Source organism: Melopsittacus undulatus, chromosome 21, assembly GCF_012275295.1.
Source record: "Melopsittacus undulatus isolate bMelUnd1 chromosome 21, bMelUnd1.mat.Z, whole genome shotgun sequence".
Taxonomy (NCBI): domain Eukaryota; kingdom Metazoa; phylum Chordata; class Aves; order Psittaciformes; family Psittaculidae; genus Melopsittacus; species Melopsittacus undulatus.
Genome location: NC_047547.1, coordinates 1,753,446 through 1,855,157, shown reverse-complemented (window position 1 = coordinate 1,855,157; position 101,712 = coordinate 1,753,446). Strand labels below are relative to the sequence as shown.

At 58.7% G+C, this 101,712-nt stretch overlaps 9 protein-coding genes across 20 annotated transcripts; 4 read left to right on the top strand and 5 right to left on the bottom strand.

Moving 5' to 3' along the window:
* Window positions 1-667: 667 nt before the first annotated feature.
* Window positions 668-3,406, bottom strand: STAC3 (SH3 and cysteine rich domain 3). The gene is made up of 12 exons (XM_005139516.3): window positions 3,358-3,406; window positions 3,165-3,231; window positions 2,572-2,827; window positions 2,357-2,454; window positions 2,172-2,241; window positions 1,999-2,093; window positions 1,860-1,926; window positions 1,600-1,649; window positions 1,390-1,493; window positions 1,230-1,281; window positions 932-1,069; window positions 668-848 (listed from the first exon to the last, which is right to left on the bottom strand). Exons 2-12 carry the CDS (start codon window positions 3,228-3,230, stop codon window positions 750-752), a joined length of 1,095 nt encoding a protein of 364 aa, XP_005139573.1. The 5' UTR covers window position 3,231; window positions 3,358-3,406; the 3' UTR covers window positions 668-749.
* A 1,414-nt stretch (window positions 3,407-4,820) lies between these two features.
* On the bottom strand, window positions 4,821-42,151 carry R3HDM2 (R3H domain containing 2). Of its 8 annotated transcripts, XM_031052879.2 has the most exons (25): window positions 41,532-41,703; window positions 39,599-39,766; window positions 22,902-23,100; window positions 22,781-22,822; window positions 22,076-22,162; window positions 21,208-21,334; window positions 20,390-20,468; window positions 19,499-19,558; window positions 18,975-19,115; window positions 18,611-18,719; window positions 17,364-17,459; window positions 15,947-15,978; window positions 13,363-13,595; window positions 11,401-11,618; window positions 10,691-10,780; window positions 9,884-10,126; window positions 9,232-9,358; window positions 8,633-8,868; window positions 8,271-8,425; window positions 7,988-8,088; window positions 7,247-7,416; window positions 6,926-7,070; window positions 6,750-6,850; window positions 6,238-6,322; window positions 4,821-5,489 (listed from the first exon to the last, which is right to left on the bottom strand). In XM_031052879.2, the coding sequence occupies exons 3-25, from the start codon at window positions 23,067-23,069 to the stop codon at window positions 5,146-5,148; spliced, it is 3,189 nt and encodes a 1,062-aa protein (XP_030908739.1). In that variant the 5' UTR covers window positions 23,070-23,100; window positions 39,599-39,766; window positions 41,532-41,703; the 3' UTR covers window positions 4,821-5,145. The 8 variants fall into 8 exon arrangements, with proteins under 8 accessions (XP_030908739.1, XP_033927274.1, XP_033927275.1 ...); XM_034071383.1 differs by lacking the exons at window positions 39,599-39,766; window positions 41,532-41,703 and adding an exon at window positions 42,100-42,151; XM_034071384.1 differs by lacking the exons at window positions 39,599-39,766; window positions 41,532-41,703 and adding an exon at window positions 42,100-42,151 and having other exon boundaries at window positions 11,401-11,585.
* A 527-nt stretch (window positions 42,152-42,678) lies between these two features.
* LOC101878371 (inhibin subunit beta C) lies at window positions 42,679-44,956 on the top strand. Its single transcript, XM_031053286.2, has 2 exons — window positions 42,679-43,028; window positions 43,730-44,956. The coding sequence occupies exons 1-2, from the start codon at window positions 42,704-42,706 to the stop codon at window positions 44,470-44,472; spliced, it is 1,068 nt and encodes a 355-aa protein (XP_030909146.2). The 5' UTR covers window positions 42,679-42,703; the 3' UTR covers window positions 44,473-44,956.
* A 5,167-nt stretch (window positions 44,957-50,123) lies between these two features.
* On the top strand, window positions 50,124-52,010 carry LOC101871036 (inhibin beta E chain). The gene is made up of 2 exons (XM_034071543.1): window positions 50,124-50,433; window positions 51,253-52,010. Exons 1-2 carry the CDS (start codon window positions 50,124-50,126, stop codon window positions 52,008-52,010), a joined length of 1,068 nt encoding a protein of 355 aa, XP_033927434.1.
* A 4,121-nt stretch (window positions 52,011-56,131) lies between these two features.
* On the top strand, window positions 56,132-72,815 carry GLI1 (GLI family zinc finger 1). Of its 3 annotated transcripts, none has more exons than XM_034071527.1 (12): window positions 56,132-56,434; window positions 66,045-66,210; window positions 66,366-66,461; window positions 66,700-66,895; window positions 67,067-67,232; window positions 67,311-67,412; window positions 67,508-67,648; window positions 67,889-68,038; window positions 68,552-68,716; window positions 69,084-69,332; window positions 69,455-69,731; window positions 70,018-72,815. In XM_034071527.1, the coding sequence occupies exons 2-12, from the start codon at window positions 66,114-66,116 to the stop codon at window positions 72,252-72,254; spliced, it is 3,876 nt and encodes a 1,291-aa protein (XP_033927418.1). In that variant the 5' UTR covers window positions 56,132-56,434; window positions 66,045-66,113; the 3' UTR covers window positions 72,255-72,815. The 3 variants fall into 3 exon arrangements, with proteins under 3 accessions (XP_033927418.1, XP_033927417.1, XP_033927416.1); XM_034071526.1 differs by lacking the exon at window positions 56,132-56,434 and adding an exon at window positions 63,507-64,387 and having other exon boundaries at window positions 67,314-67,412; XM_034071525.1 differs by lacking the exon at window positions 56,132-56,434 and adding an exon at window positions 63,507-64,387.
* A 2,120-nt stretch (window positions 72,816-74,935) lies between these two features.
* LOC101875580 (cysteine sulfinic acid decarboxylase-like) lies at window positions 74,936-79,702 on the bottom strand. The gene is made up of 14 exons (XM_034071583.1): window positions 79,369-79,702; window positions 79,161-79,287; window positions 78,396-78,486; window positions 77,825-77,931; window positions 77,626-77,741; window positions 77,224-77,303; window positions 77,091-77,145; window positions 76,799-76,915; window positions 76,647-76,711; window positions 76,492-76,573; window positions 76,028-76,227; window positions 75,881-75,932; window positions 75,355-75,444; window positions 74,936-75,261 (listed from the first exon to the last, which is right to left on the bottom strand). Exons 1-14 carry the CDS (start codon window positions 79,510-79,512, stop codon window positions 75,088-75,090), a joined length of 1,500 nt encoding a protein of 499 aa, XP_033927474.1. The 5' UTR covers window positions 79,513-79,702; the 3' UTR covers window positions 74,936-75,087.
* Window positions 79,703-80,289: 587 nt separating this feature from the next.
* Window positions 80,290-84,766, top strand: LOC101880613 (zinc finger protein 740). Of its 3 annotated transcripts, none has more exons than XM_034071420.1 (8): window positions 80,290-80,349; window positions 81,269-81,515; window positions 82,197-82,328; window positions 82,855-82,941; window positions 83,442-83,513; window positions 83,686-83,809; window positions 83,916-84,034; window positions 84,112-84,766. In XM_034071420.1, the coding sequence occupies exons 2-8, from the start codon at window positions 81,498-81,500 to the stop codon at window positions 84,199-84,201; spliced, it is 642 nt and encodes a 213-aa protein (XP_033927311.1). In that variant the 5' UTR covers window positions 80,290-80,349; window positions 81,269-81,497; the 3' UTR covers window positions 84,202-84,766. The 3 variants fall into 3 exon arrangements, with proteins under 3 accessions (XP_033927311.1, XP_033927312.1, XP_033927313.1); XM_034071421.1 differs by having other exon boundaries at window positions 81,269-81,681; XM_034071422.1 differs by lacking the exons at window positions 80,290-80,349; window positions 81,269-81,515 and having other exon boundaries at window positions 83,442-83,577.
* A 997-nt stretch (window positions 84,767-85,763) lies between these two features.
* On the bottom strand, window positions 85,764-91,527 carry LOC117437360 (integrin beta-7-like). Its single transcript, XM_034071618.1, has 11 exons — window positions 91,461-91,527; window positions 91,289-91,362; window positions 90,555-90,717; window positions 90,024-90,194; window positions 89,168-89,403; window positions 88,456-88,614; window positions 88,276-88,371; window positions 87,109-87,198; window positions 86,877-87,017; window positions 86,127-86,287; window positions 85,764-85,858 (listed from the first exon to the last, which is right to left on the bottom strand). Exons 1-11 carry the CDS (start codon window positions 91,525-91,527, stop codon window positions 85,849-85,851), a joined length of 1,368 nt encoding a protein of 455 aa, XP_033927509.1. The 3' UTR covers window positions 85,764-85,848.
* A 727-nt stretch (window positions 91,528-92,254) lies between these two features.
* On the bottom strand, window positions 92,255-99,894 carry LOC117437304 (retinoic acid receptor gamma-A-like). Its single transcript, XM_034071419.1, has 8 exons — window positions 99,656-99,894; window positions 97,122-97,270; window positions 96,396-96,537; window positions 95,869-96,029; window positions 95,609-95,785; window positions 94,825-95,029; window positions 93,614-93,772; window positions 92,255-93,377 (listed from the first exon to the last, which is right to left on the bottom strand). The coding sequence occupies exons 1-8, from the start codon at window positions 99,798-99,800 to the stop codon at window positions 93,199-93,201; spliced, it is 1,317 nt and encodes a 438-aa protein (XP_033927310.1). The 5' UTR covers window positions 99,801-99,894; the 3' UTR covers window positions 92,255-93,198.
* Between the last annotated feature and the right edge of the window lie 1,818 nt (window positions 99,895-101,712).

The window sequence follows — 101,712 nt, the reverse complement described above, 5'->3', positions numbered from 1 at the left end:
GGGGGCGCTGAATTGCGCGCCACCCGCCAGGGGGCGCCGCGTCTTCCCGCCACCTCATTTGCATGCGGCGCGGGAGCCCACGCTGCAGCAGCGCCCCCTCGCGGTGCGGAGGGGATGGTGCCGGTACCGGCCGCTGGGCGATCACCGCTTGCAGCGGTCGGGACGGGGATAACGGGCTGCCTGTCGCCATGGCGACGGCGGCGCGAGGTACCGGCCCCCCTGTCGCCGTGGTTACCGTCGGCGTCACGGCTCCTGGACGTCACGGGCACCGCCGCCCCCCCCCCCCGGGGCAGCTGTTCCTGGCTCGGTGCTCGCCCTGCGCCATCCAAGGACTCGTCCCGATCCCGGCACCTGTTGCCCCGCAGCCCTATTCGGGCACCGCCGGGCCCGGAGCCAGCGCTCGGCAACGGGGATGCGGCCCTGGGGGGTACGCGGGGGGGTCCCGGCCCCCAGGAACGGAAACCGGGACAAGCACGGGGAGGAGCAGACGTGTATTGACAAAACAGGGGCACACAGCCCAGAGCCCCCACCCGGCACCCACCGCCTCAGGAAAGGGGGCCCCCTCCTTGTACCCAGTGTCCCCAATGGACCAGAGCTCCCACCCCCCTCCCGCAGCCCGCTCCTGCCATGGTCCCCACGGAGCGATGGGGCTGCCTCCCATCCCCATTCCCATCCCGCTCCAGCACCTCCCTGTGGGCAGGGTCCATCCATCCCTGGGGCCGGAGGGGGGGCCCTGGGTGCTGACCCGCTCAGATTTCCTGCAGGAAGTCCACGGGGAAGAGCCCCACTTTGCGGCCGGTGTAGACTTTGACGTAACCGTTTACCTCCTCCCCCTTCTGCACCACGATCTGGGGGCAAAGGGGGTGATGGTGACACCCCACAGGGCCCCCCGAGGGTGTGAGCAGCAAGGACCAAAGGGCTCCTGTCTCACCTGATCCTTCTTGAGCGTGATCTGCCCGATCTCCTTGTTGCCCACGAAGGAGCGCGTCACCTTGTGCACCCGCTCGCCTGCCCGCACCCGGATGATGAAGTTTGGGGGGAAATATCCAACTTTCTCCCCTATCTTCCCCTGGAAGGAGTCAGTGGCTGGGTGTAGGGTGCGGGTTGGAGCCAACCTGTGTGACCCCCTCAACACCCAGCATGGTGTGAGGTGGTGAAAGGACACAGCCGTGCAATGTGCTTTAAGTGCTGCATCATTCCCCTCTCTGCCTGTAGGACCCCAGCCTTACCCTCCACCACTCCTCATTGGAGTCATCGACCACTGTGATCTTCTCCCCGGGCCTGCGAAGGGAAGGATGGGCTCAGAATGAGGGGGTGCAGGGACCCCCTCCCTGGCCACCTGCTGCTCCCCTCCTCACCCCTGTGCTCACTACATTGCTGGTTACTTACGGGAAATCCAGGTCATCTTTCTCCAGGGCTTTGAAGCGATAAATTGCCACGAAATAGTGAGTCTGGGGGAAGCCACCACGTGTCCCTGGCTGGAGCTTCTTGCTCTATGGGAGCAGGAAAAGGGGGTCGGTGCCCCAGAGTTACCGAAGCCTCAGGGAGATCCCTGCAGCCTCTCCCCATGCTGCTCCACAGCGTGAGGGTGACGGGTACCTTGTCGTCTGTTGGGCTCTTCTCAGCCTTCTTGTTCCCTTCAGAGGTGCCTGGAAATGGAAGGATGAGGGGTTACATCTCTCCTGGTGCTGCCTCCCAGCCTGGGACCACCCCAAGGATCTCCAGGTCAACAAGGGGAAGCCCCTGAGCTGAAAGACCCCCACTTCCTATAGGGCAAAACCCACCCAAGTGAGCCTCCCCATGAGGGTCCTTCCCTGCCCGGTGCTCACGACTCAGCCCCCCGATGCCACAGCACTCACCACCCTCCGTTTTGCCTCCTTGTGGCTTCGTGGCCTCTGGTTCCTCATCCATCATAGCAGCCAAAGGCTGCAAGGCAGAGAGCCGTCAGGGGGTGTGGGGCGGGCAGGGACCAGGGGTGGCCATGGGGAGCTCACTCACGTTTTTCTTGTCTTCCTGCCCTTTCTTGCGCTCCTTGTTGGCCATGATGACTCCCGTCCGCAAGGTCTCGAACACGGGGTCGCTCCTGTCGGCTGCTGCGGTGGAGCAAGGGATGGTGAGAGGGGTTCAGCTGCCGCACACGGGGAGAGGGGGGCACCCAGCACCCCACTTACAGAGCTGGTCCTTGATGCAGAGCTGGTCACTGTAGAGGGGTGAGCTGTACGCCCGGCGGAAGCCTGGGGGCTGCAAGGGGGGGGGTTAGAGCATCCATCCCTGCCCATGCACCAGCCGAGGGGATGGAGAGCATGGGGGTACGGAGGGGAGCACCCCACCATGGCACTGCGGGGGGGGCACTCACGATCTTGCCGAAGCAGCGCTGCATCTCCACGTAGGTCTGGCAGTGGTGGTGGATGTTGGTTTTGCAGTTCTTGCACCTCAGGCCAAACTTGTTGTTGACTGACAGTGTATGGGGTGTGGGGGGGTGGAAACGAGAGGCAATGTGACACTGCTGCTGCAGGCACGGCTGGGCTGCAGCCCTCGCCAGCCTTGGCCCCCAGCACCCCCAGCACTCACGGACAATCATGCGGGCACAAACATCGCAGAACTTGGGCTTTTTGAAGTAATGATCTTTGAACTTGTGGGGTTTGTCATTGACGAGTTTCTGGGGCTCGGGAGGCGGCTCAGGCTCCTCCTCTTCCTCCTCTTCCTCATCCTCATAGATGTAGAAGATGGGTCCCCCCGAGGGGCTGACCAGCTCCCCATTGGGCTGCGGCTCTGGTGGTGCCTCCTCCTTGGGTTTTGGCTGGAAAAGCTGCTTCAGCTTCTGCAGCTGCTGGGCAGGGGAGGATGGATGCACAGGGCAGGCGTGTGGGGTGAGGCCGACAGGCAGAGAACCCCGTGCCTGGCTCCCGGCCCCTTTGCTCTGACCTAGAGACTCCTTCATTCCCAGTGAGAAGAGACCCCGGGTATCCTGAGGCAGAAACTGTGAGGATGGGGACCCTTGGATATGGGAAGAGCCAAGCTGGGAAATGACACCCAGTTTCCTGCTGGATCAGGAGCCCACTGGGCATCCCTGGTCCCACAAAGCCTCCTGGGGCCAAGGCACAGATGATGCTGGGAAGGTGCCTTCCCCACCCACCCAAACTGCCCTGTGGGTACCCACTTACCCGGCTTTTGGGTTTCCCACCTGAAGCAGGTGAAGCTGGTGGCTCCGGCACTTCCTTTTCTGTCATGCTGTGGGGGAAAAGGAGACATCACATTGGTTGGGGCTATTCCCATTGAAGGGCAGGAGCAGCCCAGACCTTGCTGGGTGAGAAGCATCTTCAGAGCCGCTGCCTCCCTCTGCCCCAGCACCATCACCCTCAGCAAGGGCCCATCCTGCGCAGGCTGGAGACTGGGCTGCTGCTTGCTCTATGGATGCAGTGCCAAGTGATGCAAGCCAGACCCTGGGCTACCTGCACGTGTCCATCTCTGTCCAGACATCTCCACCTCCTGATTAAACTGCAAGCAGTGCTACTCTGGGCCCCCCAGGGCCAGCACATGCCTGTGGTGCTGCTTGGCATCACCACACAGCCCTGCTTTATTCTCCCTGCGCTACCACGAGGGCAGGATTTGCTCCTGCACCCCCCAAACATGCCCAGTCCTGCCTCTGACTCAACCATCCCCATGGTGCCTCTACCCAGACATCACTACTCTTGCTGTTACCCAACACAAAGCCCCCCCATGCCCTCAAGGCAACCAACCATCAGGGAAAGAGCAATGGGGACCAAGTAGCCCTGGGACAAGGGGGGGCTGCAGAGGCAGAGCCCTGGGGTCTGGCATCAAGGAGGGGGACAAATGGGGGGGGGGTCAGTGGCCACGACGAGGGGTCACTGCAGAGGGAATGCATCCCACTTACACTGCGCTTGGAGCTCTCGCTCTGTGCCGAAGAGCCCCTCGATGGGCTGGTGATGGTGGAGCCTCGGCCGGCACGGAGCCCCCAGCCCTCGGTGCCGGTGCAGGGAGGGGGCAGCCGCCCCGGTGCCGTGCGGTGCAGGACTGACAGGGCAGAGGGGAACCGACAGCTGAGCGCGGCCGGAGGCTGACGCCGGGAAATTGGAGCCCATGTGTGAGCCGGAGGGGGCCAGGGGAGGCAGAGGCTATTTGCGTTTGTGGGTTGCTGGGCGTGCCAGAGGCCACCCACCCCCTGGCAGCAGCACTGGGCACACCAAGGGCTCCAGCCTTCAGCTCCTGTTTGCTCTGGAGATGGAGGCCCCGCAGCCAGGAGGGGAAAAGGGGAAGGGGGGCAGCAGTGGGGTCACCGATGGCTGCCCCTGGACCTGTGTCCCTGCCAGGTTGTGTCTTAGCACCAAGCATGGGGCTGGACCCACCACCCCGTCCAGGCAGCTCTTACCTCTCCATCCATGCCTGCTTCTGCTGGAAGCCCCCGGGGTGCTGCAGGAGGCTCCATTGCTGCATGCAGTGCTGTGGTGATGGTGGTGGCACCTGCAGGGCAGGAGGATGGAGCGATGCCTGCACCTACCAGCTCCAGGGCTGCTTCCCTGTCATGAGGAGGAAGATGCTGCTTCCTGGCAGGGGATGGCCTGTGCCCCCCTTCCTGCACTGCACAGGGCTGTGAGTATCCTACAGGGAGGACCAGCCCCCAGTCAAAGTGCTGGGTGCAGCATCCTCCTGCCTCCCAAAGAGGCAGCCCCTAGCACTGGTACTGGCAGAGAATGGGAAAGCAGCGTTAAAGTGATGGACAAGTTTTCCTTTTGTTTGGTTTTTATTGAAAAACAACCCCCCCAAATAAAATAAAACAAAACCAAAAAAATCCCCCTCCCCCACCCCCAAATAATAATCAGATTAAATAAAATGTGCAGTGAACATACCAATTCAACACCTGTATGTGCGGTTCAACACAGTGCTTAACAAAACAACATACACAGGGGAAGGTGGGCGGGCAGGGGCATCACTCCAAAAATAATAATAATAATAATAATTAATAATAATAATTAAAAAAAAATCAATTTCTCGTCTCTTAATTCTGTCCATATAAATATATCCATGAAGGGGGGGGGCAAAGGGAAGGAAGGGCAGGAAGGGAAAAGAGAAGGCAGAGGGAAGTGCCTGCAAGTCCAGTGTGCTCTGTGTGCCTGCGCGTGAGCCCTACTGTGAGCTGGCACGCTCCAGCACCCGCAAGTCGTAGTTCTTTTTGGCCACACGCAGCTTGAAGCGGCTGAGGGAGTTGTTGAGGCGGAGGGAGGCGTTCTGGGCAGCCAGTGGGCTGGGGAACACGGCCACGATGGTGTATAAGGCAGCGAGGTCACTGTGCCTGCCGTTCTCCGGAGGGCCGGTGCTGTCCCCACCACCTCCATCTCCGCGGCGCCCCTGAGTCTCTTTGAGCCACTGGATTTTGGCACCGGCCATGGCGAGCTGGGTGAAGAGCTTGTCAGCCTCTGTCCGGGTGATGCCCTCGGGCAGGTCTGTCACCTCCAGCACTCGGCCCAGCACTGCAGAGGGGAGACAGCACATGGTGGTTGGGGGGGGCTCCCCATCCGAGTCACTGCTACTGTACTGAGCTGCCCTCACCTTCCTGCTTCCTGCATCCTGACCCTTTTGATGCCCACATCCCGATCCCCACATGCTTCAAGAGGAGGATGCTCTTTCCCATTTGATCCAGGCCTCTTTGCTTCCTCTGCCTGGGTATGGCTTCCCAGCTTCCCACCCTAACCCTTGGGTACCAGGCTTGGGAGCCAAGCGACCTCTCCTGCCCTCTATCCCTGGAAGGGAGAACGACACCCATGGAGCAGTGGTGTGAATCCTGAGTGTGACACCGCTCGTGGTGCTCAGCCCACAGACAGATCCCTTTGTGTCATGCCCACCTCTTTGCCTCCACTCTGTGGTACCCAAACACTTCTGCTGCCTCTTGGCTCCAGCTTTGGCTTTGGGGCTTAGCAGAGGGCTGGCTGAATGGATTCTTTGCTAATATTAACGTGGCATGTAATGAACATGCCAGCCGCAGGGAGAGGGACAGCTCTTAAAGGGCTCCCTACAACCAGCTGCTGGTGGTGGTGGTGGTGACGTGGAGGTGACACAGGGGACAAGCCTGAAGCCCCCACAGAACCAGTGAAGACTTCATACCCCCTGTGCTGGCTGGGGACAGAGATGGCATCTGGAGGCTCTGCCAATGCCAGCTATGCCGTGCAGTGGGGACTGCTCAGTGGGTACAGGGTGAACTGCTTGAGGAGGATCACTTGCCTACATCGCTTGTCCCAAGGTCAGTGGATGCTGACTTGAGGGCTTGTCTCTTGCTCCGGTTTCCATGTTTCATTCCAGTCTGCCCCTTAAAGAATAAAGCCAGCAGAGTGTCACCCAAGGAGACACTGTGGCCTTACAGTGCCCACAGAGCATCCTGGGGAGCCCAAACTCAACCAGGCCACTACTGCGAAGGGGGATGAAGACATCAGGATGAAGCTTGCACCCTCGGCACCTTTGAGGTGACACCATGCTTGGGTGAGAGGAGATCAAGGCCCAGCCATGCTCCCAGGACACCCAAAGGACCTGGAGCTGACACTGCTTCTGGGTAAAGCTGGGAGCAGCACCAAGCTCTGGGGAAATCCATGGACAATGGCAGTTCTATTGGATGGATGGCATGGGGTAGGCAATACCTAAGCGAGGGGTGCCCAAGCACAGGGCAGGGAAAGGGGTGGTCTTGTTCTGCTCCCAGGCCCATGAATGGGTGGCTGGGTGCAGCTCTGGCCTGGTTTTACCTGGTGTGCATTGTAGTTGGGCTGGTTGTGGAGCAGCGGCGGGGGACAGATGGACAGGTTATACTGCAGCGGCTGGCCCAGCAAGGAGTAGCGCCCATCACCTGCAGAAGGGAAGCAAATGTCTGGGGGGTCTAAAGGAACCCCAGGAAAGCCCCAGCTCTGTGCTGTTCCCTTACCTTGTGTTGGGCCCATGGGCCTGGGGAACTGTGTGAGGACAGGGAGGGGGCTCAGCCCCGTGCAGACACTGTTGAGGTTGGTGACAGGCGATGGTGTCGGGGATTGTGTTGGGGATGTGATGGGGCTGTTCAGTTGGGTGCTGGCCTGGGGGAGGGAGAGCGTTAGAGAGCGCCTGTGACGGGTCCCTCTCCTGCCTCACCACCATGGGGTGATCCCACCCCCATCTCCCAGCCCATCCAGACGGCACGGATGCTGGGGTCCTCTGTCCCGCCAGGCTGCTCCCGCAACAGGAGCTGCCTTCCTCCCAGTCCTCTCAATACCTGAGCACTGGTGTCTGGGTTGTACAGGTCTCCTGGCTTCTGCCCCCGCTGGTCCAGGCTGTAGTACTTACAGTGGCTCCACTGCACCACAGGGGGATTCTGGGGGGCCTGGGGGCCATTGGGAACATTCAGCTGCATCACAACCACGCCAGGGCCTGATGGAGACACCCCTGAGGAGAGACAACAGCACCGCTATTGCCCAGGCTCTGTGCACTGCAGCTCCTGCTCACTGCAGAACAAGGGGCACCAGCCTGGAGCACAAGTGGTCACCAAGCCACCAGGCCCCAGCCAGCCTGGGATGCAACACTGGAACCCCAGTCCCTCTCATCCACTGCTCCCTGGTCCCATGTGCTGTCCTGGTCACACTGGGCCATGCTGCCAGCAGATGGGGTCCACAGCCCATAGCAGCTCCCTTTGCCTACTCCTACCCTGCCCACATGGCAAGGAGATGAGAGGCCAGCATCAGCTGCTGTGCCATGACCTGGAAGTTTCCAGTGGGCCGTGGGATGGGTAGGACTAAGGAAACCCATTGCACAGAAGCTGTCAGACTTCACAGGACCACAGCCTGGTTTGTGTTGGAAGAGCTTGTGCTTAAGAGTTCAGCTCAGTCTCCCCTCTGGCAGGTTAAAGCCATTCCCCTTGGCCTGTCCCTACAGGACAGCTCTGTTCACTGCAGCCCCTACAAAACCTGATCTACTTTGTGCAGCATCAGTGCCAATGCTGACCAGTGACCACTCTTACCTGAATACTGCTGCTGCATCTGTGGTGGGCTGCAGGGTGATGGGGACTGTGGCATCTGATACTGTTCAGAGCCAGGAGGCTGAAGGAACCCCACCGAAGGGCTGTGAAGCAGAGAGTGCTCTGGTGAGGTGCTGGGAGCTAGGACTGGGCAAGCTCAAGAGGTGACCAGCATCTGTGGTACCCAGCCACCTCCTCGAGCTGCAGGAGCAGGATGCTGTGCCCTTTCCCTGGGGCAGCAGGATCCCTTTCTCCCCAAGGCAGGGCAGAGCTACAGAAGCTTTACCTGGTGCCATTCTGCTGGGCAGTTGGGATGACGCTGTAGTAGATGGGCACCCCCCCAGTCTGAATGCCCCCCTGCACAGACTGGCTGGCTGGTACAAGCACTGGCTGCTGGAAGGGCTGCTGGACCACACTCTGGGACTCACTGGCCATTGGAACCTGTGCAGGGAGGAAAGAAGCAGCGCTCTGTAATGACAGGTAACCTGGAGCAGAATCAGGGAGAACTGGCCTCAAAGAGACACCAAGGAGACCCATACATGGCAGAAGAGATGCTGGATGGGTGGCTACTGCAGCCCACAGCAAACTTGTCCAGGCAAAGGCAGCACCTCCCCAAGAGCCCCTCATTGGAGAGCAACTGATGCCTACCTGGTACGAAGGCAGTGGAGTGTACTGGACCATGAGACCTTGCATCTGGCTCCCCATATTGCTCCTCTGGCTGCTGAGGAGGCCAGGGGGCTGTGCCTGCTGCACTCCCATCATACTCTGCATCTGGCCACCCATGCTGTTCCTCTGGCTGTTGAGGAGCCCAGGGGGCTGTGCCTGCTGCACTCCCATCACACCGTGGTACGTTTGCTGCTGGTTGGACATCATTGGCTGTAAACCTAGCAGAACAGGGTTTAGATGGAAGAGCTTCCCAGCTGGCCACAGAGACAGCTTCAGACTGGGCAGATGAGGTGCTCAAGCTCAAATCCTGCTTTGCCCCATCTCTCGCTAAAAAGTGGGAAAAGGGCTTCCCTTATGGCAGGTGTGAAAAGACCTTAAGGAAGCTCCTGGCTTTAAATCCACCTTGTGGCACCTCAGTGCACGCTACACACCAAGAGGGAGGGAAAGCACTAGAGGAGCCTACTCTCAGATTCCCTTTGCACAGCCTGGCCCTAGGCAGTGCATGGGAGACCCTGAAGAGCCAACAAGAGTTGCAGATAAGGAAACCATGGCCCTTGGCCCCCATTTCCCCCCCTGCTTACCAGGCTGCTGGGACTGCTGAGGGAGCTGCTGAGGGCGCTGGGAGCTGTAGGCCACTGGGTGACTGAGAGATCGGTATTGCTGGCTGGAGTTCGGGTACTGCCCGGGAGGGTAGTAAGAAACCTGAATCTAGCAGAACAAGAAAACATGGTGCTGAGAACACAAGAGGGATGGGACCAAGAAGGCTGGATCCTCAGCACCGGTTTGCTCTCTCACCTGCTGCTGAATGAAACCAACCAAGTGATAGCTCCTCAGGTAACCAGCCCCTTCCTGCTCCTCCCAGCCTCCACATCCAAGCCTTTCCCAGCCCAGCAGTGCAAGAGCACAGTAGGTACAACTCATCACACCCAGGGGACCAATCTTAGAGGTTATAATGCCCTGCAGGACCCCAAAGAGAGCGTAGAGGTGTCAGCCCTGAATTGGTCACCAAACCTATGAGCCAGGAATGGTTCAAGGGGGGTCCCCAGGTAAGTGCCCCAGAGGGACAAAGAGACAGAGATCACCCTGATGCATGCTGACCCCAAGCTTGGAGCCCTGTGTGCTGAGCCATCACAGATAAGCAGCAGAAGAAGCAGAGACCCACTCTCAAGGAGCTGCTCCCCTGCAGCCCCTCATAGAGGTGCACATCCCCTTTGGGCTTGCGGGTGCTCTTACTTGCTGGGGAGGCTGAATGTAGCCCTGGGGCTGCAGCACCTGCTGTGTGGGGGCCGTATGCCCTGAGGCGGAGTAGTTGGAGGTGGGAATGGGCTGCCCAGGGGTTGCCATGATGAATCCAGTCTGCTGAGGATGCTGGGAGATGAGGGATGACTGGAACATGGCTGAGGAAGGATCCGGTGCTTCCGTAGAGCCCTGTCGGCTGAGGCTGATCTGCCCAAAGGGGTTGCTGAGCTCATCGGCCTGCATTGGGGAGAAGTGGGAAGGATGGAGGACAGCATGTAGGACAACAGCATGGAGGACACAGCTCTGCAGATCCCTTCTCCCTACTCTGTGGGGAGGAGCTCACCCAAGGTCCCCAGAAATGAGCCACACACCCAGAGCTCTCTGTAGGATGGGGGGGGTTAGAGGCATGTGTGTTCCTTGCAGGGCTGCATGCTCAGCAGGCACTGGTGACATGCAGGGTCCCACACACAAAGAGGTGGTCCCAGCCCAGGGTGTGCCATTCCCAAAAGAGATAACACGGTCCTTGTACACCAGTGCTGGGCACAAGCATCACTTCTAGTGGAGCTCTGGCACTTGGTCTTGCCCAGGCTCTTTCCATGCTCAGCAATGCCTGGCCCTGGTGGGTCTCACAGCCTCAGGCATCCCATGGTCTTGACTCCATGGTGGCACAGAGTCTCCATGAATCCCAAACCCACTGGGTGCAGTGTCCGCAACATACCTGGTTAGCAAAAGCTCACACAACACAAAACACAGCACATGGGTACAACTGAGAGCATGCAGAAGAGGAAATGGGGTTTATACCAAGTTGTACTGCTGGGGTGGAGAGACTGGCAAGAGGACTTGGGGGCAGGAGCTTGGAGAATACTGAACGGGCTGCAGCGCTGGGACCGGCTATGACCAGCAGAGAAGGGAGGAGAGTGGGAAAAGGGGGGGAAGGAAGGACAGGAGGAAGGAAAGAAAGAAGGAATAACAAGGTTAGTCCAGTGAGCCAACTGCAAACACAGAGGGGGGCATTGCAGAGGGTTGGAAAGCAAGGAGAGCAGACCAGGGGAGCAGTCATCTCTCTGTGAAGACACATATCCCCACCCCTTGCTTTGTGGAGCTGCAAAGGCTGATGCCTGTTGATGATGACACCTAACTCAAGCACCACATACTATGCTTTGAGCACTGAACCTGTAGGTGCACCAGGGGCACAGTGTGTTTTCACATCTTTCACCAACACTCAAACACAGGAAAGTTTGTTCCTGCACTATCAGAACAGCCAAACAGCAAAAGATACAAATGAAAACCTCAGCAAGATGCAGTGACCCTGTATGAGCTCCAGAAGCTTGCTGGGTGTTCAAACCTCAGATGAACATGGAGGAACCATCACTCCCTAACAGGCAGCAAGTGTGAAGATACCCAAACCCCACTGGGCAAGTGTGAATCCAGAGCACCTTGGTTCTGTTCCTACCTCCCTGTTGGGTGCCCAAGGAGCTTATGGAGTCCCTGGATCCTGTGCAGCAACTCACCTGGGATATCATGTGGTTGCTCATGGCTGGCTGCTGCTGGGCTGCAGGTGGAAGTCCCTGGGGCTGTGGTGGTGGCTGCTGGGGTGGCTGTGGTTGAGGCTGTTGGGCTGTGCAGGGTAGGAGGCCACGGCTGGGCTGTGAAGAGGGGGATTGGCTGCATGCTTCAGGGGCACCTAGTACCAAACCTTGAACAGAGAAAGGCATGGCAGGGTTGGTACCTGAGAGAGAAAAACATGGGTTTGTTGATGGAGGGGTAGATCCTGTCACTACCTCCTGCACTGCAGCCAGACTGCAGTCTCTGTTGTCCATGTGGCAGCTTCCACAGGGGACAGGGTGAGCAGGCTGCAGGCTGTCAGTTTGCCTGCCTTCACAGAAAACCAAGGTCTTGACACCCTCAGCACTCCAGGTTATGGCACCTCTCTCATCGTGTCTGTACAGCTCCACAGCTGCTCACAGCACCTCCTCCCCCTGCTCCACACAGGGAATGTGACCAGGATGCAATCACTGTTCCACACTACAGCCATGACTTGTATAGCTGCTATTCCCAAGAGCATGCCCCTTTCCCTTACCCCAACTTAGCACCCACATTCCACACTGGGACACAGCAGTCCCCACCCATAGGTCTCAGGTAGTTGCAATATGCCTCAGGCCTTCCACTGGGCCGAGGAACCTGATGTTAACAGCAGCCCCTGCCTGATGCAGGGCTCTCCACCTCAGCACAAGGCAGAGATGACAGCATGGGATGCTATCAGGTACACTCCTGTCAGCTCAGTACCATAAACCAGTCTGTGGGGAGAAGCTGAGCTCTTCCCAGTCACAGCTCAGTTCTGTGGCTCAGACACTAACTACATTGTCATGACCTGTTCGAGTGCTTGCCCTGAACAGAGAATCCTATTTTATGGCCTCACAGATCCAGCACACGCACATCTTTTGAGTACAAGCCTAGGAGATGGAAGGCTGGAAGCAAATCCTTCCCATGGGAGGAGAAATGGTTTGGAAGGAGTGCAATAGATGCTGCAGGGCACCCAGCTGGGAAATGCTCTCCTCACTATTTCAGTCTCACTTCCAGAAATAAAAGGGCTGTGAAACTATTTGCTTGATGCCCAGTAGCTGCTATTTAATGAATTCTGCCTCTGATCTACTGCATTGCAACAGCTCATCTTCAGGCATTCTGCTAAGGATGTCTGTATCAGCAGCCACATGGTGCAAAGAGGGAAATAGCTTCTGACAGTTGCCCAAGGGCTAAATGCTGAGATGGGAAAAGAGCCCCATAGTCCTCAGCACTTTCTCCCCCACAGAATAAATGAGGATACCAAAGGTGGTGCTTGGTTTTTCCCTCTTGCTCCCAAGTGAAAATTCCTGGATGTTGCTCACTGATATTGTACAGTGAAGGTAACCAACGTGGTCCTCAGTTAGCACTGCACCATTAAAATCATCGAATCACAGACTGGTTTGTGTTGGAAGGGACCTTAGAGCTCATCCAGTTCCAACCCCTTGCCACTGCACTCTCAGGAGTATAGTGAATCATTTGGAGTGAACGTTGTAGGCAGATACCACTAAATGCAGTTGTGGGTTGAGATAGACTGTGTGTCTGATGAGACAGACTAATTGGTGACACATTTCCCTAGCCTTCCTTTGTTGGAAAGCAAGGAAAAGGGCCAGATGGCTCACCCTAACTAAAGGCTCCTTAGATCTGTGAGGGATTCTGGAGAGCAGAACTTGTAGCACAGCAGGGGAGAGAAAACAACAGCTCCAGGGTATGAGACTAACCAATGTCCTTTGTCTTGGGGAACTGTGCTAAAGGGAAGGAAGATCTAGCACGGAGTAATGAAAAAGCAGATGATGCAACTGGTACATCCCTGTCCAGGTACTGAATGCATTCAGATGATGCCAACCGTGTCCCGTGCCCAAAGCATCACAAGCCCCAGTTCCCCAGCCCAAAGCCTCTGACCAGTGCAGTACCTGCCCGGGACGTCCTGCTGGCAGTGCTGCCTTTGCTGCTCCCGATGCTGTCCCCCCGTGTCAGGATGGAGATGCCACTGAAGCTGCTGGCTTTGGTAACGGGTGGTCGCAGGCTGCGGATGGAGCCATCGGAGTCTGTGCTGCTCCACGGCCGAGGTTCCAGAGACTTTATCTCGCTCTCGGTGCTGCTCTGGCGGCTGCCTGAGGCCCGGCTCAAACTGTCCCTGTTGCCCCTGCAGAGATGGAAGGAATGAGACCACACGTCCCAGGGCAAGGGGCAGGGGCAGGACCTGCAGCAGTGCTGGGACACAGCACACGGGCACTTCAGGGATCTGACAGCAAACACTGCTTCCTTGGGCACGCACTAAGAGCCAGGCGCTGCTGATGGTCCTTGGTGTGCGCTGAGAGCTGGCTCCTGGCCCTTTTCCCTAGCCAGATCCCCTCCTGAAAGAGATGCCAGCAGGGTCAGAGCATGATCCCTTATCTCACAACAGGGAGCTTTTAACAGAGGCCTTGAGACGAGGCTGATTGAGTCCACTTTCCACACCAGCCCTGGTGAGTTCCTGCTCAGCTGGAACACCTACATGCTGGGATGTTGCTACACCCAGAGTCGTGCTCCCAACTTGATCACCCTCCCTTAGCCCCAGATCTGGCTTCTTTACAGGACTTCAGAAAGTACCAGCACCACATCCTAAGCAGTGAGCCTGGTGACCAGTTAAGGGTCACAAGCACAGGAATGGGTTCCCAGGTCTTTGCCAAGGAGGAATGGAGAAGGCAACACCAGAGGAGATGCTCAGATAGCGCTGCAGGCTGAGCCTGGCAGCAGCTCCACACAGTTATGGAGGGGAAAAAGACAGGCTTGGAAGAAACTGGGAGTATGGGAGAGCCAAAGCAAACACATCCCTTGGGAAACCTGAACAATGGTTATATCCCTAAAGAGGTAAAGGAATTGGACTATGCAGATTCCTGTTTTTCCTACTCCTGCTACTCCAGGCATGCTGTCACACTCTTGCCTTCCAAAAGCCCAGCCCCAGCAGCTTCAGCCATGCCTTTCTCTCCCTCTGCTTTACTACAGCCTGTTTCCAAGTGTGTCCACCAGCAGAGAGCTCTCTGCACTCACATCTGGGCTTCAGCAAGCAGAGGATGTATTGCTCCATATGCCTGACTCAAGATGGGTTTTGAGGGTGGAAAGTCTCTGGAGTTCACACTGACATCACCTCCTGCTCCTGAAGAGCTTGTCTGTGTCTGTCCAGAGCTCAAAAGGTCACACATCCTCCTGATCTCTGCTATGCAAACCACAAACCAAAGACAGCAGGTTAACCAAGCTCTTTAGGGACAAGTCAGAAAAGCTCCTAGAGCAGCCCTGGCTTCTAAAGCTGCAATCACATCAGCAACCATCACTGTTCTATGATCCTATGAACACCACTGCCACTTAGGACTCCAGGACACAGTCCCTGGAACTGTGCTGAGGACATTTGATTTTCCACAACAGCATCCCTCAAAAGAGCCGGAGCCATGCGACAGACTGAGAGGAGCAAAGCTCTTCCTACACTCACTTAGATCACAGAATGACTTGGGTTGAAAGGGACTTTAAAGCTCATCCAGTTCCAACCCCCTGCCATGGCCCAAAAGCCCCTCTCCAGGTTTCTTGCTGCCCCTTTAGGCACTGGGAACTGCTCTAAGGTCTCCCCAGAGCTCAGCTGGGTCATGGGGAGCTTCTCTTCACCCAACACCCCCAAGTCCTTCTCTGTAGGGCTGCTCCATCCAGTCTCCCCCAGCCTGTGGTTGTGCTTGGGGCTGCCTCCTGTCATACAGAGATGCTTCCCCTCTAGAGCTCTGTCTATGAAACGAGAGGGCAGCAGGCATGAAGGCTTTGATTTTCATGCTATTCTTTATCCTCCTCCTTTGAGCAGCCTCCGGCAGCAAGGTGACTTGTCACTAACTCCATCCTTCCAGCCCTTTCATCCCCAGGAAAACTACTTCATAAGAAAATGCTGCTCAAACATGCTCCCAGTGCCCTCTGCAGTGTACTCTGCTTGACATGAAAGCCTGAGACACTTCTCTGCCACCACTAAGTAATCCAGCCTTTATAATCGGGGATTAGGAACAACCCCACCTATCTGGATGCTGATCCCTGTAAGGGCAGCAGGTTTCTTGGGAGAGAAGAGGCAGAATGGCTTAAAAGTGCTGAAATCCTCTGGCTTCCCCACTCTTCCCTGCCATTCCCACCTTCTCTCCCCTGCCATTCCCACCTTCTCTCCCCTGCCATTCCCACCTTCTCTCCCCCTCCATTTCCCTCGATGGCTCAGCAAAAAACAGAACTCAAGAAATGGATGTTGCCAAAAAGACAAGGTCAGAAACTCCACAAGCAGCCATGCATGGGGCAAACTTACTCAGCAGGACAAGGGACAGAATAAGTCACAGAGAGATACCTAAAAATCTGCCTCCATTTGTGAGAACTAGGAGAAAAGGCTTCTTTGGAGATTCTGTCAGTTAACATCAGAAACAAGCATCATTATAGAGTCATGCAGTCCTCTGTAGAGAAAGCCAGAACTCCAGATAGTGTCTGCTGAACAGTACTGACCTGCTGTCGGTGAGATATCCATTCTGGCCAGCCTGGAAGCACGGGAAATACATGGAGATGGGAAGGAAAGAAAGGAAAGACTTAGTAACTTTGGCAGCAACAAAACAATTTCCAAGCAGAGAGGAGCAAAGCACTAACAGTACGGGACTTGAACACAGTTTGTGTTGTGCACCAGTCACTCAGGAGTCTTGCTGCATACCAGGCCCACCTGGCTCTCCATCCAGGCCCATTAGGAACCTTTCCTAGTACCTATGACCCTGAGATGTCTCAAGAGTTTGCAAATCTGAGTCCTCAGCTCCCTCCTTCATTGCTTTAAGGCAGCTTTGACAATGGAACAACCAAGGGCAGACATAACAAGGGTCCTTATTTGCTAAATGCAATTATCAGAGCCATGTCAAAAAGGCAGCTCAGGCCACCCTGCAAGAGTCGCCCCTGCCTCTGGAAGTCAGAAGCAAAGCACTGGCTCAGCCCATGAACACAGAGCAACACTAAGTACATGCTCATCCCATGGTGTGCTAACACAGGGCAACACATGCTCTAGTCCAGGACTACAGGCAGGGCTGCTTGCTAACCTGTCTGGATGGCTTTGGGCCTGTGCATGGAAGACAAGTCCCTGATCACAACCGGCTGGAGAGTCACTGGCTGAAGCCTGGTGACTCAACGCAGCTCAGCACAGCGGCTGCCTTAACATCCTCCTTGGGCAGGCACATGGCAATTCCCATTAGGATGAATGAAAGGCGTCTTCCCCAAGGTGCTCAAAAGCAGCAGGCAAGGAGCTGGACTTTGAACGTGATCCACGGCAGATGGGCACTTGGAATCGGCCCTGATTCCATCACTTGGCACAGCATGGAGAGCTGCCTCCAGCTGGCAGACAATACTCAACAGAGCAGAGCACAGCAGCCTCTCTGAGCCAGATGTGAGCAAGGAACACAGCTCCAACTTAGAGGAGTTCCATGTAGGGAGCAGAGATTTCAAAGAAGCACTAACCAAGCTGGACACTCCATAAGAACGACAACAAATGTACTACCCAATTCATCCTGTAAAGGCACAGAGCCCTGCCTGATACTCCAAGGCCAGCACTGCTTGGTCAGGAGGTCGAAGTTGCAGCTCCTTTCAGATTCATCCATTGATTTGCTTATCATCTTGCTGGGCAGCAAGGAGCAAACCTGCCCCCTCTGTCAGTCCCCACACGTGTAGTAGGCAATTTAGGGAAGGAGCAGACTGGGGAGTGGAGGTGTAGCTCCTCTATCTCAACGTCTTAGACATCTTTGGTAGGAGTTGGAATTCAACCCTAGGAAGACCACTTGGAAATTGGTAGAAAAGGCACTGCCAAGATCTGACCTCTCAGTACAGTCAAGGCCAGCTTCTGCCACAACGTTCCAGGAGGGTACCTGGCAAGTGAGTCATCCCAGCTTACCTCTCGTGCAAATATCCGCTCCCTGACCCGCTGATACTCTTCCTCTCGCTCTTCTATAGATTTGCTCCTTCTCCCATCCTGCAAGGGGAGTCTGATCTGAAGGGACAAACACATCTCAGCGGGTCAGCAGTTGCCAATGGGAGCAGGGGGCTCAGTCAGCTGCTGGCATTTTTAGGCAGCAGTGTAAGTGGATGTGGATTACGGAGTGCGTGCATGATGCCTGGATGCAGTGACACAGCCTCTGCCTTTGAACCTACCTTCAGAACACCTATGTCTAGGGATGAACTTCCTGGAGGTCTTAGTGCACTCCACCTCCTGCATCAAGCACAACTACTCTGCCTGATTCAGAAAGGACAGATCAGGAATATGCTTCTGGAAGACTGTGCCCAGGGGCCAAAAGCTAAAGGCTGCTCTTTGGAGCATATGCCAACACAGCAAACTCCTGCTCAGACATGAATTCTGTGCTTCGTGGGTCACCTGCAGAGTGCCACCACGGGGAAACCAGAAACTGATACTGATTGCAATGATCAGCTCCCCAGCCTGACGACTTAAGCTCAGCAACACGACCCAAAGGCAAAGGGATAGTGGTATTCTGGGGCGATGTAAAGATAGGAGCTACAAGAGCAAAGAGCCTGAGATCCCTGGTGAAGAGGTCTCCTGTCTCTTGCCTCTCCTGCCCCACTTTTGACGTTCAAGAGTCTGTCTGACACAGGCTGGGAACACAGCCACAGATGAACAAGCTAGCTCTGCATTACGGGTCTGGTGCCACCTGAGACAGCCTGAGGGCAGCCAGAGATCCAGGAGGGTTTTGAGCTTGGATGACTGGCAAAAAGTGTTGCATTTTGCCGATGGTTTCCTTCCAGCAGCACTCTGAGTCCTGTTGACTTCCCAGCTGGACTCGCTGCAAGCCCCAGGAAGGGGTGGGAGAGATGCTTGGCAACACAGCTCTGGGGCATTTCCAAGGGAACCTTAGCAAAAGGCTTCACCTTAAAGCCTGGCCCAGCCACCAGATGATATTCAGGGTACAGGGAAGTACCCCCCACAGAATCCACACAAATTCTTCATGCATTTCCACAGTATTTTGTCAGGTTTTCAGGATATAGCTAGATGCAGCTGCTTGGGTGGGGTGGAAGCTTCTATTAAAGAAGGTTACTGCAGGAAACCCAAGAGAAATTGAGAGTTCTCAGCTTAGAGAAGTCACATTTGACTTTCACAAAGTATGGAGACACTGCATTACCACCCCTTACCTGATTATCATCTCGGTCCATGCTGGTATCATCTCGTTTTAGGATGAACCTCTGCGGGAACTCTGCATTCTTCTCATCTTTGATGTGCTCAGAGAACCTCTGCTCAGGGCTGCAAAGGAAGAACCAGCCCTTGTTAGAAGGGGGAACACAAGGCACAGAACTGTCTCTCTAAACCCACTGCTTTGCAGGGATTAAGGAGGTGTGCAGAGGTGTTTGTTGTGTTAAATCTCTCCTTTGTGAGGGCAACAAGAGCTCCTGCCTCTTCTCTGAGAACTAGAGAGCTAGGAAGGGCTTGCAAATAGGACTGGAAATGAAGGATAAGGGATTCCAGCCCAGCTGTTCTCCTCCCCTCCTTCCCCCTTACATTCGTGTGTTACTGGTCTTGTTGATAATGACTGCCTTCCCAGTTTGGTCCACGTTATGGTCCATGCCAAAGTAGGCAGCTACCCGGTGCAGCAGCATCCGATGGTATGAGGTCATCTGAGGGAACTTCTTAAACTGATTGCTGAGAAGAGGGGAGAAAGCATTAGAACTTAGAAGGCTTTGAAACAGACAATGATCATCTGACACCAAAAGAGAGATCAAGGCTGGAGATGCCTTAACCAGATCCCACATCAGACCATGGCACATACGCCAAGCAGTTAGTCACACTTTGTATGGACAAACAGAGGTGGAGGATCAAGGCCAGGTTGGACAGGGATTGGAGCAGCCTAGTGGAAAGTATCTCTGCCCATGACAGGGAGTTGGAACTGGATGGGCTTTAAGGTCCCTTCCAACCCAAACCTTTCTATGACTCTATGAGGATGTACAAAAGAACAGGCCTCTTCCCAGCGTGCCCAAAAGACACTCCATACTCTTTTGCATGACACAAACATGACAATCACTTACTTGTTATCACTAATAAATTCCAGAATCTCCTGTTCTAACTTTAGTAGCATCATTCTATCCCTGCCAAGAAAACAAAAAGGAAAAGGCCACCTTTAAAGAGTGAAATTCTCTGTGTGATAGCCCTTTCCCTGTGACATACTCACAAATCCCTGGAGCAAGCAACCCTTTTAACCAGGCTTCACACACCCTTCACAGGAGTGAACTCCACATTTGTTCATACACAGTAAATGAATTGCCAGATATTTGGCTGTTTAAAGTTGTTTTACACCATGGTGGGCTTTGGGTAATATTGACTCTCTGCTCTGCTGGAAGCTCCACTAGTAGAGACTCCAGCTTTGCTATTCCTATGCCAGCATTTGGCTTGATTCTATTTATTACTGACACAGCAGTGGTTTCTTTTGAGGTTGGGGTTTGACAATCAGTTATAGAAAGGGTTTTCAAGTAATCAAGCTTCCTTCCTGCTTGCATTCAAACAAACACTGTCTCTCCATCATACACAATTACATGTTTTGCTTGACTCCAGTGTATCAAATCACAGTTGTCCTTTTGGTTTCTACACTGCCCCAGCTCCAGTAACACCCTCTGAAAGGTAAAACACACTTGCAGGTACTTTCTGTAGCTGCTGTAATGCCCTCCCCTCCCAAGACACAGACATATCCACACGTGCACACAAACTCCATGGGTTTAAGAGTCAATCAAGTGTTCAAGGCCAGGTTGGACAGAGTCTTGGGTGACATGGCCTAGTGTGAGGCATCCCTGGCCATGGCAGGGAGGTTGGAACTGGATGATCTTAAGGTCCTTTCCAACCTAAACCACTCTATGATTCATTGGTCACCAGCTACTCCCTCCCTTCACTCCATTAGCAAGTGGTTTGAATGAGAAGGCACCTACCGTGGGTTTTTTTTCAGTGTATTTACTAAAAACTCATGCAAATCTATCCCAGTGGAGTCTGTATATTCCTGGCTGGAATCTGAAAACAACACAACAGCAACAGCAGAACAAGTTAACAAAACCCTGCAACAGAACAGAGCGAAGGGAAGAGGTGCATGTCTTCATGTCCCGTTTCTGCTATGGGCTGCAGGAGCATTGGTACAAGGCACACAGGAGGAGGATGCCAGAGAGAGGGAGATGAGATCGGGTCATGGAAGGAAACCTTGTCCCTAAACCCAACCACTTGGAGCACACTCAGGATATTCCATGCTATTATAGCATATTCTGTACAAGCAATTTCTGCACCTTTGATACTGGGTGTGGAAGAATCCTGTTCTTCCCCTCTCCCCACACTCTTTGTCATTTAAAAGCAATCACACCTAAAACAGCAAGCAAAACTGAACCTGCCCCGGTGCAGAGCTGTCTGTACAAGGACTTCAGCTGCAATTTGCTCACCAGATTAAATGTGTATCTTTTAGCCATTTCTATGCCCCAAAATCACACACGCAGGACTGTACAGCAGAAACTGAGCTGACCTTCTTGCAGCCTCACAGCTTGCCACGTGTGGTAATCGAAACTGGAAGCAAAAGTCCTTATGATGGGTGTTCTTGGGTTTGCATCTGCACAGCTAAAAAGCCACCAGGTCACTAGGAATGATGCAGGAAGCCTGCAAGTCTGCCGGGGCACATGCAGTCTAAAGAAATCCTTCCCCTCACTCTGCAGGCTCTGCTCCAGAAAGGATGTCATGGAAATGACACAGTCACCATCAAGCACCTCACCTCGAGACAGCATTTTCCTTGGTGCCTTTTCTTTATTCTTATCTTTTTCTTCTTTCTCAGCCCCATCTTTCGTGGACTTTTCCTCTTCCTTGTCAGAAGGGCAGCTAACGTGCAACTGAATGATATCCTGCAACAGAATACCCCAGGCTGGTCTGAGTCACTTGAACATTCCCTGGAGCTGGGACAGACAGCACTGAAAGGCAGGGGATTCAGGTCGTGGATGTGAGCCATTTCACAAGCAGCCCTATTCTAAGAACAGCCAAAGCAGTCTCTCTCCCCACCCTCCTTCCAATGAGAAGCCTTTGGCAGGCACTGAGGGGACTCTCAAGAGCATTTGTCACTGTTGTCACTTGCCTGGATCTCCTCAGAATCTAAATCATACACTTCCCTATTTGAAGCTGATAAGATGCTGCTACATCTTTGACTCACTAAGGTGAGCCCTGCACTATTTCAGGAAGACTTCTAAAGCACTTCCCTGACCGCTGCCCACCTCCAAGCTTCAGCTTCTTCACTGCCCACAGTGACCACAGATGGGGATCACTCTTTGCTCTGTGAGCTGGCTGCTTGCAGCCTGAGCATCAGGGAAAGGGCTTGGATCAAATCTTCCTTCCCATGGCCAGAAGCCCAGGGCTTTTGTGAAGGCCAAAGCACCATTTGGGGGCATAAGCTTGCACAGTGTGAGTAGTTGTGGGTGCTCAGTGGGTTGATGCAGATGATTCCTTGCATGTATGAGCAGTGCCCACAGACATAACCCATTCCAAAAGTAGTCTCTTGGGGAAAATTCCTGGCTCTCAGAGGACACCACTTCCAGCAAGACAAGGATTTTCTGGGCTTCCCTGCTCCACAGCTTGTCTTGTTCTAGGCCTACCTGTGACTCCAGCAGCCCATCTACAAAGGGGCTTGATGATTCTTCACATACAGCCAAACTCCTGACGAGCTTAAGCTTTGAATTAGACTGGAAAAGGAAAAGAAAGAGGACAGTTAAGACACTGCAGCTAAAATGCACCCACTTAAGGTCATGATGCTGCACTACCAAGACACTCACACAGTCAGCCAGGTTGGACACAGCCTTGGGCGACCTGGTCTAGCATGAGGTGTCTTTGCCCATGGCAGGGGTTGGAACTGGATCATCTTAAAGTCCTTTCCAACCCAAACCATTCTATGAGTCTATGATATCAACCAGTCACACGAGATCCCAGGGAGGAGCAACAAGAAAGAGAAAGGCTTGAGGTGCACAGACATGTTCTGCCTTATGTATGGCAGTTGGACCTAACTCTATCTGTTAACTGGAGGGTGTAACATGCCCTGCCCCTCCAGTGACACCTCTGAATTTCACTTCTGGTGTGCTGGGCTCTGGGGAAGGGAAAGGAGTGGCAGTAAACAGCAGCAAACAGTTCCTTCATGTGTTAAAAAGGAGCACTCCTGCTCCAGTGCATGGCAAGTGACTGTCCTGAGCCATCATGTGCTGCATTGTTGCATCTGCAGACAGGAAAGGCTTGAGAGTACCAGCCTGGGATCACGACTCAGTGCAGGGTGGCCCCAGTGAAGAATGGGACATCAGAAGGGGTCGTACCTTGGCTCTTTTCCTGGCATGTCCATGGCTTGAAGTTCGCCTCTATGGAAAAAGGAAAGAGAAGGCAGAGAGCTGAATGTGGGGGACTCCCCCAAGGCACCATCCCCTTGTCTGCACTTACCTGAGACTCCTGGCGCACGCTGGCCTCCTCCCCACCATCCTTCTCCACCTCCTCCTTGCTCGGTGACCTGGATATGTATTTGGTTTTGTTCACAGATTCCTCAACCACCTTCTTCTCCGACTCCTTCATTATTTCCAGAGACTCCTGGGCTGTGTTGCTGTTGGACATCTTCAGAGCCCTACACCGCAGCAACGGGCACCTGCCAAAAGGGAGAAGGGAGTCAGGTGCTGGAGAGAGCTTTTAGCTGTTACACAGGCTCTTGTCCATGCAGGCTGGAACTTGCTTTTAACTCATCTCACTTACAAAGACCCCAAACCAAGCACCCTAAGGACAGCACAACCCCTTGGATGAGTGGCTCAAGGGGACCTTGCAGGAGCTGGGCAGATCAGAGTCTCTGAGACACACAGAGGTCCCCAGTGCAGGTATTGAGCCCAAGAACTTCTTTGATATGAAAATGATTCTCCTTTCCAGGAAAGGAAGAAGTGATGGAGCTCAAGGGTACTCTTGTACTCTGCTCCCATGCCTCTGACAGCAACTAGGTCAGAAAAGGGAGCACTTGCTTGATTTACTCATTAGCCCCAAACCAAGCACCTCAGAGCACAGTAAAGGGATCTTCTCTCATCATCCTACAACAGAACTTTGGCATCACAAGGAGAATATCATCAGTTTTCCCTCTCCTCTTCCAGAGAAGACAACTCAGAGCCACTGAATTGGTATCTGTCGGCTGCCCCCTCACAATACAGCTTCTATCCCCACCAGCAGCCCTGCAGGATGTTTCCCTGCACATATATCTCAATGAAGGTATGTGCATTGCTAGTGCTTCTCATAGCGATGCTTTCAAGAGGAGGTTTCCTTCTGGTATGAATGAATCAGCCCTGCTCCCTCAGGACAGACGTGGGATGCAGCAAGGGGGTGGCAGACAAGAGCTGCTGTGACAGACAGCGGCTTGCAGAGCAAGTGGAAGTTCAGAGGACTCTGGGGTGGGTGGGACTGAGCTGAGCCCTGTCAGGGACACCACAGAGAGGATGTGTTCATCTCTGGGGCAACAGCACAAGGATGTGGAGCTGGTGGAGTGGATCCAGAGGACGTCATGGAGATGCTCCTAGAGCTGGGCTGGGTCAGCCTGGACAAGAGAAGGTTCCTGAAGAGGAGACCTTAGAGCAGCTCCAGTGCCTAAGGGGCTGCAGGAAGCCTGGAGAGGGGATGCACACAGGGGGGTTCTGGGCTCAGGTGCACACTGAAGCCAGGTCATGGGGAGCTTCTCATCAACCAACACCCCCGAGTCCTTCTCAGGGCTGCTCTCACTCCATCCTCCAACCAGCCTGTATTTGTACTTGGGATTGCTGACTCAGGGGCTGGACCTTTCACTGGGCCTTGTAGAACCCCATGAGGTTTGCAGGGGCCCATCTCTCCAGGCTGTCCAGGTCTCTCTGGCTGGCATCCCTTCCCTCCAGTGTATCAGTTGTACTACACAGCTCCGGGTTGCCATCAAACTTGCTGAGGGTGCAATTTTCAGACTCAGCTCAGGTCAGTGTTAATGGAATAGAGTTTTCACTGTAGAGAAGGCTGCAGAGCCTCCTTGCCAAGAAGAAATCCTGACACAGCCGTAACAACAGCAGCTTTCTTCAGGCTGGTTTTAACATAGAAGGAAAGCACACTTAGAAACAAAAGCACATCCAACTGCACACTAAAGCAGAGTTAAAGTGCTCTGAGGGCTCAGAGATATACATCCTGATGCTGGTGATTCACTGGGGGACAGGACAGTCCCCACCACATTGCTTGGGTGGACAGTGATGACAGTTCTGAGCACTGGAAGCAGATGTAGGCAGGATGAGCTGGACCAGCCCAAGGGAGGTTTGCTGGTGCAACTGCTAATGCACCCCAATAAGCTGTGGCCTTCAGTGTTTCCCTTCACCCCTCTGTGTAAGGCTTCAGTATCAGCATCATTTATCACAAAGTGATGCTCGCACCAACAATTTGCTCATTGGCTCTGGAGGCAGCCAATGAGAATCACAGCTCCATGGCAACAAGGCTCTGTCGCTAGGAGCAACCGGATGAGTTTGGGGGTGATTTAGAGTCGCCCCCCCCCATTCCCCTTCCTGAGCACAGCGTCTGCTCTAGGAAAAGGTTTTCACAGGAAGAAGTGGAGGCGGCTGCAAATTCAAGGCATTAAAGGCTCCTTGGCTCTTCTGCTCCAGGCAGCACAGTGCTCCCTGCCTGCACAGAGGCTTTGTCCTCCCCTCTTCTGCCAGGCCACCGTTTCTGCTGTATTAAAGCACAGATGTAACAGGAGGCTGTGATTCAAGGCTTTGCTAATACAAGCTACGAGGGCCACCACAGATCCAGAAACAGCTCCTTCCGTTCGGGGTCCAGTCTGCTCTGCAGAATGGAAGCTGCCTGCACAGACACTGCTGACAGGGGCATCCCACAACAGGTCTGAAGCCTCGGCTTGAAAGCAAACAGGTAAAGAGCCTTTTGAGTACACTCTGCTTCATCAGTCACACACTGGTTTGTGTTGGAAGGGACCTTAAAGCTGCCCACAGGGACCCCTTCCACTGGAGCAGCTGCTCCAAGCCCCTGTGTCCAACCTGGCCTTGAGCACTGCCAGGGATGGGGCAGCCACAGCTTCTCTGGGCACCCTGTGCCAGCGCCTCAGCACCCTCACAGGGAACAGCTTCTGCCTCAGAGCTCAGCTCAGCCTCCCCTTGGGCAGGTTCAAGCCATTCCCCTTGGCCTGTCCCTGCATCTCTTGTCCAAAGCCCCTCTCCAGGCTCCTTGTAGCCCCTTTAGGCACTGGAGCTGCTCTCAGGTCTTCTCTTAAATAGCCTTTTCCTCTCCAGGCTGAATGAGCCCAGCTCTCCCAGCCTGGCTCCAGAGCAGAGCTGCTCCTGCTGGGGAGACCCTATCAGGGGCAACAGTTTGACCTAGAACTAGCACCTGGAGCAGTGAGAAAGCCCCAACACCATAGCCAGGCACACTCATAAACTGCAACTATCTCAGCCAATGAATCAACCTGTCTTGAATTCTCTCCATTGTTTTATTACCAGTTGAAGGATTTAATTCCTCACTCCCATTCAGTTCCTACAAAACCTAGCAAAAAAAAACCCCAAACCAACCCAAAACAAACAGGAAAAACCAACCAAATCCAACCCAAAGCCCAGGAGGCCACTTGTATCTGACTGCACAGTGCATAGGCTCCCAGTGCTTAGTCACTGCCTTATATCTTAATCTCCACCCCCACATTACATCAGAGGTGAAATGATGATGCAGATAGAAAGGTTCGACTTCAGGTGGAAATAACCTTATAGGAACAAGGAGACAGGAAATGCAAGTGAGATGCAAAGCCCCCTCAAGGTCAATTTTGGAGCATATCAGGAGGTCTCCAGCACATCCCACCCAAACAACTCCAAGGAGGGAAAAGATAACACCAGTTAAATAGGAACATAGGAACTGGAGCCTGGAGAGAGGTGGAATCCTGGAGTGCTTCTTCATTCTAAGTACCTCTAGAAAGGCTGTTCACCAGGACAGGGGCATCTGAATTAGCACAACATTCAAAGCAGAACAAGTAATTTCTTGCCCCTCCAGATGTTCTCTCTCAAGCCAGGTCTTTGCTTCCTGCCCCAAAGGCCACTCTGTTCTTTTCATGCAACTTAAACTGCTGCCTTTCACTGCAGCAGCTGAATTAGCAGGAGCAAAGGAGGCATCTTCCACTTGTAACCCAGCCCTGAGCCTTCAGACTGCGAGCAAATATTGAACCAAGGAAGGATTCCCTGTACCAGTTAGGAGGGTATCCCAGCTCAGAAGCATCCTTACCACAAGGACCAACGCAAGGGGAGGAATGGCCTGTCAGTGAAGCGACACAGATCCTGTTCCTCTGCCAGGAATACAGAGGTGGCAAGGTCCATAGCATCATTCAGTCAGCTGCCATCACTGAGTCAGCTCGACCAGGGGCTCACAGCCAAAGGAGAACAGCAAAGTGACAAAGGAGAAGTGTGTGGGGTTTTCCCCCCCTATACCAGGAAACTGCTGACTGGGGATAGCAGTGCCAGGAAGAGTCACCATATGCAGGAAGCTTCAATGCGGAGTTGACCGATGGGCTCAGAGAATCCAGCTTGACTGCCTGCATAGTCGGGTCCTTGCTTTTGACTCCTGGAGCAGCCTATATACTATGCAAGACCAGAGCTCCCACCTCATTGCTGCTGCGAATAAGTTGATGACACAGAAAGAAGGCAATCATTGGATTCAGGCATGCTGGAGATCTCCTGGGGAAGATAATGCAGTTCAGCACCAAAGCCAGAGGCTGTAAAGGTCCCCAGATCCCACTGCAAGCCTCCTCCCCACCCCGATTTGGCTTCCTGCTCCACTTTGGAGGCATGCTTCCTTTTATATACGCATCGAGAGGAGAAAATGGTGCATGGAGGGAGGTACCACGTGAAAATGCGAGTGAGCAACCACGACAAATGGTTAGAAATCAGCTTAAAATAATGCATCTGCTATTGCCTGTTATGGAACCATGCACTGGAACAGCTTCTATGTTCAAGTGACCCAACAAGGAAAGGAGACTGGAGGAAAAGGAGATGGAATTCTGTTTGCAGCGCTCAGCATTGACAATGGAGCCTCACTGCTCCACACCACCTCTTTGCCAGGCAGTTTACTTGCATTTCCAGCTCTCCAGTGGGAAGCACCAGCCTCAAATCAGCAACCCAGGGCATTTGTTGCTGCTCTACAGCACTTCTGGGTACAGAAGAATCTCTGAAGTACTTGGAACCGGATGAGTAAACTTTGCTCACACCTATTCTGCAGCCATGAAGAAAGAGATGCAGAGTTTCTGCTCCAGTTATTAGATGCCCTCAGCTTTACGTGTCTCCTAGAAAGGCTGGACAGAAAGGACATCACTGGGAGAAAGGAACCTACTGCACAACCACCACGGGAGGGTTTCCAGGAGGAGGAGGTCAAATGATACTGAAGAAAGTGAGTTTAAACAGCCTCTGGCTTCAAAGTTCCTTTTACTTGAGGTTCAAAGCCATAGAAGCCATCTTCAGCCTAAGTCAAAGGAGTATTACTGATTTGATGTTAAAACCAGCCAAACAAAACAGTGATGCTGTTCTCTTTCCCTTGTATTTTGGGAGCTGCAGTGAACCCTCTCCTTGCTTACAAGCAATTGAAACCAAACCACAAAGCAGCTGAGAGTGGAAACGACAGGATGACAGAAGCCATAGGCACAAAGGGCTCAGGTCCAGTCCCACCACAGTTCCTCTGAGGGTCCCTGGGATATAAAGACCAATCCAAGATGAGAATCTCCCCCTCAGACAGTTCCCTTCTCCTTTTCCCCTGGTTTCCCTGTCCCCATCCTGAGCTATTCCTGTCTTCATGTGAAGAGCAGGGAACTGCTCCTGTGACGTCAAAGCAGTTTCCCAGCAACAATTAAGGAGGGCTGTCCACCACAGGGGTTTCCTGAAAAGCAAGCAAGGAATGATCCACCTCCTTTTCACTGTGTCAGGATGCAATAGGACAGCATTGAGCAGGAACTTCTGTTAACCCTTCCAAAGCCCTGATGCATCCTAACTTTTCCAGAGAACCCCCAAGCAGAATTCCTTCCACCTAAAGCCATCCACAGTGGAATTCCATGTCAAGAGATGGAGGTGGTAACCAGGCTCCAGCAGAATGCCTGGCATTAGAAAGATCTCTTCTTGGGATGGACACAAGCTTGAGTGACCAGTGTGCAGCTGCAGCACAAAAGCCAACAGGATGCTGAGGAACATCAACACAGGCATCACCAATAGGGATAAAGATGTCATTGTCCCACTCAGTGCCTGCTGGGCCATACCTGGAATGCTGTGCTCATCCCTGATACATGAAAAGAAGTGTGGACAGGCTGCAGAAAGGCCACAATGATGCTGAGAGGATTGGGTGGCTGTGTGAGGAAAGGCTGAGAGAGCTGGGTCTGTTCAGCCAGAACTTGTCACCATAGTCCAGGATTAAAAGGGTGGCCACAAAGACAGAGGCTTTTGAGCAGGAGTCACAAGGAAAAGGGGGAGCTGGGCACAAGAGGGGGAGATTCTGCCTGGATATAAGGAAAATCTTTCCCAATGAGAACAATCAGCCATCAAACAGGGTGCTAGGTCATGCTTTGCCTAGAAAGGTTGGACCAGATGATCCTTGAGGCCCTTCCAACCTGGAATGATGGGCTTCCCTCATTCAAAAAGCAGGGCTGCTACCTATATCCCCCTGTTCTCAAGGCTGATGCTCCTGCTTCTCACCATGCTGATGCTGAGCTGCTTGACACACTACAGGGCAAAGGGGTACACAGCAAATAGAAGAGACTGAGGCTGTTTTCCAGGTGGGATCCAGGATTGGAGCTGATCATTACACAAAGCAGGGAATGATGATGATCATTAAAGGGGAAAAAAACCAACATCAGCTTAATCTTTTGGCTGCCAGCTGCAAAAGTTGGACTTGACAGAGAAGAAGGAGTGTGCAGAGCAGGTAAGGGGCAAGATGTTCCCCTTCCCACTGTCCCCACAGCCTTCACCATTCACTGCAGTGGCCGCTCCTGCTGCTTGCAGATCCTCAAGCCACAAGGGATGCTTCCAGTTTAATGCTGCTTTAAACTGGAAGCATCCTATTTAAACTGGAAGCATCATCTGAGGCTTGAGGATCTGCAAGCCATGACATCTTAAAGACATGAAGGGAAAGGAAACGGGTCCAACACACCTGAACAAATACCCTGCAGTAGGTAACATCAAGCCCAAGAAAAGCAGCTCCTAAATCTCAGATGAAGGGAACACCATTTCCAGTACCCTGAGGTTTTTTAAGCAAGACCAGGTGATGAACCTGTGTGAGAAGGCAATGAAAGCAACCTCAGCTCCTGGCTCAACTAAACCCACTTCAGTAATAGGTTTAAAATGATTAAAACATGGGGTTAACATATATAGATGAACACAAATACAGTCCTACAGAACATCAACTTGCATAAGCATCCTGTGGCACATAGCCAGTGAACTAGCCAACGTTTCTGCCCAGCTAGCCAGCTTCAAGCGAGTAAATCCCCTCCTGTATAACCCAGAAGAGCAGGAAGCCGTTTGTCTTGGCAAAAGAGAAACTAGCCAGGAGCAAGCTGCAGAAATGCCGAGCTACGACACAAGGAGAACCCATGAGACCGTCACAGGGAACTCCTTCATGACATGGGAGAGTGCAGTGTGCTTGCTGGGGATTCCCTGCCGTCGGTGCATCCCCTGCATCACAAAAGGCGGAAGGAGAAAGCTCATCTCAGCTCTCCAGTCTCACAGAGCCACATATGCCTTTTAGCACAGCACCATTTTAAATGAACCCCAGCAAAGCAGCAGAAATCCTGTCACTTACTCACCCGAGATGAACGATGCCAGCTCCCCAGCCCCGAAACACTTGCATTTAGAGCTATGCTGTATTCCACACAGTGTGGGGACGGGGAAGAGGGGAAGGAAAAGTCTCCAGTCAATCTCTCTCAAGCCCAAAATAACCGAAGACTTAGTCTAAAAATAAACTCACCGCCGTGGCTTTGCACTCTCAGCAGGTCATCTGTCCCCTGATTCCAACGGAGCCCTCATTGCCACGACCAGCTCAAGAGGAACTTTGCCAGGATAACATCGCTCCCAACCCGGACTAAAACGCTAGCGATGGTCGCTGCTGCTACAGCAAGCTAATTGCTCTGACAAGCAGCTCTGAAGCAAAGCAGAGCCCAGCTGTTGAGAGGGATGTCAAAGAGAGCTCTGCCAATAGCCACATGCACACACCCCCCTTCCTGCTCTCATTCAAATACTTCAATGGAGCTGCCTCCGCACAGCCCCGAAAAGGCTTTAAAGATGCAGCATCCCTCCCCTGCCAGGCACAGGGGCAACGCGGACGGAAGTGCAGGACCAAAGGAGAGAAGCTCCAGTCACCATCAGCATCTTCCCGGAGAATCCAAGTGTGGGGACCGTGCTGTGCAGAACACCCTACATGTGCTGAGGTAGGTCATGGGCAGCCTTGCCCTGCTCCCATCCTGCTTCCATGGGGGCAGTTTGTTAATGGCTTCATTGCAATGCAGCTGGGTATCTTTTTCTTAGTGATTGATTAAGAAACAAGAAATGCAAATGGTCCTGGAGGGGGTTGAAACCTCGCAGCCCCCTTCAATTCTCCCCCAGGAAGAGGTTTTCCATGCCAGACCTGGTGCCCAGGCTCACAGGCTGCAACCAAGTCTCCTCTCCATATATTAAAGCTTACTCGTGAGCACCTAAGGCAGAGGCAGACTCCACAATGGATCTCAAGCACATCCTGTCCCTTGCCAGGCCCGGATGCTCCTTCTTGTTGGATTACAGGAATCATCTGCCTATGGCTCCAAACACTGGTCAAGAGCAGGCAGGAATCATGCTGAGGGCACTGGGGGGCCTGGAGAAGAGGAGGCTCAGGGGGTACCTTATTGCTCTCGACAACTGCCTGAAAGGAGGTTGTAGTGAGGTGAGGGTCTCTTCTCCCAAGGAACAAGGGATGGGACAAGAGGAAACGGCCTCAAGCTGCACCAGGGCAGGTTTAGATGGAGCTGAGGAACAATTCCTGCCCCAAAGGATGCTCAGGCATTGAAACAGGCTACCCAGGGCAGGGCTGCAGGCACCATCCCTGGGAATGTTCACAAATGGTGTCGATGAGACCTCAGTGCCATGGGTTAGGGGTGGCCTTGGCAGTGCTGGGGAATGGTTGGACTGGATGAGCTTAAAGGGCTTCTCCAACCTGGTTAATCCTATGATGTTTCTGCACCAATGGTTCCCACTGGGCAGGAGCCCATCCTAGCAAGACACAGCTGGAGCTAAAGAGCATCTGCTTGGGGGCCAGCACCGACTTCAAACACGAGCAGCTCAGGCAGAGCTCTTGAGGAGGCTGCTTGATCTGGCAGCAGAGCAAGAGGTAGCAGGGCTCCTGTGTAAAGCCTAAAGCTTTGCAGAGAAAGGAGATGACGATGAGAAGGCAAGCTCGGCCTTGGGCTCAAGCAGATGAAGAGGCTTGAGTGGGACAGTTGAGATGCACAGCATTAACTGACAGCATCCATGGCAAATCGCATGGTGCTGTGCTGATAAAGTCTCTTCAGGACTTCACCACTTCTGTGCAGTTAATGCAGCTTCTTCTCTATGATTCCCAGCCAAAGCAACAGCTCAATAAAGCTTCTGAAAAGCAAGGAGGCAGAATCAGCAACCTGATACACCTCAGCTCTGTCACAAACTCAGGTTCCAGTTTGGAAAGCAGCCTTGCTTTGCAAAGGACTTCAGTTTAAAGGTAGGCATGAGCTTCTGCCTTAACCTGCTTCAGAGCCTTCTGAACCAAGCCCATGCAGAAAGCAGGTGAATGCTCCTCCTCTTCCTGCTGGATGTGCTGGGATCCTGGCTCCACAAACAGCTCCTTGCTTCTGCCCACAGCAATACCCACATTTGAAGAGGGGGTCCCGTGGCTGCACCACCAGAGAGAAGGGAACAGAGGGGCAAGACAGAAGGGGCAATAAGACAAAACTCACTTGCAATGCTCTACCAGTGGAGGGCCACAATTAACTGACACCCACATGGGCTGCATGGATGTTATAGGAGATTTCTCCATTGGAAGGCGTAAGGAAAACAGATCCAAAGGCTTCAAGCTCCTTTTATGCTTCCTGGTACTGGCCATTTCAAGGGTTTTCCTCCCAGTTCTGTCCAAGGAAAGTGAACCACGACCTCCATGGGCTGCTCAGCAAGAAGCCAGGCTGGATGTTCATGTTCCCCTGCAGAAGGCATGTGCTCAGAGTGACTCCCTGTGGCCGCTTGAACCCAGCCAAGCTGCAGGACTTAGAGGTGAGCTTACCAACCTGGCATCAGGGTTTCCCCCTTTTGAACTCACCTGGTTGGGGTTTCTTTATTCCTGGGCCCCTGGAGTTTTAGGCCTGGAGTTCTGAGCCCTAAAGAAGCTCCAGCAAATGAACAAGCCATAGGAATGGATTGATGCGTTCAGGTGCAGGAGCACACTCCAGCATCCCATGCCCGAGCTGAGGATCTTTGCTCCACATGGAGAGAGCCTTAAAATCTCTTTATCTTGCTAAGGAACATCTGTAGTCTGCTGCCTTTCCACTCAGGGTCGTTAAGAACAGTTGCTGGCACTCTCTGCTCTGGAGCCCTGCAGTGATAAGATTAGTACTGTAAAAGGGGGGAACTTTGGCTGCTGTTCTTCCCTTTCTCCCTGTTTCCAGAGATGCCTCGCTGGCAGAGGCATGCTAAGCAAGAGCACACAACCAGGTTAGGACCCTCTGTGGAAACCCCACTGTCAGTTCTTAACAGCCACATGAAAGCAGAAGGAAAAGCAGCTCCATAACCTAAGCCTAGAAACCCCATCTCGAGCACTTAAGACGCCCGGCAGATGGCATTCCGAGTGGGAAAGCTGTCCAGCCTGAGGACACAAGCACCTGCCCTACACAGCACAGATGCAGCTCCCTGTGAACTTGTCCAGCTCATTCAAAGCCCACTGCTTTGACTGCTCAGCATTTCACCTTCCTGAAGCGTGTCAGAGGATTTCCTAAGCGGCATCTTTCTCCATAGATGGGGAGAGTCAATGTTAGGTGGGAGGAGAAGGAGGAGGTGAAGGAAGAGTGAGTCAGCCCCACCAGCAGGCTGGACCAAGCCTACAGAGAGGGCTCCTGCCTTTCACACCCGAGAGCCATTGCACACGTAGGTGCCTGTGAAAACTAGGTCAGGGAAAGCAGGGCACAAAAGGGATGCAGCAGCTCCAGGTATTGTCTGTGCTCCCAGCTCGCCAGGGAACTGCCTGTGCTTAATGTAGTAACAGTGCAGAGCAAACAAAGGGAGCGAAGCAGCAAGACACATCCCCTCCCTCCCTGGCAGACAATGAGCCCTGGCTCTGTTTTGCCTGGCCCAGCTTCTACTGAAAGGAGACACATCCATTTGGTAGTGGATATATTCCCATCAGAAGGGGGACACCAAAGTGGTGGCATGGCACTGGTGTGAACTGCACCAACAGCCAAGGATGGGGCTCCCTCATGTGATGGATAACCTGCATCAGATGCTTAGAAAGGGAGAAGAGCACAACCAAGAGACTTAAATCTTAAATCATCTACCCACCCAGACCAAAAAACTCCCTCTCCCCTTTGAAAAGGGGAAAAAGAGCCTGGGACAGACCCCCTGTTGCAGGCAGCTCTGGCTTCTGCCAGCCTCAGCTACTGCAGCCCCATGGGGATGAGGGAGAGAACTCAATCAGATGGAGAACTGCACCACGGACTGTGCTTTGGGTTGGACCTGACCTTGCTCATTGCATCCAGCAGCAGGCTGCAATCCCTCATTCATTACTCAAGTGAGAGGTAGAGACACGCTCTCCAGACAGCACACGCTCCCAAGGACATTGAGCAGGCAGACTGCAGGCAAGATGTGACTCATCTTCAGGGAACTGCCAGGTATACCCCCAGCTTCTACGGGATCAGCTTGGACAGGCAATGCGCTTCAGCAGCCACCATAACACAACCACCACTCGTGGTAAGTCAAAGATGCTCTGTAAGTGCTCCAGGCTCGGTTCTGTAGGAGCCTGTATGCAGCAGAAGGCTCGTGTCTGGAGTCAGGAAGCAGGAAGGATGAGAACTGCTAGGAGCTACTCTAACATGGAGCTGTTGCTCCATCAACATCCCAACCTAGAGTGTGTACTCATTGAAATGCTGAAAGCAGGAGACCAGCAGAATCCCTGCAGCTAGGGCTGAAGGAAGGATGTTCTGGTCTTCCTCATCCTTTTCCATGGGGCACACAAATGGAAGAGGGGACAAGAAAGGGACAGCAGGAGAAAAGAGAAATGCTGAGAGGCTCGAGGAAGGGGAATTAAGTTTAGTGAGTGGCTGGAGAAAACCCAGGGATGAAACACCTTGCCCAGCTGCTCCTTGGAAAGCTGTGCTGCCATCCCTGAGGGATAAAGGCCTGGATGTACAAACGAAGCACCACACAAGGAGCTTTGAGTCAACCTCACCCATAGCCACAGCCTGATGCTGTCCTCTCCTTTGCACACACACACACACACATGGAGTCTTCTCCCGAGGCTGAAAGGAAGAATTTACCTTTCCTCTTTTAAAAAGGGACCTTCCATTCAAGCCTGCCTCAGCTGAGGATGCATTATCATGGCAACCATCCCCTCCCCATCCATCCCAGCAAGAAGAGCATTAAACACACCAAGGTCTGAACAATCCAGGCTACAACCAAGCCCCACGGTCCCCTCCAGCCCTTCCCCACGCCGTGGCCAGGGCGCTTTGACATGAACCAGATCTGTCAATGGCTCAAGACAGACACGTGGGCAGTAATGAGCAGTGGGAGAAAACACAGCACACTCCATTCAGCTCCAAATACTGCTAAATAATTCAGGAAGAGAAATGCCGCAATATAGAGCACAGCACGCTTTAAAAATAGAACATGTGCCAGTGCCAGAGGAACGGAGGGGAAGGAGTGAGAAGCAGAGAGAGATGGCATGAACTAAAGCATGTGTGGCAACACACGGGGCAGCCCGCGGATGCTGCAGCCTCCCTGCTCTATGTATTGATGCCAGCAGCTGTTTATTTGCTTGCCCTTTCAATTGGGAATCCAAAAGAATCGTTATTTTTGTTATGATGATGAACGTGGCAACAGAAAGCAGGGCTACCCTCTCTGGATCAGAGCCCTGCAGCAAGGCACAGACCCAAAACCAGGCCAGCAGCACATGCAGCAGCACCACAGGCACCGGCTCCCTCTGTGTCCTGCTCATGGGAAGCTCAAACAACGGAGCTTTGAGATGATGCTCTGTCCAATGGTTTCTGCTGGGGTGATGGTGAAAGGAGTGGCCACTGTTTCTAATGGCAAAGTTTGAGCCTTTTCTCTTCACTCAGCTGTTCTCTTGTAAACCCAGCTACCTTAATATCATAGAATCATAGAATGGTTTGGGTTGGAAAGCACCTTAAACACCATTCAGCTCCAAACCTCTGCCATGGGCAGGGACAACTTCCACTAGAGGAGGCTGCTCCAAGCCCCATCCAACCTGGCCTTGAACACTGCCAGGGATGGGGCATTGATGGTGAAGAAACCATGCTCCCTACAACCCATGTATTCAACCTAATGATGTTGGTACAGGGCTCAGCACTGAGGCTTTGCCTGAGGGTTTCACCTACACCTATTGGTGGCAATGAGGCACACTGCTTCTGAAAACCCCATGTCTCTGTCTAATACACAAGCGTCTCTCTGCGTGCGCCTCGTGCTTTGGATCTTCAGTTCTGTGTTCTCCCCAAGGTCAAGTCACAACAGAAGGACTGGTCTCTTCACTTGGGTCTGGTCCTGAAGCAGGCAGGACAGGATTCTATTTCCTAATAGACGGCATGCCTAAAGCCTCCCCAAAGAGGTCAGCTTTTGGGATACAGCAAGAACCTCCTTTAATGAGGTGGCTCTTGTGTCTAAATTCAGCTCAGGAGAACTGAGTTTCTCAAAGAAAAGGATGTCAAAGGAATATATAAAGATTTTCAAACTTCATTAAAAAAAATATACAAGTGAGCTGCTCTAAGGAGGAGGCTGCATCTGCCCACATACAATAATCATCCCCGAAATTCACTGGGAGGCAGCAGTGACTCAGCCTGCAGTACACAGAGACAGCTTGTGCTCCCAATACATAATGAAACTGGGCTTCAGACAGCATCCCTACTCCGCATGCGCCCCACTGACAACACACATGGAGGGGAATCCCAGCGCTGACAGGCAGGCAGGGAAGCAGCAGCCCATCCTCCTGTTGCTGCCCACATTCAGGCACAAGCATCTCTGCAGCATCACACCTCACCTCTGGTGCCATGCAGGAAGGAGGTTGTGAGGTCTTGAGCTGGGTTCACTGGGGCTTAGAAATCAAGAGAAGGGTCCAAAAAAGATGGAGGAGAGTGTGAGAGATTGGAAGGGGGAGGGAAAGGAACTCTGGTCCTTGACTACATCCAACCATCTTTTCAAGTGTCACCTCCAGCTCTTATGGAGAAAGAGGGAGAAATCTACACATGGTTTGGTTCAATTGCTCTGCTGTATGAGTGGATTAATCACACTTCCAGTAAAAACCTTGAGGTATAAATTACTGCTTTTCACCTCCTGCCCAGCAGTCACAAGAAACATGGGGCTTTGCTGCATATTGGACTTCTTGCTCCCATACTTATGCTGTCACATCACTTACAAATAGGTTTCTCTGAGATGCTTTCTGTGCTGGCCTCAAGGACTCCTTCACTCTGGCATCCTCAGCCTTTATCTTGGAACAACCAGGAGCTTCTATCAGAACAAACTGATGCAGAAGGGCACTCCTCAAATGAAAACTGTCCTGTGGATTAGGACTTTAGCAGTGCAACACATATGAGTTAGAAACCATTCTACAGCAGTGAGCCAGGCAAGTGAACGACTCTGGGGTTCTCACCCTGCCTCTGCTCTGCCTTTTGATGCTATCTCAGCCAAATCATTTCATATCATACAATAGAATGGCTTGGGTTGGAAGGGACCTTAAAGCTCATCCTGTTCCAACCCCTGCCACAGGCAGGGACCCCTTCCACTGGAGCAGCTGCTCCAAGCCCCTGTGTCCAACCTGGCCTTGAGCACTGCCAGGGATGGGGCAGCCACAGCTTCTCTGGGCACCCTGTGCCAGCGCCTCAGCACCCTCCCAGGGAACAGCTTGTGCCTAAGAGCTCAGCTCAGTCTCCCCTGTTCTGGCAGGTTAAAGCCATTCCCCATGTCCAAAGCCCCTCTGTCCTAAGCTCTCTTACAGACGAGGAAGGGGTGGCAGGAAGGTCCAGGCTCTTGTGGCAGTATTCAGAAGGAAGACACTGCACCAAGCCATCCATTTGATGCACCAACTGAAACTAAGCTGCTGGGAACAGGCACACACAGTTACACTTCTGGGTTGAACCTGGATTTAATAAAGTCAGTTGGGCAGCAGCCACGAGAGCTTATCAGAGGCCACCTCTCCCTACTGCTTGGGTAGTATCTGCCTCGAGTCTAAAGCCTCCAGAGATCTCCGTTGCCACTGCTCTACTTGGGCTACGTTTATAGAACCAGCTGAAAAGCACGCAGTGCCTTTAGCTCTCAGCACCTTCCTGTTGCCAGGCAGCGGGATTCTGAGTGATCCTAAAGCAGTTCTCCAGAAACAAAACCCAAACGGGATCTACACTAGCTCATCGACGGATGCAGGCACTAAGAAACAACTCACAAGCCCCTCCAGGAGGTGGTACTGTACTTCTGCACAGGAAGCAAGTCAAATGTGCTCTGAATGCTTCAATGCTGCTGAATATAGAGGGAAGTCTCTTGCTGAGTGCATCCTTCCCTTGTCACAGACCAAGCAGCCTTTATCAGCATCACCACTTGTTTCTCTGACTTCTCCAAGCCTTTAAGATCCACCTCCAGCTGCAGGCACCTCCAACATCATAGAATCATGGAATGGGTTGGCTTGGAAAGGACCTTAAAGCTCATCCAATTCCAGCCTTGACTCGAGCTTATCTTCAGCCAAATAAAATAGCTTTAGCCCTTGGAAAAGCCTTCAGCACTCAGGTGCCAAGCTGCATTTCCTGCCTCTTGCTGCACCACTACCCTGGACTTCCTCAGCTTGCTGAGCGATACCAAAACCTGCTGCACTTGAGGAGGGACTGAAAGGCAGCTCCAAAAGCTGCTCCCAAAGCTTTGGCACATGTCCTGCAGTGTGGCCTCTCTGGCAGCCACCTCCTCCTTCAAAATAATCAAGTTCTTAAAATGAGCACTGATCTAGCTGAAGTTTAACAGTGCAATGAGATTAAGTACACTGCATCCATGCATGCTTACACGTGCAAATGTCAGAGCTGGGACTCACTAGATCAGATTTAAGGTCCCTTCCCACCCAAACCATTCCATAATTCTCTGGTTCTTCACACTGTTCATGCAACCCTGCCCATTTTGGCAGGAAAGCCCTTTCTGTTTCTCTGCCTGATGCTAGGTAGGAATTATGAGATGATAAAACTACGTCCAGTTAACATTTCTCCAAGACACCAATTGTTTTCTTCATCTGTCAACATCTACCATATGAAGGAAGATGAGAAACAGCAGTTAAAATAGGTCTGAACTCTAGAAGACACTGGGGGAAACCCAGGGTGCACTGTAACCAGAGAAAGCTTTGATTCATGTTACGTTTATAAGGGGGGTGGTGGAGGTGAAGAAAGGCTGAGTAGTGGGGCTGTTCATCCTGCAAAGAGAAGACCTAATTGTGGCCTTTCAGTAACTACAGGGGGCTTGGTAGAAAGATGGAGAAGAAAGACTTTTACCATGGTCTGTAGGGATAGGCCAAGGGCTTTACATTGAAAGAGAACAGGTTTAGATCTGATAGATCTCATTTCACAATGAGGGTGCTGAGGTGCTGGCACAGGGTGTCCAGAGAAGCTGTGGCTGCCCCATCCCTGGTAGTGTTCAAGGCCAGGTTGGACACAAGTGCTTGGAGCAGCTGCTCCAGTGGAAGGGGTCCCTGCCCTGTAGGTTTGATGCTAGGAAGGTCTAAGCAAACAAAGCTCCTACAACTCACCCAAAGAGGAGGACAATGCTGCAAAGTGTCTGATAATGTGAAAACACCCCAGGCTTTATCCTACAGATAGCTCAAAGCATCCCTTAGGAAGGGTCAGCAAAACCTGCAATGCTTGGTTACTGTGGGGTCAATTGGCTCTGTATCCCACTCACCTCTAGGGCACCAGTCCCCACTTCCAAGCAGGAGGGAGATAAGAGCCCAGATCAGATCCAAGGGATGTTTCTCCTTCGAAGCTGGCAGGAGTTGATTTGAGAGTCTTAATCCAGGCTCCTCAGAAGCTACATGGCTGTCTCTAGCAAAGCATCATCACTGCAAGCAACCTGTGGAGATGCATCCTCACCTGTGCAATCCCTGGAGTGATGGTTTACTGCCCAATGAATTCCATCTTGGTGCACAGAGCAGAACAAAACCAGCCTAAAGCCCTTCCTCACCCTCTAGTTTGTGCCATTAAAACAAATCTATTTGTGGATACACATACACTGGAATAAGTTTATAAAGTTTACTGTGCAGACACAATCTGCCCTTGCATTCTGAAGACACAAGAACACACAGGTGGAAATCTTTACCAATCTATGTTAAAAAGCTCCATGAAAACACAGCTGTGGATGGAGGAGTGAAACCATCCACTGAAAACCAAAACCAACCCCCCCAAAAGAACAACTAAAAGATGGCAGAAAATCACCTGTGAACACTGAGCTGCCATTTAATCAAGGAGATCATGGCAAGCAATACCTGGTATGATTCAAGCAAGAGTTTCCAGCACAAGTTCAAGGAGGAAGGACACAGAGGTTATGTCACTCAGCCTTAATAGGCTACAGGGAGCAAAGAGGATAGAAACAAAGAATGGAGCATGAAGAATCAGAACTATTTGAAGTAACCACAGGGAACCAGGTCCCAGTTATCAAAGGCAGATGGAGAACAGGTCAAGGCAGGAAATGAGATGAGATTCCCAACAAGCACCAGTGACAGAAAACCAGACAAGAGCCCAGCACGCTGCCAGCAGGAGAAGGAGCACCCAGACAGGGGTTTAGGACAAGCAAGGGCACTGTTTTGATCTGCTCATCTGCTTTCTGCCACGCAAACCAGGTCCCCACACCATCCTCCCATCACTCCCCATGCAGCTGGGGAGAAGCAGCTCTTGTGCACAGCAGTGATTTGGGACACCTGTGGCATAGAACACACTCTCAGCCCTACCACCACACCAAAGAGCTTCTTCCCCCTTCTTCACTGTTAAGACTTAACTCCTCTTTCTTTCTTTCTCCCTTTCTCTCTTTCTTTCTTTCAACAGGCACCAAAATAGCTCCCTAAGCAGCAGGTTATCTCCCTTTATCAAGTCTTCTTTCAGCACTTCTCAACCCTTCAGCTTCCTTACCACTTTTCCAGCTTTGACTTTGCTCCAACCCCACAGACAGACACTAACATTCACCTGCACTGAGCAACACAGGCAGGGTTAACAGCAGCTCTGCGTTATCCATCTGAACCCTCTTCAGCAGAGTGGTTCAGATTCTAATGGACACTTTGCATGCAGAGAGGCCACGAAAGCAGCAGCAGCCATAACAAACTCCAGGTTTCCTTGTACTCACAATTCCAGGGGCATCTTTGAGCTCTAAGTGCAATAAAACCTGTCCTGTTGTCAAGTTGGAAGCTCGGCACCTGCCCGAAGCTTGTTTAGCTTTCCCTGTGCTGAAACCTATCCCCTTACGGCTCCCACTGCACACCCAGCTGTGCTAGCAGCACATATCCCTAGAAACACACCTTGCTTTGCCAGACATCTTCTGCCAACACTGATGCATCGCTCAAATAACACAAAGAAAGGCAGAGCTAAAGCAGCTGAGCTCAGCTTTTAAGTGTGCAGGAGGAAAGCAATGTTAAGGCTGTGTGTTAAGATACCCACACGCAACAGTTCCCTCCCATCAGACAGATGCACTGAGCAGGGTACAAGCTGGTAAATAAGCTTCCAGGAGCAGGAATCGATTCACCCCTTGTGCTAAACCAAAGCCCTGTTCCGGATCGCAGTTAGCCCACGGGCAAGCACTGCGGGCACATCTGGGACCCCAAACCCCATGAGGGAGGCGGGATGCTCACCCAGCTCACGCTGTAGCCGAGACACACAACCGGGACCCAACGTGGGAGCTCTGCCAACTCCCCACGAGTCCCAGTGTCCGAACGGCAACGGCCTCGCTCCCCGCACACCCCGTGAGGGTTCCGCTGTGCCAACATGGAGCACGGGCACCAGAGCGGCCCTTCCGCGCCCGCATCCGGTCAGCGGCGTGCGCAGAGCCCCTGCCCCGCAGCCCTCCCACCCCCGAGGCCGGAACCCGCTGCCAGCGGCGCGCCCCACACCCGGACCCCGCGAGGCCGCGCTCCCTTCCGCGGACCGCCGCGCACCGGCAGAGCGAGGCCTCTCCTCCTCCTCCTCCGCTGCCTGCCGGGGCCAGCCCCGCTCCAGCCCCAGCACCGGACTGGGCCCGCTCCGAGCCTCCCGCAGCGGCCCCGCTCCGAGCTCCGGGCCCAAGGCCCAAGCGGACGGAGCCGCCGCAGACGCGGCCGAGCCCAGCGGCTCAGCCCCGGCCGGGAGCGGGCGGAGGGGTCCCGGGGCGGCGGTACCGGAGCCCCGTTCCCCACCTCCCCCCCCCCCCCGGAGCGCACTTACCGGGCCGGGCCCTGTGCCGCGGGGCCGCCGCCGCCGGGCCGGGCCGGGCCGGGGCTGGGCCAGGGTGGGGCCGGGGGGGAGGAGAGGGGGAGGGGGAGGGGGAGGGGAGCGGGAACCGGAACCGGAGAGAAAACGGGTGGAAAAAAATAAAATAAAATAAAAAAAAAGGAAGGAAAAAAAAAAAAAAAAGGGGGGGGGAAACGGAGGCCCCTCCCCCCGCGCGCCGCGTGCGTGCTGCGTCACCGCCGTGCGTGCTGCGTCACCGCCGTGCGTGCCGCGTCACCGCCCCGCCGCCCGTCGTCGTAGCAACCGGGCGGACGCGGTGGCGCCGCCTGGCGCGGGGGAGGCCGCGGGGTTCGTGATCCCCCCGTGTCCGGGAGCACCCCCCCCCGCAGCACCGCGGCCCCTCCGGTGCCCCCCGACGGCTGCTCCGGGACCGACCCCCCCCCCCCCCCGAGCGGCAGCGACACCCACCGGGGACCGGGACCGGGGCCGGGTCAGGGGGCGGGCTCAGCACACACGTGCGGGCAGGGCAGGAGGCGGCGTGCGCTGCCCATGCACCCGCAGTCCCGGCCCCGCCGCTGTCCGTCCCGCAGGGCCGGCGATGGCAGCAGCGGTGGCTCTGCCGCTCCTGCTCGTCCTGGCGCTGGCGGCTCCGCTGGGAGCCCGGTGCCCGGCGGCCCCAGCCGCCCAGCGCCACGTCCTCCTGGCACGGGCACAGCAGAGCATCCTCGCCAAGCTCCGCTTGCCAGGCAGACCCAACATCACCCAGCCCGTGGCCAGGGGGGCTCTGCTGACCGCGCTCGGCAGGATGCATGTGCAGCGCACGGATCCCGTCCCCTCTGGGATGCCCCAGGAGAGCAGCCTCCCCCCCCTGCATCCCAGGCTGGGTCTGCAGCAATACGAGATCTTGAGCTTTGCCGAGTCAGGTCTGTACAGACCCTGCGCCTCAGGGGCACGGGGGGTGGTTCCTGAGCTGGGGCCGCAGGGGGAAGGTGGGGAGAGCTTTGCTCCTCCACACCACGGTCCCATAAGCAGTGCCAGGCCATGGGGCAGGCTGCTGCTGGAGGGACTGATAACAGGAGGCTCCATGCCCAGAACCTTTGCACCCAGGTCCTGTGCTTACCCCCATCAGCCACCCCTTGCTGTGGGCAGGGGAAGCATCACTGAGGCTCCAGGGTCCCCTCAGTTACATACAGGACGTGTAGGGTGGGGAGGTTGGTGCAGGAGCTCTACCATCTGAATGTGTTGTCTATCAAACCCTCCCCACTCGGGCTAAAGGTGGCTGTGTTCTTCCAAACCTGATGTTAAGCTGAAATGCCCCATCAGCTTGCGGTGTCTTCACTCAGGTCTTCAATGCCCATCTGCTCCCCATGCTGAGCTGCCTCTCCATTCCCTACCCAATGTGGTGGGTTGCCACATTTCACTCCAGAGTTGGTCCTCAGGGGAGAGACAAAGGGGATGTCAGGCCAGAGGAGATGGAACCAAGCCGGGTTGCTGCATTCAGCACCGGGAGGATGCTGCTCCTTTAGTGAAAGAAGGATGCACAAGGAGGAGGAGCAGCAAGCACAGGGAAGCGGGGCTGGGGCTGGGCTTCCTCCCTCACCTCTTCATTCGGTTCTGTGCACAGGGTCCTCCACCTCCCGCAGTGTCCACCTGCATTTCCGCTTCACCCGGGAGCTGGCTGGGGATGCTGAGATCCTACAAGCCACCCTCTACCTGTTCTGGGCAGATCCCGGCCCCGGGACTCACCCTGTCACCATCAGACTCCTACAGCCAGACCCAACAGGGCTCAACGTGACCGTGGTCCATGAGACACGGCTGGAGGTGCAGCATCCTGGCTGGGCCATGCTGGACGTGGGTCAGGCTGTCCAGAGCCTCTTTGGCCAAGGGAGTCAGAGGCTCACTGTGGAGCTGGAGGCAGCAGAGGATTGGGGTTCTCCCCTCCTGCCTGGCCACAGTGATTCCCACCGGCCGTTTGTGGCAGCCCAAGCCCGGGCCAGGACCCCTCACCGGCTGCAGCGGCGCAGCATTGACTGCAGCAGGGACTCTAAGATGTGCTGCCGCCAGGAATTCTTTGTGGACTTCAAGGAGATCGGCTGGGAGGACTGGATCATCCAGCCGGAGGGTTATCACATGAACTACTGCACAGGGCTCTGTCCCCTGCACATGGCTGGCATCCCTGGCCTCGCTGCCTCCTTCCACACCGCTGTCCTCAACCTCATCAAAGCCAACAATGCGGATGCAGCCGTGGACTCTTGCTGTGTCCCCACACAGCGTCGTCCCCTCTCTCTGCTCTACTATGACCGGGACAGCAACATCGTCAAGACTGACATCCCTGATATGATCGTTGATGCCTGTGGTTGTACCTGACCTGTGCCTGGACCTGTGCTCTGCAGGGCTCTCCTCCTCCCGGCCCCTTTCTGGCAGCCCAAGACCTGGTGAGCTGCTGGGATGGGAACCCTGCCAGAGTGTTTTCTCCTCCTGAGCTTGAGCATTAAGGGTGATGCTGAACCTCCAAGTCCTCTCCTCCCTCACCTCCCACACAGCTCGGCTCCCCCTGCAGATTTGTCCATGGATTCCTCTCTGCCCTTGAGCCATCTGAGACTGGCTCTTGATGGAGACCAGACCCTTCTATCTGCAAGGCTCTGCAGAGAGGCTCCACACAGCACTGCTTGTCCTGCTGCTGATCCCAGACCAAGGCCATGGCACAGCCCTCAGTGCTGCAACACGAATGTGTGCTGGGGAGGTAGAAGGTGAAAAGGTGCTGGGGGATGGCCAGGCCATAGGGGTGAACCCACCCTTGGAGCCCCACTGCTCAGCATCACTGGTAGCATCCTGGCTCCCTGGTATTCAATAAAAGACTCTCAGCCACCATGTGTGCACATGTAATGTGTGTGCCCTGTTGTTAGCCAGCCCATCTTTCACCTCTCCCCAAGGTGCCAGGGGCTGGATGTGTCCTAGGGCAGATTCCTTCCTTGGGCAGAATCTTCCATTCTCCCAGAGCTGTCTGTGTTTGGTCGTTCTTGTTCTAAGTCAGGACCAAATGGAGCCACTTTTCACCCCTCTAAAGTGGATAGTGAAGGCTGGGCAGGACCAGCAGAGCCACCCGGGGCCCCCACCTTTACCTACAGCCCATTACCAGCTCCCTCAGTGCAGAGCAGCCTCTGGCCCACAGCCCAGGGCAGCCACCCCTTTCGCTGCCCCTTGCCAGCCTGGCTGTGGGACATGTCAATGCCGTGAGAGCTGGGGGCAAAGGGCAGCTCGGACATATCAGCCCCTTGTGTAATCTGGTGTTAGGGTTTCTCCATGGCTTCCCATGTGTCCCCTCCATGTGTGAGGGCTGGAAAAGCAGGGAGAGGATGCTGGTGGTGGGAGAGAGAGATTCATGAGGGCATGGAGCTGAGTAACTGCAGTGCTGGGGGCCACAGATCACCCCAGCACAGAGGCTGGAGGCAGGACTGAACCAGGTAAGAAGAGGGTTGGCAGATGGAAGAGAGCAGGGTCAGACCTCCTCCATCCGGCCTGAAGGACAGCTTGGCATCTTGTGCTCTGCTCCAGGATCAGGCCGAGCTGGTCGGAGCCATGGGCAGCTCTGGTAGGAGCGGAGCCAGGCTGCACATTGACAAGAGGAACACCTTGAGCAGGGATGCTAGCAGGGGACAGGGGGTACCCAAGGAGGCAGCCGCTCACACTGAGCCCTGTGCTGGAGCAGGGACCCGCATCTCCCCATCAGCAGGCACCATCCCGAGATCCAGGCTTCCAGACCTGGAGGGGTCCTGCTGACCCAGCTGCTGTGCAGGCAGCATGGAAGACTGGGGATCGATCCTGTCTGGGACCCAAGGCCGCTTGCGCAAAGCCAAAGAGGGTTTGGTCTTTAGTGATTTTCCTTTTTTTCCCCTCTCTTCTTTTCCCAATGCTTTTCCCTATCTGTATTTATTGAACAAACAGCTTTCCTGGGGCTGGTGCTGAGCTCCCTGGTCTGCAGCAAGCATGGGCATATAGGGGCTGAATGAAGGGGCAGAGGAGCTGTCAGCTGGGCCCTGTGACCCTACAGGTGCCTCAGTGCAGGGGAGCACAAGCCTGAGACCCTGAGCTGAATCATGGAATCATAGAATGGTTTGGGTTGGGAAGGACCTCAAGATCATCCAGGTCCAACCCCCTTCCATAGGCAGGGACACCTCACACAGGCCCTCTTCTCCATGCATGTGGCTTGTCCTGCTCCCATGGGAAACAGGCAAGCATGGCTGAGGTTCAGGAGCCTCAAGGAGCCTTCCACTGGGGACCACCACAGAGCAATGAGGGCACAGCCAGGGAAGGGCAATCCCCCTGGAGCCAGGCACAGCCCATGGTCCTCAGCACAAAGGGGGTGACATCACTGCTGATGGCCCAGGCAGGAGCTATGATTTATACCCCTAACAAAGCCGCACATGGAAAAGCCCTCTCTGTGGAGCTCAGCACAACCTGGGCTTACTTTGCAAGTCTTCTTTGTTAACAAGAGTAACCTCAGTGTAAGCATGAAGGAGAGAACCAAGTCAGGCTCCTCAGGGAGTCAGGAGTCCTGAGAGCGACAGGATACAACTTCCCACTGGGCATCCACTCATCCATCACTGGTGGGAGAAGAGGGGATGAGGGTGGTGCTCACCTCAGGGTGTCCCCTCTCCACCACACTTCTTCTGGGTCCCCTGTGCCCTCAGGGGGCTTGCGAGGTGGGGGTCTCATGCCCAGCCACCATGACATGCTGCTGTACTGGTCCCAGTAAGACTGATGGGGATCCCGCCTGCAGCCCCAGCACCGGGGCTGTGCCCTTGGCCTGTGCCAGATCTGACACCGCAAGGGCACCGCAAGGTCCCATCGCTGCAGCCTCCGTGCCGGGAGGGGATGGAGATGTGCCACTGCCGACGGTGCGAGGAGCCTGTGCCAGTATCAACAGATCCTGAAGCAAAGGTCCGAGTGCGCTGCTCCAGAGCCTCCGTTGGCAGGGCCTGGCTCTCCGGGAGGGGTGGGAATTCCTGAAACCCCTTTTGTTGCCTTGAAAACCATTAATGTTTAATTCCAGTCCCATGGGCTCTTTCCAGCCTGCGGCCCCGGCTCATCCACGCTGCGCATCCCCTGCCCGGCCCGTGCGAGGAGCCGGCCCCTCCGGGGGGCTCTGATCGCCCCCATCCCCTAAGGGCCGCCCGGCTCTCCTCGCCCCCAGCTCCAGCCCCTGTCCCGGGTGCAGCGTTGCCTCTGGCCGCCGGGTGGCGCCCGCGGGCCGGGGGCTGCAGCCCCGCTCCGCACCGGGCAGCTCCGGCGCCCCGTTCCCCCCCGGCCTGTGCAGCGGGCACCGAGGGAAGCGGGGCCGCCGACCTCGCCTCCCTGGCCCTGAGGCCTGGCCTCGTTCCCTTCCCACGGCCGGACCCCGGCCTGCCCAGCCCAGCGGCTCCAGTCCTCCCTTCCCTCTCTGCGCTGGCCCCTCGGTGCCTCAGCCCGTGCAGCCCCGACGGCTGCTGCCCTGACCCCCAGCCTGGGCTGCCCCGGGGCAGAGGGGCCGGTGAGGAGGAAGCTTCTTCATGCATGTACCGGGACAGTGTCAGGGTTTGGCTCTTTCTTGGCCGATACCGGTGATGGAGCTGCATGAGAACGGGCACCGAGGCAGAGGCCGTACTCAGATGCTGGAGCATAGCTCTTAGGACGGACAGGGTGTTCCTGTTTAATCCACCTCTAGGGCAGGTTGTCAGGTGCCACGTTTGCCTCACCGGACACGAGGTCGGCAGCCCATAAACCATGTGTGCAACAAGTGCTGGGCCTGGGGGGGACCCGAGGGGGTATTTTGGTCAGGTTGGTCACTGGGCTTCACTTTCTGGGAACCGTTTAATCAACAACACACTTATGCAATGGGTGCAAGAACCACTCACAGCTCCGTGCTGACCCCTGGCCTACATCCCATGGGCCAGAGTGCACGGGGGGGGACCCACACATACAGCGGCAGCGTGAGAGGGCAGTAGCTCAGATGCTCTTGCTAAGCTGGAGGTGGAATGGGGGGCTTGTGTTGGCAGCATTGGGGTATAGCAGGTTTAGAGGGATTAATCCCTTTGGGGAGATCCTGCTCTGCAGCCTGGAAAGGGCTATGAGCTTGGGAGTAATTCACTCTTTTTGCCACAGCTCTTTGCCTCCTCTTTTGTGCTGTGGATATGTCAGAGAAGGAGGAATCCAGCACAGCATCGTGCCTCAGTTTCCCTTCCCTGCATGTGTGAAGCTGTGCAATGGCTGCTGTGATGTGATGGTGACACAGAGGTTTTAATGCCCCGGATCAATGCCACTCAGCGATGCAGCCTGGGACTCCCTCTGGCTTGCTGCATGTGGAGAGAGCACCAGGGGGGGGACCTAGCTCCTTCCATGGGTGGAAGTCAAATTTTCCCTAGAGAATGCACCCTAAGAGCCAAAAAGAAACCACTTCCAGTACAGGAACATGGAATAAAAGGCATAGGAGTCAATGTGTAGAGCACATATCCAAATACTTGGGATGGGACTGACGGTGCATTTGCAAGGAAAGCGTGCAGATGTGTGCACCACAAAACACCTGTGCGAGCAGATGTGTGCCCTGCAAGTGTGTACCATGCCCTGTCCATCAGTGCCTGCTCTGCCCTGCTGCTGCCTGCGTGCTGCTGCCTGCAGCCAGGGCTCCCAGGCCCTATAGGAGCTCTGCTTCAGGCCAAGCTGTGCCCACTCTTTCCTCCTTGTTGACATTCCTGGGCTATTCTGGGAGCTGCCAGCAGGCCTGGCCAGCTGAGAACTTTGGCCCTTGCACTCCGGTTGCATCATCTCCGGTGGGTGCTTTTTCCCAGACAGCCCACTGTTTACCTGTCACCTCTGTGCTTGGCCAGGGGCTCTGTGTGGTCAAGACCTTGGAGTCAGTGCTGCATGGCACAGTGGGCACAGGACATGCCTGCAGGGCTGGCTGGGCTTCAGGTTCCCACTGCACTCTGAGTTCCCAGCTCCGGCACAGGAGCACGGGGCTCTCCCACACGCTCAGCAGCGTGGCTCCTTGTAGTACCTTCAGGAGGCTCCTCCAGGCCTCAGCCCTGGCTCAGGCTTGTGGACAGCATCAGGGGCTGAGATGCAGAGAGCATCTTAAGGCTGATGTGAGCATCTTGAGGCTGATGTGAGCATCTTCAGGCCAACTCATGAGCCCTCAGTAGACACAAGTGTCCATTTTAACTTGTGGGGAGCAGGGGGTGTAGCAGACACCCTCCTGGGGCTGCCCAGCTCTGTCCTGGGGTGAGGCTGGACTGGGCAGCCCAAAGGACAAGCTCAGACTCACAAACTCGTCACATGCCAGGAGTAACAAAGCCCACGGATAGGACCTGTCCCCAGGTAGCTGTAGGGGTCAGCAGGGGGACTGATCCAATCCCTGCTTTGTCCTCCATCAGCAAGTTAGGGACTGGCCCTACTGGGATGCCAAGGGGGTTGCAAGTGCAATGCATGGGCTGTGGGGCAAGGCTGAGATCCATCCCTCAGGATGCTCCACAGCTCGTGCTCCTCCACCCAGCCAGGATCTGCCCTTGCTTCCTGCAGGCTTTGGGTCTGTCAGGGATGCTCCGAGAGCTGGGACGAGCTTCAGGCCAGCAGAACCCCCCTGCACACTCATGGGCACACACCTCGGCAGGTACCACTGTTTGCACACACCCCCTTGAAGCCCCCCATGTGCAGCTTCCCGTGTGTGCCCCCCTTGTGTCCAGCCCCGCGGTACCCCCTCTGGTGCTGTGCGGGACACACAGCGGGGGTTGGAGGGGAGGTGGTCCCGAGAGCAGCGGGGCCGTTCACCGCCCGCCTCCGCTGCGGGGGAATGGGGGGTGCGGGCAGGGGGGGGCTAATCCCAATAATCCCCCGCCCCGGCCGCGGCCCGACGGGACGGGACAGGCAGCAGAGCCGGCCAATGGCGGGGGGGCGCCGGGCCCGCCCCCGGCCGCAGGTGCCCAAAGCGGGCGGGCCGCTCCTCGCCACTCCCGGTGCCGGCCCGGTCCGTGCCGTCGGTGCGGATGGCGACGCGCGGCGCGGGCCCGTGGCTGCTGCTGCTGCTGTCGGTGGTGCTGTGCGCGGCGGCGGCCGAGTCCCGGTGCCCGTCGTGTGCTGCGGGAGCGGAGCGGCGGCTGCTGGAGGAAGCGGCCAAGCGGCAGCTGCTGGAGAAGCTGCGGCTCCGTGAGCGGCCGCGGCTCGTTCACGCCGTGCCCCGCGCCGCCGTGGCCCGTGCCCTGCGGCGGCTGCAGGGGGGCAGCACCCGCCGGGGCCCCGACGGCGACGACGACGGCGAGGAGCAGGGCTACGAGATCATCAGCTTCGCGCAGCCAGGTGGGCACCGTCCCCGCGGCCCCCGACGGGCTGAGCTGCGCCCGGTGCCGAACGTGGTGGGGGGGCCCGTGGGGATGCGCAGCCCCCGAGGCCGGGGCCATGGACACCCACCCCGCGCAGTGCGGGTGCCTGGGGTCACGCGGTGGGTAATTAAGTCCTTAATTAATGAGCCTGGGGTGCGCTGTGACCTCCCCGCGCTGCGGATGCACAGGGAGGCTCAGCCGCGAGGAGGAGGAGGAGGAGGAGGAGGAGGAAGAGGAGGAGGAGGAGGAGGAACGGGTCCTCTTGCTCCTGCATTAGCCATGTGGGACGGCACAGCAGAGCTGCTGTGATGCCGGTTCCCTCCCTTGAGGGATGGGCGCAAGCCGAGGTGCCTGAGACCCTCCGAAGGTGGATTTGGGAGCTGCAAGGACCAGCTCGGGGGTGGTGGGGCTGGAAATGCTCTCGAGCCTTGCAGTGTGCAGCAGCAGCGCTGTGGTTGAGCTTACTTGAGGGTGTCTGGGCAAGGTGACCACCGTGGTCCCTTCCAGCTTTGCCCATTCTGTGGTTCTGGGAAAGGCAAAGGGCTGGGTGCCCCCTCTATGCCCATTCTGCCAGGCAGGATGAGACAGTCCCCGTTCCAACACCACCCTCCTCTGGTTAGCATCCCCAAAGAAAGTAGGGGGAAAGACTGCAAGCTCTGTTGAAGAAGGAAAGTTTGTAGGGCTTTCCAGTGAAGATCCTGAAAGAGACTGGTTTTGATGCGCAGGGTGGTGGTGGTGCAGCCTCACCTTCCCTGCATCCTGCACCATTCACCTCCTTCTTCCTTTCTGCCCTCAGAGACCACGTCTCCCTCTCGCCTGGGGCTGCAGTTCCAGTTCAGCCGCGCACAAGACCAGGACGTTCACATCCTGCAGGCTCAGCTCTGGCTCTACCTCCGAGTCCTACGGGAGCCGGGAGCCAGCCTCACCCTGCGGATCTTCCTGGCTGCTGGGGAAGGGGATCTGGTGGGGGGCAACCGCACGCTGCTGAGTGAGAGGCAGCTGAGCGTGCGGGGCAGCGGCTGGCATGCCTTCACCCTCCTGCCTGCCCTGCACAGCTTCTTTGGGGGAGAGCAGAGGACCCTGCGGCTGGAGCTGGAGAGCCGTGGGGATGGGGGTGATGCGGCAATAGCCAATGCCAGCTGGTCCCACCAGCCCTTCTTGGTGGCCAAAGCGAAGGTGAGAGAGCCAGGTCACCATGTGGCCAAGCGCAGCCTCCGCTGCAGCCAGAACTCCAACCTCTGCTGCCGCAAGGACTACTATGTGGATTTCCGAGACATCGGTTGGAATGACTGGATCATTAAGCCTGAGGGCTACCAGATAAACTACTGCGTGGGCCAGTGCCCCCTACACGTGGCTGGCAGCCCGGGGATGGCCTCTTCTTTCCATACAGCTGTCTTCAACCTGGTCAAAGCCAACAATGTCCAAGCATCAGGGCACTCCTGCTGTGTGCCCACACGGCGCCGGCCGCTCTCTGTCCTCTACTTCGATCGCAACAGCAACATTGTCAAGACTGACATCCCTGACATGATCGTTGATGCCTGTGGCTGTAGCTAGGGTTGGGGGAGCTGTGCTGGGTACCCCCCTTCTCCAGGACTGCCTCTTTAGGGGTGGGGGAAGATGGAAAGCTCCCTGGAGCTCAGGCTGTGGAGCAATGGACTCCTTTGGAAAGGTTGGGAGGAGGGAGAAGATCTCACCAGGGAGTCTCCAGAGTGAACCTGGAGTAGGGCAGAGCAAAGGCTACATCAGGCTGCTGAGCATGAGCACCTTGGTCCCAAGCACCCCTTGGTCCCAAGCTGACCCCACATTTTGGTCTGTGGGGTGAGGGACCTTGTCTTTGCTCACATTCAGAGCGGCTGGTGACACTCTGGGACTCAGCCCCCTCGAGAGCAGAGTGGAAAGTGGGAATGGGTCTCTTTCCTCCAGGTGGGAAACTGGAGGATGAGAGGTGGTCGTGCTCTTCTCCCCTACTGCAACAAACCTTCCTGCATCACAGTTGGGCCTGGTGATTGGGATGGGTGGAATAGGGCACAAATAACAGCGCTGGAAGAAGAGGTTGGGGGGTGGGACTTTGTCAAGGACCCCCAAACAGCAGTGACTGGACACGGTGGAGCCTGACCTTGCCTCCTGACCAGGTCCTGTGTGTTTCCCTACCCATTTCCCTGGCATCTGTGCTTTCCTTCCCTGCTGCCCACCCTCCCAGTGGGGTCTCTTCCAGCCTAGGGCCACACAGGGAGGTCTGACTCAGGATCTGCCTTTAAGACCATACTAAAGGTACAGATTTGTACTTGTACCTCTAGTTTTGCACCTATCACTGTTTCTATGGTAGAGGTTTCTGCTGCTGTTGGGACTTCCTGGTGCTCCATCCTCTCTACCCACCTCTCTGCCCTGGTCTTCCCAATGCCAACCCGTGAATGCATCCACATGGTCTGTGCTTTTAATTTATTTTAATACCTCGGTGCAGCTTCCCAAATAAATGGGTGGAAACACAACATCCAGGCTCTGATTCCTTTCTCCTGGCACCACTTGTGGGAATGGGGTGGGGGAAAGGGGCCTGCTTGGCTGGAAGGTCTAACTCCTGGCTCTGGGGCTGGGTTGGATGGGGGACGGGGTGATAGGACAGGGGCTGGGATCTGGGTACCACCTCACTGGGCCTGTAGCATGAGCATCAAAGGAGTGTTTCCCAGCAGAGCAGACACTGCCCAGCCTGAAAATGCTGTTTCCTACCAGCATCAATCCTGAACCAAGCTCACAGTTATTGACCAGCTTGAGTGACCTCAAATGACAAACCACAGCCCCCCCAATCCTGTGTCCCCACTGCAAATAGCAGGGATTGTACCTACCCATACTTCACTGACCTCCCCCATCCCTTCACACATGCTTCCCTAAACACCACCCCATGACCCCAGGCTCAGCTCCACAGAAGCCAGTGCCAGAGCCTGCCAATGGCCAAGCTGGTGTGTGATGGGGAGTCATTTGGAGTGGGATGCTGCTGGAGTGGGAGGCAATGCCCCCTGCTCATCCCTCTGAGATCCCGGGTCCCGGTTGCGTAAGGTCCTGCTCAAAGCTCAGTTTGGGGCCGTTTCATCTCGGGACAAACCCACTTGCTTTCCCAGCTTGGCCCTGCTCTGTGCCCTGCAAGCGGACAAAGGGCAGCTTTCATCAGCCGGCCCCAGCGGGCACCCCCCCAGGCTGCAGCCATCACCCACCCCCCCCAAAACATCTCTACCTATAGGGATGAGGCACTGGCAGGATGGCTCAGCCTTCCGGGTGCTCCCACAGCCCCAACAGGAGTGCTGCTGACACCTTGGTGGTGGCTGTGTCCTGCTATGGATGCGCTGAGAGCTGCAGGTGTGGATTTGGGGTGAGTGCAGGGAGATGTGCGTTGTGTCTTTACAACCCCTGCTCCCCCCTCCATAGCATCACTCCGGTGTAACTGTGGGGCAGGGCAGGCAGGGAGACATCCCATAAAGACACCAGATACCCTATTTTCCTTTGCCAGCAACACAGCATCCTCACACCACAGTGCATTTATGTTCCTATATGTGTGTATGAGGGGAGGCTGTTCACATGCGTGTGTGTGATGTGCTGACTCACTGACACACTGACACGCTGACCCACCAGCCCTGAGCTGAGATGCTGAGCTGGTTGTGGTGCTACCATTAAGTCCTTAATCTGGGTGATCATCTGGTCCTGCTCTGAGCCGCTTTAACTTTCCTAAACAGGAGGCCAAGATTAGTGGTGGGGTGTGGGACGTGACAGTGAGAGGGGGGGAGTCGCTGGTAAGGAGCTACCCAAGTGTTGTTTGAACACCAGGGGCTCAAAGCTGGTGGCAAAACCGACATGGGCCTGCCTGGCCATGCAGATGGAAGCGTGGCTGGTCCTGGGGCAAGCCCCCAGACCTCAGGAGGGTGGTAGGGCTGGTCCCACAGCATCCCCAGTGCCCAGTGGGCCTTTCCTGGCAGCTTAGCAGGGGTCACACTCAGCTCAAGAGTAGATCTGCTGAGCTGCTTATGCCTATTACAAAACGGAGATGCAGGCAATGCCTTTCACCTGCACCCAGCACCTTGGCCCTCTCCCAGGGCTGATGGATGGGACTCCATCCATCAGAGCATCCTGGGGGCACCTGTAGCTGTTCTCCCCTTGTGCCAGTGGATGGAGGGGTGGCTCTAGAAACTTCCCCATGTTGTCCCTCTGCTCTGGAGGTCCCATGCAACCAATGGAGATGGCGTTTCTTAGAGATGTGCTGTGGGTCATGCTGTGAAGCTACCCCTGTGGTGTCCTGGCCACCTGCAGTGCGTGATGACACACAGGGTTATGGGAGGACAGGCTAATGCAAGGTATAGTGCCCACAGCAGGAGTAATCCTGCTAAGAGGCTCTAGGGACAGGCTGGGTGCATAGTACAGCTCCCCTCACCTTCGGGGGTCACACAACACAGGTACTGTCATCCAGGAGAGCAGGATGAAGCCGGTAGGAGCAGTTGAACACTGGGGTAGGGTGAGAACAGCCATGTCCCTACATGAAGTGTACCTGGGATCATGGGGGAGCTCAGCACGCACAAGATAGGGCAGGAGCTCCCTCCTAGCAGGCTCTGTGCCCGAGGGAGCCCTTGGAAAGAGGCAGAGCAAGGAAGGAGCAGGGTCCCCAGGCGAGGCCGGGGGGGGAACGGCCCCACCGCACCTCGGGGCCGGGCCCGACCTCCCACGGCTGCTGCAAGGGATGCGGCTCCGCCGGTCGCCACCAGGAGGCGCTGCCCATCACCGCCGCGCCCAGCCCGGTCCCGTTGCTGCCCGTGCTCCCGCAGCCCGAGCGTGAGGCTTGGCCGGGGTCCCAGCGGTGACCGGGGCCCTGCACAGCCCTGCCCCGGTGCCCCGTGGAGGGGATGGGCGGCCCCGTTGTCTCCCTGCCATGAGGGTCCTGCCCCGAGGTGGCACAGCTAAGAGATGCTGTGTGTTGCACACCCCACTTCAGGCAGTGCCCCCCATCTATGGGTGGCTCAGTGGTCTCTGAGACACCAGCTCCCCATATCCATGCCAGGGCTCTCCCAAGGGATACAGGCTCTGGCTGGGTGGTGGGTCCGGCACTGGGGAGGGTGGTCTCCACTCAGTGATGCTGGGGTGCTGGGGCAGGCTGTTGTCAGGGTCTCCAGCGGTACCCAGGCTACTGGAGGTGCTGGGCCCACGCTGTCCGTCTGCAGGGTGTCAGCCTGGGGGGGTCCCACGTCTGTGACCGTTGCCCCCAGACTCTTTGGCCTCTCCCTGATGCAGTGAAGGCCCAAGGTGACCGCCAGACCCTGGCCATGGCCACTGGTGGCTGCGCATCCTGCACGTACACACGTGCTGTGCTTGTGCCCTGTGCACATGGGGTGTCCGTGTGCCTGTTTGTACGCGCACAACCTCTTCGGCTCTTGCACACGTGTGTGCACGGACGCGCGTGTGCACCACGCGTGTCCCCGTGCACAGGTGCACGTGTGCGCGCCCACCCCTGCGCACGTGCCGGTGCGCACACGAGGGCACGCGCCCGGTGCCCGCCGCTGCCCCTCGGGGGGGGGGGGGGGCCGCGCACCCCGGCCCGGCCACGGCCGCACACGCGTGGGGGTGCGGGGCGCCCGGTGCGCGTGCAGGCCCGCGCGCGCGCTCGCGGGAGGATCCAGCCCGGGTTTTCGGGGTGGCTGCAGCCGGCGCGCTCCCGACCGGGGTCTCCGTCCCGAGCGCTCCCGGAGCCGCCGCCCGAGTTGGCGGAGCGGGACCCGCAGTCCGGTTGTGCCCCCCCCACCCTGCGGGGGCTCCGGTAACTTTCCCCCGGAGCCCGGGGCGGGCCGGGAAGTGCGGGGGGCGCCGTCCGGTCCCGTCCCGTCCCGCCCGCCCACCGGGGTCCCCCTGGATGCGCCGCTGCTCGCCCGGACCAAGCCGCAGGCGGGGGAAGGGAAGGGAGCGCGGAGCCCCCGGAGCCGCCGCCTCGCTCCCGGAGCCGCCCGGAGGTAGGAGCCGTCGGCGGGTCGGGGCCGGGGGTCGGGAGCTCCCCACCGGAGCCGCGCTGGCTCCGGGGGCTCCGCCGCGCCGGGCCCCGTCCGCTCCCGTGTCCCGTCGGCGCTGGGGGGTGAGAGCGGGGGGAGCCCCAAGCAGGGCCGGGCTGAGCGCCCCGGGCCCCGCCGCGCTCCCCGTTCCCTCTCCCTCCTCGCTTCGTGCACCGGGGGGAGCAGCGGGGACCCCTCGCAGCACGGGAGGGAACGGGGAGCTCCCAGCGCCGCGGATGGGGAGCGCTGGACCGGGAGTCCCGAGCGGGGGGGAAGTTGCAGCCCTGGCCCGAGTGACGCAGCAGCTACGGGACTGTCCCCACGAGGGTGAGCGGTGCCACCCGCGATGCTGGGGCAGCCTCCGGTCATCCATGGGCAGCTCGGATGGACATGGGGCTCTGAGGGCCTCTGCCCCCGGCTGCACATCCCACAAACAGCACCCGCTGCTCCCGGCACCTTGGGAGGGCTCTGAGGAGGATTTGGTGCTGGGACAGGGGGGTCCCCCTGCTCTCCTGACAGCCCGGCCAGGCCACGTGGGCACCCCATGCACCCCACGGAGCCTCCCAGAAACCAGGACAAGATGCCCCAGTCCCTGGTGCTTCCCAGCCCTCATCCCATAGGCCCTGGGGCTGCTTCTTCCCTGCCCATGTGGGCTGCAGCAGAGGCTGGCTCGGAAGTGTCCCACGCCTGGGAAAACCCGGAGCCATAGAAGAGCCCAGGTTGGAAAGGACCTTGAAAGGTCCAATCCTACATGGAATAGGGAGCTGAGTTTAAGGAATCTCCTGGGTTTGGGGGGAAGGCAGAGCTGCTTTTGCACTTTGCTTGTGGAGCACCTCGAGTCCTTGCCTGTGACAGTTCTGAGTGTTCCCAGTGTGCTTGTACAAGGGCTGCTGCTGTCTTTAGTGCTCAGAGAGCTCAGACTGGGGCAGGTGAGTTGGGTGAGGAACCCCCAAGCAGGGCACTGTGAGACCTGGCAGCCCTGTTCACAGCTGGGCATGGGCTCACTTGAGCCTATGCGGCCACTTTGGGTCTGACCAGAGCAAGGCACCCCCAGATCACACCAAGCCCTCAGTGAGTGCACAAGGTTAAAGGCAAAGGAATGTGGTAGAGGAATGGCTGTGGCATTTGTGATGCTGTGTTTGGGGTCTGGGAAACTCCAGCCACATCCCAGTGCTGGAAGGGATGTAGGGGCCCAGAGGATGCTTCTGGATACCTGGATACTGGAGTTCCCCCCAGCCTGCTCTGTAGGCTGCGTGTGGCAAACCTGAGCTGGTGGATGCAGTGTCCTAAGGGTGGGCACTGGGATCTGGTGCAGGGAAAGGGAAGAGGAAGCACCCGGATGAAGTTCCACCTTTAGTAATTCAGACCTAGGAGCACTTCCCAGTGTGGCTGCATCTGCTGTGTTCAGCTGAGGCAGACGCTGCCTCTGTGGTGAACAGGGGATGCCAAAGGCATCTACTGTCCCTTCCGTGCTGTTGTGGGTGTTGAAAGCTTCTTGACTGATGCCTATATCTCTGCTTAGTGTGAGCTGGTTTGGTCCTCATCCTCCCTTCAGCCTTTTGCCAGCACAGTGAAGGTCACTGTTACCCAGCAAGGGTCTTCAAGGGCAAGGGGAGTCTGTTGGAAATTGAGAGCCTGGAGCAGATCCACACCAAAAGTCCATGTGCTTGGTAGGACCCCAAATTCCCCATCTCCCAAGGATGCTGGCAGCTCTGAGGAGCCTGGCATCTACCAACCGGTGCCTACCCTCACCCTGGTGAGGCTGCCTGTAGCCAAGTCACCGGATGCCTGGAGGGGTGGTCCTCATCTCCCCATGCTCCATCTTCTCCATCACAAAGATGAGCACAGAACCAGGAGCAGGTTGGGAGCTGAGGCCCCTGTAGCTGCTCTGGTGGGAGGCAGTGGAACAAACTCAGCTCTGTGTTCCCCTCCCTGTGCTGGATCTGGCTGAGCAGTCAGAACCTCCCTGGAGCAGAGGTTTCCAATGGGGACTGAGCCAGTGCTGGTACCTTGTGCTGTTGTGCTGAGGCAGCCTGAGGAGAGGGTGTTGAGCTCGGGCTTGGGGAGGGAAGATTGGTGCTTCCATGCTGTGTGACATGGTGCAGCTCAGGACATGAACGTGTTCACATGCACGTGAATATCATAGAACCATAGACAGGTTTGGAAGAGACCTTAAAGCTCCTCCAGCTCCAACCCCTGCCACGGACAGAGACACCTTCCACTAGAGCAGGGTGCTCCAAGCCCCTGTGTCCAACCTGGCCTTGGTGGGATGGAGCATCCAAACCTCCTCTGTTCAGCCCATTCCAGTGCCCCAGCACCCTCACAGGGAACAACTTCAGCCTAAGAGCTCAGCTCCATCTCCCCTCTGGCAGGTTAAAGCCATTCCCCTTGTCCTGTCCCTCCAGCCCTTGTCCCAAGCTTTGGGTTTTGCCTTGCCAGCTTTCACAAAAGCACTTGTGCTATTGTCTTTCCTTCCTTCCACAAGCTGCTGGGCCTGTTCTTGTCCATCTGACGTAGTAAAAGAGGGAAACCTTAAGTGTATGGTCAGAAGGGAGAGCAATCCTACACCCAGAGCATCCCCTATGGACATGTGTACAGAGGGGCCTGTTTGTGTGTGTACATACACACCTGTGTGTACAGTTGTCTGCCTGGTTGGTGTCTTGCCTCCATAACACTGGAGTCTCTCTGTGTGCCTCAGTTTCTCTTTATGGATTTGGCTGGTGTTTGGCATAGATATGTGATGTGATAAATGGAAAAGGTCCATTGGGTGGGTCCTGGGTAAGATGGAGGGGATTCTTCTGCAGGGATCCTCACAGCCCACAGCCCAGTCCTTAAGGCACATCAATCCCCTTCAGAAGCTGCACAATAACAGGGCAAACAGCTGATAAAATAGCTGCCTCCGAGTGGGAACAAGCAGCAAAAACAGAGTCGGATTTCAGCCCTGCTGCATCCAGCTTTGAGGCTGAGGCTGGGGGGATGCTTCCAGATGTGGTGCAATCCCTCCAGCCAACTCCTACCCCCATCCAGGGGGAGCAAAGTCCTGGTTGATGCCCCTATAGTGGCAGAGATGTATGGATATCACAGGTCTCCAGCAAGGAACAGGAGAGCAGGCGGTTGAGCACCCACCTCCATCAGTGGCAGATACTCCTGGAGAGCCTAAAGAGTCCCATCAGGCCCAGGATTGCTGAGGACATTGCTGAGGATGGGGGAACAGCCCCATCACCACCTCTGGGCAGACAGAGGTGCCTCCTGCCCCAAAGGAGGAGCAATTTATGCTCCCTACGTCCCCCTGTGCTGTGCTCCCCTTACCCTGCCCTTGGCACATCAAGAGGCAGCTCCACACATTAGAGGGGGTTGCTGCTGTAGAGCTAATCCTTTACCGCTGCTGCAGTCCCTGCCAGCTCCTGCACATCCTCCTCTTCCCATCTTCGGAGGGATCCTGCAGGATGGAGCTGTTGGGGTGGGCACAGGCTGGGCACTGAGGGCAGTGAGAGGGCAGATGACACTGCAGTGCCTGCCCTGCGCTGCCTCCTCTCCCTTGGGCCAGCAGGAACCCCTGCCCTGCAGCTCCCCTCCATGGGACTGGCTTGGGGATGATGCCTTGATGCCATGGGAAGGAACAGGGCCTGGCAGGGGCTCCCTCATCCATGACTCAGAGCTGGGCTTTTATGGGTCCCACATGCTCCATTTTGCTGCTTCCCTCCAGCACTGGGAAGGGGAAACATAAAAATTCCTTCGAGCAGCTGCTGCTGTGTGTGCACCCCCTTCCCCTCACCCCAAAACCTTACCCCAACGGAGGTAGGGGCCAGGGAAATGGCTTTATGTGAGCAATTGGCAGGGGTTAGTGTGAGTGCGCTGGCAGCCAAAGCAAATACCATACAAGCCCATGACAATCGCCTGCCTGCCCTGGGACCACCTATCAAGCATCACCGCTCCTGCCCTGCTTGCCACAGCTTCCTGAGCCGCTCGGCTTGTGGTTTAGGACCGGCAGGCCCTGCTTTATGGGGGAAACAGGCCCAGGGACCCTTGAGCTCCCATTCTGCCACCCTCCTCTGCCCTGGGAGCCACTGCACCCCTGCGTTCCCCTCTTCCCCAAGCACACGTGTGTTAGCGTGTGTTAACGTGTCTAAAGGCATGTCAGTGCCTGGTCATGAGTGGGTGTGGATGCATGTGGGAGCGAGGGGCTGGATTGTTTGGCCCCCTGCTGAGATGAGGTGCATGGGTGGTGGTGCACGGTGGCTTGCATAAGGCTGGGATGCTGGAGGGATGGGTGGGCTGGGGAGGGACCTCTGGTCCTTACTGGAAGTGGTGTGAGGGGCAGAGAGGAGTAATGGTGTGGGGTGCGGAATGAAGGTGGCAGGAGGGGCTGGAGAAGGGGGCAGCGGTGGATGTCCTGCATCTCTGCCGGCATGGATGGAGCTGCCCCTTTCCCTCCACACATGAAGCTGGTTCTTCCCTGCCTCATCTTTTCCAGGCAAGGGACCACCTTGGAACGAGCTTGGCAGCTCACACCAGCATGGGTTCATGACCCTGGATCGTCCCCTTTCAGACCCCCTGAACCTGAAGCAATGTGCTTTGTGGCAGCTGCAGTCCTGGGCAGATTAGCTGCCCCATGCAGAGGAGCTTGGGCTTGCCCTAAAGCCTGGCCTAACAGTGGGGTCAGACCCATAGCGAGGCGGCTGGGCGGGAGGTCTGCGCATCACTGCTGCTGAGGCAGAGATGGGAAAGCTCATGGGGTTCGGGGGATGCAGCTTCCCCATGCAGACAGCACAGCCCTGGCTCCAACCCACTCCCAGGGCAGGGAAAGGGGCTTTTTCCAAGGGGAATTTCACCATCTCTGCCTGTCAGTGCCTTTCCCTGGGTGCTGGCTCAGGCTGCACCGAGGGCAGCAGACACCGTAGCCAGAGCATCCCTGCCCTGCCATGTGTCCCTTGGTCCTGGATGGCCACCCGGGCTCCCCAGCAGCTCTCTTCCAGCTGCGTTGCTGCAGCCTGTGCCGTGTTCTGTTCTGTGCATGCAGAGCTGCTGCCTGAGCTGCTGCCCCAGTGCAGATCCTGAGCCAGATCAATGTTTTCCCTAAGGCCTTAGAGGGTTAAACCAATCGGGCATGTGGCTGACCTGGGGTCACCAGACGGTGGAGATGAGGGCTCAGTGCTTTGCCTATCATGGGGTTAGAGCCCATCTCTCCTTAGGGGGTGAAAAGGATGTGCAGTGGGGGCTTCTTGGGGTGCCCCCCCCACCCCAGCCCCTGCCGTGCTGCTGGGTCCTGCTCTCTGCCTCTCTCTGCTTCATCAGTGAGGGTTTGGGGTGAATGGGCCTGCAGACACATTGTAGGTCCCCACATGCACATAGGAACATTCCACTCGTACGCAGACATGCATACATGCAAACACATCTGTGAGTACATACACACAAACACCCCCCCCCCCCAAACATGCACATAAACACAAACCCCCCTCCGCACATGCAGACACATATGGCCAAGCTCGTGCTTACAGAAACCCAGATGCCCCCACGCATGCACACACGGAGCCCTCCTCCAGGCCCCCCATGCTGGGGGCTGTGCTGGGCGGGTTGATGGATTGTGCCACACACAGCTCAGCGCTGCTGGTCTATGGGCTGGGATCGTGGCTGGGATGGAGGCCGCATGGGCTAATCCAACCCTGACATCACATTCCTCCACAGTGGGACTCCAGCGTGGTTAACCCTACCGGGGCTGGGTCCGGGGCAGGAGGCGATGGGTTCAATGCTGATGCACAGACAGGGACCCCTGCCTCTCCTATGTGCTGGGCTGGGTGCCACACAGCACCCACTGCTGCAGGCTGCCTGGCCCAGGGGCTGTTTGGGAGCCAGGAGCATCCCTGGTGTGAGATGGGAGCTGGGCTGGGGGTCTGCCCCGGTGCGGTGTGTGTTGGGTGCACACACCCCCAGGTCTCCCAAGGGTGCGTGGCTCCCCTATGGGTGTCTGATCCTAACCCCACCACCCATCAGCGCTGCCATCCCATGCTACAACCCCGCTTCCATCTCCTTCCCCCCTCTGCCTCCTTCCCTTGCTCCCCTTCCCTGTCCCCCAGTGTCCTCAGGAAACTGGAGCCAGATGACACATTTTAGACGTGTTTGCAGGAAATAAAAGGCAAGGAGCTGGGATGGGAGGAAGGAGGAGTTGGGGGGGGGGGGGGGGGGGTCAGTGCTGACCCCCTCCTGCGCCGGCGCTGGGGCTCCGGAGCCGGCCTCGCTCCGCATGCAGCCGGCGCTGGCTGCGCTCCTTGTTTTCCTGGCAGACGGGAGCAGGAATGTGCTTCAGTTGGGCTCTGTTGGCAGGAGGAGGCCGAGGAGGATTCCCGCATCCCGCCTGCGCCCGGCGCTCGCATTCATGCCCATAGGCTGCGACTTGGGTGGGCCGCGGAGCTGCGCGGCGGGCGGGGGAGGCAGCGCCGCGGTGGGCGAGCCGCGGCCGCGCTCCCATTGGCTCCCAGCGCCGCCGGCCTCCTCCTGCCTGCCCTGATGAAGGGGCGCGATGGGGTCCGGGGAGCCCCTGCGGATGCTTTGCATTGGGGGGGGTTGATGGTTTCTGCACCCCCATAGCCCTGCGGACCCTTTGGATTGGGGGGAGAAGATGAGACTTGGGGGGACTTGATGCTTTCTGCCCCCCCCCCCCCATCCCCTGTGGACCCTTTGCATTGGGGGGAGCTGCTGGGAAGTGGGGGGGCCTTGATGCTTTCTGCCTGCCGGCCCCCCTTCCCCCCCTGCCATCCCCTGTGGACCCTTTGCATTGGTGGGAGTAGATGAGACTTGGAGGGCCTTGATGCTTTCTGCCTCCCCCACCCCCCCCCCCCCCCCCCGTGGACCCTTTGCATTGGTGGAAGTAGATGGGACTTGGGGGATCCTTGGTGTTTTCTGCACCCTCCTCCCCCACCCCCATGCCCTGTGGACCCTTTGGATGGGGGGGAGCTGCTGGGGCTTGAGGGGCCTTGATGCTTTCTGCTCCCCCCCCCCTCCCCCCCCCCATGCCCTGTGGACCCTTTGCACTGGGGGGAGTACATGGGACATGGGGGCCTTAATGCTTTCTGCCTTGCGTAGCCACCCCACCATGCTGGTGCTCAGCAAGGGAAATGTGTTGGTATCCTGGGGAGCTGGGTCACTGCCCCCCTGCACCCCCTGCACCCCCTGCCTCCAGACTGCCCTTGCAGGCTGGGTGCTTTCTCCCTGCCAAACTCCTCCCTTCTGCCTGGGCTCGGAGGCAGAAGCTGTCTTAGCACAGTAGGGACCATCCCGCATGGACCCAGGTGGGCAGGGACGAGGGGCAGGCAGGGGTTTGTGTGGTGGTCACTCTGCAGGGTGTGCACATGTGCTCCCGTGTGCAGTATAGCATGTGCCGGGCATGGCATAGCATGGAATGAAGCTAAGAGTCAGCAAAGGAGAGAGGGCATCACAGAGGTGATGGGTGAATTAACCCTGCTCCTGGAAGCAGGAGATGCTGCACACACGGTGCCCCAGAGCTCAGATCCCAGTCCAGGAGCTGGAGGCTGCTGGGACCAGTTGGGCCCAGAGCAGAGCCCCCCATGACACTGATGCTGCAGCCCCCTCCTCTTTGGGCTGGGGTGGGTGCACACAGTCCCTGGTACCAAATGGCAGGAGCTCACTTGAGTGAGGAGCTGGTGATGGTTATCGGGCAGGGGAGACAAGGGGGTTTTGGCTGTGCTGGTCTCCAACCCCCCCATCATCTCCCAGCTGCTCTCTGTATAGGTGCATGTGCATGTTCATGCAGCCCTGTGCATACACGTGGACGGCTGCATGCAGGGACTCCAAAACAGGACAAAGTTCTGCGAGAGGCTTGGTTTGGGGGGGGGGCAGATTGGAGCCTTCCCCTGCAGCTACTCCCCAGGCTGTGCATCAAGGCCCAGGTTCAATGGGCAGGTAAGAGGCCCCTCCTCTGCTCCCCCCTCCCCATAGTCTCATTCCTCTTCCCCTTGCCTGTCCCCAGCACCACATCACCTTCCCGTGTTCCTCCCTCCCTCTTTGCCTGCCCTGCTGCCCCCCCTGCCCCATTCTTCCTGGCTGACACTCGCACAAAGCCCCGAGACGAGCTTTCAAAGGGGCAACTCATGCGGAAGAATTGCAGCCCCCCTCGCCCCCTCGTGCTCCAAACGCAGCCCAGCACCGTTCCCAGCGGGGTGAGGGGCTCCCACTGCCCCGGACCCCTTGTTTGGGGTCTCTGGAAGGGGGGAGGCTGAGGGGACCTTGTTCCCAGTGCCACCCACCCTGTGCTTGTTCCTCCTTCCAGAGCTTCCATCCTTCACGTACACCCTCAGGGATCTTGGGGCAGGACAGTGACCACGGGAGGGGATGGGGATAAAGATACAGGCTGGGACCCGAAGGTGCAGCCATGGTTGGAGATCAGTGGAAGGGAGACCCAGGCAGAGGACAGGAACCTGCAGGCAGGGATGCGATCGTGCCCTGTGGGTAGGGCTGCGATTGGGGATGGGACAGGGCAGGGATTTCACCTGCAGGCAGGGTGGGGACCAACAGGGCAGGGCTGGGTGGGACGTGCTGATGCTGCAGGGACCCATTGCGGAGGGCAGAGCACAGCTCCAGCGTGGGTCCTTTGACTGAGAGTGGTTCTGAGCATCCATGCTCAGTTAGGACTCGCAGGTTTTACACCTATGTGTGTGCTGGAGTGAGGGTGTCTGGGTGCACGTGTGTGTGTTCTACCCCTCCTGCAACAGGCACTGTTGTTGCACTACAGCACCGAGCATGAGGGCACCTTGCTAAGTCAGTATCCAGGGACCTGTGTGATGGGCGACCCTGCAACAGCATCACTGCTTGTGCTAAGCTATCAGAAGCAGCCTTGAGCTGGGCAATGGTTTGGTCTGTACCGTGGTCCTTGTGCTGAGGGTGTGTTAAGTGCCCTGTGCTCGTGCCATGAGGTCCTTGGGGACAGACATACTTGCTTTGGAGAGGGTGGTGGATCCGGGTGGCTGTGGTGATGCGGAACTTGTGCCTCCTGTCCTCACCCAGCCCACCAGGGGCATGCAGCTTTCTGCATGGTTTATGTCTGCAGTGTCAGCAGGAGGAGAGGGATGTGGTGGGGGCTGCACCCTGGCCCCACAGACACCTCCTCTTGCACCATCCCCTTCTTCCACCCAGGAACATCCAGCAAAGTGTGGGGAATTCCCCCCCCCCCCAGCTCCAGGGAGAAAGTGGGAGCCCTTAGGGCAGGGGGAAGCCCCCTGATGGGAGGGGATGTCTGCATGTGGGAAGGAGCAAGGGGAAGTAAACGCCAGGGGCCCCACTATGGCAGGGCAGGGGTCCCAAGAGCTGTGTCAGATGCTCCCCAGCCCCGTTCCTCTGCCTGGACCCCTCGATGTCTGTGCCCCAAGATACGGGTGACGCCGTTTCCCTGTTGTCACCGAACCCTCCCTCCCCACCCTGGCTGTGCCCCCTGGCAGTGGGGCAGGGTCCGCGGTGGGGCACAGGGGGTGAGGGCAGGGCCACGCTGGGTGCGGGGCGCGGAGCTGCGGCGCCCCCTGGCGGACACGGGGCGCACATCCCACCCGTGTCCTCCCTGCTCCAGGCGCCCCCGGCTCCAGCCCCGCAGCGAGGACCCGATGAGCTCCTGAGCCCGGAACGGCTCCGCCGAGGGATGTTCAACCCCGTCAGCCCCACGGGCAGCGGCTCCGCCGAGCGCTGCTGCCTGCGCCCGCCCCATGGAGTAGCTCCAGGTGCCCCAGGACCACCAGGTCGGTCACATCCCCCTCATCCTGAGCGGTGCCTGGCATGGCACAAGGAGCATCTGGCTTCAGATTCAGTGCTTAGGTCCAGGGGTGCACAAGGGACTTCCTTCCCCTTTGTGCCACCCACACTTATGCTCTTCCTTTCTCCTCGCCCCTGCCAGGACTCGATTTCCCCTTATGCCATCAGTCAAACCTTACGAGTGGTCACCGTGGTTATGGGTTGGTGCCAGGAGCCGAGCACCTGGGCAGTGGTGATGGTAAGTGCCTTGGGTAGGCATTGGGTTCTACAGCCCCAAATCGGTCAGGCATCTGGACGAGATGATCACTGTAGTCCCTTCCATTTGAAATACCCCGTTCCATCCTAAACCAGAAGCTCACTGGCACAGCCAGGGTACTCCTTTAGGCTCCAATGCACCAGGATTGTGGCCTGGGGGTTTCTTCAGCTTCCTAGGGCCCATACTGAGGGGAGACCCCCCCTGTTTGCTGCCACCCCAGGCTCACGGTTCTCAACGCCCCGTGCTGCAGGCAAGCTGGGCAAGAAGCGAGCCCTGTCCATCTCACCACTGTCAGACTCCAGCATTGACCTGCAGACTGTCATCCGCACCTCACCCAACTCCCTCGTTGCCTTCATCAACTCCCGCTGTGCCTCTGCCAGTGGCTCCTATGGCCACCTCTCCATCAGCACCATCAGGTGGGCACCAGGCATGCAGCCAGTCAGGCTGGGAGCCTGGATGCTGATTCCCAGCTTGGGGAATGCCTGCAGGGGGTGAGGGCTAGGGAAGGTGGGAGCGGAGCGGGATGCTGGGTTAGGGAACCTGGGATGCCTGCGCTCTGGTGGTGTCATCCCTCTCGCTCTTTGCAGCCCATCAGTGGGATACCAGAGTCCCCCTGCTCAGCAGAAGGGCCAAGGCCACCTCTACAGCCACACCGCAGCACCCCCAGCACCATGTACCTCCCATGAACCCCTGTCCACCCGCCCAGGGCTCCTGCATCACACCCCAGCTCGTGGGACCCTCAAACAGTGCCAGGTAAGGGGCCCTTGTGCCCATATCAGCAGTGGTCCAGAGAGCATCTGGGTGCTGACTCCTTTCCCCCTGCCCTGGTAGCAGCTGAAGTTGGAGTGGAGCCTGAGCAGCCCCTTGGCTGCCAAATACCCAGAGGAGAGATCCGAGGGTGACATCTCCAGTCCAGCTTCCACAGGCACCCAGGTACTGCCCCAAGCCTTGAGATACCCCCCCCCACTTCCCATTGACACCACTCTCAGTAACAGGAGCACATCCCTCGGGATACTGTGCTCCCCCAGGACCCCTTGCTGGGGATGCTGGATGCTCGGGAAGATCTGGAGAAGGAGGATGGGAAACCTGAGGCTGAGGCTGTGTATGAAACCAACTGCTACTGGGATGGCTGTGCCAAGGAGTTTGACACGCAGGAGCAGCTCGTGCATGTGAGTTAGGTCCTGCCTGGGTATACATATACCTTGACCCCTGTGTCTTCTCTTGGTCCTTCCAGAATAGCCCCAAATCTCCTCCTGTATCCACTGGTAGACACCATCTGGTTTTGCCCATCCCCTGGTGTCTCCAGCCACCATCCCAGGCCCTCTCTGTCCATTCTCTCCTAGTATTCTATTGGCACCTCTGTCTCCCTGACTCTCTGGTTGCCACCAGTGATGCCCCTTTCTCCTCAGCACATCAACAACGAGCACATCCATGGGGAGAAGAAGGAGTTCGTGTGCCACTGGGCAGCGTGTTCCCGGGAGCAGAGACCCTTCAAGGCTCAGTACATGCTGGTGGTGCACATGCGACGGCACACGGGCGAGAAGCCCCACAAGTGCACGGTGAGCTGGCAAGGGCCCGTGCAAAGCCTTGGCTAAGCTGGGCCTTGTGCTTGGCACGGCTCAGGGCAGGGTGGGAGCTATGGGGAAAACGAGGTGGGACATGAGTGTGGTAGTGCATAAGGTTGGGTATGAGGAAGGAGTTCTTTGCTATGAGGGTGCTGAGGCACTGGAATGGGTTGTCCAAGGAAGTTGTGGATGCTCCATCCCTGTGTTCAGGTTGGACAGAGCCTTGGGTGACCTGGTTTAGTGGGAGGTGTCCCTGAGGGTTAGAACTGGATGATCTTAAGGGCTTTTCCAACCCAAACCATTCCAACCCAAACCATTTCCAACCCAAACCATACAGAGCCTGTATGGTAAAGGGGTAGAGAGCAGGCTGGCTACGGCACAGCCGGGCAGTGCATGGCCATAAGGGGGACATGATGCTTTGGGTGGGAGGTGTGCTGGTGTCCCTGGGAGATGTGCTGTGCGGGGTCCAGGCTCTGTGCAAGGTGCATGGCCCCTTTCACCCTCCAGTTCGAGGGCTGTAACAAAGCCTACTCACGCCTGGAGAACCTCAAGACCCACCTGCGCTCACACACGGGGGAGAAACCCTACGTGTGCGAACACGAGGGCTGCAACAAGGCCTTCTCCAATGCTTCTGACCGGGCCAAGCATCAGAACCGCACTCACTCCAATGAGGTACTGACCTGCACCCCTTTGGGCTCCCCATCTGCCTCCTAAGTAGTCCTGTGCCCTGAAAACTCCCTGTGTCCCTTGCATGTTCTAATAGACGGCCCCTGTTCCTTCCCTCCATCACCTGCATTCCCCCCAGGGTCCCTTGAACCCCTCCTGAGGAGCACTCCTTGTGTTCTTCATCAGCTCCCTATGATCTCCTCCAAGTCCCTGCTGTAGCATCCAACATCCCCCATCCAAAGGGACTCAGGCTCTTGGATCCCTCCCTGCCCTCGATTCCTGTGCTTGTTTGGGAGGGTTGGGAAGGGCATTGGTTCCATGCCCATGGGTCTCTGGTCAGAGCTGACACCTTCACCCCCCCATGCCCTACCAGAAGCCCTACGTGTGTAAGATCCCAGGCTGCACCAAGCGCTACACAGACCCCAGCTCTCTGCGCAAGCACGTGAAGACAGTGCACGGCCCCGATGCCCACGTCACCAAGAAGCACCGTGGGGATGTGGTGCCAGGGCGAGCGCTGCCCACCCCCAGCGGCCCCCCGGACATGAAGCAGGAGAAGGACACAAACGGCCCCACTGAAGGCCAAAAGGATGAGGGCAAACTCTTGGTGCCTGACTTGGCCTTGGTAAGGAGCTGGGGTGTTTGAATGGCAGCAGGGTCACCTCCCTGTGTCTCACAGGGTGCGTTGGGTGCAGTGGGTGCCTGACCCCCCCTTCTCCTCGGCTGATGTCTTTGGGTCCCCCCTAGAAGCCCCAGCCCAGCCCTGGGGGGCAGTCATCGTGCAGCAGTGGCCATTCCCCACTGGGCAGCACCACCAACAACGACAGTGGGGTGGAGATGGCCGGCAACGCCGGTGGCAGCTACGAGGACCTGTCCACACTGGAGGATGTGCCCGGGGAGCCCATGGGCACCTCGGGGCTCATGGCCCTGCACAAGCTGGAGAACCTTCGCATTGACAAACTGAAGCAGATGAGGAAGCCGTCGGCTCCCAAGGGCCTGAATTTGCCACCTATCCCCGGAGCCGGTGAGATTGTGGTTCCCCCACCCTGGATATGGGGCCGGTCCCACATCAAGACAAGCCTGGTTTGCAGCCCTAACCCCCCCCCCCCCCCCCCATCTATGGGCTCGATCTTGAAGGTCTTTTCCATCCTCATTGATTCTAAATGATCTCCTACCCCCTCCTTGTTGCCACCCCTTGAATCTGCTTCCTGTCCTAGGCAGGCACTACCCATACAAGAGGCCGCATCCTGCTCCTGGAGGCGGCCGCATGGGGACGTGTCCCTCATCCCAACTCCTCCTTTCCTTTCCAGGGGAGATGTCCGGGATGCCCAGGCCGTCGGCAGCCGCCTCGCACCGGCGCCTGGCGGCGCTGTCGGCAGCAGGGCTGGGCCCGGCTCTGAGCGAGCGCCGGAGCAGCGGCACCAGCACCGTGAGCTCAGCCTACACCGTGAGCCGCCGCTCGTCCCTGGTGTCCCCGTACCTGCCCGGCCCGTACCCGGCTGGGGAGGCCGGGGCCGTGCCCGGTGGGGCGGCCCTGGCCGATGGCTACGACCCCATCTCCCCGGATGGATCCCGACGCTCCAGCGATGCCAGTCACTGTGGGGGGCTGCCGGGCATGGGCAGCCTCACCCCAGCCCAGCGCTATCGCCTCAAGGCCAAATACGCTGCGGCCACAGGGGGTCCCCCCCCGACCCCGCTGCCCAGCATGGAGCGGGTGGCCATGGGCGGCCACGGCAGCTTCGGTGGGGACTGTGCGGCGCCGGCTGAACCCCGTTTCCTCACCAATGGGCTGCTGCGGAGGCACAGCTCCAACGACTCCCCAGGCTATGTGGGTGCTGCTCCCCATCCCTTGGTGCCTCGGAGTGGGGTGCGCCGGGCCAGTGACCCATCCCGGAGCGCGGCCGATGCTCCCCCTGTGCCCAGGGTGCATCGCTTTAAGAGTGTGGGTAACGTCAATGTGCCCGGAGCGGGCAGAGCTGCTCTGCAGCCCTTGGGGGGCTCCGATGCCACCCCCCAGCCCCACGGCTTCTCCCCGCGCCCGCCTGGCATCAGTGAGAGCGTCTTCCTGGAGGGTGTGAGCAGGGAGGGCCCAGGCACTGAGCCCGGCTTGGCAGGGATGGAGCAGTACTTGGACTACCCCGAGGAACGCTTCCCGTGCCATAGGATGGCTGCGGAGCTCCAGTGTGAAGGTCCCTATGGCAGCACCCACCGGCCCGCGGCGTGTCTGCAGCTGAACCCAGGAGGCCACAGGGACATGGAGGAGGGTTTGCTGCAGCCTGAGTTCTCCCTCCCTCAGTGCCAGGTGAACCAGCACTTCACCACGATGCCCGCTGGCAATGGGGCTGTGCCAGCGCCCTGGGATGAGCCTGCCCAGAGCAACCTGGAGATGAGCTGCGGGCAGCCCGGTGTCAGTGCCATGTCTGGATCACCCTTTCACCATCAGAGCACCGAGTACCCAGTGCCCAGCGCTTGCGGGCAGCAACCCAGGCTTGTGAGCTCGTGCCAGGACAATGGATACCCCGGCGGGCACCGGCTCAACCGGCTGCAGATCAAATCCGAGCAGCGGTACCCAGCCCCTACCCCAGCGCTCGCTCCATGCCAGAACCCCAGACTTGCTGGGCACCTGCAGCCTCCGGCATCATTTGGCCAAGCCATGAACGCAGGGCATGGAGGTTTCCAGCCTGAGGAGCAGGCACCCATCAGTTACATGGGCATGTTGAGCCCGAGCGGGAGGAGAGACCAGACCCCCACCATGCAGAGCAAGGAGGTGATGGTCCGGAGCTACGTGCAGGCCCAGCAGGCTCTGATGTGGGGAGCCCAAGCAGCCCCAAAGGGAGGGGAGGCTGCCATGCGCCTGGGCACCGAACCCGGGCAGTGCCAGGCCATGCAGGCACCGCTGTACCCCAACCCCAAGTGCTCTGGTTACCAACCCAAAGCAGAGAACCCGCAGGGTCTGCCGGAGACCCAGCACCTCCTGCACGCCCCATGCTTCAACCCTGAGCTGGGGCCGCATCCGCCCGGGGGCCCTAAACCCCACGGGCACCCAAGCAACCTGAACTATGCAGGGCACCTGTCCCAGCCAAGCCATTCCTATGAGGCAATGGAAGCCAGCTCCCGGCGGGCACATCGCCTGCTCCCTGCCCGCCCCACACTTGAGGGGCCCAATAATGCCCTGCATTATTACCCAGCCCAGGGCACACACATGGGCAAAGGTGGCCATAAGCTGCTGGGCCAACCGGCAGCAAGCTGTGGGGGTCCTGGGCATTATGGGGGGAGCATGGAAGGGCTCAAAGGCAGCTCCTGTCACTACCTGGATTCGGGGGAGCCAGTGGCCAACAGCCTGGACTCCTTGGACCTGGAGAACACGCACCTTGACTTTGCTGCCATCGTGGAGGAACCGGAGCTGCCTGCACTGCTGCCGGGACCCCCGAGCCCTGCCGGGGGTCTGCTGCCTGCAGCCGGGGGTGCCAACATGGCTGTGGGGGACATGAGCTCCATGCTGAGCACTCTGGCAGGGGAAAGCCATTTCCTCAACTCCCTGTCCTAAGCAGGAGGTACCGGGCATCAGGTGGGCACGTCTGCAACCCAGGGGATGGGGTGGGGGGGCCCAAACACGTTTGGGTCCTTCTGACATGCGGATGTGTGGGGAGGGGGCATTGCTGAGGCCCAGCCACAGCCACAGCCCCGGTCAGGTGCTTCCCGTCCCATCTTGCACTGGGGAGGGAATGGTTTCATGCAGTGCTCCCATTTCCAGTGCCTGGAACCTCACTGGGCCTCCTTTGGCCCTTTGGAAACAGCAGCCCTGTGCAGTCTTAATGTTGAAACCAAAGAGTTCCACCCTTCCCAGCTCTGTGGGCAGGCACCATCCCTGCGTTCCCATTGTCCACTCCTTATATCCCAGTCTTTGTCAGGACTAGGGTCACTCCTTGCTTGGCAAGCCCAACCCTCTCCCCTCCACCTGCTCAAGGAGGGAGAAGGGATGGTGGCAGGGGGCTGGGGGTGCCTGTGTTCTCTGTACATAGTGTGCATATGTGTGTGTCTCCTGCAGCATCCCTCAGCCCTGACAGGGGCAGCAGTGCCTCCCCTGCCCATTAAACCCTTTCTCAGGGGCGCGTGAGCCGTGTGCTTCTTTACCCCTGCAGATGGGCTCCGAGCTGGATCCCTGTGCCAGGAGCTCTGTGGCCCCCCTCTCCCTCTAACCCTGGGACCAAGATCTACTCCTGCCCTGCCTTGGGGCTGGGGATCCAACCACACAGGGATTGCCCATTGAATGGGGTGCAGGGAGGAAGCTCCTGGGGGTCCAGCAACAGTGATGCCAATGGAGGCCCTGTCTCAGTGCCTATGGGGCTACATTTGGATCCGAAGCTTTTCCTTCATCTTGGCTGCTCTGGGCTTTGGTTTTTGCCATGGGGCCACCCCGTTGGCACTGCAGGAAATGCAGGGGACTCATTGTAGGGTTTCCAGGGCGGTTTGGGACAGTTCTGAGGCTTTTCTGGGGTCTCTGGGTGGGTTTTGAAGGTTCTGAGCCCTGTCCCTCCTGCGGGAGCACTGCGGAAATGTCCTGTTGGTGACAACAAGGCTACATAAGTCAAACCCTATAAGGAAATAAACCAGCTAAAGGAAGGCAGACATACCACACCACAACCTGCACCTCCATCTGCATAGTGCCTCTCTGGAGTTATAGGTGGCAAAGTGAGGGTGGATTGCCATGAGGGTGAATTGCCATGTTCCAGCCGTGGCAGGGGGTGCAGAGCTTCACTCTGGTCTGGAGCACAGCTGGAACCACCAGCTATGGTCATCGGCTCAGCAGCATCTTGACCATGAATGTGCCTCTGCTTGGGGAGCAGGGCCGGAACAGCCCCACAGCTGTTCTGCCACCAGAGGCAAGGGCCTGGAATGGTTTTGGGTGCGGAGGAAGCGACTGTTGGAGCCGGGATACGGGAAAGGGGCAGGGAAGCGTCAGCCTCGTCCCCACAGTAACGGAGCTGCTGCCCCCGGAGGGTGCGAACGGGGCTCGGAGCCTCCGCGGTACCGAGTACACGAGCGGGTGCTGCCATCCTGTGGACAACCCTCGGTACTGCAGGCGATGGGGGCGCAGTGTGGCGCTGAGCTCCCTTTGCTGCTGCCATCCCGTGGTCAGATCTAGGTACTGCAGCCCGGGCTCCAAGCATGCGCCGTGGCGCTCGTCCCGTCCCCGCTGCCGCTCTCCGGTGCTCCCTCGCTGCTGTATCCCGGTAAGGAATCACCGTCGTCGCTCCGCTGTGTTCGCGGAGCCGCCTTTGGTCCCTCCGCCAGCCGGAGGTGAGGCCCGAGCCCATCGGGAAGGCGAGGCCGGGCCGAGCGAGCCTCTTCGGAGGGCGCAGGGGCGGCTCCTGCCGCTGGCTCCCCGGCTTGGGGACCGGATGCTCCAAGCCTGCCCTGGCCCTGCTCACCCCCCCCAGGCCTTGCCCTGGACCCCATGGAGGAGGGTCTCTGGCCGGGGGTGATCAATGGTGCTCACGGTCATTGCTGCTTCTTTCCCTACCCCAGAGGCAGCGCTGAGGATGTGGGGATGCTGCTGACGGCGCCTGCCGCAGGCTGGTGTCCGCTCAGTGGCTGCGGATGGGTTGGAGCTGAAGCTGGAGAGGCCAAAGAGGGGTAAAGAAGAAAGGGAACGCATCCATGTGGCAGCCTCCTGGTAGGGGAGAAGGTGGGTGTGGAAGGTTCCCATCCATAGCTCAAAGCAGGTAAAGGGTGCTTTCAGGTTGCCTCCAGCATGGTATAGCCGTGCTGTGTGTGTTGGAAGTCTCGTCCCGCACGAGATGAGGGGTTGTGAGAGGGCCCAGGGAGGAGGCCTCCATCCTGCTCCAGCGCTTCCAGCTCCCACAGGATGAGGATGACACGTTGGGATGGAGGAGGAGGAGCTCATGGGTGCTCCTGCTGCATCCCGATGTCACCCTATCCCACCACCACCTCCTGTCACTTAACGGAGAGGGATCCAATGCGGATTAGGGGGGGAAAGGCAGGAGGTTGGGATCGTGTGCCTGCAGTTGGAGAAGAGCTGCCTGGAGCAGATCCAGGAGGACCATCCCCACAGCCTCATGCTCCAGAGCTTCAAGATGCTGCACAAGTGGAGCCAGTGCCACAAGGCTGAGGACACCACCCCCTGGCTCTGCATCTTCCTGCACCCCACCAGCATGGACCCCGACATGTTCAACCTCCTCCAGGACTGATGAATGAGTCCCCCCCTTGCTTTCCCGGGGGGGTCACCCCCAAAATGGATCACTAAATGGTTTTATTCCACCCATCCCGGTAGGTTTTGGAGTGTCTTTGGACTGGAGGTGGGATGGAGGAGAAGGGGGATGTGGAGCTCTGCTCCTGTTCCTCAGGGATGGGGGGGCTCACAGGTCCCATCCCAACCTCTCGATCTCATCCAGGAAGAAGTCCAGGTCTGCCCTGGTGACTGCAGGGCTGGTGACGATCTGGCGGAAGAAGTTGACGCGGGTGCCATGGGGCTGGTACCCCACCATCATGGAGCCCTTCTTCATCATCCTCTCCTTGATGGCAGGGGCCACCTGCGGGGGGGGGACACAAACACACAGAGGGGCTGGGGAAAAGGGGGGTTTGGGATCACCCCCCCCAAGGATCCCAGTGGATCCAGCTCCCACCTTGCCCAGGCTGGACCAGTAGTCGGGGCAGCTCTCACGGCCCCGCAGGCTGGGGGGCACAAACCAGAAGCAGAGATTGATGAACTCCGGCTGCAGGGGGGGAAGAGGAAAAGGGAAGAGATCACACGGACACCTCGGGGGGACACATCACATTTCCCACTGCTAGGCCCATTTGGGGACCCCCATGCTTGGGACAGGTCTCTTCTGCTGCCCAGCACTCGGTGATGCTGTAGAGGGGGGCATTAAAAACCACTCCTGAGGCTACAACACTGATATTATGGGGTGGGGGGGACATTAAAACCCATCCCAGGGCCTTGATAGGTCGTATTAAATGGGGAATGATTTAAAACCACCCCCTTGGCTATGGCTGGAGAGTGTTAAATGGGGGGGACACATTAAACCCACCCCAAGGCCAGGGCATGGTGGTATATGGGGGGTCATAAGAACACCCCCCCCCACAGGGCAATGGTGGCGTGATGTTATGTGGGGCTACACACATTAAACTCCCCTTGCTGTGGCTCCATACCTCCATCACCAGCTTGAAGCCATCCCTCCTCTTCACCTCCTCTGCCAGGTACCTGGGACGAAGCAGAGCAGGAGGTCAAACAGAGGAGAGGGGTCCTGGGCTGTGTCCCCCCCATTCCCAGCCCCATTCCCAGCCCCAGGCACCCACCGGGAGCAGGCGAAGGCTCGCTCCACACGCTGGGCCAGCCCCTGGGTGCCAATGGCTTTCCAGAGCAGCCAGAGCTTGAAGCAGTCCACGCGCCGGCCGCACTGTGGGGTCTTGTCCCCGGTGTCGTAGGACATGTCATAGAACTTATCCCGTTGGAAGAGGTACGTGGCTCCGGAGCCAAAGCAGCGCTGCAGGAGACCCTGGGGGGGGTCACAAGGGTCACCCCAAAACTGGGGGCTCGGGGGGATCTAGGGGACAAGACCCCCATTTGGTGGGATGAGGCAGGGAATGGGGTATGGGATGGGTCATGGGACAGGGCAGGGGATGGGGCATCAGGATGTGGGGATGGGGTAAAAGATGGGCATCAGGATTTGGGGATGGGACATGGAATAGGGCACTGGGATGTGGGGATGGGGCATCAGGATGGGGCAGGGAACAGTGGTGGGAGGGGTAGTGGCACGCACGGAGGTGTCGCGGAGCAGGAATGCCGAGCACTGCAGCCCCACTGTCAGCATCTTGTGCGGGTTCCAGGTCACCGAGTGGGCCCTGTGGGAAGAGGGGGTCCCCCCAGTTTGGACCCTGGGATTGTGGGGTGCTGGGAGCCGGGAGCGGCGCTGACCTCTCGATGCCAGCCAGGAGGTGCCGGTGCTTGCTGGAGAGCAGAGCGCTGCCGCCCCATGCTGCCTGTGGGCAGGGACAGGGATAGGGATCAGCGCTGGGAACAGCGGGATTCCAAAGGGATTCGTGTGTCCCTCCCACCCCAGTGCTCACATCCACATGGAGCCAGAGGCCGTGGCGCTCGCACACGTCTGCGATGGCACCCAGAGGATCGAAGGCACCCAACACTGTGGTGCCACATGTGGCGCACACCAGGAAGGGCTCCGCACCCTGCAGGACACCGGGATGGGACAGGGATGTGGGATGGGACAGGGGGTGTCAGGATGGATGGAGTGGTGGATTTTGAGGTGGGGCAGGGGATGTAGCAACAGCACAGGGGACATGAGGATGGGACAGGGGATGTTGGGATGGAGCAGGGGAACACCCCAGGCTGCCACCCCTTCACCTCGGCTTTGGCCTTCTGGATCTCCTTCTCCAGCTCCTCAGGGATCATCTTCCCCCTGCAGGATGGGAACAGACCCATGGTGGGAGCAGAGCCGGGGCAGTGGAGCCGCAGATCCACCGGGATCAGCTCCCACCTCTCATCAGTGGCCACCAGGTGCACGTTGTCAGTGCCGATGCCCAGGAACGCGGCTCCCTTCTCGATGGAGTAATGGCTCTGAGCAAGGAGAGGGGGGTCAGATCCCTGCGGATGGTGGGGACCCCCCCAATGGAGACAATGTGGCACCCCTTGACGGGGATGATATCTGCCTCCCCCTGCAATGGTGATGTGGCCCCCCCAAATGGAGACAATGGAGCACCCCCCAATGGGGATGCTCCATAGTCCCCCATGGGGATGATGGGACGCCCCCATGGGGACAGTGAGGAGTCCCTCATGTGGATGATGGGAACAATCGGAATGATGGAGACCTCCCAGATAGAGATGTGCCCCCCCCCCCACAATGGGGCCAATGGGACGGTTGTGCCGCGGGTGTCCGCACATCGCAGGAGGTGAAGACCGCCAGGCGCGGCAGCGCTGCCATTCCAAGGCTCCGGCATTCTGGGAAGCGCTGGAATCGCGCCACGTTCATGGCATACATGTTGCACATGGAGCCTCCTGCCAGGGGACGAGGACAGTGGTGTCATGGTGCTGGGGGGGGTGCACCAGGAACACCCCCTGTGTGGTGCCGGTGCCGGTACCAGGAGCGAAGATGCCGTCGCCGCTGCTCCAGCCCACGAGCTCCCGGAGCTTGGCCAGGACCACCCCCTCCATCAGCACGAACACTGGTGCCACCTCGAACGTGTACCTGGGGGGGGCACACACACACACCCCCCCTCTTGGGTACCCCATAGAGGGTACCCTCCTGATGGGGAATCCCAATGGGGATGTGGGGAACCCCATTAGGAAAGTGGGACCCACCCCAATGGGGATGTGGGGAACCCCTCGATGGTGATAATGGGCCCCCCCCCATGGGGATGTGGGCACCCCCCGAGGTGGACAGTGGGGGATGTGTCCCCAGTGAGGATGAGGGCTCCCCCCCCGATGGGGATGTGGGGAACTCCCCATGGAAATGATGGGTACTCCCCCTCCTGATGTGGGTGATGGAGATAATAGGGACCCCTCCATGGGGATGATAAGGACCCCACTGATAAGGATGATGAGGATCCCCCAAAGGGGATTTGGGGACCCCCCCATGAGGACAATGGGGACCTCCCAATGAGGATGTGGGGCCCACCCCCCATGGGGATGATGCCGTGTCCCCCCCCTCACTGGCTGGTGTTGAGTGCCTCAGTGAACAGCCGCCCGGCCAGTGCATGTGGGTCCAGCCCCGAGAACAGCTGATTGAAGAACCGGGGGTGACCTGTGGGGGGGGACCATGACACGAGGGACCCCAGGATCCCCCCGGGACCCCCCTTACCCATGGACCCACCCACTGACCCATGGACACCCCGTGTGAGCTGTGGGGAGTGGAAGCTGAACTGGGAGTGGCAGAGCTGAACCTGGAGCCATGGAGCTTGAACTGGGTCCAGATGGGGCTGCACTGGGAGCAGCTGAGGCTGAACTGGGCGCAATTAAGGCTGAACCTGGACCCGTGTGGACCCATGGAGCTGAGAGTGCCGAGGCTGCACTGGGAGCACTGGGGCCGCACTGGGACCAGTCAAGGATGCACTGGGAACACTGAGTTCACGCTGGGAGCAGTCAAAGCTGCACTGAGCTCACACTGGGAGCACTGGCTTCACAATGGGACCACTGAGTTCACACTGCGAGCAGTCAAGGCTGCACTGGTTTCACACTGGGGCCGCACTGGAAGTACAGTCTTCCCACCGCTTTCCCACTGTTTTCCCATTTTCCTGCTGTTTCCCCACCGTTTTCCCACTGTTTCCCCACCACTTTCCTGCTGTTTTCCCACCGTTTTCCCACTGTTTTCCCACTGTTTCCCCATTGCTTTCCTGCTGTTTTCCCACCGTTTTCCTGTTGTTTCCCCCCCGTTTCCCCCCTCTGTGCCGCTGTTCCCCCCGGCTGCATGGCACACACCGGTTTTCACGCTGTACCGCACCACATCCCGGCAGCGCTGCAGCAGCCGCTCCGGGGGCTCCCCGCAGCTCCGCAGCTCCAGGTCCAGCAGCTCCCGCAGCTCCAGAGGCTCTCGCCACTCGCACACCTGCGGACACCGCAATTCCCGAGCTTGGGAAGGCCACGGGGCCGGTCCCGGTTCCTCTCCCCCCCCCCCCCCCCCCACCACCTTCTCGGTCACATCCGTCCCTTTCCTCACGGCGTCTTCCAGCAGCACCCGCAGCGCTTCCCGCAGGAACTCCTCGCCCAGCGCCGGGTCCCAGCCGGGATGCTCCAGCCCGGCCATGGCACCGGCTCCGCTCTCTTCGGCCATGTGTGCTGGGCCGTCACCACACACACACCGGCCCCAGCCCCGGGATCACGGCAGCGGGACACGGCCTCGCACAGGGACAAGGGACGAAGTCCAGGGACGGGGAGAAGTGGCTCTTAAAGGCGCATCCAAGGAATGGGGGGGTGAAAGGGGGGCCCCCCCCCCCAAGTGGTGCCACTGCCCCGTCCCCATGGCGGCCCTGTCCCCGGTGCCCCCACTGTCCCCAAAGGGGAGCCCTGATGCAGGGAAGGGCAGGACGAGGGAGGTAATGGGGGGGGGAACAGAGGAAGGAGGGCACCGACCCCCGAGGGGGTGCAAGGGGGTGGCGATCGCCATGGGGCTGTCACACCGGTGACCCCCCCCGCTTCAACAAGGGCAGGCGGGGCCTACTTCGGGGGGTGCCAATAGCGGCGGACACAGCCCCCGGGGGCAATAACGTGCATAGGGCGGCCCGGGGGTGCCGGGGCGGGCGGCAGGGCCCGGTCCCGGCCCCGTTCCGTGCTACAGCCCCAGGCTCTGCCTCACGGCCGAACCGGACCAGGCCGCACCGCCGCTCCGTCGCCATGGCAACCTCCCGGCGCCGCCAAGATGGCGCCGCAGCGAGCGGCACCGCGGCGCGACTCGGCGCATGCGTACGTCGCGCCGGAAGCGCCGTGAATGGCGGGTGGAAGGAGGAGGAGAAGGAGGGGGGGGGGGGGGGGTTCGTTTCCAGTTCCGGGTCGGCGGCGGCGGCCGAGGACGGGGGGGGGGCGGCGGGGCCGGTTCTGGAGCCGGAGCGGGGCCGGAGCGGAGCCGAGCGGGGCCGAGCGGGGCCGAGAGGGGCCGGGGAGGCCGCGGCAGGTACGGACCGAGCCCCTCCCCCCCCCGCCCGGCGGCCTCTGTGGGGGGAGCGGGGCCCTCCCTCCCTCCCGCGCGCGCCGCGGCCCCGCCCCCACCCGGCGGCACCGGGATGGGAGGGGGAGGGGAGCGATGTGAGGGGAGGGGGGAGGGCGTCACCTTTGCCCCCGCTGTGACCCCCCCCACCGTGTGAACCCTCCCCCCCCATGTGATTCTTTCTCTCCCTCCCCCCGATATTGACCCTTCACCTCTCCCATCATGTGATCTTTCGCCCCCCCCCCGGGACCCCCTCACCCTGTTGGACCCCCCCCCCCCTCCGTTAGGGTCACCCCCACCCCCACTGCACCATTTAAACTTGGGGGGGGTCCCCTCTATACCCCCCAAACCCCCTTATACCCCCCCCATAACCCCCAAACTCCTCATAATCCATTACAAACCCCCTGTAATCCCCAAAACCCCTTCACCCCCCCAATACTGCCCCTGTAACCACCCCTAATGCCCCAAACCCCCATAGCCCCCCACAACCCTCTCCTTAATCCGCCCACAGCCACCCATAACCCCTCAAAGCACCCCCTAACCCGCCCATAACCCCCCTATAACCTCCCATAACTGATGTAGCCTCCCTCTGACCCCTACAGCCCCCCATAACCCCATTATAGTCTCCATAACCCTCCTATAGCCCCCATAACCCTTCACCCCCCCTTTTAATAATACAGAACTCCCCCAGCCCCCCATAACCCCCCAACCCCTCCTTTACCCCCCCCAAACCCTCTCCCTCAACCCTCCATAGCCCCCAAACCCCCCCTCATCACCCCCCAAATACCCCCCCACAACTCCCCTCTAACCCCCCCCTATAACCTCCCTATAACCCCCTATACCCCCCCCCAGCACCCCCCTAACCCCATTTCCTCCCTCCCCACAGGCGAAGACCCACACTGGTGGCAACAGCAGCGCCGGGACCCAGCTCCCAGCCCGGCCTTGCGCGTGTGTGGGGTGATGCCCTTGAAGGCTGTGGGGGTGCCAACACCCCCGATGTCCCCTCCTGTGTAGCAGGAAGCTGCTGCCCCCCCCCCGCCCCACACCGTACGTGATTGCTGCTGGGGGGGAGCGAGGAAGACGCTCGTCACCGCGCCGGCGGCACCGGGGCCGAGATGTCGGCGCAGTGGCGGGTACTGGATGAGCCCGGCACAAACATCCCTAAAACACCTTAACTGAGGCCACCCCTCGGAGGGTTAAAAAGGCCCTTCCTGGGGCCACCGTAAGGCTAAAGAATTGTCACAGTCCCTCTGTCGAGGACAGACAGACAGACAGACACACAGCCCCAAGATGGCTCAGGTAATGAGCCCCAAATCTACACCCCCCCCTCCCAAAACCCACCCACCCCCTTCCCAATCCGTCCCCCCCACACCAAGCTCCCAGGGAGGTATGGCCATGGGGGGACACCCCCCCGCCGCCCCCCAACTCCCCCCCCCCTCCACGATCCCCACTGTCCCACAGCCCTGCGCCATCATCATCATCATCACTCATCACTCACCCGCGCCCCCCCACCCCGGGTTCTATTCCCGGAGCCGGCGGCGCTCTCCCGTTGTTCCAGGGATCGTCGGAGCTCTCCCGGTAGCCGTTAGCTCCCCGCCAAGGGGGGTGTGGGGTGGGGGGGGCAGGGGGGGGCCCCGAGCCTCCCTCTTCCCCCCCTGATCCCCCCCCCTTCCCATTTCAGCGCCCGGTCGTGTGCGGCCCCCGGCAAAGGGTTTGGTTTGTGGTGCTGGGACCTTTGGGGTGGGGGTTTTAGGGGTGCTGGGGGGGGGTTTGGGGGGGTCTGCAGCAGAGCTGCTCTCTCCCCCCCAACCCAGGCGAGCCTCCTGGCCTGCGAGGGCCTGTCCGGAGTGTGCCTCGTGCCCACCGTGGCCAGCAAGAAGATGATGCCGAAGCCCAGCTCCAAGCAAGGGGAGAGCAGGGAGCGGGGGGGGAGCCCCGACGTGCTGGTATGGACCCCCCCTCTGCTGCCTTCAGCCTCTGACCTGCCTTCTTCCTCCCTTAACCTCCCTTCTTCCTCACTGAACCTGACTTTTCCCTCCTTTAATTCTCCTTTTTCCCCTTTTCATTCCCATTTCCTTTCTTTTCATTCCCCTTTTCCCTTTTCATTCCAGTTTTTCCCCTTTCATTTGCCTTTTTCCCCCTTTCATTTGCCTTTTCCCCCCTTTCATTCACTTTTTCCCTCTTTTATTCCCCTTTTCCCCATTTAATTCATTTTCCCTCTTTCATTCCCCTTTTTCTACTTTTCATTCCTCTTTTCCTCCCTTTCACTCCCATTTTTCTCCTTTTCATTCCCCTTTTTATCCCTTTCATTCCCCTTTTCCTCTGTTTCATTCCCCTTTTCCTCTGTTTCATTCCCTTTTCCCCCTCCCTTAATCCCCCCCTTCCACTCCCTTTTCCCTCTGGGTCGATTTCCCCCCTGTTTAATGCGATGTCCCCCATCTCCCCCCCCATCCGGTGCCATTCCCATTCCAGGCGCTGCGGCAGGACCCGGACAAGCCACGCAGCCGGAAGGATGAGGACGCCCCCGAGGCCACACACATCAAGAAGTCCAGTAAAAAGGCAGGTCGGGGCTTGGGGGGGGCACATTGGGGTCCAGTCCCACTTTGGTCCCTGGGTGTCACTTTGGGGTGTTGGGAGTCACCGAGGGCTCTGGGGGCGTCACTTTGGGTGTTCCTGTGCCCGGGGGGGGTCACTTTGGGGGTATCCTTATGCCCAGGGGTGTCACTTTGGGGTTTGGTCTCTGTGGCATCACTTTGGGGTCCAGGGTGTCACTTTAGGCTGTCCCTGTATACAGGGGTTCATTGTCCTGGGGGGGGGGTATTTTGGGGTGTCTCTGTGCCATGGGGTATCACTTTGGGGTTTGGCCTCTGTGGCATCACTTTGGGGCTCTGCGGGCTGTCCCCTGTGTGCGGGGGGTCACTTTGGGGGTATCCTTATGCCCAGGGATGTCACTTTGGGGTTTGGCCTCAGTGGCATCACTTTGGGGCTCTGCGGGATGGGGTTCAGCCTCAGTGGCATCGCCTTGAGGCCCAGAGGGGGTGACTGTGGGTCCCCCCCAGCGCCGCAAGCGTGTGTCCGGCGCCGAGGGACCCGGCAGCGCGCCGCGGAGAGGACCGCGCCTCGGCAGCCAGGTTTGCGGCCGCGCAGCACGAGAGCAGCAGGAGCAGGAGGAGGAGGAAGGATTCCCGAGCTCCGGCAGGCGCAGGACGGCCGGGGGGGGTGGTTCTGGGCTGGGGGGGGCAGCGGTTGCCCCCCTCCCTTGTGTGCTGACGTGAGCTTGGGGCGGGGGGGCTCTGCCTGTAGGTGCTGGTCATGGAGCAGAACGGTCCCTTCCAGGCGCAGAGCCCCAAGAACTTCATCTGCGAGCACTGCCTGGGCGCCTTCCGCAGCAGCTACCACCTCAAGAGGCACATCCTCATCCACACCGGTACGGGAGGACCCCCCCCTGCACCCCAATAGTGCACGGGGTGTGTGGGGGGGTTACACCCTTAATTTGAGGGGGTGTCCCCCCCCTTTTTGTGGGGTGATTGCAGGGGAGAAGCCCTTTGAGTGCGACGTGTGCGACATGCGCTTCATCCAGAAGTACCACTTGGAGCGGCACAAGCGGGTGCACAGTGGGGAGAAGCCGTACCAGTGCGAGCGCTGCATGCAGGTATCCCAGTGCTCCGGCTGGGATGGGCTGCTCAGCACTGGGATCCATTCCCTCATGGAATTCTGACCCCTTTCCAGAGCTTCTCCAGGACAGACCGGCTGCTGCGGCACAAGCGCATGTGCCAAGGCTGCCAAACCAAGAGCCCCGACGCGCAGCTCCTGCTTTAAGAGGCCACCGGGAATGCCGACCGGGAATGCCGCCGGCAGCTCCAGGGGTGGTTGGTTTTCCTTCCTCCCTCTCCTTCTTCATCATCCTCATCCTCTTCCTCCACCTCTCCTGCGTTTCATCCCTGGACGCTAGCCCGGACTCTTGGAGCCAACAGCATTTGGAAAAGGAGCTGGAAAAGCCCATTCCCAATGGGAAGAGCACAGGATGCCACCTGCAGACCTTCCCCCCGTCTCTCTACACCCCCATTTTATCAGCCCCCCCCCTCTCAGGAAAGACTAGGAAGCCCCAGAGCAGCAGAATGGGGGTGTACCCCCCTGCCAAGGGCTTCCCTGGCTCAGGTTGGAGCAGGAGCTGATCCCAGCGCCTCCACTTTGGATAGCTTTGGGAGCAGCAAGAGGAATTCTTATCATTGGAAAAGGGGGGGGGGTCCCCCTGGGAGCCTTGCCCCCCCCTGCCCCCCTCCCCGCGCCTTCATCTCATGTTTTGGGGCGCTTTTGGGGGTTTTCTCACGGTTTTGGGGCTGGTGCCTTCGCTCACCACTACCCCCAGCTCTGCTGGGTGGGGAGGGGGCCATTTGCAGCCCTCCCCATGCTGGGGGGGGGGGGCCCCCAAGAGCCTTTGGTGGGGGGAGCAAGAAGAGGCCATGGAGTGCCCACCCCTTTCACCTCCCAGCCCCATTTTGGGGGTCCCCCACCTCCTGTACCCCCCATCTGAAGCACAGCGGCCCTGGACGTGGCCCTGGCAGTTGGGGGGGGAGCACTGGTGATGCCACATAGGAATCCCCCCCCCATTTTGGGACCCTCCTGCATCAGTTTGGGGGGGCCAGAATGGGGGTTGGGGGGGTCAGATCTTGCCTCTGAATAGGAAAAGGGGGGGGGGAAATTATGCTGAGTAACCCCCCCTCCCCCTCACGCGTGGGGGCGGGGTGGGGGGGGCACAGGCCCCCCGCTGCCACCACCCCCCCCCCGGGGTTTGATTTTGGGGTGGTTTTGTTGGGTTTTGGGGTTTCTTACACTTGTTTTATTATTGGGGGGGGCTGTAGTTTTTATTACACTGTCCCCAGCTCGTGTGTCTCCCCTCGTGTTCCCCCCCCCCGTGCCCCCCCCCGGTCCCCGTGTCCTGCCCCTCCCCCCCCACCCCCCCCCCGACCTTTAGGGTTTATTTAAATAAGAACTCGTCGGGTTTTTTTCTCTTTTTTCTAATTCACGGCTCCATTCGTTCATTGGGGGGGGGGGGGGGCACCCTCACCCCCACCCATGGGTGCTTATGGACACCCCCCCATGCACCCATAGGGGCCCATGGTTTCCCCCCCCCCCAGCACCACCCATAAAGGTCTATGGACCCTCTCTTATTAACCCATAGGGACCATGAACCCCCCCATCCTATAGGTGACCATGGGTGCCAAGACCCCCACCCAACACCCATTTACCCCCCCCCGGGGCTGTAGCCCCCATGAAGGGGGTGATGAGGACACAGAGGCACGGGGGGGGGTGGTTTATTGAGGGCCTTCAGCACAAGAAGGGGGGTCCCTGTGGTTGTGGGGTCCCCCGGTGACTGGGGGGGGGTGTCCGTGATATTGGGGGTGTCCAAGGATGGGGGGGGGTCCCCGCTGCCCCTCACTCCAGCCGGTCACTGATGGTGTCACTTCAGGGGTTCCTGTAGGGAGGGCACCGGAGGGGGGGGGGGGGGGGGGTCACAGCCGGTATTCCCAATGGCATTCCCGACACTATTCCCACCCCACATAGGGGCTATGCCCCCCCCCCACCCCATCACCCATTGGGGGCACATGGTGGCAAGGAGCCCCCCACCCAATAACTCCCCTATAGGGTCCCATCCCCCTCCAGGGCAATGTGGGGGGGGGGGGGGGGGGGGCACACACCATGGTCAGCCCCATAGACACCCCCCCCCCCCCCCCCCCCGGTACCTGCACTCCGGGGGGCTCCGCGCCCGCTGGGGGGCGCCGCGGCACGGGCAGCGCGCGCCCAGCTCCAGCTGCAGCGCCCCCTGCAGGCCCGGAGCCCGCAGCGTCACGTGGCTGCGCGGGAGGGGGCACGAGGAGGCGCGAGCCCGGACCGTGAACGTCACCTGGGGGGGGGGGGGGGGGGGAACGGACACGATATGGGATATAGGGATATGGGATATCGCGATATGGGATAACGGGATATGGGATATCGCGATATGGGATATCGGGGTATGGGATATCGCGATATGGGATAACAGGATATGGGATATCGCGATATGGGATATCGGGGTATGGGATATCGCGATATGGGATATCGGGGTATGGGATAACAGGGTACGGGATAACGGGGTGTGGGATATCGCAATATGGGATATCGGGATATTGCTATATGGGATATCGCGATATGGAACATCGGGATAGGGGACATGGGATATCAGGATACGGGACATCGGGATATGGGATATGGAACATGTGGATAGGGGGACATACGGACACATGATCCCCTGTACCTGTCCCAGTGTCCCCACATCCTCCATTCCTTCCCCATATCCACATGTCCTCCAGGCATCCATAACCCCATGTCCCACATCCCCATATCCCCACGTTTCCCATTCCTATGCCCCATATCCCCACATCCCCCCATGTCCCCATATCTCCACAGCCCCACACCCCATATCCCTGCCCATCCCCACCGCCCCCCCCATGTCCCACCTCCTGCTTGACGCGGACGCCGGTGCAGAGGCCGCCGTGGGGCCGGGGGGGGCCGGGGGCACCCCCGCAGTGGGACTCGAAGCTGAGGCTGATGTTGGGGGGCAGCGGCGAGTGCTTGAGCTCCACGGTGGACGCGAGAGCCTGGGGGGGGGTGGGGGGGGCACCAAGGGGTGTCAGCACCCCCCCTACCCCCCCCCCCCGCACCCCGGGGTGACCCCGGCCCCCCCCTCACCTCGTAGGCATCCGCCAGGAGCCGCAGGACGTTGCTGGAGTCACCGCGGAGCTCCCGCACCACGGCCCGAGGCAGCTGCCGGCTGAGCTCCTGCGGGCACGGACCGGACAACGCACGTACAACGGGAACCGACATCCCCCCCCCAGGACCCCAAACACAGCCACGGGCACCCCAAAACACCCAAAACCTGATCCGGGTACCCCCAAACACCCAGAGACACCCAAAACCTGATCCGGGTACCCCCAAACACCCAGAGACACCCAAAACCTGATCCGGGTACCCAAAACACCCAGAGACACCCAGAACCTGATCCGGGTACCCCCAAACACCCAGAGACACCCAGAACCTGATCCGGGTACCCCCAAACACCCAGAGACACCCAGAACCTGATCCGGGTACCCCCAAACACCCAGAGACACCGAGAGACACCCAAAACCTGATCTGGGTACCCCAAAACACCCAGAGACACCCAGAGACACCCAAAACCTGTTCTGGGTACCCCAAAACACCCAGAGACACCCAAAACCTGATCCGGGTACCCCAAAACACCCAGAGACACCCAGAACATGATCTGGGTACCCCAAAACACCCAGAGACACCCAGAACCTGATCTGGGTACCCCAGAACACCCAGAGACACCAAAAACCTGATCCGGGTACCCAAAACACCCAGAGACACCCAGAACCTGATCCGGGTACCCCCAAAACACTCAGAGACACCCAGAGACACCCAAAACCTGATCCGGGTACCCCCAAACACCCAGAGACACCAAAACCTGATCTGGGTACCCCAAAACACCCAGACACCCCTGAAACAGCCCCGGGCACCCCAAAACACCAAAGACACCCCAAACCAGCTCCGGGACACTCAAAAATAGCCCCAGGGGCACCCAAACCTCCCAGAAACACCCAAAACCAGTGGCAGGACACCCAAAACTGCCCCAAGGGCACTCAAACCACCCTGAATCACACTGGGACCCCCAAAACATCCCCATAGATACCCCAGAATAGCCCAATAACAGCCCCAGACATCCCAAAACACCCAGAGACCACCAACAGCCAAACCAGCCACATGGACACCCCAAACCCGCCCCATACACCCCAAACCAGCCCTATACACCCCAAAACCCCCATGTGTCCCCCAAACCATCCCTTTCCCCCCCCGAACCTCATAGAGCGGCACCACGGGCCGGGTGACAGCAAAGATGAGCTGGATGTCAGCAGCCTCCAGCACCTGAGCCAGGAGCCCCACAGAGGGGTAGTCCTGGGGGGCAAGGGGGGTGTCTGTGTGTGAATGGGGGCGCTGGTGCTGGGTTGCCCCCCATGACCCTCCCCATCCTGCACCCACGTGGCGGTGCTGAGCCGTGTAGTGGCCGCTGGCATCGAGGTGGCAGCGGGTGTCACTGGGGTGGGTGATGCCCCCGAGCTTCCCATCACCCGCTGAGTGCCAGGCGTCATCGGAGCAGAACAGCAGCACCCTTGTGGCTGAGCCCCAGCCCAGGCGGTCCTGGGGGAGATGAAGGGATAATGGGGGGTATGGGGACATGGGGGGTATGGGGACATGAGGGGTATGGGGACATGAGGGGTATGGGGACATGGGGGGTATGGGGATATGAGGGGTATAGGGGGACATGGGGGGTATGGGGACAGGAGGGGTATGGGGACATGAGGGGTACAGGGGGACATGGGGGGTATGGGGACAGGAGGGGTATGGGGACATGAGGGGTATGGGGACATGAGGGGTATAGGGGGACATGGGGGGTATGAGGACATGAGGGGTATGGGAACATGAGGGGTATGGGGACATGAGGGGTATAGGGGGACATGAGGGGTATAGGGGGACATGGGGGGTATAGGGGGACATGGGGGGTATGGGGACATGAGGGGTATGGGGACATGGGGGGTATAGGGGGACATGGGGGGTATGGGGACATGAGGGGTATGGGGGGCACGGGGGGTATGGGGGGACATATGGACAGGAGGTGAGCAGGCCCTTGCAGGGTCCATGCTTGCCCGCACCCTGCCCCTGTCCTCGCCCCATAGCACCCATGGGTGCTCACCCCGCACACAGCCGCCTGCAGCACCGCATCGAAGCCGCTCTCGGGCGCATCCAGGTTGGCGGTGCTGTGCAGCCCCCCCATGCGCTCGGTGAAGGCTCCGGCACGGCCGCTCAGTGCCAGCTCGTGCCGGAACGCGGCCGTGGCCTCACACTGGTCCCCCCCACGCGGGCAGGGCCAGGACCGCGGCCCCACACTGCTGAACGGCAGCACTGGCTTCTCCACAAAGGAGCCCAGGCCTGGAACAGGGACATGGCTCAGTCCTGGGGCACCACAGGAGACACCACATCCATCCATCAGCTGTCAGCCATCAACCCTCCATCCATCCATCCATCCATCTGTTCATCCATCCATCCACCCATCCATCCATCATCCATTCATCCTCATTCCATCCCTCCATCCATACTCATTCCATCCTTTCCTCCATCCATCCATCATCCATCCATCTGTTCATCCATCGGTTCATCCATCCATCCATTCATCCTCATTCCATCCATTCCTCCATCCATCCGTCCATCCATCCCTCCTCATTCCATTGGTTCATCCATCCATCCATTCATCCTCATTCCATCCATTCATCATCCATCCATCTATCCATCATCCATCCATCATATGTCCATCTATCCATCATCCATCTATCCGTCCATTCATCATCATTCCATCATCCATCCATTTATCCATCCATTATCCATCCATCCATCATCCAGCACCCACCATCATCATCCATCATCCATCCATCATCTCCATCTATCATCCATCCATCCCCACCCTTCAGTCATCATGCAGTCATCATGCATCCATCACCCATGGGTGTCCCACCCCACAACTGTCCCCCCACACCCCATAGATGTCCCCGCACCGATGCGGACGGAGGAGCTGAAGTTGCGCAGGGTGTCCATCAGGTCACTGCCCAGCCCACGGATGGTCTCCAGGTCATCCCGCATGGAGTAGGACAGGTCCATCAGGTAGTAGAGGTCCACAGGGTGGCCCTCAGGGCGGCGGAACCGGACCTGGAAGCTCTGCTCCTCTCCTGGGGGGAGGAAAAGGGAGCTCAAGGGGAACAGGGAACACCCTGGCCAGGCACCAGTGTCCCTTGTGTCCCACCAGCGTTGGCTGCTCTGGATCCATCCATCAGCCAACTCTCTTCTCCATCTCTCCATCCATCCTCTTCTCCATCTCCATACCCACATACATCTCCATTTCTCCACCCTCTATCCCTGTTCTTCCATCCATCTTTCCATGCTCCATCTCCCTTACCATATCTCCATCTTCACCATATCTTCATCTCCTTCTCCATCAACCATCCATCCATCATCCATCCATCAACCATCCATCATCCATCCATCCATCCATCCATCCCCGGCCCATCCCAGCCCCATCCCATGCTCACCAGGCAGGAGCCACATCCGGATGCGCTGTGGGCGCAGTGGGACCTGGTCCTGCAGCTCCAGGTCCTGCAGCACCCTGAGGCTGCCTTGGGGCAGCACCAAGGCCCCGGGGGGGCACCCGGCTCCTTCCAGCACCTCCGGGGGGGCGCAGCGGGGCAGGAACCCCTGCGGGGGTCACCCTCAGCACCCTATTACCCCCCATCTCCCCCCCTCCCTGCACCCCCTGTGGGTGCCCCCACCCTCCCCTCCTGTTTGTCACTGAGGTTTGGTTGCTTCCTGGGGACAAACCACAGACACCAGGGCGGGGGGGGGGCACGAAGAGGTGGGAGCACCCCACAGCACATGGAGGGGGGGGATGTCAGGGATATTGGGACCCCCCAGAACACTGGGGACCACATGGAGACCCCATAGGGATCCCTCGGGATGCCCCCATCTCACGGGGACGTCCATAGCACACACAGGGAGCCCCCCCCCACATGGGGATCCCGCAGCCCCCCCAAAAACACCCCTCGACGAGCGCGGACAAGGGACCCCCCCCCCCCCCGGAGGACACCGCGACCCCCAACAGGGCAGGGAACCCCCAAAGCCGGACCCGGGGGGGGGGTCAGGGTGAGGATGGGGGGGTCAGGTTGTGGGTCAGAGGGATCAGGGGGTTCAATAGGGGGGGTCAGAAGGGTTGGGAGGGGGGGGACAGGGGGGTCAATGGGGTCCTAGGGGGTACCCCCCCCCCCCTCACCGGCTGCTCGCACCAGGCGCAGTGCGGGTGCATCCGGACGCACTCCTCGCAGGACGCGAGGAGCTCACAGCGCTCTGGGGACACACGGGGGGGGTCAATGGGGGGGGGGGGGGGGGGGGGCACAGATGATGGGACCCCCCCCACCCCAAGGTACCCCCCCCCAGCCCCTCACCTGCTCCGGCCCCCCCCGGGGCCGCCAACAGCAGCGGCAGCAGCAGGAGCCCCCCCGCGCGCCCCATGGCCACGGTGATGGGAGCCGGTGGGGGGGGAAGGTGAGGCCGCATCCGGCGGGGGGGGGGGAGGTGGGATGGGAGGGGCACCCATGGGTGCGGATTGGAGCACCCATGGGTGGGGGACCGGATACAGGGGGATCGATCCTCATTGGCCTCGGTGGGGGGGGGTGGGGTGTCCATCATCCCGCGGTGCCCCCCCCGTTATCCTTGAGGGGTGTTCCAAGCGGGGGTCTCCAGATTGACCTCCTCTGTTACCCGTGCTTGGGGGTACCCCCCGGGGGGGGTCCCCAGCTGTTTCCATGGTGGGGGAGGCACCCAAATCAAACCAGGCCCCCCCAACCCCATCCACATGACACCAGGAGCCCCCCCCAACCACACCAGAGACCCCCCCCAGCCCCATCCACGTGACACCAGGAGCCCCCCCCCATCCCCCCCCCATCACACCTGGCCCCCCCCAAATTTCCATCTCTTTATTTTGCAAAAATAGAAAAGTCCCGGGGCCCCCCCGGGGGGGGGATGGGGGCTGTAAACATGGCGGGGGGAGGGGCAGCTCGCACAATGGGGGGGGGGGGGGTGGGGCACATGGCGGGGGGAGGGGGGGGGTTGGGCAGCAGCGGGGGAACCCCCCCCGGGGCCGGGGGCACCCCCGGTGTAAACGCAAAGGAATAAATAACGGGTGAAAAGTGCTGCCCCGGGGAGGGGGGGCAAAGGGGGGGGGGCACAAAGTGACCTCCCCCCCCCCCCCCCCGTAGTGTAACAGACCCCCCACATGGGCTGTGCAACCCCAAATTGGGGGGGGGGGGCAGGGAGCATCCCCCATTGGTAACAGATATTGGGGGGGGCAGTTTGGTCCTGGGGGGGTGTGGGGTGGGTCCCCCCAAAGCTGCCCTAAGGGGGGGGGGAAGCTCCAAGTTGGGCCCCCCCCATGGCATTGGGGTAACTGTGACTATGGCTTGGGGCCCCCCAGCAATATTGAGGGGGGCTTGAGGGGGGTCACTTTGTGCCCCACATCTTTGGTCTCTGTAGTGTTCTGTGCTGTGGGAGGGGGGAGGAGTGTAGAGCACAGGGAGGGGGTTTGGGGGGTGCCCCCCCCAAAAGCAAAACCCACAAGCGACCCCCCCATATAAAACAATAACCAGCAAATTAACTCCCCCCCCCGAATTGGGGGGGTCCCACCTGCACCTCGGGGGGCAATAAGGGTGCCCCCCCCAAATCCACCCTGTCTCCAATAAATAAAGCCCCCAATGGTGGGGTCCCCCCTGGGGTGACAATGGGGGGGGTGCAGCAGGGTGGGGGGCACCCCAGGGGTGTCAGGTATTAATGTGGGGAGGGGGGTTCTGTCCATTGTTGCCCCCCCTTAAAACCCCTCCCAAATACAAGGGGGGGGATGGCAGCGGGGATGGGGGGGGGGGGCTTTGGCGTGAAGCTGAGGTTGGGGTGGGGGGGCCCCCCCGGGCCCCCCAGCTTAAGGCAATAGCTGTGCCGCGGGGTCCCCCCCGCGCGGCTCCATCAGTCTCTGGAGCCCCCCCACATTTGGGGGGGCACAGTTGGGGTTCTCCCCCCCCCCGGAGCCAAGGGGGGGGCCCTGGAAGGCTGTTGTGAATGTCCAACCCTTGGAGAAGGGGGACACACAATTGCCCCCCCCCTGCCCCTGGAGCGGGCTGGGGGGGGGGGGCGCTATGGGGAGGAAGGGGGGGGCCCAGGGGGGCTGTCCTGGGCCGGGGGGGGATCCGGAGGGGGCTGCCCCCCCCCTTCCTCCTCCTCCTGGAACATCTCAGGGTTCTCCAGCATCTCCCGGATCAGGGGGGGCATCGGCCCCGGGATCTCCATCTTCAGTGTGATGGCTCGTTCCGCACCTGCGGGACCCCCCCCCGTTAGCTGCAGGCCCCTCAGCACCAGGGACCCCCCCATGAGCAGGGACCCCCCCCATCCTGTTTCACCCAATGCTTCCCTGCGCACCCCAGCATCACCCCTCGAGTGCCCCCATGCACGAGCCCCTCCAAGTACCCCACATTCCCCTGTACCCCTGAGCATTGCTCCCCTATAGCGCTCCCCACCCATGGCCAGCCCCCCCCGTGCCCCCCCCTCGCACCCTTGGTGCTGATTCCACGCAGGTCCGTGATCTTCATCAGCATCCTCGGGAACATGTGTGGCTGCCGCGGCCGCCGCCGCCGCGCGTACACCTTGAGGGCCTCCAGCAGCGGCTCCTGCAGCCGCTCCACCTGCTCCGGCTCCTCCAGGTCCTGCCGGTCTGCGGGGGGGGCACCGGGGTCAGTGCCCGCAGAGACCCCCCGTGTCCTGCTGCCACCTACAGGGGTCCCCGAGTCACCGCATCCCAGCGAGCGCCTGAGCCAGATGTGCCCTGTCCTCCTCTCCGTCCATCTCCATCGCCCCAACATCTGACCCAGGATCCCCATGTCCCTTGATCCCTATTGCCTCATCATCCAGATGTGCCCTGTCCTCATGTCCGTCCATCTCCATCGCCCCAACATCTGACCCAGGATCCCCATGTCCCTTCATCCCTATTGCCTCATCATCCAGATGTGCCCTGTCCTCATCTCCATCCATCTCCATCACCCCGACATCTGACCCGGGATCCCCATGTCCCTTTATCCCTATTGCCTCATCATCCAGATGTGCCCATGTCCTCCTGACCCAGATGTCCCTACATCCGTATGGGCCTCCTACCTCCTAACACTAAGGTCCCCATGTCCCTGCTACTGCCTGGCAGATGTGCCCTGTCTCCATGCCCCTCCATCCCCATGTCCCTGCTACCTCCTGCCCTGAGGTCCCAATGTCCCTGTGTTCCCCAGAAGTTCCCATGTCCCCACATGTCCAGCTGGGTCTGGACATCCCATGTCCCCATGTCCCTACATCCCCACTATCTTCTGGCCCAGACATCCTCATGCTCCCGTGATTCCCCTGTCCAAACTTCCTCATGATCCCGAGGTCCCTATGTCCTTGCTGCCCCATCATCCAGAGGTCCCCATTTCCCCATATCCCTACCTCCTGATCCAGCGATCCCCATGTCCCTGTGTCCCTGCTACCTCCTGACCTGGAGGTCCCCACAGCCCCGGGCTGGATGCCCCTGTCCCCACAGCCCCGGGCTGGATGCCCCCGTCCCCACAGCCCCGGGCTGGATGTCCCTGTCCCCACAGCCCCGGGCTGGATGCCCCTGTCCCCACAGCCCAGGCTGGATGCCCCCGTCCCCACAGCCCCAAGCTGGATGCCCCCGTCCCCACAGCCCCGGGCTGGATGCCCCTGTCCCCACAGCCCCGTGCTGGATGCCCCCGTCCCCATCACCTCCGCAGATGAGGCAGATGGCGCTGAGCAGCCCGGTCTCGGTGTCATCCATCTGCAGGGGCAGGAGCTGCCCGGCGAAGGCAAACACCAGGTCCGTGAGGGGCCCGAACCCGGCGTTGTGCATCTGGGTACGGTTCAGGGTCAGCCCATCCGAGAACGTCATCGTGTCCTGCTCTGGGGTGTAGCGTGTGCAGATCCGCAGCATCTGCGGGGGGGACATGGAGTCACATCACCCAGGACCCCTTCCACTGGAGCAGGGTGCTCCGATCCCTGTGTCCAACCTGGCCTTGAGCACTGCCAGGGATGGGGCAGCCACAGCTTCTCTGGGCACCCTGTGCCAGCGCCTCAGCACCCTCACAGGGAACAGCTTCTGCCTAAGAGCTCAGCTCAGTCTCCCCTTGGGCAGGTTCAAGCCATTCCCCTTGGCCTGTCCCTACATCCCTTGTCCCAAGCCCCTCTCCAGGTTTCCCACAGCCCCTTTAGGCACTGGAGCTGCTCTAAGGTCTCCCCCTTAAGAAGCCCTCACAGCATCTCCATGGCCTCCTCTGGCCTTGCTCCAACAGCTCCACATCCCTCGTGTTGATGCCCCCGAGCTGGCTCAGGGCTGCAGGGGGGGGTCTCACAGAGCACAGCAAAGGGGCAGGATTCCCCCCCTGAGCTGCTGCTCACACTGCTCCATCCACGCAGCTCAGCACCATCACCAACCCGCTGTGGGTGCCTGCATCCCACTGTGCCAGACACAAACCCCCATCAGCATGGATGTGGGTCCCCCCCAGCCCCTCACCAGGATGTCCAGGCACGCTGCCTTGAGCAGGGTGATCTGATCGGCCATGCTGAGCGCGGTGAAGCCAGGCAGGCGCTTGGCGAACTCCACGATCTTGATGATGCACTTGGTGGCCAACTCACTGAACTTGTCCCACAGCCCTGGGTCCAGCTGCACCCGGCGCTCGGCGCTCGCATCCTATAGGGTAAAACACATATGGGGATGTAGCTATGGGGCTGCTGGTGGGGTGTCCCCCCCCCCGGCCCTCCCCTGGTGCTCACCATGGTGTACTTGCCCAGCTGGCACAGCGAGGGGAAGGTCTCCTGATGGGCTTTGCTGACCTTCTGCACCAGCTCCTCCAGCTCAGGGCTCAGCTCATAGCTCTCAACCGTGGCCTCCTCCTTCACCTCCTTCTTCTTCTTGTTCCTGTCATTGCGAACGGCTGTGGGGAGAAGGGGGGGGGTCAAGGGGGAGGTTTGGGGGTGCCCCCCACCCCTTCCCCATGCAGTGCTTCCTGCCCCCCCTCCCCTTTGCACCGGCACAGGATGCGCCAGCAGGATATCCACATATAGCACAATGCAGCTGGAAGGGATCCCAAAGCCCCCCCACAAGGTGGGGGCACCCTACACACACCCCCCCATATGTGGGGTGCCTCAACCCCCCCAAAATAGGGAACACCCCCTTGCAAGGGGCCAACCCCATGGGGCAGACGCTGGATATTGATGCTTTGGGTTGGGGGGACAGACATGGGACATATGGGGGTGTCCCCCCCCCAACCCAAGGACCCCCCCCAGGCCCTGGGCCGCACCTTCCTTGGACATGCCGACCTCGAAGCACTTCTGGAGGCGGCAGAACTGGCACCGGTTGCGGGTCACCTTGTCGATCTGGCAGTTCTTGTCCCGGTGGCACGTGTACACCATGTTCTTCTGGATGCTGCGGCGGAAGAAGCCCTGGGGGGGGCACAAGGGGGTGAAAGGGGCGGAGGGGGGGGCTGGGAGCACCTCTTGGGGAGCCCTCAGTCACCCCCCAATTGGGATCCTCAGTTTCAGTCCCCCAAAGGCCCCAGTGATGGCTCCATAGTGTCCATGGGCTGCTCACCCCTATCATGGGGGGGTCACCCCTGGGGCATCCTCAGGGGGGTACCCGTTACCCACTGACCAGGCTCCCGTTACCGAGGGGTTCCCCACTATCTCCCAGGGGTCCCCAGTGCCCCCATAGGGTCCCCAGCACCCTGGGCCTTCCCCAATCCCACCATGGGTTCCAAGGATTCCTGATTCCCCCCATAGGTGTGTGTGGGGGGGGAGGTCCCCAGTGCCAGGGTCTCCCCATTCCCCCCATGGGTCCCCAGCACCCAGGAGTGTTCCCCACACCCCCCATGGGTCCTGGATGGGTTCCCCAGCACTGGGTGCTCCCCTCTCCTCCCATGTGTTCGGGGGGGGGGGTCCTCACTCCCTCATAGCATCCCCACTCCCCCTATAGGGTCCCAGAGGTTCCCACTCCCCCCCCATGTCCCCCCACGACCCCCGTACCCCACCTTGCAGCCCTCGCAGGAGCTGACCCCATAGTGGTACCCCGAGGACTTGTCGCTGCACACAAAGCAGGGCTTGTAGACGCGGGGCGGGGGGGGCGGCGAGGGCGAGCTGGGCACCATCTCCTCCCCACTGCGGCTTGGGGTCTCCACAGCTGGGGGGGGGCACATGGGGGGGTCAGGAGCACCCCAAAACCCCACCCCGGGTCCCCCAAACCGGCGCTAAACCCCCCTGAGAGTGGGAGATGCTGCCACGGGGTGGGGAAACTGAGGCACGATGGGGGGGATGGAGGGGGTCACCCACGGTGGGGGGGGAAATGGGGGGGGACACAAGGAACTGAATCCATCCGGGGGGGGGGGGGGGGGGGCACAGGGGGTAAGGGATAGAGGGGGTCAATGAGAGGGCAAAGTGGGGGGGTGCAGTCCAGCCCCCCCCTCGCCCCCATTCCCAAGGACCCCCCCAACTCACGTTATAGAGGATGGGGGGGGGGGGGGGGGCTGGGACACTCCCGAAACCAGATTTTGTGGGAATTGGGGACTGGAATTCCAACCTGGAGGCATTTGGGGGCTGAGCCCTCCCCCAGAACCAGGTTTTGGGGTATCTGATGTGCTGGGACCCCCCCCAAACCCAGGCTTTGAGGAACTGGGGGGTCTGGGACCCACTAAAACCAAGTTTTGGAGGATCTGGGATGCTGCCCCCCCCCCAAACCCCAAATTTTGGGGTATTTGAGGGGTCAGGGCAGCTCCAAACCCTTTTGGGGGGGGGGGGATTTGGGGTCTGGAACTCCCCAATCCCAGTTTTTGGGGGGCCAGAAGCCCCCCCCCCCCACTTTGGGGGCATTTGAGGGCCGAGACCCCCCCCAAACCCCAAGTTTTGGGGATCTGGGGTGCTGGGACCTCCCCAAACCCAGTTTTGGTGCCTCCCAAACCCCATCCCATGGCTGGGGAAGGGGGGGGGGGGGGTAACATCAATGTCCCCATTGTGGCTGGGGGGGGGGGGGGTACACACACGGCGCGGCCCCCCCCGCCCCGCAGCCCACAGCCGGAGGGGGTTGGGAGGGGGGGGGAGGGGTTTCTCGGCAGTGTTTTTCTATGAAACCCAACAAAAAAAGCCAAAATTGCTGAAATTGAGGAAATTCCGGCCCCCGCCCGGCCGCGCGCTCCAGAACACGCCTGCGGGGGGGGGCGGGGGGGGCACACACACGCAAACACACACATGACACACGCCAGGGCTCACACCCCCGCCTTGCACACGCGTGTGCACACACAGATACACCCGGAACACCCCCAAAATCAACCCCCCCCCCCCCCCCCCCCGTCTTTATTCCTGCCTCCCCCCCCCCCGGCAATGGAACCACAACCACGCACCACACCCTGTGACACCCCCTCGCATGACTCTTGTGCAATGATGGGGGGGGCACACAGAGACACAGTGGGGGTGCCCCCCCCCATCCCGCTTTGGGACCCGTATGGGGTGAACCCCAAGGTGGAGGGGGGTTTGGTTCTGCCCCCCCCCGCCCCAGGGTGCTGTTGCTGCCCCATAGGAGGTGCCGGGGGGTGGTTAAAGGGAGTTAAGGGGGGTGGGGGTGCAGAAGGTTAACACTCCCCCCCCGCCCCGTGCCTCAGTTTCCCCTCAAAGCCAAGGTTGGAATTGGGGGGGTTTGACCCCAAATGAGGCACTCAGCCAATAACAGCGCCCCAAAACCAACCGGGGGGGGGGGGGAGGAACATACCCACGGGGGAGGGGGGGCAGACAACGCAATGGGGACCCCCCAAACCCTCCTTAGTTTTGGCCTCCAATCACTGCTCCCCCTCCAGCTCTACCGATGCCTATTTTGGGGGGGGGGGTTAAAGGGAATCCCCCCACAAACGACGGCTGTGCCCCCCCCACGGGTGCCCGGATGAAGAGGGGGGGACCCCAGCACCCCCTTGGCCCCCCCTGGGGGGGGCCGGGCCGGTTTTGGGGCGGCCCCGCAGGGGTTAAATGCCACATTGGCAGCGCTGGGCGGGTGCGGCAGCCCCGCACTGGAACCAGTCGGGCCGGGGCGCTGGGAGGGTGGGGGGGGGGGCCGCTACCTCGGGTTTATGTGGGGGGGGACGGACCACAACGGGGGCAATCTGGGGGGGTTCCGCTCCCCCTCTCCCCCCCCGCGAACTGTTTGCACCCAGATTGGGGGGGAAGCGGCTGCGAGGGGGCTGTCTGCCCCCCCCCCCCCCCGCTACTATGGGGTGTTCAGCCCCACATCTGCCCCCCCCAAATGGGTGCAGGCCCCAAAATGGGGTCCAACCACCCACCCAAATTGGGGGTACCTCTAATAAATGGGCTCCCCCTTCTCCAAACCACCCCCCCCACGGGGGTCCGGATCCCACCCCCCCCCCCCCAACACCAAGCTCCCCCAAACCTCAGTGTCCGGGTGCGTGTGCCCGAGGGGGTCCCCCCACAAAAAGGGGGTGACCCCGTGTGCGGCCCCCCCCCCCCATCACCCCCAAACCCCCCCTCATCCCTCCCCCCCCCCCCCCCCCCCCCGGCCCCCCCGTACCGCGGCGGGCGGGCGGCGGCCAGGCGAAGGGCGGCAGGGCCCCGCAGCGCGGCCCGTACCCCGCCTTGCGCAGCGCGCAGGCCCCGCGGTTCGTCACGTCGTGCAGCCGCCGCGGCCCCCCCAGCGCCTCCAGGCAGTCGAACATGGCGGCGGGTACCGGCCACCGGCACCGGGAGCGACGGCACCGACGGCACCGACGGCACCGGACACGGAGCCGGCCCCGAACCCGGACCCCGCGGGTGCGGCCCCGGCCCAGCCACCGGCACGGGGCGGGGATAGGGGCGGGGCTTGTGGGAGGGGCGGGGCGTAGGGAGGGGCGGGGCCTGGAGAGCACACGCGATGTCGCACGGAGGGTGTCACATCGTGTCATGCAGTGTCACACACAGCCGATGTCACACCACGTCACACGCAATGAACAGTGTCGTGTCACACGCACAGTGTCACACATGGATAGCGTCATAGACGGGCAGTGTCATATACAGATAGCGTCACACACAGTGTCACACATGGGGAGTCACACACAGGGTCACACAAGGACAGTGTCATACGTGGACAGTGTCACACATGGACAGTGTCACACACAGACAGTGGTCACATATGGACAGTGTCACATATGGACAGTGTCACATATGGACAGTGTCACATATAGACAGTGTCACACACAGACAGTGGTCACATATGGACAGTGTCACATATGGACAGTGTCACACACAGATAGTGGTCACATATAGACAGTGTCACATATGGACAGTGTCACATATGGACAGTGTCACATATGGACAGTGTCACACAGGCACAGTGCTATACATGGACAGTACCAAAGTGGCACACATGCACAGTGTCATACATGGACAGTGTCATATATGGACAATGCCACACACAGTGTCACACATGTACAATGTTACATATGGACAGTGCCACACACAGTGTCACACGTGCACAGTGTCATACATGGACAGTCCTGCACACAGTGTCACCCATGCACAGTGTCATACATGGACAGTACCACGCACAGTGTCACACACGCACAGTGTCACACATGGACAGTGCCACACACAGTGTCACCCATGCACAGTGTCATACATGGACAGTACCACGCACAGTGTCACACATGCACAGTGTCACACATGGACAGTCCTGCACACAGTGTCACCCATGCACAGTGTCATACATGGACAGTACCACACACAGTGTCACACATGCACAGTGTCACACATGGACAGTCCTGCACACAGTGTCACCCATGCACAGTGTCACACATGGACAGTACCACGCACAGTGTCACACGTGCACAGTGTCACACATGGACAGTACCACATACAGTGTCACACACGCACAGTGTTACACGCACGGCTGCATGTGTGTGGTCACACACGCGTGTGCCCGGCCCTACCGCGCCCCATGGCATGTCACCATGTGCGCAGGCGTGCGCAGGCGTGTGCAGGCGTGTGCAGTGTGCAAGGCCCATGCCAGCAACACCCGCCCGGCTGCATTCCTGCCCCTCCCACCCCCGGGGGGGGCCTTGCATGGGGAGGGGCCTCTGCACGGTGTTACACGGTATTGCATGGTCTTACACGGTGTTGCATGTCAATGCATGACATTGCACCATGGGGGTGCATGCCCTTGCATGGCATCCCACAGAGCTGCACACACATGACATTATGTGGTGCCACATGCAGGATGATGCTGGCACTGACATGGAACAGGCATGGGTGAACATGGAATAAACATGGAACAGACACAGAATGGATGTGCAACAGACATGGAATGAACGTGGAATGGGTGCAGAACAGACACGAGATGGACATGGTGTAGACATGGAACAGCCACAGAACAGTAACAGAATGGACATGGCTTGGACATGGTACTGGCATGGCATGGATATGGCATGTACATAGCACCAACACAGCACAGACATGACGTAGACATGTCATGAACACAGCAAGGACATCTCATGGGCATGGCTCAGACACAACCCCATAGTGACACACACACACACACCAGTCCCCACTGACACGCTGTGGGTGCCACACTTGTCACCCCTGTGCCCACACACA

Bases quoted from the DNA above. Each gene is read 5' to 3' on its own strand.
- STAC3 (XM_005139516.3), bottom strand. From the start codon at position 3,230: ATGACAGAAAAGGAAGTGCCGGAGCCACCAGCTTCACCTGCTTCAGGT. The intron at 1,927-1,998 runs GTGAGTGAGCTC...TCTGCCTTGCAG, and splicing joins GGCAGGAAGACAAGAAAAAC to CCTTTGGCTGCTATGATGGA. The intron at 1,494-1,599 runs GTACCCGTCACC...CTGCTCCCATAG, and splicing joins AGAGCCCAACAGACGACAAG to AGCAAGAAGCTCCAGCCAGG.
- R3HDM2 (XM_034071383.1), bottom strand. From the start codon at position 23,069: ATGTCCAACAGCAACACAGCCCAGGAGTCTCTGGAAATAATGAAGGAG. The intron at 18,720-18,974 runs GTAAGGGGGAAG...CTTCCTTTGCAG, and splicing joins AAGACCAGTAACACACGAAT to CCCTGAGCAGAGGTTCTCTG. The intron at 5,490-6,237 runs GCAAGTGATCCT...TCCCCTCTGCAG, and splicing joins CCTTGGGACAAGCGATGTAG to TGCTGGGCCGAGTGCTGGAG.
- LOC101878371 (XM_031053286.2), top strand. From the start codon at position 42,704: ATGGCAGCAGCGGTGGCTCTGCCGCTCCTGCTCGTCCTGGCGCTGGCG. The intron at 43,029-43,729 runs GTCTGTACAGAC...TTCTGTGCACAG, and splicing joins CTTGAGCTTTGCCGAGTCAG to GGTCCTCCACCTCCCGCAGT.
- LOC101871036 (XM_034071543.1), top strand. From the start codon at position 50,124: ATGGCGACGCGCGGCGCGGGCCCGTGGCTGCTGCTGCTGCTGTCGGTG. The intron at 50,434-51,252 runs GTGGGCACCGTC...TTCTGCCCTCAG, and splicing joins CATCAGCTTCGCGCAGCCAG to AGACCACGTCTCCCTCTCGC.
- GLI1 (XM_034071525.1), top strand. From the start codon at position 64,265: ATGCAGGGACTCCAAAACAGGACAAAGTTCTGCGAGAGGCTTGGTTTG. The intron at 66,896-67,066 runs GTGGGCACCAGG...CGCTCTTTGCAG, and splicing joins CTCTCCATCAGCACCATCAG to CCCATCAGTGGGATACCAGA. The intron at 68,717-69,083 runs GTACTGACCTGC...ATGCCCTACCAG, and splicing joins ACCGCACTCACTCCAATGAG to AAGCCCTACGTGTGTAAGAT.
- LOC101875580 (XM_034071583.1), bottom strand. From the start codon at position 79,512: ATGGCCGAAGAGAGCGGAGCCGGTGCCATGGCCGGGCTGGAGCATCCC. The intron at 76,712-76,798 runs GTGAGCACTGGG...CCCTGCCCACAG, and splicing joins GCCTCTGGCTCCATGTGGAT to GCAGCATGGGGCGGCAGCGC. The intron at 75,445-75,880 runs GTATGGAGCCAC...CCCCCCCTGCAG, and splicing joins GCTTCAAGCTGGTGATGGAG to CCGGAGTTCATCAATCTCTG.
- LOC101880613 (XM_034071420.1), top strand. The intron at 82,942-83,441 runs GCAGGTCGGGGC...GGTCCCCCCCAG, and splicing joins TCAAGAAGTCCAGTAAAAAG to CGCCGCAAGCGTGTGTCCGG. The intron at 83,514-83,685 runs GTTTGCGGCCGC...CTCTGCCTGTAG, and splicing joins GACCGCGCCTCGGCAGCCAG to GTGCTGGTCATGGAGCAGAA.
- LOC117437360 (XM_034071618.1), bottom strand. From the start codon at position 91,527: ATGGGGCGCGCGGGGGGGCTCCTGCTGCTGCCGCTGCTGTTGGCGGCC. The intron at 90,195-90,554 runs GTGAGCATGGGA...TCCTCCCCCCAG, and splicing joins CCGGATGTGGCTCCTGCCTG to GAGAGGAGCAGAGCTTCCAG. The intron at 89,404-90,023 runs GTGCGGGGACAT...TCCCTGTTCCAG, and splicing joins CAGCTCCTCCGTCCGCATCG to GCCTGGGCTCCTTTGTGGAG.
- LOC117437304 (XM_034071419.1), bottom strand. From the start codon at position 99,800: ATGTTCGACTGCCTGGAGGCGCTGGGGGGGCCGCGGCGGCTGCACGAC. The intron at 97,271-99,655 runs GTACGGGGGGGC...GCCCCCCCCCAG, and splicing joins GCCGCCGCCCGCCCGCCGCG to CTGTGGAGACCCCAAGCCGC. The intron at 96,538-97,121 runs GTGGGGTACGGG...TGCCCCCCCCAG, and splicing joins GCTCCTGCGAGGGCTGCAAG to GGCTTCTTCCGCCGCAGCAT.